We start from the raw sequence: 125,696 nt of genomic DNA, 5'->3' as shown, positions 1-125,696 counted from the left end.
TCTCTGGCTAATTCACATGCTTTAGAGAGTTTTGTACGAAAATCTGACACATATTGCAAAATATTCAGACAATCATCATCGTCTGATAGGAATTTCTCTTTAACGAGCTTAAGTGGGCCACGGACTGTATGTCCAAATACAAGCTCAAATGGGCTAAAACCAAGAGACTCTTGAATTGACTCTCTAACAGCAAAGAGCAGAAAATGAATTCCTTCATCCCACTGCTTCTCTGTGTCAAAACAGTAGGTCCTAATCATGTTTTTCAAAGTTTGATGAAATCGCTCAAGAGCACCCTGACTTTCTGGATGATAGGCGGATGACCTATACTGTTTAATGCCTAGCTGATCCATTACTTGTTGAAAAATACCAGACATAAAGTTGGAGCCTTGATCGGACTGGACACATTTAGGGAGGCCGAATAAAGTGAAAAATTTGACTAAAGCTCTCACTATAGTCTTTGTCTTTATATTTCTCAGTGGTATGGCTTCTGGGAACCGAGTTGATGTACACATAATTGTCAACATGTACTCATTTCCTGATCTTGTTTTTGGTAGGGGCCCAACACAGTCTATTAGTATCCTACTAAATGGTTCTTGAAATGCAGGAATTGGCTGTAAAGGGGCCTTTGGAATGGTCTGATTTGGCTTTCCTACCATTTGACATGTGTGACAAGTTTTACAGAAATGTGCTACATCCTGCCTGAGATTAGGCCAATAAAAGTGACTGAGAATTTTGTGATAAGTTTTCCTTACTCCCAAATGACCAGCCCAGGGGGTTTCATGGGCTAGGCGCAATATTTCAGCACGATAGGGCTTTGGAACAACAATTTGATGTTTTATAGCCCAATCGTCATCAACCAAGACATCTGGAGGTCTCCATTTACGCATGAGAATACCAGATTTTGTATAATAGGAAACAGAGCTATCTGAAGTTTTACCTTCATCATCTACCCTGTCAAACAAAGACAAAATATCTGGGTCTTTGTGTTGTTCTGCAATGAGATTTGATCTAGAAAATGTCTGACTTTGGTCAGCAGAAGTTTTACTGGAAGTTTCAAATCCACGAGGGATAACGGAATGATCCGTGTCAAACACCTGACTGAGAAAGGTGTCATTTAAGTCAACATCTGTGACATTATTTTGAGAGTATTTTGATTCTCGGAAGTTTTCTTTGACATGGCTCGAGTAATGGCACATGATGGGAAAAGGCCGGGAATGTCTTCCTCTATTGGCTCTGGATTTTGATCTAAACTAGGATTATCAGTCACAAGTGGATTAGTAATGACCTTGTCCCCAGCAAGGTCGTTTCCAAGAAGAAGGTGAATCCCTTCAAAAGGCAAAAAGGCCTAATACCTAAAGTCACAGGTCCAGAAACAAAGTCCGAAGACAAATAGACATTATGGAGAGGAACAGGAATGTAGTCATTACAATCTACCCCTTAATAAGAACTTTAGAACCTGAAAATGACTTTTCAGAAAACGGCAGGGTATCTGCCAACAAAAGAGACTGGGAAGCCCCGGTATCTCTTAAAATTTTGACAGGGGTAGCGGAAGAGAAATCACTAGAAAGTGATATAAAACCATTATGAATAAATGGCTCGAAAATACCCATAATGCTATCTTGAGAAGAATTGACCTTGACCTCATTAATTGGGGATAAGAGGGGTTTAACCTCAGAAAATGTGTTGCACACATTATTAGACTCTAATTGAGTTGATGAAGAAATAAAGCCGGTGGCTTAGATCCACTTTGACCACTTTGACCTTCACGTTTTCTTTTCAATTTGAAACACTCTGACATTAAATGGCCGTCTTTCTTACAATAATTACAAGAAAGTGTACCAAACTGTTTGTCAGAAGGAGATTGAGACTTGGGATCTGATGATGTGGGAGTGTTACTTGAACTCTGTGAACTGTTGTCATTTGATTTTCTACTGTCCTTTGAAAAATTCTTGGATGAAAAGGACGAGTTAAATTTACCTGCATTGTTTCTGTATGAAAAGGACTGGGATGGTTTGCTGAGAAATGAAGATTTGTGGGTCAATGAATAATCATCGGCCAAACGTGCAGCAACCTCCAATGTATCTGCCTTTTGTCATTGATAAACGTCTTGATGTCACTCCGGATGCACCTTTTAAATTCCTCAATCAAAACGAGCTGTCGTAATTTGTCATAATTCTGACTGACCTTTTCAGAAGAGCACCAACGATCAAACAGTTGTTCTTTTGTTCGAGCAAATTCAACATAAGTTTGATCCTTCACCTTCTCACAATCCCTAAATTTCTGACGGTAAGCTTCAGGCACCAACTCATAGCCCTTGAGAATTAATTCCTTCACAGAATCATATTTGAAGCCTGCTCTACTGACAACTGAATGTAAATTTCTCTGGCTTTACCCACCAAAGCACTCTGCAAAAGCATAGACCAGGACTCCTTAGGCCAATTCAGACTCTGAGCAATTTTCTCAAAATGAGGAAATATTTATCAACATCCTTTTCTTGGAAAGGGGAACTAACCTGAAATGCTTAGTGATGTCAAACTTGTCTGAAGGGAAGAATTTTCCTGATTGTCCAAGCTCTAAACGTCTCATTTCTAACTGTAGTCGATGTTCTTCCAATTCTCTCTCCTTTTCTCTCTGTCTTTCTTCCATTTGTAATTCTTTGTCTTTCATTTGTAATTCTTTGTCTTTCATTTGTAATTTTTCCTGCCTTTCCCTTTCTTCCATTTGCAATTTTTCCTTTTCTAATTCCAATTTCTTAAGCTCCAAATCTGCCTGTATTTCTAATTCTAATTTTTTGAGTTCGAAGGAAGACTCAGGCTCATAATCTTTTAAGGCAGACTCCTCAAAATGGCCAGAATTAACTAAATGTTTTGCAATCTTGAACTGAATTTCTCGCTTGCGCATAGATCTTTTGACATCTACTTTAAGGAAATTTGCCAGTGCTATGAGGTTGTCTTTTCTGAGGGAATTAATGTGTCCTGATCAAGGTCATCCATAAATTCGTCTGGCTTGAATTCCGCCATGATTGAATTTCGCTGAGTTCACAGTATACAGTAGTTTTGAAAAGGCTGTCAAAATGTTGTCAAACGGCTCAAAATATTCGTCTCCCGGACGAGCCCCCAATTTGTTACGTGCAGAGAAAACGAACAAAAGGGCGAACCCAGCAGCCAACGTCTAAACAAAATCCACCACGAAAAAAAACCAATTGCCAAGTCAGGGACAGAGCACAAGCTCCAAAAGTGCACAGACCACCATCCCAGCCGGACGGCAAAGCTCCAGTCCCAGAGCTGCAACAGTCAGCTGAATGAATGAACAGTCCTTGCAGGCCCGCAGCTGCACAAAGTCCACAGCACAAATCCAGCGCTGACAGTGAAGGTCCCGAAAAGTCCCGAGAACGACCACTGCTGGAGTCTACAGTAACACACAAGAGACACGATCCCAAAGTCTGACTGGAAGCTGTGCACGTCCCTTTTATAAAGGCATATAAGAACAATCTAGAACTTTTATTGACATGCTAATTACTGTTCTAAAATTATCTCCCTTACACAACTAATCAACTTTCCAGAACATTCCAAACATGACTAATTGAATTCAAGGTTGTGAGGTCATCAAGGGCAGTGACCTTGAGAATGTTCTAGACTAATTGAACTCAGGTCATGATGAGTGTGGGGGAAATGACCTACATATACTTTTATAAATGCCAAGTCGGATGTGTTTAAAGAAAAGGATTTCATATTCTTATCCTGTAAATACAGCGCCATCTACAACATAATGTATATACTCTACATCATACATTAGTTTAAGGTAGATAAAATGGGGATAAAAGGATAGCAGAGTATAAAAAATACTCAAACCGGATATTTTATGGATCCTAGTAATTTACATGGAGATCAGTGCATTCCTGTGTAGAGATGGCGTCGGATTGTGCGTTGCCAATTGAGAAGCGTGTAGCAGAGCGATGTTTCATAACAATAGGCTACATTTTGGAACTATAGTGTTGTACCAAACTTTGCAAATGGTATGGATCAATGTAGTCGCTGTTCACCTACAAGTATATCTTCCCTTGAGCAGTGCCTTTGTAAAGCTCAACCAGTGCAAATATGTAATCAGTTCAGAGCATACACACTGTGTTAGTTCACTGTAGCTGGTCAAATGGTGGCAGTTTATAAGTTTTTGTACTTGCAGATTGAGAATTTGTGTACTTTGTTCATATTGTCTATAATTACATGCCTTAAGGTCTCAGAGCTGGATTTTCATTTCACATAGTTGATCCTTTGTTCAGAGTGCAATATTGCCAACACACAATGTTGTTGCTTGCATGGTTGTAGTAGTGCAGAAGAGGAATGTTGTTGACATAACACTGAAAGCTGGTGTGGCGGCACAACAAACTGCAAGTTTTATGCCTGGAGAAACAATTATTTTCACAGTCTGTCACTCTGTAGTCATTGTGGTATAATTGAACAAGCTGGATACAGTTAAAAAGGAGCATAAAACTGACCTGTTCAAATTAATTTTTACATTGTCATGTTTTATCCTTCAAATACAGTTCCTTTACTTCATTTGTATGGCTGTACATAGCTTTTATATAGTACTGTCTCTGATATCAGATCCCATTTCTCTAAAACACATAATATGTAATTAACCTTTCCACTAAAATGACCAAATGATAGTAGTATCACTTAAAAGCCTGGCGTAAATGTCGACCCCGTCTTTGTCTGCTGCTTTTCAATAAATAAGTTAATTAAATAATATAAGGTCAAATGGCTATTATAATTCAAAGAGTATCTGAGCTAAGAATGGTACAAAAACCTGATGGAATTGTAACTCATGGTAGTCTTGGCAGACTGTTTCTGGCTTAGAATATGCAGCACAAATCACTAACACTGAATTGCTCAGTAGTACTTTAATTTCAGTGTTTTTGAAATTTTTACATTTCATGTTGTAAGGTTTACTAAAAGAAATGGTACATTTCCTTTTGAACTGAACAAGTTTATAAAGTAATGAAAGGAAGCTTGGAGCAATTGCAGCCAATCACAAGCATAGTTTTATTGATTTGCAGAAATTCAGATTTTAAAAGGACATAATATTCTGTATGTCAATGTACTTCAGTATGGAGTTGATTGTCAGATCCAAGTTGTTTTGTAATTGCCTTCATATACACCTGTCTTCTTACAGAGAGACATATTTACAGTGACTGGTTATTTTTTATTGCAATGGACAGAAGGAAGAATTAAATGTATTATAATTACAACTGTGTTTCAATTGTAATTATTACAAAGGGAGAGAAACTTCATGAGTAAAAATGCTCTGATTATATCTGTATTTTGATTTATGCAGGCTCTACAAAGTGTACATCAAAAACTATCGTGACTTCAGTTGTAGTCATTTTAAGATTTTGCTCTTCATGACGTTCAGGCACAAGACATGGTGTGTTGTTTCAGGTGGAATTGTTCAACCAGTCTCTGTAGCCTGACCAGTGTTCCAAGTAGAGTTGTTCAGGCATCACACATCACAAGTTCCCGAAGCCTAAACAAGATAGCCTAAACTAACAGTGTTTTCAGACATTGAAGCTTGGTCTGTTGTGTAGGTTGCTATGGTGCCAGGGTGCTCCCTAACTCAGTGTACTTACAAAAGAATGGCACTGATTTGCTTCAATGCACACTTTGTAAATGATGAGCACTGAACTAAAAAAACAATGCATTTTATTGTCCAGATAAAGACAAGCCCAGTCGGCTGAACACACCAAGAGGAGAAACGCAGACATTTAAAATAATGTAACTATCTTTGTTTAAACAGTAGTATTGACCTTGTTGGATAATCAAACACACTTGACTTCACTACCATAAGTACCTTGTTCCACTTGACTATGTACAAACCATATGACATAGAATCAATACTGTATCAAGGGTGATCTGGATTGACAAACAAAATCAAATTATTTTGATCAGGTGGACGTGAACAAAAAGAGATGAAAGCAAATGCAACTTAACATCGGGCTGTTTAAAATATTTTTAAAAATTAAAGTCATAGATTAATTTATAATTTGGCACATTCCATTTGTGCTCATACTATGTACAATGATAGAGTCGTAAATGACTTGTAATGTTATTTCACTCCTATAGTTTGGTTGGTGTTACCTGTTATTGAAATAAATAGCTCAGGTCAAAGGTCGTCACTTGCTGATGGGCATCTCCACGATACAGGTGCTAAAAAGCATGATTGAGTTTGGTTTCCAGTGCCTGTGTTAAGCTTTTGTTGAGAACAATGTTTATTGTGTAACCAGCGATGGTGGCGTATCTTTCAAAGTTTGCATTACACACCCATTGTACCATGCCTTGATTTTCAATTACTCTCCTGTGGTCATTTTGGTGAGGGCTATGCTTCCTTGGCCATTATAAACAACAAACCAAGCATGGCCCTGTACAGAAACATGTGGATTATATATTTTTACTTTGTTTAATAACATTGCAACAAACAAAAAAATGCCAGCTTGTGCCAACGTATTTGCAGGGAAGTGCTTTCAAGTCCAGGATGCCTCAGTGGTATTTCTGTTCAAATAACACTGGACTAGAAACAAGCAAACAACAAATGAAGAAACTTGTAAACAAAAGAGTATAGAATGCCTTGAGGTGATACTTACATTCAAATATAGAGTAAAGTTTTTGAGAGAAATGATATAACCCTTCGTAAATTTAGGAAGGAGAAATTCAACTAAACCTCTGTACTACCAATAAAACATGCTGTAATGCAAGTTTATGTGGCAAAATTTGACTACCATAGTACAGATGTAGGGTTAGATGTGTGTTCCAGCAAGTAAAATGTGAAATATAGTTGAGAGACGGTGTTCCACCAGACTTTGTAAACAACAAATTATTCATGACTTTCCTTACCACCTGCAGTGTTTCAAATGTCTTTGAACATTGACATCCACTCAATGACCAGAGAAGACCAACCATGTGTATTGGTTTGGCAACAGAAAGTACCAGTAAGATCTGGCTGGAATGTTTAAAGATTATCAGAACATATTGTGAAAAATGTACCTATGAAAAAAACGGTTCCAAAAGTTTTGAATTTCCTTGTCGTTTGAAATGTTGATATAACTCTATCTTGGAATTATTGTAAATTGCTAACCAGCTACATTTATTGTGTTTGCTATAACAATGATATGCTCGTCAATATACATATGTCAGAAATCCTTCAGATAAGTGGAAAACTGAAATTTAACTTTCCCTGTTAAATGGTAGATTGGTATAAAACAAGACTTGCAGTCTCAGAGAGGTTAGTTGTTGTTTATTTGGATAATTGTCATCTGTGCAGGGATTTTAATTTGAATTTAATGTCCATACTGCCAAGATATGATTCCTTGCAACTATAAACTATTAGGCTACTGTACCAAAACTATTACTGTAGATAAATGAGATTAATTATACCGTAACCTATGGAGATAGCAGTTGTCCATCCAAGCCTTGAAAATGGCTGGTGTTGGCCCAAATTCCTCTCCAAATCGCTGCTCTACTGACTTACAGAGAGATGTGCACTGAGACAATGCACTGTTTGATACTTTATATACTTTGGGTTTTTTTATTTTGTGAAAAGAATATCATCACAACCAAATGAATTTGCTGCATGGCAGAGCTGGTATAGCAAATACTCATTGAGAGAACTGCTTAAATTGTAAAGCCCAGGCTTTGGAGTGCGTACCTGACTCATTTGTACTTGTCAGAAAACTACTTCCTCCCATTTGCCATTTCCTGAGGAAATTGCACAAACCGTGTCTGTCTGAGGATGTTGTAAATCGCCAAATGGTAGGATTATTAGGAATTTATTGATTTCAGAAAAGCTGGTATCTAACAATTATCAAAAACACCAAGCTGTTCATATTTTTGCATGTAGATTTAGAACAATTCAAAGTTTGTTGTGTGAATAACTGGGCTTTAATAGATTTTATAAGTGCTATATCTATGATGTACAGTATTAAAACAAAATAATCATTTTTATTTGTATTAATCAGGTAAAAAAAAATCACGTCAGCATCGTAGTGTTAAGTATGAAATTGTGAGCAATTTCATAGGCTTCATAAATTTCAACAAGAACCAAATCTATGTCACCAGTGTATCAATTTAATTTTTTTTATTTTATATTTATTGAAAAATAAAAGTAAACATGGTTTGGATAAAACAAAATGGAAACACCAGGATGTAAGAGATGTATACGCTACTCATGATTCAGTCGTGTAAATACCCTTCATTAGTGACACAGTATTGAATGCTAATTATCATACTCATTAGGAACCTGGCTGATCAATAATTGTGTCACGACACCTGAGTCAGCTGTTTGGACAAAAACATCAGCAAAACAAATTCATGCCCTGTGTGTCTTGTATTGAATCATAACAGTGGTTTCAGACTCACTGTCGCTCATTTTAATCATTGGAATTTAATCCATAAAAAAAAAACTGGACTAGAAAGTACTGCATCAGTATAATTGTAATAATTTTAAAATAGAAGTGTGTATTTTGGTGTTTCTTCAGCTAGCTGTTTATGCAGGAATTTTGCAGCTCAGATCCTAAATCAAAAATATTATGAAAATGAGATTACTAAATAAAACAATATTACATATTAATGAAAATATGTACACTTAATTGACAATTCAAATCAAGGATTGTAGTTACAAAAGGACAATTAGACTAATTATCTGCACAAGTTTATGACTTTAAGAACGCAAGCATATAATCTTGAGCAAATAGTGAATTTCCCCAATTTTCCAATTTCACTTTAAGCCCTGACCGCATATTTCACTAGTTTTTATGGCATTTTGTCAAAATAATACCACCCACATTTTTACCACATGATCAATAATACTAATTCTTACAGTACAGTTATAAGGCGTGACAATGAGACCTGGTTTTGTGAATAGTACTTCAGAGAATTCACACCTGGTGAACCTTATTCTACTCCAGGAAAGTAATCCTGAATTCAGATAATACTGTTGATATGACCCAGTCAATCTTTTACCTGAGATCTGAAAATCTACAGACACTATACACTCCATTATGCAATGTTATGCATGGCTGGGTCTGAAAGACGACCTTACCTGGCAAGTCTACTTGAGCCATTCAGCCTTCTAGAGTTCAAATACTATTGATCACGCAGAGCAAGAATGAATGCATATTGATTGCAGCTTAAAGTAAAGAATGGCTGTCTTTTCTGTGGCATGGGAGTTAATGCATCATGTATGGACTTGTTTTCTTGAAAAATGGAAGAGGAATTCAGGGGATATAGTGTCAGGTTAATACTCAAAGTATCTTGTTGTAACCCTGAGATTTCCCATGGATAATCCTTTGATTCAAATAATCTATCAAAATAACAAATGCAGCTTTGAGTTTAATCTATTGCTTACATGATGGAGATTTACCTGATGTTTGTATTGTCTTCTTGTAGTTTACTGGGGAGACCCTTGAACAGGTACTTTCACTCATCCGTTAAAGAGTTTCAAATTGTCATCAAATTTATCTCCTTTAGTATTGACTAAGGAGATCCATTGCTCTCAAAGATCTGTACAATTTACTAGCATTCTATCATTATTTAATGTTATAGTAGAACAGGTCACATGATAGCTGACTCACACTGTTTACATTTCCACATCAAATACAAAAGAGTTTTAAATGTGATTGATTAGTGTGTCAGTGCTGACCTTGCAGAATCAAAATAAACAAAGTTCATTGACTCTGTCCTATTATTAATACATTTAGATACAAGTCATGAAATTTAAAATGATGTTTGGTGAACTGAAGCATTTGAAGAAACATCATAATTGAAAATTTATTTCAATATATTTTATTTGTTTGTGGTTAATTTCTGACCTAACATACCGGTAGGTTAATGAAACAATGGATATAACACAATGAAAACTTCACTTCACATTACTTTTTCTATAGATGCATGGCTACATGGTTCCACTTTCCAACTGGTAAACAAGCACAGAGAGCAGTCCTATAGTTATGTTGCCAGATAGGATTCTAGGCTATGAATATACTAAAGCTGATATGTGAATATTCAAAGTTACAGTTCTTTTTTAACAAATCACATTTATTACACGCCATGTACATCGAATGAGCCATGCTCCATAGGATTCAATGGTAACTCATTGATGATGTTGCGGGTCACATAGTCATCATTTAACTGAAAATGAGCCGGAACTCTGTTCAACTTGACAACATTGGGATTTAAAAATGATAAAATTAGTACATGTTTTGCAAAGGAAATACTGGTTTTACAAAATTGTGTAGAAAAAAATCGATAAACTGAATAACAGTGATTTAAATTTATCAAAATTTATCAATGCTCCGTTCAATGATGAAAATCACTACTTTTTCAACAGATTGTCATCTACCATGGAAATAAAGCATATAATTGTCATTTGTACATAAACCCAAAAATTTGGAGAGCAAATTATGTGGGAGAGTCATGTAATAAAAACATTATAGCCAAATCAAGGGGACTACCCTTGGGGCAGGATTCCCATGACGTTTGGGTTGTTAAATATATACCGGTAATGTGTGTGTATCTATATGCACATACAAGAATACATACATACAAGAATAGATAGATAGATAGATAGATAGATAGATAGATAGATATAGATATTTTGCAAGTACAGAGAAAGAGACAGAGAGAGAAAGATATAAGCATCAGCATACATTATTTCATTAATGCTTGTATGTGACTCTTTCTTTAATGATTAATAATTAATAAATCCTACTTATGATTACCTTTTTCACTGAATACACTTTTCCAGATCTCAAAACACTTAAGGTCTTTCTGCTAATTATTTTAATTGAAATATAAATACAGTTTAATAAATGTGTGTGCATATCATTGCATTCTGACGGCACATTGTTACAGAAAAAATCCTGTTGAGTTTCATATTTGGCAGCACAGCATCAATGCAAAAACAGCTTTAGCTAATATTGCAGTGTTCAAGTGCTCCTCATATCTGTGCTTTAGGTAGAATGTACCATTGTACCAAAACCAAATATCTCAAGGTGATATATGCCATGCAGTCACAGAGCTGTGAAATTCATCACAAGTTTGACACACTTTCACAGAGTATCGATTATTGAGCTACACAGCACTGCACAGGCAGTAATCAATTCAAGACCTCCTGGGTCATGCAACTACTGAAAAGATTCTTTGAAATCTACTCACAGTAAGAAAGTAGGTTTTGATTTGTGTATGAACTGTCAACCATTAATTCCATTTGTCAAATTGATTTTTGATCAAATTCTTGTTCACTTGGTATTTCCTGCCATGAAAGGGCTTTCACTTGACAGAAATCTAAATTAAATTGCTGTTATTGACAGCTCTTCTAATCCAATTATTCTTGTGATACATTTTCCAAAGACAAAAAAACTATATGTGGTAGTGGTTTCGACTGTCCACTGGGTTGGATTGATATGGCAAATCAGATAGTAATATGCAGTTGCCTTGACAACCATTCATTGTGCTAATTTGCATCTTTGTTCCTGAAAGAGGACAGAAACGTCCTGGTGCTTTACATGTGACTCTGAATTGTCAAATACACAGAGTATGCAATAGTGTGGACAGAGACATGCTGAGGGACAGAGAATAATGTGAACAGAGGCACTGGTGGCACAAGGACCAACGTGGATGAAGACAATTGCTGTTACTGGGAGAGAGGCAGGTTGCTGTCACTGGGACACTGGTATACAACAACAGACATTGCAGCCGTCTAACCACTTACACACCACTGGGACTGGAAAAGACATTCAGTTTATGGAGGTGTTCGGTTTATAGAGGGCTATTTAACATTGTGTCCATATATGGGCATGGTACTGGTTATTCAGAATAGGTATTGTTCTATATTAGACAGAGTTCAGATTAGGAATAAAGATATTAAGAACAGTATGGCATCAAATAGGTAATGACTTATTGTTGTTATACAGCACTGTTCAACATTTTACTTTAATTCAGAATTAATGATTTAAGTGTTTGAACAGTTTTATGACTTTAAAAGGGCCAGTAAAATTACAAAGATTATAACCTCCTTTGATTCATTTCCAGGTTTGGTGTAGCGATGAAGGAATTACTCTAAGTAGCTTAACTTCGTGAAACAGTGCACCATATGCATGATTTATTAGAAATATGAAAATGTGAATTTCTAAAAGTTAAATAGAAGATTAAAAGATAGGGACTTAAATTGACAAAACCATAATTTATTGTTTGGGTACAGACAACTCTCTACAATGGATATTGATAGGCTGAAAATACTGGCATACACTGGCTTATAAATATTGACACATTAAACTGAGTCTGACGTCTTTCTGTCTTGAAAACCGTGATAGAAGTCATCTTCCTTCTGACTCAGTTTAATACTCTCAATTTGGTCATATTCAATAGTTTTTCTGAAAAATACACATTTAGAGTAAGAATTTCAGTGAAAATTTTAAAATTTTCACTGTGATATTAAGTAGATTTCACATGTCAACAAACACATGTACTTAAAACCAGAAATAGCCTGTAGTGATACATTTCAATGGATTTTGAAGTGCTTGTAATGATTAACACATTAGAATTTGCAGTTTCCCATGAGTCCATATCGTACCAAGTGTTGCTTTTTAGTCCCCACGGACACCGTCCGGGGGGACTTATAGGTTTGGTCATGTCCGTGCGTGTGTGCGTGCGTCCGTGCGTGCGTGCGTCAAAATTGGTACAAGGATTACTTCATATGTCATACAGATGCACGTCGATTTGTTTTGTGATACGATCCAATATGGCTGCCAGGTGGCCATTTTATTACGATTTTTTCATGTACAGAGCCATAATTCAGGCATGTTTCAACTGATTTTATTCAAAGTTGGTACAAGGACATTGACCAGTGTCATAGATATGCACGTCGATTCTTTTTGTGATACGATCCAATATGGCTGCCATGCGGCCATTTTGTTACAATTTTTTCATGTACAGAGCCATAACTCAGGCATATCTCAACCAATTTCATTCAAAATTGGTACAAGGACATTGACCTATGTCATACATATGCACATCAATTTGTTTTGTGATACGATCCAATATGGCTGCCAGGCGGCCATTTTATTACGATTTTTTCATGTACAGAGCCATAACTCAGGCATGTTTCTACAGATTTTATTCAAAGTTGGTACAAGGACATTGACCAATGTCATAGCTATGCACATCAATTTGTTTTGTGATACGATCCAATATGGCCGCCAGGCGGCCATTTTGTTACGATTGTTTCATGTACAAAGCCATAACTCAGGCATATCTCAACCAATTTCATTCAAAATTGGTACAAGGACATTGACCTATGTCATACATATGCACATTGATTTGTTTTGTGATACGATCCAATATGGCCGCCAGCAGGCGGCCATTTTATTATGATTTTTTCATGTACAGAGCCATAACTCAGGCATGTTTCTACAGATTTTATTCACAGTTGGTACAAGGACATTGACCAATGTCATAGCTATACACATCAATTTGTTTTGTGATACGATCCAATATGGCCGCCATGCGGCCATTTTGTTACGATTTTTTCATGTACAGAGCCATAACTCAGGCATATCTCAACCAATTTTATTCAAACTTGGTACAAGGACATTGACCTATGTCATACATATGCACATTGATTTGTTTTGTGATTCGATCCAATATGGCCACCATGTGGCCATTTTATTACGATTTTTTCATCTCCTGAACTACAACTCAGACATGTATCAAGCGAATTATTCAAAAGTATTTTTATCACAGACCTAATGAAGAGGACTCTATCCTCTCTGAGGACCTGTAATCAAAGCACCCATTAACAAGTGGGGACTGTGTCATCAACGATGACTTGTTTCTCACAGCTTTGTATTCAGTTTGGTATCCTAGCAACATGAAAATTGTGGTCGACTGATAAAATTTGTTTCAGATTTGAAGATTGCTGTTATCTGTTGATGGAATGTCTATTTATAGAATCAAGTCATATAAAACCATTGTTTCCAAGTAACCCATCTGTGCTGTGATCTCTAGTTGGCAACACATGTGTCCAAGTATGCAGAGTTTGTCAGTAAATATGCATCAACGTGTATAACTGGGTTTTAGTCACTGTGCTTTTAAATCAATAAAGCAAAATCAGCCCTATCATTAAAATGTCTTTTTAATCATAAATATTTCATACATAATCTCCCATTGCAGTTTTTTTGAAGTCATTTATCTTTGTGAATTCCATCATACATCAAGATGGCAACTGAAAACAATGGTAAGGCTGTGAAATTACACACGTATTCTGATCCCTGGGATATGAGACTCTATCCAGACAGTATGAGCTATGCTACAAAACACCAATAATTCAGGTTTCTGTCTTATTTAACTCCAGCCACATCAATTATTGTCAATCCATTATTTTAGCGGGAAATCTATCACATTCTATTGTAAATTCTAGAAGTTATACAAGCCTGTCAAGCAGAATCATTTTCAGATCTCACAAATCTTTTCGAAACTTTCAATGCAACTGTTTTCCAAAGCTTCAAATAGAATTTCAATTTTCAATCATATTTCAGATTTCCTATTGCAAATTCTTGAAGTTCTACACTGATGTTGACTGCCTGTCAATCAATATGGTTCCCAGATCTCATGAGCCATTTGGAAAGTTACAATGCAACGGTTTTCTGTACCAACACTAAAATCTAAATTGTGGATAACATTTAACATTTTTGATAATGAGTTAATGCATGGTATCATTATCAGTCCACTGAGTAGTGTGCTTGTTTAATGATGGAACAATTTCATCCAATTGTCAATTTAAAACAATTGTCACAAACAGATGGTTGGATTATGTGACCAAGTTAATAAAATAATGCATGCATTTTTAAATTATGGAGCAGTTTTCTCTTAAATTCCACCTTGCTTTCACTAAAACAAATATAATTTCTATGCGGTCACAGACTGCAAGAGTGATGACATACTTGATTATAATTGCATCAAAGAAAACTTCCAAACAGTTATGATATCAAGTTACAAAAACAACTTGGTATTTATAAAGTCTGCTAAAATATGGATTATTGAAAACACCAGCATAAATAGACAAAGTGAAATGTTGGTAATGAGGGCACAACCAGAGAGCTAAGCTTTGTGAAGTACCTTTGAACAGCAGTGTTGGCACTTTGTGTTTGACTGGTAACTGAATCCAAGCCATGGGGAAATTGGTTTTCAGGGAACAAAGCATTGACAAAATTAAGTTTAAACAATCAAACAGGAACTCTTGTATTGGCAGAGATATTGTTTCACCAATATTTTATTGCAGAAGTGGGCCTTTACAGCTAATGAAGTGACTTGCTGTATAATTAATACGTGGAAACAGGTAGTCCACATGCTGCAATTACAAGTGATGAGAAACTCAGTATTGAATATTGGACACTAAATGTTGAATTCAAAAAAATTGAAATTTGTATTTGTAGACATACAACACAGTATGTTATATGCTAACAAAATATTGAATATTTGCTGCTGGGCATACATAGAATATTGCATTACTTTCTTTACGAGGTCTTTGGATATAGTAAAATGTAATACAATACATTTGGCACCAAATTTCAAATATTTAAATTGCCTAAACGAGAAAAGATGAAAGCTACAACATTTACAGCAGCTCAAGGGAAATTGGTCTTTGTCAGCTGAACACATTCACACAACATATACATGCACTTTCCTCCATATTGTACCTGTCAGCTTGTAGAGTAGCATTCAATTATTCATATAAGATCTTTTTAATGGCATGTTTTATAAGCATTATCAATGAAACTAATTTATATTTTACAAGTACATTACTGAAATGGATGGTTTGGTAAAGTGAATAATGGTTTTGTATTGCACTACAATGTATATAGTATATTAGACCTAACATATTTTTTATATTTGTACTTTTTAGTCTGTATGTAAGCTTTCATAACCGGCTGGTATTTCAATTCTCTGTACAAACCATGGAGGACAGAACATAAGAATGCTGACAAATTTAAATATGATAAATATCTACATCCTCTATTTCAGTGACTTTTCTCAGAGTTAAAGGCTTAAGGGGTCAAAAGACAGCATAAGGTTCAAGGATCTTTACAAGACCCCTCAGGCTGCTGCTTTTAAAGTGTGTTGTCAAAGCTCACCAGATTGACACTGAATTGTGCAGCACACTATTTGAAATGCTTATTAAAATTTGGAAACAGTATTGTTATCATGTGACTTGTAAGCCTTTCTGACCAACACCTGTGCATTTAATCAACCATGTGTAGCATAACTATAAGTAGCCCTGGGTTCCATAGGCATGAAGTTCGAGGCCACATTTGTGTAACGAGATGCTTCTATGGCCTCTCAAGCCGCCGTCATGGTGGCACCCGTAGAAAAAACGGTGAGCGCGCTGCAATATGCTGCACTCACTTTCCAAATGTGGAAGAGTACATGTACCTGAAATGATGTGCTAGTGCTTGAAAATTAAAATTACTGTTGCTATTTCCTCAACAAATACCAACTTTTACTCTAACACGTATACATCTCTCTTACAATATCATTCCAGATAATCTTCCGCATTCAGAAAGTAAGCCCAGCATATTGCAGCGCGCTTGCTTTTCTACGGGTGGCACCATGGCAGTGGTGTGAGAGGCCATAGAAGCATCACAGTACACAAACGTGGCCTTGAACCCCGCGCCTATGGAACCCAGGGCTAAACTACATGTATTAGTAACTTGACAAGTATGAGAAGTGCTTGGCCAGTATAACAATATGTGTGCCCTCATTGGTTAGAAGGTACACTGATGTGACAACGTATTCTACTTACAAATACAGAGCCTTACAGATGATTTCTATTATCTGACATACCATCAGAGAGTGATGATACTTGTTGATAACTGTTCTATCAATGGCACTGTTCTGTCACAATGTGCTATGGATAGTTTACTAAATTGAACAAAGCTTGGCTGTGTTAAAAATGATGAAATATTTCTATACTTTACTTTTTGTGAGTTTCGAAATCTGAACAGTAAGAGATTACCACTCTTCTAATTTTATACTCTTTCCTCAGCTATAAAATGTCAAATATTAGAACCTTTAAGGCAATGTAATAGTATGCATAATACTCAACTATTACTTTTATTTCTTCATATTTGCTTAAGTAGTGTATGAACAAGGTTTAAAGCATTTATTTTTGAAATCTTTAAATTTTAGTTTTGGAAATAAACAGAAATTTCACAGCTGTGAATACCAAGTCTGCTGGTATTATTTCTTCAAATGTGACCTATGTGAAATTTATGCAATAAACTTAGCGTGGACTGTCAATTGTGATAAGCGTTGATATTTTGTACGATCATGGCTGTAACGCTCAATACAATTTGAATATCTTTTGTTTCAAGCTCTTGGATTTGAATGACCTTCATACATTTGAAAAGTGCACACACTTTTGATTTTGATATTTGTTGCAATAAACCTTAGTTTAACTAATTTGCAATCCAAATGCGTACAGACAGTCACATGCAGAGCAACAAACTGAATACAATTTGATATATTTAACACACTTTAAGAACAGAATTGGATATGTTTGCTTCTGTACAGAAGAAAGACATTGGCTACACACACAGAAATCACCAAATAATGGATACACCAACAAATATTTTTTTGTCCTGTATTTATAGATTTGTAGAAAGAATCATAGTACTTATAATAAATTTGAAAATTCACTGAAAAATCAAGAATGCTATTACCTCTATTGGAAATATGTTTGTGTATGTGAATCTGTAAGACTGTTTGTTGAGATACCTAAATCTGAAAACAATGTTTGTGTCTCTGTATCTGCTAGTTCAGTACTGCTGGGAAGGAAATGGCTGTACTCTCCAAATGTCTGTGTCTGCATATCAGTTTGTTCAACAGAATCTGTCAAGTGGTTTGAGATAGCAGTCTGTGTGTGAGAATCATTGCACTTGATCAATGTTTGTAGATCAACTTGTACTTGTCTATCACTCTGCTCCGATGATGAAATATCCACGCCAGCACTTGACACGGTCTGTGTTTGTGTTGTCATGTTGTTCATGCTGTCTTCGGGAGTCCTTATCAGGGTTTCTGAAGTCTGCGTGTGAATGTTGGCCACTTCAGTGTCAAGCAGCAGACTGGTTGTGGTCTGTGTGAAGTTGTCTGCTCCGTTATACAACTGCCAGTTCAGATTGGTCTGTGCGTAAGAATCCAGAAATTCAACATCACTGTCAGTGGCATTAAAGTCAACACATGCAGTATCTGATCCCTGATTGGCTATCAAGTCAGCAAAATCAAATTCCATCGTCTCTGTTTGCACACTATTAGTATTCAGTTCTTGAACATCGGCCCTTCTGGTTTGTGTCTGAACTGTTTGGTTTTGCAGCTGTCCGCTGAACCCTGCCTCATTGAGATAACTCTCCTGTGTCTGTGTAGAGCTGCTTTCTGAAGCCATGATAAGATCTAAATCCTGGAGAAGTCTCAGAGTTTGTGTCTGACTGTCTGACAGTCCAGGGTACGCCCCTAGGCCTTGTGTGTCAGTCTGTGTCACTGAGCTTGTGACACTGGCACTGTTTTCAGTTCGGTTTACAGAACCCTGTGAAGCATTCACATCTGGAAATGTTAACATATCTGCCATGTCATAGCTGCCTTGTATTGGTCTCTCCATGGCTAGCAGTGTCTGTGTTTCACTGCTGACTGTGGGCTGAATGTTCAGATCCAACATCTCAGTGTTAACAGTTGTGTGTGTCTGCGTGTGGACGTTAGACAAGGAAACCTGTGGGTCTGTAGATGTGATCATGGAAGGCAACATAGTGCCGTGAGTTTGTGTCTCCATACTTGTCACTGAGTTACTTGTATTTGTGTAAGCATCCACACTCAGGCCTAACAGATGCTCATTTGTCTGTGTATCCATGTCAACAGACATCAAACTCTGTTTTATGATGTAGTCACCAGGTGTTTGTGTCTCAATATCCTGGAAGTCACTGATTTGAAAATCATTTAAGTCTGGTAGATTTGTATTGATGCCACTGTCTTTGAAGTTCTGGCTGTTCAAGTGTTTTACTTTTTGTCTTTTTGTTGGTACATGTGTTTGAGTGTTTTTTGAAGTTCTGTTTCTGACACCTGTTGATGTTTGAGTGGTTGCATGCCGTCTTTTCCGTGAGTTGCTTGTCTGTCGTTTTGCTACCGTGGTGCTGATGCTTTGTGATGAAACGCCTGATGTTGGTGGTGCACAAACAGATGTAGCTACACTTTTTCCATTCTGGCTTGCGCGATTTATACTGGAGAGCTGGCTAGCATATCCAGCTTGTTCAGTAGTTGATTTGTTTTCAGTTACCATGGTAACAGCATTGACCTTTGGCAGGGAGGTCACGGGCATTCCAACAGGAACAGCTAGAATGACTGGTACATACTGCACTGAAGGTTTGGGCAAAATAGGAGAATAGGTTTTCTTGGTTTTGCTTGGTGACGCAGATGCCTGTGTCGTGGGACGGTTACTTAATATGGTTGGTGTTGTTGATGGAGGCATTTTCTGTGTTTGTCTGAAACATTGATAAAAACAATGATGCAAACTTTTATTCTTTTTGTTTATTGAGTAAATGGTGATCAAAATATGAAGACTGAAGCCATTTCAAACCAACAAAGTACCACCCGGACATTATGCCAAACAGAAGGCACTCAATATTGAACGTTGAGGGCGCCATAACAAAATATAACTCTGAATGCAGCTACTCACCTTTGCATTATTATTGTAGCTGGTTCTTGTTGTGGTTCTTGTGGAAGTGAGTGTCCCTGGCCCTGTCTTTTGATATGAGTTAATAGTGCTGATCTAGTTGAATAAGGGCAACCACAAGAACAACGAAATAAAGTACCACAAGTTTTCTCATGCCTTGCGTGGTCTGTTTTGGTACTGAAACCTTTCTGACACTTTGAGCAGAACATCTTCTTTTCAGCATGGATCTTCATGTAATGCTAGAATTTGGAGAATGATTAAATTACAAAATGATCAGCATAGATATTTGCATCACAAACCGTAAGAATCATCATCATAATCTACAATACAATATATTCATATGGTTAGAACTTCACTTATGTACAGTTCTTTTATTTAAAGTCAGTTTTAAAATTTAGCCAAAGACTAATATCACTGACTGAAAAGCAAAATAAATACATCAAAAAACATTTACATGATTTGTGAATTGTTGTGACCCTTTACATCCTGTTCCAACATGAATCCTCAAATAATATTATGTGTAACCATGGGAGGGGGTTGTGTCAGTTCAAAGGGTTAAGTTTTTCTTACATTTTCTTCCACTTACTTGCTTTTAATTGAAATGCCTGTATGGATGAACAAAGAGTTACACAAAACTAATGGAAGTGGGTTTGAAATAATGCATGAACACACACCTGCTTGACAAGTTGTAAAGTTGCAAAAGGTCGTTTACTCTTGGAAGCTCTGAGACAGTCGTCCACAGGACAAAAGTAAACTTTAGTGACTGTTTTCTTCTTTCTTTTCTCCTCTCCCCTCTCAGGAATGAATAGTCTTTCTTCATTTGGATTCTGCACGGGTTCATTAAATATCAAGTACATTTAATGTCAGTGTGAGTTCAGCATGAGCTAACTTTTTCAAAAAATACTCGTTGTGCCATTTTTCTTACTACCATACATAATTCTTACCAGCCTATCAAAAATGATCATTGAAATGTCTCTCAGTGACATACACATTAAAGCTTCACTTTTCATACTTTTTAATGAATTTTTGTAAATCACTATCTTTTGCAAGGCAACATATACTTTTGCTTTGCACAATTTCAAAATTTGTAAACTGTACTTTTCAAATTTTTAAACATGCATTCTAGATACTTGCTGACTGCCTTTGTCGTGGCATTATCAAATCAAACTGTATCCCCATGCAATAATATGGGAGAGGAAGGATCCCCAAATTTTAGACTTTAGACAGTCCCCTGTGCCTTTAGTATTGTTGATGTAGTCTCTCACATGTACAGGGATGGTGGATTCACAAGCACTGACGGTGTACAAGAGTTGGGAAAGCACAAGAGACTGTCCTCATCCGCTGCATCCTCAATGACAACAACCAGGAAAACCCTGTTGTAACCTAATGCATGGGAAATGATTGACAGGTGAAGTGGGACGTAGGTCAGCTGGTCATGGCATGGCCAGCTTGAAACAGTACACCAACACAACATAGTGACAGTGATGAAGCTTGACTACAGCAAAGCCGTGGAGGAACTCGCTGCAAAGACTTGCAGAGACAAGTTATTTACGTTAATGCTGTCTCTGCCCCCACCCGTATCTCATGAATAATTAATAGCAAGCTAAGTCGTACAAATGAGGACAGTCCTCATGCCTTTGGCACTCACGGAAATGCCTCCCAGCTCATGCCTTCGGCACTACGCTTGTGAATCCCGCCGTACATCAATAATAGACAGAAAAGGCACAAGGGACTGTCAACAGTCTATCCAAATCTGTGCAGAATATTTCCACCTCATATGCACCAACATGGTTGCCCTTGTCTGGATAAAATATGTTCAAATAAAGGTCTAATTTTGTGGGTACAAAGTTTCCATGCAAATACTTTGAATGATTCAAAAGATGTCTGCACTTTTGAATGTTACTTAACACCAGTTTAAATAATATCTCAAATATTTACATTTGATATATAATGATAGTTTTATTTGTTTGGACTGGTCTTCATATTGAAGAGAGTCCAGTGCCACTCTAAAGGAATAGAAAACCAGTATGGATCTGAATGTTTATGAAGTCACAGATACTGCAGTATATGTGACTTCATAAACATTCAAAAAAACAAAATGTCTTAGATGCATCAATCTAATAAAATGCCCAATGCTTGTTTAGAATGTTTGATAAAGCCTTTGTACACTAAATTATGGACAAGGTCATGGCAATTTTGAGTAATTGTAGACTTTACGACCGTGTACGATGTTGCATCAATGCCGCGTCTATCAAAAGCCAGGATGTGGCTTTTGACACGTGGGACGTTTTTCACCAAAATTCACCACATTTTAGCCTAATAAACTGTGGTGCAAAGTAGACATATGTAGTGCATGCTTACATGGTTAGTGCTGGAAAAAAACATAAGAATTGCTTGTGGTAAAAACATTTGCGCCGCCTATGGCAGTGTGCCAGCAAAGAATACCGTACATGAGAATAAGGTTTCCAAATTTTGCTCATTTCAGATGCATTGTGACAATTTTTTTTCACTTCTATCTGTTATGACAATTCTTTTCTTAAACCATTACAGGATCTTGTTTTCCCTTGTATTTCACCTGGTGATAATTTTTTTCTCTCAAAATCCTCCATACCCCCCCCCCCATCCAGAAATCAAATGCTTCTCCCCTTAGTTAAGACTTTATGAGTCTTTCTCTCCAGCTCCTGCCGCACGCCGTACTTCGTTGTAAAGTTCAACTTGTTGTGCTTCTGGTACTTTTACCATGTTATTTTGGGCAATGTTTTAGAATGTCGTCACCACTGTAATAGCCATTTCTCAGTGCAACCACGGAGCCATGTTGAAGTTGATCATCTGTCAATGTCGCAGCCGTCGAAAATTGCGATGAATGCCGTGACAGTTGCGACGTGAACTAGATTTTTTCAACTTTTACACTGTAAAACGGACTTCATCATCACTGACACGTTGTATTGTACAGTACAAGTATGGTCTATAGGCCAAAATACACATGCAGAACATGTACAGGGCCGTGGCTAATGCTATAGCAGGTGATATGGCGTATGACGGCTTTTGCTACTGCGTCCAAAACGTTGAATTGTGACATGTTAGCACTTATTTTGTAAATTTCACATGGCAAAATAATGTGTTCTTCATTTTAAGTGGAAAAAGAACAGTTTATTTCGCTAAAATGTGATGAATTTTGGCGAAAAACCTCCTGCGTGTCAATAGCCATTTTTTGTCTATTGACAGGCGTCTGTCAATAGCCGGATTCTGTCTATTGACAGGTGCCTGTCAATAGACACTCCGAAGATACAAAACAATTTGAATGTGTTGTTTTAACATCTCCCACAATACATTATTAAATGCATATCAATGATCAAACAACAGGCAAGTTTGTTCTAGGCGAGCTGGTATCAGCTGAGTTTGTTCTGGATGGGTTTGAAAAGGTGTGATTCGAAACAGATTATTTTACAGCATACAGTGCTGTCAGACTTGTACAAGTCTTACAGCACCGTATGCAGTAAAATGATCCGTGTTGATAAAAATGCTAGATGCAAAAGAAACCCTAATTTATATACCATACCTCGTAAATACGATGAGTTTTATTAAGATGCATCTTCAACGCAGTTCGGGTAGCTATGATTCTTGAACATCCGGGAACCGTGCACACGATGTTAGTTTCAGGTGTTTTCAGCAACTCTTCTACCTTTGGAATAATTTCCTCCACTTCTGCATTATGTCTCTCCGAACGTTCACCGCTCGTGGTGTTTTCTGGTGACTGTGACATTATTTATCGTCAGCTAAATCCTCGAAAAAGAAGAATGATGGATAGAATGTATACCAAACATACCTATATCCACCTCGTTTATAGTTCATGCATGCCAAAGTAAACCGAAGAGTTGCCTTGCTTCAACACACAATTTGAGTCAAATATTTTACAGGATACTTGCTCAATATCTGCGTGACGTTAACATTGATTGACCACTGCTGTGGAGAAATGTCCGAGGGCCAATATGTTTACCCCTCTAATTCATAGATGTGACTGAAACCGACAGCATTTATCCGGTAACTTCACACATGCTTGGTGCCTACAAATGCTTAGACTTCTTCTCAACCTAATGTTTATCAACCCTTGACCCCGCAGTTCAGGTCGCCATCTAGCCTCAACTGTAGAATGTATTTAAATATCATGCATTATCTTTGTTTAATGTACAAAAAATCTCGAAAATATACCTTAAGAATTATTATCAAAATGCTAAAGGTTAAAATATTCGTAATTTTAAAAAAATCAATATTTATGAGGCAAATTCACTTTACCTGTACATTATGTCTAACACGAACGAGGCAAGGGTAAACCGTCGATAACCTAATGAACCTTTGACCTCAAAATTTACTCTGCCGGTGATGGCGCTACACAAATTTGTCAACAGCAATCCAACGTGCACTGCAACAGATCCATGTCTATGCTGCGACCTCTCCACGATGTTTAACTAAAAGCCGCTAGTGCTGACCCCATCTTTGAAGATCAGCGAATTTTCTCATCGTATCAACACGCGTTAATGTTGCGAGGGAGTTTTTCCAGATTTTGAACATTTCCAGCAGTATGATATTACATGACCGATGACAGCATTACTCATTCCACGAAGCAAACTGGTCACTGAAAGTGGCAGCTTCAGTGATCAGAACACCAGACACAAGAAGTACATTGATGAACACTATTATAACGCTGCGGTAAGTGTAACCAAGGACAGTTGAAGCGAATCTCCTCTATATAGCTATATTTCAGGTTCCCTTCCAAAGTGTCAAGTAACTTTACCCGATAACTATAAGTCACATCACAGTACTGAGTAAGTACCTCTGTGTGGCAGGGCAGTGTGTTAACTGTTACCTGCTATAGGCCTGGAGCCGGTAACACACAGCCCTGCCACATAGAGCTACACTTCTACTAGTTTGGATAGTAGAAGCTGCAGTATTGGAGCTCGTACTGCAGCTAGGATAGAAGTATTTTCTTCAACTATTTGTTGACCGTGCTTATCATCACTTGAGTTAATGGCCACAAAATATGTAAAAATATAATGATTGCTTTATTGATGTGTATTGTATGTATAGCAAACTGTATCCAAGGAATACCAGGTAATTTGAAGGCTGAGAAAGCGGTATTTTATGTTGCCTTTTAGCAATTGACAGAACAGACATCAAGAAGGTAACAATTATATTTGATGCACAAAGTGACAGAAGTAGTTAACTTTAAACCTGAATAGAAATCTGACACACCAGTGTTGTATTCCTCTTTCTCCATTATAGCATCTCTCATGAAGAAAACATAATGAACATAATTGTTTGGACAAAGTTATTACACCCTGCCGTGCACACATTGAGCCAGGCAGGGATGAGCAAGATTTGAAAGGCTTCATTGGTCATAACCATTGATACAGTACATGATAGTAAGCCAATCAATCAATCAATCAATCAATCAATCAATAGTCTTTATTGATTATCATATAAGTTGATTTCCATCCACACACAGTGCCAATTAACAGTACTTTGCATAAATTGACACATCTATTAAGAAAACCAAGCATTAGATGGTACGCATGTATGAAAAACAAGCAGAGGCCATTATCCAAATTCCAATCCATACCTGTGTGTTTATTTTGAACTGTGTATTCAACTGCATTTCAACAGGTGGAGATATTCTTACCTGGACGTAAGCAAATTCCAACAAATGTCAAGAAAGACAGTCCAAGTGATGAAGTGTTCTTCCTCATCAAAAATTTACCCCTATTACAATTAATAAATTTAAGTTTTATTGAAACATTCATCAAGAAAGGTAAGAATCCAATTTCAGTTATAATTTTGTTTCATCCAGCATTACTCTTTTATGTCAAATTAACTTCAAGCACACCAGTGCAAAATTTTGTAAGATAAGCAGTGAGTGTCACTCACCTATTTCACGCCAACTCATCCTATGCTATACATGCATTGATTCATCCATTAATGTCTTCATTCATGTCTTCTTTGTATTGTGTAATGTTTTGCTCCTTATTGTTTATGATCCTTGATAAATCATGTGAATGTTCACATATACTCACTGATTTTGTTTAGGGAGAGAGAAATTGTGATACTACGAAGCCTCAATCAATGAGGAAACATACCCTTTCTTGAAGATACCTTACAGAAATCGATCTGGGCAAAAAGTGAATCTTTTTAATGTATCACTTTCCATTTCGTCTCTGCAGGAAAGTTTTATGCTCTGTCTCAAGGAACAGGCTTGATACAGGAAATGTTGTGGCAGTGTTACCAACAGGTAAAGACTTTGTTCTGAAATTGATAGTTGCAACAAATAGATCTCACACATGATACTATGTATTTCCAATGGTCCATACTATGCTGTCTGTTTCTTTTGCAAGGATCATAAAGCTCTGGCAGCATTCCAACTGTACCATAATATTCTTTATTCATATCCGGAAGAGAATGTTGTTAAAATGACCCATATAATCTAAAGTATGGTTCACTGAGTTACTGATCTGGAGAAAAACACTGTCAAGACATTTTAAAAAGTCTAAAGCCAGATAATGCTCATTGGTTTTGGGTGTTTGATGAATATGTCCATAATTGGAAAGGAATGAGTACCAAGTCTTGTTGATTCATTATATTTAGGTTTGTCATATTTTAGGTTCAATGCTGCTGTCAGTGGATAAAGACACTTATGAAGAGCTTGGTCTAGTGGGACAACCATCTGAGTTTAATACACACAAGAAACCAAGAAAGTTTGGTAAGTTATGATGGTCCTTTCTGTGTATCATGATTTACTTGTTCAGTCAGGTGATTCTCAGCAAAATCTTGCTCACTTAATGTGTGTTTGGTTATTTTGATTATGTTGTTATTACAGTGATAGAGATTGACTTAAAGTCTCCAGTCTTTCATCCTGGTAAGAAGAACTATGAAAGAGTTGTGTGGTGTTTCAAAGACAGACTTGACCTGCATTTTGATTTCCTTGTCAACTGGGATCCCCCAGGTTGGTGAAAATTTATTAATTTATTTGTATGTGTGTGTATACACACAGAGACAGACAGACAGACAGACAGACAGACAGACATACACAGACATACACACACACCATACACATATACAGACAGACACAGACACATACACATATATATATATATATATATATATATATATATATATATATATATATATATATATATCCTCCTGGTAAATTACAATGCTGGATGCAAAAGGCAGAGCTTTATAAATAACACACAAATTACTTCATGTATTATAATAACATCTATTACTTAAGTTGCATGCATCCTGCAATCTTCTGTCTGAAGATTACAGTATGCATGCAACTTAAGTAACAAATGTTATTACTTTTTGATTTGACTTAGTGTTAATATATATATATATATATATATATATATATAGATATATATAGATATATATATATATATATATATTTTTATTTATTTATTTATTTATTCGGAAATCCTACGGGATCAAGTCCCATTTACAGGTTCCTCAAAAGCTCAAAAGAAAACGGTTAAAAAACACTGAACAAGACAGCACCAAACAGAAAGTATTTACAAAACTAAAATGAAGTGTAGGACACACACAGACAAAAAACAAAGCAAACAACTCAACAAGAACAGCCATTAAAAAATAACTTGTCTAATGTCAGACTTAAATGAGTCATAAAAAATATCAATATTATGATTATTACGAAACAATTCATTAAAATTACTCATACATCTGTTAAGAGGAGAAAATTTAAAAACATTGATACGGCTACGAGGTGGTCTGAATGTGGGACAGGTGCGCAAAAGTTTGCCAGGTGCATTAAAGCATAGCTTTGATAAAACATCTGGTAAATTATAAAATCCAGTTGCACACTTGTGTAAAAACATCATATCAAGATAACAGCGACGTTTCTCCAAAGTTGGTAAGTTGAACAAGGTACAGAGAGCTTCATACTGGTCAGCATGATATGAAATATGTGTTTTGAACACAAATATTTTATGAATTTACGTTGAACATTTTCAAGTAATTCCATATCTGATTTTTGCCAAGGGTTCCAGACAACAGAACCATACTCGAGACAGCTCCTTACAAGAGAAGTATAAAAAGATTTAAAAGTTTGAACCTGAGTAAAATTTTGAGAGTTTCGTTTTATAAAAACCAGCATTCTAAAAGATTTATTTACAGTAAAAGAAATATGATCTGAAAAACTTAAGTTTGAGGTTAAAATAACTTCCAAATCTTTAACTTTTGCTGCCTATTAAGAATGATATTTAAAATACAATAGTCAAAATGAATTAAAGTCCTCTTGTTGGTAAAAGAGATCACAGAACACTTTTTGACATTTAAATCGAGTTTCCAAGATCGACACCAGAAGGCTACTCTATCAACATCTTCTTGAAGTTTTAAACAATCTGAAATAGTTTAATAGGTCTAAAGATTTTAGCATCGTCTGCATATAAGAGACATTGTGAATCTATACAAAACACCTGGTAAATCATTGACATAAATACTGAATAACAGTGGACCAAGTAGTGACCCCTGGGTACACCCGATGATACTGGGCACCACTCAGAAAAGCGATTGTCAATAACTACTCTCTGATGACGGTTACTTAAATATGATTTAACAACTGTAGAACTTGACCAGAAAAACCATAACGTTCTAGTTTGTAAACTAACAGTCTATGATTAACAGAGTCAAAAGCCTTACAGAAGTCAGTGTAGATGCTATCAACTTGTAGTTTCTTGTCAAAACAGTTAGCAAGAAAATCAACATAGGTTACAAGGTTAGTCTGAGTAGAGCGAGTCTTAATAAAGCCATGCTGTGAATTACATATATACTGTTTAACATGGTTAAATATATCATCAAAGATCACTTTCTCAAATGTTTTGCTTATTAAGGAGAGAAGTGACACTGGTCTATAGTTTGTAACATCACATTTGCTACCACTTTTAAAAATTGGAACAACATTGCCTGCTTAAACCGGCTTGGAAATGTACCTTTCTCAATTGACTTGTTATATAAAACCATCAGTGGGTAAGCGAGTTGATTTGCACATCGCTTTAATAAAATGCCTGATATGTTATCTGGACCCATGGCTTTGTTAGGATCCAATGTATTGAGATGTTTGAGAATGATGTCTACAGATATATGAACATTGCATAAGGCATCACTTGTGACATCATCAAAAGGTGGAACAGTTGTGGTTTGGTCGTCTTGTTTGAAGACGGACTGAAAGAAATTGTTAAATAAATATATATATATATATATATATATATATATATATATATATATATATATATATATATATATATATATATATATAATTATATATATATAACATAGATAGATACTAGATAGATACATAGATAGATACATAGAGTGTGTGTATGTGTGTGTTTAAATTCTTACAGTCATTCTTACATATTTGTTTTATTGTCTTATGGCTTAATTCATCACTTTCAGACAGGTTATATGATGCACAATAGTTCTAAATTAAAACTATATAATCTCCACATGCCACTTGATAATGATAACATATTTTTTCTTTGCAGGTAACCAATCAAGAGAAAGTATTTTATCCTATTTTTGTGACTATGATTGCAAGGAATTGAGTGTTAAAGAAACAAATCATAGTTACATTGCCAAACCAATCCCAGTGATTGACTCAGTTCACACTACATCTCAGCTAACAGGGGATGGAGACTGCAAAAACTGTGATACCAACACTTTCTATGAGTGGCTTGGTGCCATGGCTTGTCATATTGATGTGTAAGCATTTGTCTTAGCTTTCTCAAAAATCTTATTTCGATCCATGTTTCTTGATTGATGAAGGTGTGATGACAAAGGTATAATTGAAACAAAGACATGTGGTACTTGTATAAAGATGGTCATCAGAAGTCAGACCAGTTGCATGTATCTTATAATCATTTCTCTTGCAACACAGAGATCACTTGAATTGTTTTACAATCTTCTATATCCAGTACACAAGACAGATCCGTATGGAAATCACATTTATGAAGATACTCAGTTGTCTGAAAACCGTATTTTTGGCTTATTGGATTTCCATCAGCTTTATTTCAGAAATCACAATTTGATAATACCGGTAGTGTACATATTTTCCTTGTTACAGCTCTGAGGGTCAAGTAGATGGGTTTATTTCCACTTACACATGTCCAGATCCACAGACGATATCCAAAGCGGTAAAACATCAGTGGAGGGGTCTTATTACGCCTGACAGTGTTGGAAAGCTATTAGAATCACTGAGGTAAAATAAAAATCCATACTTACTGAGTAGAAATATACTGTTACCATTCTATTTAATATTTGATGGTGAGACACAATTTTGCTGAAATATATACTGTACTTTTGCAATGTGTCAAAACATAACAGAAGATGAATTTGACACATACAAATCAAATACAAGTATCCATACAGTGCTCAGATGAGGAAGCAGTTTTAAGTCTTCAAAAATCGCTTCGGCTTCTTGCATAAAGTTTTAATCATCATGATCAATTTTCAATGCAATTACTCTATGAACATCATGAGAAATGACATTCTAGAACTCGATACTCTCAATGAAACAATGGTGAAATTCAGAAAGTCTGACTTATTGAGTGATTCTCAAGCACGTACAAACTTTGCAAATAGACAGTAAATGTCAAACTACTCCATTTACAGGAAGTACATAGGGAAGAAGGCGGCACCCTGGGCTAGCTTAACTGTCCATGGATTCATGGATTCACCAGTTTCATGGAAGAAGAGGGAACATGGATTCTATGTATCGGGAGAAAATCTTTACACCTTTGTGGTGTTCCCAGATGATAGATATTGGTTGTACATGACTGTGTCATCACATGATACGTGTCCCTGACTGTGAACCAATCATATTGACATCCCTGACGGTGTGCAGCCAAGTATTCTCATGCACTCAAAAACAGTTTGTGTTCAAGATCACTGTGCAGTCATGTACAAGAAATCATTATCAAACAAGTGCCAGATGCAAGTGTCTTTGTAATACCAGTACATATTCAAGTATAATGTTGGTTGATGAATCTTCTATTTTGTATTGTGTGAATCAACAGCAATATGGTCTAATATGCACACTTTTTTAGCTCGCTGACAGCCAAATTTTATAAAAACATCAAAACATGAATAAAAAGAATTCTTGAAGAAACACAGGACTTGTGGTTCATAATTTTAGAGCTATTTCACTTAATAGTGTGAGTGATTGAAACGAAATTGTCATTTGACCATATACCGTTACACACAAAAAAGTGTGTACGGTTTTGCTTTTGATAATGGCTTCTCTATCACAGAAAACATGAAACTCCTAGCAAACATTGGTGAAGACTGGGTAAAACAGAAAATGTAGCTATGATACTGAACAGTCTTGACAAAAGTGTCATTTTGAACAACACTTCTCTAAAGTCACTGTTTGCTTTGTGTCGTCAATGTTGTTGATTTAAGTAGACCAGTTTCCTTGCTGAAGAAAAAAGCACTTGAGCAAGAATGTCCCAATCATACCGGTAGTCTTTCTACGAATTCAGGCCCCCATATAATGATTAAAGAAAGATTTAGGTAGACATGTTGTTAAAGTGGATAACCATCTTGCTATAAAGTATGACAGAAAGCATCTGAGAATACATAAGAACATAGAAACCAGACTGTACATTCCAGAATGAATTGGTGAGGAATAAGAATACTGAAAAATGTACAATTTACAATAAATTATTGGTGAGGAACATTAATGCTATTTAATAAATTTAAATTGTCTGTGTAACATCTAGCACTGAACAACCATATTGTATAATTTGGAAGTGTCAGAATGAATTTGTGAGGAATAAGAATACTGGACAATGCAAATGTGTGACTGTTTTACCATTCAAGTGTCAGGAAATCAAAGTCATCAACAGTTCTTACAATTATTTCCTCCAAGGTTGTCAGGGAGAACAAAATGCCCAATTGTGACACAATTTAGCATTGTGAAGTATTTCAGGCTTCAAACATCTCACTCAACTCAAGGATGAATGAAAGACACACCATGAAACAATTGGATTCAGAAATGAATGTTAGAATTTATTGATGTTAAATGATGTGTAGCAACCGACATCCTAGCCTCAAATTTACAAGATAAAATATTTACAGGCAGTTTTGACTAGCTATGTGTATACACACAGTTAAGATGTGAACCTTTACTGGTTTGATTTCAGTTCATTAGAAATCAGTAATCTTGGTTTGTTTATAAAAATCTGAGTGATATGACATCTCTGTCAAATATATCATCAGTAAGTGACAGATATCATCAGTAAGTGACAGATATCAGTGAGTAACGCTGCAGTACCTTAAAAATAGCCACAAACATGATTTTCAATACAAAATGCAAATAGTACTACGAAATTCTCTTCATGCTTTAAAGTGGCACTCCCACTTGGTAACATTTTTAAAACACATTTTTTAATGCCAACGGTCGATATTTGACATGGCGACTACGCGCACATCATGAGATATTGATAAAAATATATCCTCAAAAAAGTTAAAGTTTGAATTCGGTGGCCCACCTGAATTCAGCTTCCGAACATAGAGCGTTCGGCACTGGGGCCATTGTCAACTAAGCTATGGAGTACGAGTCTACGCTGTACAGCACTGGGGTACCACTCGCGTCGGGGAGCAGTCATGTCCCGCGGGAGAAAGCCGAGTCTTACCTGGGACTAGTATACTAGTCCTAGGTCTTACTGACTTAGCAAAAAAACGAAAAACAAAGTTTGCTGATTCCACAAGAATTCACATAGGTGACTAGCACAGATAGGTGCGGTTGATACATAGCATGCATAGTGGCCGCCGCGTGGTATGCGCGCATACACACGCTGCGGCCGCTATGTATCGAACCACGCGTAGCTGTGTGGCAGACGACAAAATGTAGTCATCAGAGGCAACTAATATTTGACACGTAAAAACTGATATCTATGTGGTATTGTTTAAAAATCTAATACAACTGATTGAGAATAATGAAAACGACAAAAACTAAGGAGAAGTTTCAAAAAGAATTACCAGAGGTAAGGGCATTGATAATGATGTATATAAAGTCATCGCAGTAGGAGGTAAATTAATTGCGTCATTCGAACGTTTTTGGACTCCCTAGAATATCGCCAATCAGCACAACAACACACTTTCGGGGGATTTCGGGTCATAACCAGAAACGATCGTAAAACTTCAGGATGTGAAAATACGCTTGGGAAATGACATGTTTTTATCGATATCTAGCGATCCGCGCGGAGTCGCCACGTCAAATATCGACCGTTGGCATTAAAAAAATGTGTTTTAAAAATGTTACCAAGTGGGAGTGCCTTCATGCTTTAATACAAGTAGGATTAAAAACTTTGAAGATTATATGTTGCAGTCTGCAATGTAACAAACTTGCTCAATGATTTAATACATAAATAAGGCTCAAATTCTCGTGTGTGAGTAAAAGACAGATTGTTACATCGCTGTGTATATAATGTTCCAAGCTAAAAGGGCCTGAAGCTGTAACTTTTGATGTTTTTTTTCACTATTTTTGTTTTTAATGTCATGTCAACAAGTTTCTATTTCTTGTCTCCAAAGCATGTTAAGATAGCGTCAAGCTTGTTGACTAAGCCTGTACATGTGTAAAGTACATCGTTATTGTTGACAAGTGAATTCTTGTCCAGACAAGAATTCAAATATTAACAGTAAAAGTGCATTAAACATGTGTAGACATTGTGTTGATAAGTTTAATAAGTTGTTATTTTTACATGCTTTGGGGAGTAGTACAAGAATTTGCAATTGACGTACAAAAAATAATGCAAGAATCATCAACAGTTACAGCCACTGGCCCTTTAAAAGTCCCATGCAAAATTCAGATTTCTCAGCAGTTTTAACTTCAAGACATTCTGAAGTAAAATTTGTAATGTTCTGGAAATGACAATATTCATCCATCAATCTTTCTTTGGTGTTGATCTATGTTGACTCTTCTCTGCTAACACAATACTGTTCCTGGCAAAGGAATGTGCATTGGCAAGGTGTGATGGTAGTGGTAGATTTGCTAGCCCACTGGGTCCAAGCTGTTTGATTCCTTCCAAGACATTCTTGCCTTCAAATCTGACAGTGCAGTGGATTATAGCTGTGTTATCTGCTATCCTAGGCATATGCTGATCTCCATGGAATCGTGTTTCCAGCTATCAAAGGATGAAAATGAAATCAAACGAAAGATTTTTAATGACTGCTCCAACAACGTAAATCATGGCTATTCAGAATGCTTAATGACTTGTTTCACCATCATTGCTCTGAATTTGCTTATCCAATATTTCATGCACAGGTAAAACTGTCCACACATACACACAGAAATACTTCTGGGAATGCAACTCTGTGAAGTGTATGTCTTGGGTGAAATGAAACAGATTTCAAATGCAGTAATGCACAACAGTTTATCATTCAGATATCTGAAAATCAATATATAGAGTAATTTATCTCATTTCATAGTGTAAAGCTATCATTAGACATCTGATAAATGTGCCATGAAGAGTAGTACATGAATTTGTGTTAATATGTAGGAAACACAAAATACCAAATGCCTTTGTTTTTAATGGATTCTTCCTTGTAAGTAACACCTCATGATGCCATGCAATCCCTCTCTTCCTGAAACCCTAAACAGCCTCTATGATTACGGTGCAAACTACTTCAAAGCTGCACATTACATACTGCACAAGATTTGCTGTTGGGGGCGCTCTTCATAAGTTGGATAACTGGCTCACATGAGGTGGTTGTTGGCACGTTTCACTTTAACACTGCATGATTTTAAATACCACAAGACACAGTAAACTATCGCAATAATGCATAATTTAGTTTATCAAGCCCTATGTTTAATTTTTAAAGTATCTAGTCATAATCTGTATCAATGTTATGTATAAGATGAATCCAATAACGGTACCTGGTACGTCAGTTTTTCCAGAACAGGTTGTGGATTGTTTCCAAATGTTTCTTCAGTTTTTGACAGTCTTGCTCTCTTCTCTGCATTGTTTTCATTAAATACTCTCTTATCTGTCACATCTGGAGGTGATTCTGCTGAAGATGAGAAAAAGATCACAACATTAATTGTCAAACTGATGTTATGAATCAGGAATGGCATATCCTACCCATACTATGGTGTAAGTCCTGTTTGATATCTGTTGGTCTAGAAGTGGGTAGTACACTGTCAAGTTGAGATGTTCAGGTAGAAGAAGGTCAGGACTTGAAAATTTTATTTGTCTTGACAGATGGTCAGAAAGCCACAATATCTCTAATTGACTGGTTTGGATTCCTGGAAGTGGGTTTGATTCTGTTAAGGCTGTAAGGCAACACAGTCCAAAATCATAATCCTGGTTTTCAATACTTGCGCATGTGCTGATGATTTTCACCTTCATACATGTACGGGTATGTACAGGTTATTAGGCCAAAAAAATAAATAAATCGTGCTGTTCCCATAACATGGTTTTAAAAAATAGGGTACATAGGTCAGCAGGATTTTTTTTTCCAAAATATTTTTATTTTTAAATATGCATTTTTCAGGGTTCAGGGCGGTCAAACACTAGCCACATTTCCAGAAAAATGTATCATACATATAAAAGGAAAAAAAAAACATAAAAGACATCCTTGTTCAAGCAAAAATCAAATGCCAAGTAACGAATGCGTGATTTTATGGGTTTTTGCTTTCTTTTTTTTCCTAACGTGTTTCGTAGCTCTAAAAAGTTTAGGGTCAGCAGGTAAAAAATAGGGTAGGTCGGGTTATCGGAACAGCACAAGTTTTTCTGTTCGGCCTTACCAAATACCACCTATTCCTGTGTCATGCCACCATGGGTGTCATTTGCGATTGCGTCAGCCATGAGATGACGTTCAGTATCCGGCTGGTGCAGCACAAATGACAGACATTGTAAATGCTCACACGACACAATGAAAAGGTAGCATTGTTTGACAACAGATTTATTGTAGACTCACGCCAAGAATTTTTACAAATAACATTGAAGAACCTTCTGATTTGGGGCTCTAGGTTTATTTAAAATAGCGTCAATGATGACACTGTGCTCCTCGTGCATTTAGCGGCAGGAATGCAGGAGAGAGGTTTTGGGAATGTTGCTGAGAAAGATGCAAAGAAAGGGTTGAAATGTGAAACAGATAAAACCTATTATTTTTAGCAGTGAGCGTCTAGATTGGTGAACGTGCCATCTCGTACATGAAGGCAAAAAAAAACATAATTTTCACATGTCCACCAAACTTGGCATTTGCATAGATCATCATAGATCATCCAAATTGATTTATCTGCAAGATTTGGTATGTTCCTTGCTACAAAAGTCTGACCCGATTGAATTATAACAGGAAAACATGCACGCATGATTGGACAATGTGGACTGTGTATTGGATGCACTACATCTGCTGTGATGATGGCATCTTCGCTTGCCAAGGTCTCCGCTCCGGGCAGCTGGATGCTTCCCGAAATCAGAAGACTCCTGTCTGGCTAACGAGCCGTGCGAGCGGACGATGTGATGATGGATGATTGAACGACAGCACTGCATCAAAGAACTGTAGTTTAAAACAAAAATATACTTTCTTCGTGTCATTGATAGCCTTGATTTTCTTTGGATATTGAATGGACACATTTATTAAAGAGGTCACTTTAACTGGTCAATGACAGTGAATTGATTTTTTGCAGAAACTTGATCGGTCCAGCAAAGTCAGTACACATGCTTACTCATAACAGCTGGACCGCGATGATCACAATATTGTTTTGTGATATCCCGATACAAAATTAAAATATTGATTAATATGTTGCTATTGTTACGTGCAGAGGATACGAACAAAAGGGTGAACTCAGCAGTTAACGTTTAAACAAAATTTATTACGAAAATAAAACTAATTGCTAAGTCAGGGATAGAGTACAAGCTTTAAAAGTGTACAGACTACTTATCTCAGCTGGGACGGCAAAGCTCCAGTCTCAGAGTTGTAACAGTCAGTCGGATGAATGAACAGTCCTTTGGCTTGCAGGCTTGAAGCTGCACAAAGTCCACAGTATAAATCCAGCGTTGGCAGTGAAGGTCTTGAAAAGTCTTGAGAATGACTACTGCTGGAGTTTAGTAACACACAAGAGACACGATCCCAAAAAGTCTGACTGGAAGCTGAGCACGTCCCTTTTATAAAGGCATATAAGAACAATCTAGAACTTTTATTGACATGCTAATTACTGTTCTAAAATTATCTCCCTTACACAACTAATCAACTTTCCAGAACATTCCAAACATGACTAATTGAATTCAAGGTTGTGAGGTCATCAAGGGCAGTGACCTTGAGAATGTTCTAGACTAATTGAACTCAGGTCATGATGAGTGTGGGGGAAATGACCTACATAACACACCCCCTCTTCAAAAAAAGAAAATTTTTCAAAGAAAAATCTTTCTTTTACAAATGTAATCTTGAAAAAGATTTAAGTACTCAAAATTTTTTTTTTTTTTTTTTTTTTTTACTCTAAAGTAAAACTTCTTGAAAGTGAACAACAATAAACTCTAAATACGAGAGAGACAGTCTGCAATTAAATTGTCTCTGCCTTTGATATGTCTAATGTCAAGATTAATCTCCTGTAACATTAAACTCCATCTTAGCAATCTCTGATTTTTGCCTTTAAATTTCTGCAGAAAAACAAGAGGGTTGTGATCAATATAAACCACTATTGGCTGATTTGAAGAAGTAAACATAAACTTCAAAATGCTGTAAAGCAAATATCAAAGATAAACACTCTTTTTCAATTGTAGAGTAGTTTCTCTGGGATTTGTTAAATTTGCGTGAAAAATAGCAAACAGGATGATCTACACCATGACTATCCTCTTGCAATAAAACAGCACCAGCAGCCGTATCACTAGCATCCACAGCTAATTTGAATGGCAAAGTGAAATCTGGTGCAGACAACACTGGAGCACTTTGCAGTATGGCTTTAAGTGTATCAAATGCCTGTTGGCATTGCTCTGACCAAACGAACTTTACTTTCTTTTAAGTAAGTTAGTCAAAGGCTCAGTAATTGTGGAGAAATTTGGACAGAATTTTCTGTAGTAACCAGCCATACCGAGAAAGCGCATCAGTTGTCGTTTGCAGTTTGGTATGGGAAAACTTGAAATGGCTCTGATTTTGGCATCAACAGGTTTTACCTCACCCTGTCCTACAGTATGTCCGAGGTAAGTCACCCTCGCCCAACCAAACTCAGATTTGGCAAGGTTGACAGTCAACATTGCTTTACTCAGTCTCTCAAAGAACTTCCGCATGAGCTTGATGTGTTCCTCCCAGGTGTCACTATACAGGACGACGTCGTCAACGTAAGCTGCACACCCGTCTAGCCCGGATATGACGTCGTTGATCATCCGTTGGAACGTTGCCGGAGAGTTCTTCATTCCGAATGGCATCACCTTGTACTGGAACAATCCGTCTGGTGTAACAAAGGCGGATATTTCACGAGCACGATCCGTCAGAGGGACTTGCCAAAATCCCTTCAGTAGGTCAAATTTCGTCACATACTTGGCTTTTCCCACGGTCGATGCAGTCATCAATCCTCGGGATTGGGAAAGTGTCTGTCTTTGTTAAAGTGTTGACCTTCCTAAAGTCTGTGCACATACGATAACTGTGGTCTGATTTGGGAACAAGTATGCACGGCGAACTCCAGTTACTTTTACTGGGTTCAATAAAGTCATTGTCAGCAGGTATTTGACTTCTTCCTGGAGATATTTCGCTTTTGTTGGATTCAGTCTGTATGGATGTTGTTTTACAGGCTTACTGTCCCCAACATCAACGTCGTGATAGATGACGTTTGTCCTCGTTGGAACATCTTGAAACAGGTGTTTATATCATGGAGCAGTTCTTTCACCTGTTGTTGTTGTTCTGGCTGGAGGTGTGCCAACTTTGTAGACTCCAGCTTCTCCAGGATTTCTGAGTTCTGAAGCTTGACCGAGCCCAGCTTTGAGTTTAGAGTATTTTCACTCACGTCAGTTTCAGTATCACTATCTTCATAATGGTTTGAACTGACTGCACTGACAGGCTGAGTTATAGTAGGATTATCCCTATCCAAATATGGCTTAAGCATATTTATGTGACATAGCTGTTTTGTTTTCGCCTGTCAGGTGTTATTATGATGTAATTTAAATCACTCAATTTCTTATCAATTAGATATGGCCCAAAGTAACGAGCATGGAGTGGTTTGCCAGGAACCGGAAGTAGAACAAGAACTTTTTGACCTGGTTCAAACTTCCGTTTTGAGGTGCTTTTATCATATTTGGTTTTCATTGACTGCTGAGATGACTCAAGATTTTCTCTGGCTAATTCACATGCTTTAGAGAGTTTTGTACGAAAATCTGACACATATTGCAAAATATTCAGACAATCATCATCGTCTGATAGGAATTTCTCTTTAATGAGCTTAAGTGGGCCACGGACTGTATGTCCAAATACAAGCTCAAATGGGCTAAAACCAAGAGACTCTTGAATTGACTCTCTAACAGCAAAGAGCAGAAAATGAATTCCTTCATCCCACTGCTTCTCTGTGTCAAAACAGTAGGTCCTAATCATGTTTTTCAAAGTTTGATGAAATCGCTCAAGAGCACCCTGACTTTCTGGATGATAGGCGGATGGCCTATACTGTTTAATGCCTAGCTGATCCATTACTTGTTGAAAAATACCAGACATAAAGTTGGAGCCTTGATCGGACTGGACACATTTAGGGAGGCCAAATAAAGTGAAAAATTTGACTAAAGCTCTCACTATAGTCTTTGTCTTTATGTTTCTCAGTGGTATGGCTTCTGGGAACCGAGTTGATGTACACATAATTGTCAACATGTACTCATTTCCTGATCTTGTTTTTGGTAGGGCCCAACACAGTCTATTAGTATCCTACTAAATGGTTCTTGAAATGCAGGAATTGGTTGTAAAGGGCCTTTGGAATGGTCTGATTTGGCTTTCCTACCATTTGACATGTGTGACAAGTTTTACAGAAATGTGCTACATCCTGCCTGAGATTAGGCCAATAAAAGTGACTGAAATTTAACATTGGCTTGTAAATGGGGTTCTTTGGAATGGCGATTCGCTTTCCTACCATTGACATGTTGGACAAGTTTTACAGTAATGTGTTACATCCTGCCTGAGATTAGGCCAATAAAAGTGACTGAGAATTTTATGATAAGTTTTCCTGACTCCTAAGTGACCAGCCCAGGGCGTTTCATGGGCCAGGCGCAATATTTCAGCACGGTAGGGTTTGGAACCACAATTTGATGTTTTATAGCCCAATCGTCATCAACCAAAACATCTGGAGGTCTCCATTTACGCATGAGAATACCAGATTTTGTATAATAGGAAACAGAGCTATCTGAAGTTTTACCTTCATCATCTACCCTGTCAAACAAAGACAAAATATCTGGGTCTTTGTGTTGTTCTGCAATGAGATTTGATCTAGAAAATGTCTGACTTTGGTCAGCAGAAGTTTTACTGGAAGTTTCAAATCCACGAGGGATAACGGAATGATCCGTGTCAAACACCTGACTGAGAAAGGTGTCATTTAAGTCAACATCTGTGACATTATTTTTGAGAGTATTTTGATTCTCGGAAGTTTTCTTTGACATGGCTCGAGTAATGGCACATGAAGGAAATAAATCGGGTATCTCTTGTTCAATTGGCTCTGGATCCTGATCTAAACTAGGATTATCAGTCACAAGTGGATTAGTAATGACCTTGTCCCCAGCAAGGTCGTTTCCGAGAAGAAGGTGAATCCCTTCAAAAGGCAAAAAAGGCCTAATACCTAAAGTCACAGGTCCAGAAACAAAGTCCGAAGACAAATAGACATTATGGAGAGGAACAGGAATGTAGTCATTGCAATCTACCCCCTTAATAAGAACTTTAGAACCTGAAAATGACTTTTCAGAAAACGGCAGGGTATCTGCAAACAAAAGAGACTGGGAAGCCCCGGTATCTCTTAAAATTTTGACAGGGGTAGCGGAAGAGAAATCACTAGAAAGTGATATAAAACCATTATGAATAAATGGCTCGAAAATACCCATAATGCTATCTTGAGAAGAATTGACCTTGACCTCATTAATTGGGGATAAGAGGGGTTTAACCTCAGAAAATGTGTTGCACACATTATTAGACTCTAATTGAGTTGATGAAGAAATAAAGCCGGTTGGCTTAGATCCACTTTGACCACTTTGACCTTCACGTTTTCTTTTCAATTTGAGACAATCTGACATTAAATGGCCGTCTTTTTACAATAATTACAAGAAAGTGTACCAAACTGTTTTCAGAAGGAGATTGAGACTTGGGATCTGATGATGTGGGAGTGTTACTTGAACTCTGTGAACTGTTGTCATTTGATTTCCTACTGTCCTTTGAAAAATTCTTGGATGAAAAGGAGGAGTTAAATTTACCTGCATTGCTTCTGTATGAAAAGGACTGGGATGGTTTGCTGAGAAATGACGATTTGTGGGTCAATGAATAATCATCGGCCAAACGTGCAGCAACCTCCAATGTATCTGCCTTTTGTTCATTGATAACGTCTTGATGTCACTCCGGATGCACCTTTTAAATTCCTCAATCAAAACAAGTTGTCGTAATTTGTCATAATTCTGACTGACCTTTTCAGACGAACACCAACGATCAAACAGTTGTTCTTTTGTTCGAGCAAATTCAACGTAAGTTTGATCTTTCACCTTCTCACAATCCCTAAATTTCTGACGGTAAGCTTCAGGCACCAACTCATAACCCTTGAGAATTAATTCCTTCACAGAATCATAATTTGAAGCCTGCTCTACTGACAACTGAATGTAAATTTCTCTGGCTTTACCCACCAAAGCACTCTGCAAAAGCATAGACCAGGACTCCTTAGGCCAATTCAGACTCTGAGCAATTTTCTCAAAATGAAGGAAATATTTATCAACATCCTTTTCTTGGAAAGGGGGAACTAACCTGAAATGCTTAGTGATGTCAAACTTGTCTGAAGGGAAGAATTTTCCTGACTGTCCAAGCTCTAAACGTTTTATTTCTACCTGTAATCGCTGTTCTTCTAATCGCAATTCTTTTTCTCTCTGTCTTTCTTCCATTTCTAATCTTTCCTGCCTTTCTTTTTCTTTCATTTGTAATTCCATTTTCTTATTTCCAAATCTGCCTGTATTTCTAGTTTTCTTAGTTCAAAAGTAGACTCGGGCTCATAATCTTTCAAGGTGGATTCCTCAAATTGGCCTAAATCAACTAAATGTTTGCAATAATGTACTGTATTTCCCTCTTGCGCATGGATCTTTTGACTTCTACTTTAAGGAAATTGGCCAGTGCTATGAGATCGTCTTTTCTGAGGGAATCAAATGTGTCCTGATCAAGGTCATCCATTTCCTCTGGTTTAAATTCCGCCATGATTAAATTTTGCTGAGTTCACAGTATACAGTAGTTTTGAAAAGGCTGTCAAAATGTTGTCAAACGGCTCAAAATATTCGTATCCCGGACAAGCCCCCAATTTGTTACGTGCAGAGGATACGAACAAAAGGGTGAACTCAGCAGTTAACGTTTAAACAAAATTTATTACGAAAATAAAACTAATTGCTAAGTCAGGGATAGAGTACAAGCTTTAAAAGTGTACAGACTACTTATCTCAGCTGGGACGGCAAAGCTCCAGTCTCAGAGTTGTAACAGTCAGTCGGATGAATGAACAGTCCTTTGGCTTGCAGGCTTGAAGCTGCACAAAGTCCACAGTATAAATCCAGCGTTGGCAGTGAAGGTCTTGAAAAGTCTTGAGAATGACTACTGCTGGAGTTTAGTAACACACAAGAGACACGATCCCAAAAGTCTGACTGGAAGCTGAGCACGTCCCTTTTATAAAGGCATATAAGAACAATCTAGAACTTTTATTGACATGCTAATTACTGTTCTAAAATTATCTCCCTTACACAACTAATCAACTTTCCAGAACATTCCAAACATGACTAATTGAATTCAAGGTTGTGAGGTCATCAAGGGCAGTGACCTTGAGAATGTTCTAGACTAATTGAACTCAGGTCATGATGAGTGTGGGGGAAATGACCTACATAACACTATAAAGTTCAAAATGTTTCTTTGGATGTTGAAACATGTTAGCATAGTGTGTCACAAATCAACACACCAAACAGCGATATTCATGTAAGAACCTGCTTGATTTCCATGGACTTTCTGGTCGCCCATCACACTGGTATGCCTGTTTCCCCTCTGGCTTCCGAAAATACTTAGTAAATTTACAAATTCAGTCTCAAAAGCTTAAGTAAATTTCTAAATTGTTAGTAAACTGGGAATTTGCAAAGTGAGACACTGTACAAGCAAAAGGCAACATCTATTTTATATGGACTGAATGATGGTACAAACACAAATTAATTCTTCATAAAATAACACCTTTATTGTCATCCTTCAATCAAATCTCAGGTTCAAATAGAGCTTTCACAAGTTTCAGACAAATCTACAAATGTGCAGTCTCTAGCTGAAGCAAGACAGCAGTTGCCATTCTCCTTCATTTGAGCATGTTTCAACACTAACTGTTGTCTTTTGCGATAGAGGTGCAACCTATATAATCATGTCTCGCCTTTTGCACCATTCATACATTACATCATGACATGTCGTTCTCTGTCATGCTAATGCCACATTAGAGTTATCTGAAGAGAAATTAAATTTGATTTTAGCAAACAATATAACATGAAAAGTAGACATGACATGTCAAAATAAACTTTATCAATTCAAGTCAACAGTCTTGAAAATATGAGACATAGAAATACAAATGCAAAGCTTGTAGAGATGAATTAGCAAACTCATTAAAGTTATTCGTTGTAGAAAGTGCCAGTCTTGTCCCACACTCTCACGAACATTCAGAAGTAGTAAGTGAACATTTACAGTGGTCATAAACAGTGATAAGTAGTAACATGCCAAAAAATAACAAGCCAAAAAATACTGTATTTACTATTACTAAATATGGATGACTGCAGAAGTTTCATATGAATTCACTGACATCGCCAAATTATGGTACAAATTATAAATAAAATTTTGATTGACTTTGTCAGAAATGATTTTATGTTCCTATCATAAATTGATTACAATGCACTTTCAATACTATATAGTGTCACTTGCATTACATGAAATACCTCTCGGTAGTCGTGTTAGTTCAACCATGGTGTTCACGTGACAAAGTCTCATAACATAGCTCACTATATGTCCCAGATACCTTTGATGAGTGACCTATTTGAGCCGCTTGATTTTCAAAGTCGCTGCTGACATGTACAGTATGCATATAGGTACAACTTTGTGTACTGACCTTCAATGTTCAGTTCCGTTTCTGTATCCTCTTAGGGCTTCTTTGTGTCTGTTATCTTGTTTTCTAAGCTATCTGCTTTCTTTTCACTCCCGTCTTACTTGGTATACACAGTTGTAGTCCGTCTACATTTCGAAAATTCCAACAGAAAATGGCCAGCCGATCCTTAGTACTTGCATGCTGGATAAAACTTACTGAGGAATAGTGGTTTTGTTTGGGCATTTTCTATGGCCAAAAACACTTCCAGAAATCCACTCCTGACCAATCAAATTTGATGTTACGAAACAATGGCAATTTTCTATCGTGGCTGAGGCTAGGGGGTCTTACATGGCTCATTTACTGTAAGGTCGTCCGAAAACTGTCACACTGAGTGTAGTATTTTGACAGCCGTACCGCGGCTACTTACTAAATATCTGTTGAAAAAGAGTGCTAAATATCGTTGTTTTTCAGGTCAACAAGTGATTGAATAAAAAAAATGTGTCACGAAATGGTAAAGCAACAACTGATAAATAAGTAACTTTTCTCAAGAGTAACTTGAAACGCCTCGCCTGAAACAAAATTTCATCCCGTTTCACAGAAACTTACTGCGTTTTCGAGGGCTACAGCTATGAATCATAGGTCCGGGGAATCCCCGCAAAAATAGCTCACACTTGTCCAAAACATTGACTCAGCTTGTCAAAAATATTTTTCTTTTGTAGATAAATAATTACATTTCTTATTTTTTTATTTCGTTTGTTAATTAAAAGTCATTTTAATGTTTTTAGATGCTTTAAAAAATTCAAAACCCGCTAAAAAGCGACTATTTGGCCAAAATTCAACCGAAAAACACGAAACCACGCTCGAATCATGGGCTATTTCTGTATGAATACTCTCAGTCTCTTTACACTTCGTTACACTCTAATGCGAAGGAACGTGTATGCTGTGTATACACATGTACAGCCCAGTGGGCTAAAAACGGCCACTCTCGCCGATACACGATTTTTGCATCGCAATTTTCATTCATTTTCGCTCGTATGACTTTGAAACTCCAGGAAACGACTGAGAAGAAAGGGTTACCTTGAATTGTTGAGGTATTTGCTGATAATTTGCCAAATTAAGCGAGAAAAAAACACTACGAAAATTCCCACATGCTTACACACTGAGCGTTTTCAGCATACAGTCTAGACTGAGGTTTCTTGCACGATCGCGCCGATGAAATGGGAAGCTGAAATTTTCGCTCGTAATTTTACTAACTGGCATTAAAAAATTGTAAATCCACTCAAAAATTCGTATTTTTGACATATTGTAAACCCATGAGGAACGTAATTCATTCTCCCCTGCACAGTATAAAGGAGATCGGAACGGCTTGACAAAGACCACAAACAAACGCAAGATCAATAATTTTCACATGTCCGTCCACCAATCTTGTATTATTTACACTGACAGGACAAAAAACAAATTGTCCATACCTCTATTATTATAACAAGGCATACTCAATGATTAAATTCATCATATTATAATAATATTATGCTATCTTTGGTTTTCTTCCTGCGTATAACACAACTTCAGCCTCGCCTTTCCAACCACCAGAAAAACACGACCCCTATCTACACTGTAAAAGTCAAACCATTTCACAATGACATTATCAGCTCATGAGCGTCGATCGACACCCGCGTATATCACTGCCCTTTCCGTATACGAAGGCAAATAGCATTACACGCCCACCTCAAGATATCCACCAAACTTTGACATCGTTCAACAATATCATCCTACATTTCCTGCACGGTGCGAGACGGTATTCTGACAACAAACCACGGAACCACGCAAGATCAATCATGGATGTCCCATGGATCAATAGTTTTCACATGTCCAGCAATGTCATAGTTTACACTGACGGGACAAAAAACTTCAAAATTGCATGGACGTTGTAACGTAAATGCACAATTCTGTGGAGGGTCTAGTCTAGTCTATCGCGTTTTCTTGCAAACAGCGTAATAACGGTACGCATACGGCAGGCCGGTGGGCCATCGACTTCCGGGTTCTACCTCCACGGTACACGGTAACTGTATCACCGAGAAGGTATTCTCACCACAAACGCAAGATCAGTATTTTTTTACACTGACAGTTCAAAAAGCTTCAAAATTGATCGAGCATTGTCTATCGCATTTGCTTCGACCTCTGGGTTCAACCTGCACAGTGCATGGTATCTGTATCCCCGAGAGGACTTCCTCGCCACAAACGCAAGATCGACAGTTTTCACAGGTCCACTACACCATGGTTTTTTACATCCATGACTACACTGACAACAAAAACACTTCAAAATTGATCAAGCATAGACGTTCTAACGTGAATGCATTATATCGCATTTCCATGTAGGCCAATACACACACACACGTACGCTCTAACTTTCATTTTATCATTATTTCATGTACAAAACACTCGCGTTTCCTTCTCGAGGTAATTTCGTGGTCGTAGCGTGACAAAATAGTTTTATGGAAGTGTTGACAGTGTGATCACGTGGTGTGACAAAATAGTTTTACGGAAGTTGTTGACGGAAATGACGTCAATTTTGCCTCTCCCAACTCTATAAGCTTCCTCAGTTACGTAACTTCGTCGCTAAAAATGCACATACGGAAATGTTTATGTTACCAGGTTCAATTTATAAAACTCAAGGACATTACAACTGTAGTTAGCCTAGTCTGGCAGAGACCCTGCGATTCGCATTCTTCCCTGTCAAATAGTTGGAACACGCGCGCGCCCTTCAAGGACCTGACGCGAATCCCACGGTCTGGACGTTCTTGCAAGCGACCGGTTGGATTTCTGCCTGATCCGGGCACTATATAGAACTCCATGCACGCATCCGTCAATTAAATCAAATGACAAGTACCATAGCAAAATAAAATTAAAAATGACAAATAAAAACATACTGCGTGTATAGGTCTACTAGCTACTAGTATAACATTCTCTCTGCCCAGTTTAAGTTATTTCTTTTGACATCACTACCCTTATGAATATTCATATCCTTCCAAGAACCGACAGTCGCTGTGTCTGGCGGCGCGTCCTCTCACAGCTGCACAGCCTAGCCTTCGAATGCAGGCCCATCGCGGCACGCACAAAACAAGGCACAGCGACTGTGCAGAGTCTACAGTTAGCCTAACAAAAAGTAAAAACAAGCCTTCGACATTTCAGTGCACAGTGTCAGTACAGAGGTGTTTACAGCCCAATTTGATATTAATTATTCATCAAAAATTTTCTTGTACTTTTATTTCAATTTCAGGATCACCATATCATCCTGTTTGTTTACACTGAGAACAGCCATGTCAACAAGTGTTTGTTTACACTGAGAACAGCCATGTCAACAAGTGTTTGTTTACACTGAGAACAGCCATGTCAACAAGTCTTTGTTTACACTGAGAACAGCCATGTCAACAAGTCTTTGTTTACACTGAGAACAGCCATGTCAACAAGTGTTTGTTTACACTGAGAACAGCCATGTCAACAAGTCTTTGTTTACACTGAGAACAGCCATGTCAACAAGTCTTTGTTTACACTGAGAACAGCCATGTCAACAAGTGTTTGTTTACACTGAGAACAGCCATGTCAACAAGTGTTTGTTTACACTGAGAACAGCCATGTCAACAAGAATTTGTTTACACTGAGAACAGCCATGTCAACAAGTCTTTGTTTACACTGAGAACAGCCATGTCAACAAGTCTTTGTTTACACTGAGAACAGCCATGTCAACAAGTGTTTGTTTACACTGAGAACAGCCATGTCAACAAGTGGTTGTTTACACTGAGAACAGCCATGTCAACAAGTCTTGTTTACACTGAGAACAGCCATGTCAACAAGTGTTTGTTTACACTGAGAACAGCCATGTCAACAAGTCTTTGTTTACACTGAGAACAGCCATGTCAACAAGAATTTGTTTACACTGAGAACAGCCATGTCAACAAGTGTTTGTTTACACTGAGAACAGCCATGTCAACAAGTGTTTGTTTACACTGAGAACAGCCATGTCAACAAGTGTTTGTTTACATTGAGAACAGCCATGTCAAGAAGTGATGCACTGGTAACAAAACTGTCCACTCACAGGACCGCTAATATTGTATGTCAAGAGTCTGCTTTGTAGCCCAAGTATTTGCAGGAGCTTTTACTGGTACTTGAAATTCAAGGACTTCAATGAAACTAGCATAGGAAACTACATGATGCAATCTACCATCACAGTGTCAGTACTATGCAATCCAAAGTATCCCTTTAGTGCAATATTGGCAGTATGAGTGACAACCATTTTTGTTTGTTGTAACTTTTACGTGTTTTTCAGGATCATCTCATAACTGATACATTTAACATCAGTGTTCTCGCTAAAAGCCGGCAGCCGGCAAAAATAGCCATCTGGGGAGTCTCAAAAACACATGACCTGCCGGCTGGTTTCACAGATGTAAAGTACTAAATCTCATATTTTCACTGAAGCCTTGTGTAATTGGCCGTAAAATGTCTGAAGTAATGAAAAAAAAACCAATTTAAACTTGCCAAAACACATCGTGATAAAACCCAGACATCGTACATCCATAAACAAAAGAACCTACATTAGACCTTGCATACGTATGTATCATCCCAATCAGATTGAGCGTCCTTGCGTAGGCTTTCCGACACATGAGTTACATACCATAAGATTTCACGAGATGTAATAATTGCAGTGATTGGTGGAAGCATTTACAAGCCCTCTAACATGCCTAAGGGGTCATATGTGAATTTTCTCAAATTACAGACGCAATGGCAACGAAAGTTTGAGCGAGCGGAACTTGTGAAAAAGAAATCAAACGATATTCAACACTACATGTACTTTACTAAAAAACAAAAATTAGGCAAAGGTAAACGTGAAAGTGAATCAGGTGTTTTTGAAATGTAACCAGCATATTTTTCTTGTACTGGATTGGGGATATGGCCATGTGTAATCAATCAACATCGCATCATGTCCTGGTGGGCCATCGGCCAAGTTTACTTTATAGGGTATCACTCCCACAGGGTCGTTTAAGGCTGTAGTCGTAAAACAAATTGTCTGAATCTTATCATGTGCTTGGCGTTCTGTTTTTATCCCATTTGCTTCATCACCAGTAAAGTGTTATTTCCTTTGCAAAAGCATAGCAAACAGTAGCATCAAGCAATTAGAATTTAGAAGACGTAACATGAGAAATGTTTAGAGTATAACTCCATTTGTACATGGGAGTAGAAGGGGAAATGATTAGTGTTAACCCTTTGAGCACCAGTCATTTTTTGTCACCTTTATAAAATAACCTAGCCATTGTTTTTAGCCAAAAAATTTGATTAAAGAGGTGTAGCCAATGAAAAGGGATGTCTATTTGGTCAAAAAGTATTTTCAAAATGACAGAAAAATTCATAAAAATTACTAAAATTTTGACAGGGAAAAATTACAGCACTCGATCAAAGGGTTAAAGTGTAGCTTTAAAGGCCAAGTTACACGAGGCAACTCGCCGAGCAACACGATGAGCAACGCGGTAGGCAACGCATCAAGCGACGCGACTGGAACAGTTACACGAGGCAACTCGTTAGGCAACTTGTCGCCAGTTTCCTTACAAAAGATTACGGTGCGCATGCTAGAAGAGCGGACGCGACTTTGTTCGTGGCGGCCCATTATCAAAACGGTCCTCTAGATCGTGACAAACGGCAATATGGCTCGACCACAAAAATAGTAATATTTCGTTGAATTAAAGGAAACTCATAATAATAATCTACGAATCGGATTAATGAAGGATATTTTCGAAAAAATTACTAGATGTGATAATCAAACATATAAAAACTCCAACTAAATAATTGTACAGCTAGAATTATTTCGAATATTCTTATAGAGACATGATTGTCATGTCGAGATGGCTTCACGGGTATGCTTGATTGGTAACATAGGCAGATAGGGTAAGGACAGAATTAACAGAAGCAGGGTGGTGCGATTGAAATATTAACTGGTTGCCTTGAAAATTGTGACTCTCCTCCAAACTTGCATACGAAATTGTGGCCTTCCTCTTAAGTCATGAACCTCCCGTCTTGATTTTAATGCCAGAACATATATAAAAGTGATAATTATTATTTTCTAAGAATTATTAATAATTCGATATTAACGGGAAAATGGTATTCCCCCTCCCGAGCCATAATGGAGGAAAGAAAACTTTGTACAAAATAATGTACGATACAACAAAAAGCCGAGTACACTATGGAGTGAAAAGTTTACTTGAGTCCATGATTGTCCTGCAGGGGGTACACTATTTTGGTTAATAGTTTTGGCATTACCAGGGAATTTATAAAACATCTGAGGCCACAATACGAGACATTTGGATATTTTATCAGTAATTATCTGGGGAATAACGTCACAAATTCTCTGTATTGACAATGATGTGATTTAATTTTATCTAAAGATTAAAATTTGACGGCACAGTGAAACAGCAATAAGCTCAAATCAGAATGAGAAATTTCAAAATCAACTTTTCCGCGACACTGTAAAAAGGCTAGCTTGTGGTCATGAGGAGGGTGGTCACGCCGACCGCGGCCTTCCATTGTAGAAACTTGAAAATTTGGCTATTGAAATGGTGTCATTTTGTGGCATTTTCGGTGCATTTCAGACATGTAAAAGCCATGAGTATTAGCTGTTCTGCAACACAAAATCGATGAATACTTTGTGACAGATCATGGTGCAATGCAACGGTGCAGTGTTTAGGGACGGGTGTTGTCAAGTGCGTTCAATGACAGAAATATCGGTCACGTATCGATTAAAGCCCGTCCTGGAATATGCGTATCAGTCATCATTAATGCACCAAATAAGGACATAGTTTTTAAATAAATAAAAAAAAATAACTTAGATATTTTTAGGTTTGCCAAAAGTTCTTATAACACGTAACCCGAAGTGACAATCGTGTGAATGATGGCATATTTTATTCTGGGGAACTTTGAAATACGCTCCGAATAAAATTTGAATTAATAAACTGCATATATTAAGTTATTAAAATGCAAATTATCAGCTCATGGTTAAGGTTAACGGGTACAAAACATTGTCGTACAATAGGTCATATGTTCATTATTCTAGCAATTTCTGCAGCTTACCAGTGAGCGATCGTTGAATCGCACAGTCTATGAATCCATGAAGCATAGAATGCATCATGGAGGGCAAAGATGTCTGGCGTCTTGAACCTTTCACGTTCGTAAGTTACAATTAACGTGAGTCTTTTTATTCTGTCAGGCCCATTATTCCATAAAAAAACTTGAAAATTGCTTGATTGATCGGCTTCAAAAGTTCATCAAAAGCACCAAGAATTAACAATACGTAAAACAGTTTTAGAAGAGCTACTAATTGGATGATAGTGATTTTACCATACAGACTTAGCTTACGCTTTGACCAAAGTTTCAAAACGGTCTTAAGCCTTTCGATTTTTTTCTCCCAGTTAAGTAGAAGTCTTAAACGGTCATAACCAAAGTAAATCCCTAATATTTTTTATGAAGATTCCAAATTCAAACCACTCGAGGTGTCACCTACCGCCTCCACTTATCTGCCTTGAAAAAAGGCAATTTTTGTTCTCTTTAGTAGTTATCCCTCCTCATGGTGAGAATGACCTGGTGTAGGCACAAGCAAAATAACACTTCCCTATTCGTCGTTTCGCAAAACATCTCGCAAATTGTCTGTTTTGATGTACAATCTATTGGAGCCTGGCATGTCTATATGTGCTCGTCGGTAAATTAGGGATGAAATAATTTCGATTAATTGATTAATTCTTTGGTTTAAGAAAAATATATTGACATTTTTCTTTGATGTATAGGCCTAAGAGGAAAATACTTATATCACGATGACGTCACGGTGACGACGCTCGAGCATATTAGTCAGAAAGTTTTATTTCCACATTGTCTTTCGTTGTGCTGATTGTATTCTCTGTGTCGTCCCGACCTGATCGATGCTTTCGATACGTGTAAATATCAGTCCATATATAAGGACAACGGAGAATATTGATGGCTCCTCAGGAGAAATTATCATTCAGCAGTTTATCTTATATTGAAGCGGTTATCCACCAGTTTACCGAAGATTGAAGTAGAGTTGATAGAGAGGGTGGATATTTTTTGGATTTGTCTATAGATTTATTGATTTATTGACATATTGATTGGTTGATTGTTTTTTACAGTTTATAGTTTATTTCCTGTTCGAGTTTTGTAAATTTATATGTACTAACAAGTTACAATCGATGAGCGCAAACAGGATCACTGTTCTGCGCATGAGTAGAGGTCAAAGGTTTCTTCAGGCGACGCGACACATGTGTGTACACGGGGCAACTCGTCCAAGCGACGGGCGACGCGTCGCCTGAAAAACCGACATGTCGGTTTTCCGGGCGACGTCGCCTGACCACCTCGGGCGACGCGACGATATCGTACAAACAAAGCAACACGGCGGGCAACTCGCGTTGCCTGTCGTGTTGCTCGTCGCGTTGCTCAACGAGTTGCCTCGTGTAACTCGGCCTTAAAACACTGGGTCTAATTTTTTTTTCATCTCGTTTCTAGTATGTTATTTCCTTTTCAATATACTTTTTTTCATTTCCCGTACGTGATATTTTTTCAGGTCAATATTTTTCATTTCATTTCTGGTACATGTATGTTTCTTTTAATTCCAAAATATTATATTTCATTTCTAGTTTTCCCGTCTTTAGTCCAGTGGTTGTTGACACTGGAGTACAGGTTAACATTGCCACAAATGTTGCTGCTGAAGTAGATTTAGCCACTTGTATTTTAAAATTTGAAGCAGTTAGCAGATTATTATGATGATCTTTCAGATGCAGATGATGATGATTTTTGTGATGATGATTACTGATGAAGATGAACTGAAAATATATGCTACAAACCTTTATTTTGATAAAATTTGTTAACATCTCTACAAATTTTACGGAAAATCAGGTATGCAAGTGTCACCAAATGATCACAATCACAAGTACTCAAACAAAAAATCTCCAGCGATTGGGATGGGGGAACCCCCCTCAGTCGCTCCGCTCCCTCGCCGTCTGATATTTTATTTCAACCGCCTGAACTAAAACTTAGAGATAACCCAAGTAACATGCATAACTCAATAAGTAATCCATGCTAATAAACATTTCCCTGATATGGTGACATTGTTAAATGGGTATAACCATATATAGAAAATAACTGACTCCCAGGAGTGTGATGTTATATAACACATATTTGCATGTAGGAAGTCATTCATAAGACGAGAGTGAGACCTCACAGAAATAAAAACTTAATTTTTAAACATAGTCATACAAGACATTTGTGATACCTTACTAATGAGTGTGTGTAAGTCATGGTATGAATTGAACTTACCTTTTCGTTTGACTTTCCTGCCACTTGTCAATGGATTTTGATCAGCTTGGTTGTACCTGTACTGACTAAATGCACCCTGGCTCTGCTGGAACAGCACCATGTCAGTCAGTGAACTCAGATTTTTTCCTGATAGTTTCAATTCTTTCACTTCGGTGTATTCAAGGCTTGTGAGAAGGGCCTGGATTGGAGGGCAAACATTGGAACATATTTAAAAAATACTGTCAAGGACAGTGTGCTCATATTTGGTTTGAATTGGTCCATCAAGAAATATTGAAACTAGAAAAACAAGAATGACAAAAGTAAATAAGGTCTCAAACTTTAGATACTGGAGGTCAACTTTAGGAATAGGCTTAGCAGAGGAATGTTTCAACACAGTCCTTCATGGTTTCAGCAGGTCTGCCAATATGTATCAGTTCATGAACAATGACAGAAAATGACTCAAGGTCAGTGGAGTAGCCTTTTTCAGTCACTGCAACAACTCCTACACATAATAGGTACACTGCATACAAATAGGTTAGAGATTATAAAATCTCCAACTCAGATGTGTGGGCTGTTTCAGTTAATGCCACCACTCCCACACATTTGCAGGATTTCCCCTTTTTCTTACCCCATTTGTATATTTTTGACACTGATGTGTTCATTTGCACAATGTCACATCTCAACCCCTGGGTCTACCTGTCCACCAAATACTGTGATGGTGGGTGCAGCGGTTTGGGAGCTTTTGCGTTTGACGGACATACATCCGCACGTACATATAGACATACATACAGACGCCACCGACTCACCATATAAGCTCTTTTTGGTATTTATATACATACCAAATATGAGCTAAAAAGTAAAAACAATTTTCAAAAATTTTATGAATCATGCATGCGTGTTACATTTCAATGCATCTCTTTAAATTCATGAAGCAATGTGACCCATTTGTATTCATTGGACTTGTTTTCTTTGATCTTGTTGCTTCCTCTTTTATAAAGTGTAACTGTTGATCTATTACATTTTGTATTGATTTCATTTTCTTCTTCTTGGACAAGACCATTTCTTGATTGGTATTGATAGTCAGACTTGTAAAATATAGAAATTCTTTAACAACTTTCATTTGGTAGCAATACTTGAAATATTGTTATTTGTAAATAACTGACAATGCTACTCACCTGCAAAATGTAATCTTTGTGTGTAACTTTGATGTTTGATGAAATGATGTATGATGACCGCAGATGAAGAACCATGTAGACAACATTTGACGGCATAAACTGTGCTGCACTGCCATCATGTAGACATATCCTCAACCAAAGTTCATCATCTTTCGTCCTGGTGTGTAAATCCTGTTTTCAAAATATTTCAAATCAGACACAGGGAGGTATGAACAAATTCATGTAGCACCTGGTGCCACTCAGACAAGTGATGTTGACTGAACTGTTTATTATACATACATGTAGTTCCACTAGACTTTTACAGCCCTTAATGTGCTGCTAAGTCCTTCTATTACATGCTGTAAATGATTGGACCAAGAGAGGCAAGGCTGCTGGTTCATGCAGCCAACAAAGTTGTAGATGTTGGCTTTGTGAATTAGCAGCCTCATGCTGCTTAGCCCTATCAGCCAACATAGGGCTGTGAATGTGATAGAGAGTCTAACAGTTGCACTGACATTTATTGGTCTGTCAGATTTGTTAGTGTACCCTTATTCTGTGCAACAGAGGCTCATGTTCACTACAGCATTTCTTCACAAAGGCACCATACTCAGCTGAGACTTAAAGCAGTGGCACCAGCTAAAGAGCATTCATAAGTTCAAATTTCCATACCATCAGCAAAGTTTGGCTATACATATGATGAACAATACGGTAATTATACATAAACACATTAACCCTTTTTTGGTCAAGTCATGGAAAATCAGCATCAAAATCAAGGTATCGAGCAGATCACTGTAACACGTCATACCGGTATATGTACATGTAACTGCCAAGTCAAGTCAGCAACACACTCCATATTATCTTAGTCAGTTTACTTCTACTGGTATATCTGTTTTAGCAGCTCTCTGATGGGTGAGTGTGATGCAAAAAGTATGATGTGGGACATATTATACTTTACTGATTTTAACCATCTTGATCTGATGGCAATTATGGAGTCACTTCAAAGGAAGTTTGATTTCAGCAATAAAGCACACCCAGCGACAGTATAGCACGTACGAGATTTTGATCAGTTCACGACATATATGCACTCGCTATTGCTCTTGCATGTATGTCGTGAACTGGTCAAAATTGAGTGGTATACCATTGCTGGGTGTGATTTATTGCTATTATATCATAACAGTATATTGAAATTCTGGTGTGGAACGTAAAAAACGGATTTTTGGTCAAGCTGAGAGCTCGCGCGTATGCCAGCCGTGGTATATCGCCAATATACCACGGTTCTTTTCGCGTCTCGACCAATCAGATGGCTGTATTTGCGCCATCAATATACTGGTATGATATAATATACGATATACCATACTGTATAGATCATCTATTCAATGTCTTCCATTTGAGTAAACACTTAGATTTGCAATTTTGTTTAAATTGAATGCAGTGGTCTTTCAATTTGCGTAAAGAGATTGGAAAGAGAATATCATCCCTAGAAAGTCGTTTGAGTGGATTACAGAGGTCAGTGGACTACGTAAGTGATCATTTTGATGATTTTAGAAAACAAATGGAAGAAATCAAAACAAACGCTGAAGAGTTCAAGGCCTGCAACAACAGACTGCAGGATCAGCCACATACTACACAAAAGGAAGTAGAAAACACTCAAATTGAATTAGACCAACTCCAACATTACAATCATTGTAACAACCTCAAAATTCATGGAGTTCAAATCAGAAATGATGTAAACACCGACAGCGTAGCCATTCGAGTTGCTGCTGCAGTTGGTGTGAATATATCTCAGGCAGACATTGACATCAGCCACCGCTTACCAAGGAGTCAAGAACAACATCACAAACAGCAACAACAACCACCGCCTATCATTGTGAAATTCGTAAGGAGATCGGTTAGAGATAAAGTGTCTGTAATGCAAGAAAGCATTTGAATGGTAAAACTCCAAGCCATCTATCTAGAGCTAGGAAATGTCAACAATAATATCGACATCAATGAAAATTTCACCCTGACGATGACACAGCTATTTTATCAAGTAAATGAAAGAAGAAAACAGCTAGAATGGAAATTTATTTTGACGAACAACCACATGATCTATACAAGAAAAGATGAAAGCTCAGAAGTTATAGTTATTTTTTTGTCAAAGAACTTAAACCGAATGAACTAATTCTCCATAGAATTTCAACCCCAGGACTGTCACCAACTCTGCTGAACAAGAACATACTTTCAAATAACGTTGTGAGTCATTCTCTATTGATGACTTGAACCAAGGTAAACAACAAAACCACAGTTTGTTATTTTTATCAGTGTTACATTTAAACATAAGGTCCATTAGTAAATGCTTTGACAAGCTTCTCTCATTTCTAAGTATCCTGCAACATTATTCTCCTGTGATAGCTCTCTCAGAAACATGGCTAAATTATAGTATTGATTGTTCTATTTTTGAAATACCGTCATACCAGATGTACACCTGTAACTGAATATTCTAAAGGTGGTGATGTCACATTGTACCTGCATTCCTCATTAGGGGCCGTGGATAATTAAAGCAAATGCACGGTAAACGAAACTAAGTGCGTTTGGCCTCAAACCCCCCTCCTCCTAAACGAAAGTTTGGAAGTGTGAAAATCCAACTCAGCCTCATTCTGTATCATACCTACAATCGGTAAATACGTCACTATGAATATATGGTATTTTCAATCAGATTTGAACCCACAACATACCAGTCATCAATTATTTCAAAATACCTAGCAAATAAAAAGGGCAGAGTGTATGTAGCTTTCATTGACTTCGAGAAAGATTTTGATAGAATTGACCATTACTGTATGTTTTACAAACTACTTAAATCTGGTGTAAATGGTAAAATGTAAAAAATTATCTTCTCGATGTATCAAAATGTCATATCCCGTGTACGAACACCGAATTGTATTACTGAGTTATTTAACTGTAGTTATGGTGTCCAGCAAGGTTCAGTGCTTTCACCTTTTTTCTTTTCCATGTTTGTAAATGATATTGGGGAAGCACTACATACACATTTTTCTGGAGTTGATATTGGTGTTTTGAAAATTATTTATTTACTTTTTGCAGACGACCTTACCTTAAGTAGTAGTTCTAAAATTAGTCTACAACGTTTATTCAACAAATTGTATGATTACTGTAGTAAGTGGAAACTGAAGAAACTAAAGATATTGTATTTAGGAGGGGTGGGAGCCTTAAGAATTATGAGAAGTGGTTTTATGATGGGGAAAAGGTGGCAATTACTTCTTTTCAAAGTTATTTGGGCATCGTTTTATCTTGGACTGGCAAATGGTTCCAAGCACAGAAATGCTTGAGTGACCAGGCCAACAGGGCATTTTTCAGCTTGAAAAGTTGTTTGTGTAAGTTTGGAACCCTTCAACCAACACTAGCTTTAATAATTTGCGACAGTAAAATCTTGCCGATCCTCCTCTATGGCTCTGAAATCTGGGGCTTTCATCGTGCTAAAGATACGGAAAGGGTTCACAATAATATGCTGCGCTATATACCGGGTACTAAGTTTGTACACAAATACTTCAGTTGCTGCCATTAGAGGGGAATTGGGTCGAATGTCATTGAGAGTACCAACATTTTGTAAGATTATCAAATATTGGTTAAGAATTGTGAATTTGGATAAAAATAGACTCATTTACAAATGTTACGATTTTCAACTCAAGAATATTGGTGTACAAAAATATAACTTTTGGGCAAATGATGTTAAGCATTTGCTCCAGAGCTATGGCTTTGGAGAAGTTTGGGAGTAGCTACATGTAGGAGTTGGGAACGAGACTGTTTTTTTGAAAACATTTAAACAGCATTGTATAGACATAGATATACAGCTTTAGTCAAATGAAATGAATGCATCAAGAAAACTAGATACATATGCCACCTTTAAAAGAGACCTTACTTTAGAACCATATTTAACTTGTATTGACAAAGCTATCTTCAAAATTGCACTATGTAAATTTAGAACTTCTGCCCATAATTTGAAAATTGAATTCGGGCGCAAGAACAATATTCCAAGGGCATTAAGGATATGTGAATTGTGTGAAGAAGATCGCATTGATGACGAGTTTCACTTTTTACTTGTCTGTCCAATGTATAACAATCTGAGACAGAAATATATTCCATAATATTACTTTAATCCACCTCTTGTACATAAGTTTAAGATACTTTATCATCTCATAATACAAATACAATAAGGAAACTCAGTAGGTTTATTTTCTATGCAACAAAACTCAGAGATGACACTATTTATACTTAAGATAATATTTTTATTCGTTGCCTTGCTGTCATCTGTACATTTCTAGCGACCAGTTTATAATTTTTGCTTTTTGATTTGTACATTTTGGCCGGAGGCCATCAGTACTGAAATAAACTTATCTATCTATCTGTCTATAGTGGAGAAGCAACAGACAGAATTACCGGTACTCAGCCAAATAACGCATCACGCATACGCTCCCTCAACTGGCATACCCCCTCTAAAATCAATCTTTGTTCAGTGCCAACTCAACAAAAACGCAATGTATCCAAAATGGTTGTTACGTTATGTTACACCATGCACTGACCCACATGTACCAGTATGTCAAAAGAATGGTGCAGTGCAGCTGCCGTACTGGCCTGGCACACGCCAAACAGTACATGTACCGTATAGCGCGATATTTTGCGATACAGTAAAACATTGGAGCAAGATGTTGATATGAAAACATGTAGTGCAATTTTTGGGCACAGTAATCGAAATGCAGCCAAACCCCTCCCCCCTAAATGTGGAAGTTGCGTTTGCCGTGCGCATGTTTTAATTATCCACAGCCCCTTACCTCAGTTGGAAATTACAGATTTTCATAGTCAAAACTGTGAGTCACTCTTTATCGAATGTACCATTGCCATGAAAAAAGTGGTTATTGGTGTTGTTTAGAGAAAACCCAGCACTTCTATCATTGATTTCCTACGCAGCTTTGAAATAATCCTTAATGGTTTTTCACTGAAGGATAGAAATTGCATAATTGCTGGAGATTTCAACATTGATTTCAGTTCCAATTCATCTTCTGTGGCTTTGTATTCTTCACTTTTGCATTCTTACAGCTTTGAACAAATCATTAATATTCCAACGAGGGTAAACGAGCATAGCAGCACAACAATAGATCATCTGATCACCATCAATATTACAGATCATTACCTGCAATGTGCATGTATTGAAACAGGCAATACAGACCACTTAGCAACTATTGTACTTGTCAAAAACATGAAGCACGTTGCCAAGCCAGCTGACATATAATTTCGGTTTGATTTTTCTAGTTTTAACCGAGAGTCTTTTCTTTCTGATTAAGCTGATGTTTCATGGCAACCGGTTTTAGATTGTTGCAAATCTGAATACAGCATTTGATATTTTTTATGAACTTTTTCATAGAATAGCCTTAAAGCATGTCCCTAGAAAAACAAAGACCATAGAAAGTCCACCACAAAACCATGGTTGACAAAGGGTGTTCTCATCTCAGTAAGAAAAAAACATCTTTTCTCGAAAAAGAAAAGATCACCTCCAGTATGAATAGTAGTACATCAATACTTTCACTTTTTATAGAAACATCCTGACAAAAGTTCTTAGGTTTAAAAGAAGCAATATTATTATGATAGATTTAATTTTGCGATGGGTAACTCAGGTAAAATATGGAAGGTTATAATGAAATTTTGAATGGTAACAATTGTAAAGATATTACGCCGAACATACTGCACCTGAGTAACAGCAATGATGATTTTGTAAAAATAGTAATGACTTTGCAGAAGCATTTTGTGATTATTTTACAAATATTGGGCCAAGTCTAGCATCCAAAATCACAGAGAAGGTTGACTTTTGTTCAAGTTACCTCAAACACACTCACGACAGTTCTTTTTATTTCCATCCTATTGATGCAGCTGATGTCAGAAAAGAATTACTCTCCCTTGACTATGAAAAAAGCCCCAGGTCATGATCTTATTAATCCACTTTTGGTCAAGTATGCTGCCAAATACATTTGAGGTCCCCTTTCACACATTGTCAATCTCTTGCTTTCAACTGGAATTTTTCCCGAAAATCTCAAGATTGCCAAAATAACTTCACCAGTAAAAGATTACACTGAAGGGTAACTTGTGCATTGATTGGTTCAACAAAAATTAAAAATGTCTCTTCTGTCGGGCATCTTGGTGTAAATCTTGACCAGTCAATTTCTTGAAAGTCTCACATCACCAAAGTTGTAAGAACTATTACTCCTAAAATTGGTATTATTTCAAAACTCAGGCGTTTCATGCCAAGGTCTATACTTACCAATATTTACAATGCTTTTATTTTATCACACCTTACTTATATAGAAATCTTGGTAAATAATTATACAAGTTACCTTGAGCACATTTTTTGCCTCCAAAAGAAAATACCGTCATTCATTTGATTACTTTTTCAGATTTTTATGTTCATTCTGAGCCTTATTTCACAATCTAAATATTACATGTATGAATATATTTAAGTAGACCAAATATTACTCATGTATGTTTGTATCTGATCTAAAGTATAGTAATTTTCCCATGACATGGAACATATTTTTTACTTTCCCCTGCATGGATACTCAACACATGTCGCTCAAGATGGTAACTTTGAGTCCCACCCACAAAACTTTGAAGTACTCAACATAATTTGAAATATACACTTGCCAAACACTGGAATTCTCTACCTTCGTCACTACAGCAGTTACAATCAAGACAATTCTTTCAAATCAGATGATTTGCAGTCATATTTGTTCGCTCGATAGCGTTTTGTTTTGTTTATTATTATGTTTTCTTCATTCTTTTAAAAAAAATATTTCTCGCTGTACTGCCTACATTTTAATGTTATTCTTAGTATGGGCCGATGGCCTGAAATAAAGGTAATAATAATAATAATAATTATTATTATTATTATTAGCTGACAAGTTCTCTCTGTTCTGTTACAGTGTCATCCTTGATTTTGCTTTGTACACATTCTTTAAGTTTGGGGCCATGTACTAGACTATTTCTTATGTATAGGATAAAGCCCGAGTACGAGGGCTCTTCTGGATATAAAGTCCAACCCAACGATAAAATGTCGAGGCCGCAGGCCGAGACATTTTATTGTAGGGTTGGACTTTATATACCAGAAGAGCCCGAGTACGAGGGTTTTATCCGACTTAAAAACTATCGCCCCTAACTGATATATTTTCGTTTTCAATGTGTTTACGTCAACCGTCCCCTTTGTCAATGTAACATGTTTAGGATATGAATTAAACTTTTATTTGTGAAATAGCCTTCCAATGTAATGGAACATCCTATAAATGCTCTAGGGCACATTATATAAATGCCCTAGGGCACAGCAGATTTTGTGTTGCAGCTGGTTTCCGCTGTGTTACCAAATTTGAATATTAAAACGTACCAGATGTCTACAGAATATGACATGTTCACTTTTGATTGGACAGTACTTTACTACGGCGCTGTCATTCGTTTCTGGAATTTGGTGACCAAGGCTTTATGAGTAAATAAAACACCCTGAATTGAGCACTCTGATTGGTCAATCAACAGTAGATAGTTTTTAAGGACTATTTCCATGGTCCTCACCAGAAATACTTACAAATGCAATGTAATCATTGTTACAATGTTTGTTTACTTGTTTTTGTTAACAGTTAATGATCAGCTTGTAATCGTAAGTTTTCCTTTCTTCCTGGTGAAATAATAAAGAAATTAAGATGTGTATTGGTGACTAGTTTACTGTAAGAGGCATTACCTACAGATCTTAGCAAAGGCACTACACTGCATAGATAACTCCACAACAGAGTTGTCATGGTATTATCAAAGCTCTTTCAACAGCCTGTCCACAAAGCAACTCGATAAATGTCATCATCACGTTTCATCAGTGTAAGAATGTGTATGAACAAAAGTAATTAGCTGTAACTACTGGTATGTTCCTGCATAGACAGTCTCTACAGTCGATGGTTCCAGTCAAGGCAACATTGTCGTCCATTTCCTTGCCTAAGACAGGCTGCATTAAAGTGGCACTGTCTTTTTGTAAAATCTTTATTTTCATACCGAAGGTCTATATTTGACTTTGTACTTACTGTGGACTATTTAATTTTCCCTGGAATTTACTTTAGCTGAAAACAGATTTTCAATGTTTCACTGTTATGTAGGTCATTTCCCCCCACACTCATCATGACCTGAGTTCAATTAGTCTAGAACATTCTCAAGGTCACTGCCCTTAATGACCTCACAACCTTGAATTCAATTAGTCATGTTTGGAATGTTCTGGAAAGTTGATTAGTTGTGTAAGGGAGATAATTTTAGAATAGTAATTAGCATGTCAATAAAAGTTCTAGATTGTTCTTACATGCCTTTATAAAAGGGACGTGCACAGCTTCCAGTCAGACTTTTGGGATCGTGTCTCTTGTGTGTTACTAAACTCCAGCAGTAGTCATTCTCAAGACTTTTCAAGACCTTCACTGTCAACGCTGGATTTATACTGTGGTCTTTGTGCAGCTTCAAGCCTGCAAGCCAAAGGACTGTTCATTCATCCGACTGACTGTTACAACTCTGAGACTGGAGCTTTGCCGTCCCAGCTGAGATAAGTAGTCTGTACACTTTAAAGCTTGTATCCTATCCCTAACTTAGCAATTAGTTTTATTTTCGTAATAAATTTTGTTTAAACGTTAACTGCTGAGTTCACCCTTTTGTTCGTTTTCTCTGCACGTAACAAATTGGGGGCTCGTCCGGGAGACGAATATTTTGAGCCGTTTGACAACATTTTGCCTGCCTTTTCAAAACTACTGTATACTGTGAACTCAGCGAAATTTAATCATGGCGGAATTTAAACCAGACGAATTTATGGATGACCTTGATCAGGACACATTTAATTCCCTCAGAAAAGACAACCTCATAGCACTGGCAAATTTCCTTAAAGTAGAAGTTAAAAGATCTATGCGCAAGAGGGAAATACAGTACCGTATTGCCAAACATCTAGTTGATTTAGGCCAATTTGAGGAATCCACCCTGAAAGATTATGAGCCCAAGTCTACCTCTGAACTCAGAAAATTAGAATTAGAAATGCAGACAAATTTGGAGATCAAGAAACTAGAATTACAAATGAGAGAAAAAGAATTACAAATGGAAAAAGAGAGACAGGCAGATTTGGAGCTTAAGAAATTGGAATTAGAAAAGGAAATGAAAGAAAAAGAATTGCAAATGGAAGAAAGACAGAAAGAAAAAGAAAGGCAGGAAAGATTAGAAATGGAAGAAAGACAGAGAGAAAAAGAATTGCGATTAGAAGAACAGCGATTACAGGTAGAAATAAAACGTTTAGAGCTTGGACAGTCAGGAAAATTCTTCCCTTCGGACAAGTTTGACATCACTAAGCATTTCAGGTTAGTTCCCCCTTTCCAAGAAAAGGATGTTGACAAATATTTTCTCCATTTTGAGAAAATTGCTCAGAGTCTGAATTGGCCTAAGGAGTCCTGGTCTATGCTTTTGCAGAGTGCTTTGGTGGGTAAAGCCAGAGAAATTACATTCAGTTGTCAGTAGAGCAGGCTTCAAATTATGATTCTGTGAAGGAATTAATTCTCAAGGGTTATGAGTTGGTGCCTGAAGCGTACCGTCAGAAATTTAGGGATTGTGAGAAGGCGAAAGACCAAACTTATGTTGAATTTGCTCGAACAAAAGAACAACTGTTTGACCGTTGGTGCTCTTCTGAAAAGGTCAGTCAGAATTATGACAAATTACGACAACTTGTTTTGATTGAGGAATTTAAAAGGTGCATCCGGAGTGACATCAAGACGTTTATCAATGAACAAAAGGCAGATACATTGGAGGTTGCTGCACGTTTGGCCGATGATTATTCGTTGACCCACAAATCTTCATTTCTCAGCAAACCATCTCAGTCCTTTTCATACAGAAACAATGCAGGTAAATTTAACTCCTCCTTTTCATCCAAGAATTTTTCAAAGGAGAGTAGAAAATCAAATGACAACAGTTCACAGAGTTCAAGTAACACTCCCACATCATCAGATCCCAAGTCTCAATCTCCTTCTGACAAACAGTTTGGTACACTTTCTTGTAATTATTGTAAGAAAGACGGCCATTTAATGTCAGAGTGTTTCAAATTGAAAAAGAAAACGTGAAGGTCAAAGTGGTCAAAGTGGATCTAAGCCAACCGGCTTTATTTCTTCATCAACTCAATTAGAGTCTAATAATGTGTGCAACACATTTTCTGAGGTTAAAACCCTCTCATCCCCAATTAATGAGGTCAAGGTCAATTCTTCTCAAGATAGCATTATGGGTATTTTCGAGCCATTTATTCATAATGGTTTTATATCACTTTCTAGTGATTTCTCTTCCGCTACCCCTGTCAAAATTTTAAGAGATACCGGGGCTTCCCAGTCTCTTTTGTTGGCAGATACCCTGCCGTTTTCTGAAAAGTCATTTTCAGGTTCTAAAGTTCTTATTAAGGGGGTAGATTGTAATGACTACATTCCTGTTCCTCTCCATAATGTCTATTTGTCTTCGGACTTTGTTTCTGGACCTGTGGCTTTAGGTATTAGGCCTTTTTTGCCTTTCGAAGGGATTCACCTTCTTCTTGGAAACGACCTTGCTGGGGACAAGGTCATCACTAATCCACTTGTGACTGATAATCCTACTTTAGATCAGGATCCAGAGCCAATTGAACAAGAGATACCGATTTATTTCCTTCATGTGCCATTACTCGAGCCATGTCAAAGAAAACTTCCGAGAATCAAAATACTCTCAAAAATAATGTCACAGATGTTGACTTAAATGACACCTTTCTCAGTCAGGTGTTTGACACGGATCATTCCGTTATCCCTCGTGGATTTGAAACTTCCAGTAAAACTTCTGCTGACCAAAGTCAGACATTTTCTAGATCAAATCTCATTGCAGAACAACACAAAGACCCAGATATTTTGTCTTTGTTTGACAGGGTAGATGATGAAGGTAAAACTTCAGATAGCTCTGTTTCCTATTATACAAAGTCTGGTATTCTCATGCGTAAATGGAGACCTCCAGATGTTTTGGTTGATGACGATTGGGCTATAAAACATCAATTGTGGTTCCAAAGCCCTACCGTGCTGAAATATTGCGCCTGGCCCATGAAACTCCCTGGGCTGGTCACTTAGGAGTCAGGAAAACTTATCATAAAATTCTCAGTCACTTTTATTGGCCTAATCTCAGGCAGGATGTAGCACATTTCTGTAAAACTTGTCACACATGTCAAATGGTAGGAAAGCCAAATCAGACCATTCCAAAGGCCCCTTTACAGCCAATTCCTGCATTTCAAGAACCATTTAGTAGGATACTAATAGACTGTGTTGGGCCCCTACCAAAAACAAGATCAGGAAATGAGTACATGCTGACAATAATGTGTACATCAACTCGGTTCCCAGAAGCCATACCACTGAGAAATATAAAGACAAAGACTATAGTGAAAGCTTTAGTCAAATTTTTCACTTTATTTGGCCTCCCTAAATGTGTCCAGTCCGATCAAGGCTCCAACTTTATGTCTGGTATTTTTCAACAAGTAATGGATCAGCTAGGCATTAAACAGTACAGGTCATCCGCCTATCATCCAGAAAGTCAGGGTGCTCTTGAGCGATTTCATCAAACTTTGAAAAACATGATTAGGACCTACTGTTTTGACACAGAGAAACAGTGGGATGAAGGAATTCATTTTTTGCTCTTTGCTGTTAGAGAGTCAATTCAGGAGTCTCTTGGTTTTAGCCCATTTGAGCTTGTATTTGGACATACAGTCCGTGGCCCACTTAAGCTCGTTAAAGAGAAATTCCTATCAGACGATGATGATTGTCTGAATATTTTGCAATATGTCTCAGATTTTCGTACAAAGCTCTCTAAAGCATGTGAATTAGCCAGAGAAAATCTTGAGTCATCTCAGCAGTCAATGAAAACCAAATATGAAAAAAAACACCTCAAAACGGAAGTTTGAACCAGGTCAAAAAGTTCTTGTTCTACTTCCAATTCCTGGCAAACCACTCCATGCTCGTTACTTTGGGCCATACCTAATTGATAAGAAATTGAGTGATTTAAATTACATCATAATAACACCTGACAGGCGAAAACAAAAACAGCTATGTCACATAAATATGCTTAAGCCATATTTGGATAGGGATAATCCTACTAAAACAAAGCCTGTCAGTACAGTCAGTTCTGGCCATTATGAAGATAGTGATACTGAAACTGACTTGAGTGAAAATACTCTAAACTCAAAGCTGGGCTCGGTCAAGCTTCAGAACTCAGAAATCCTGGAGAAGCTGGAGTCTACAAAGTTGGCACACCTCCAGCCAGAACAACAACAACAGGTGAAAGAACTGCTCCATGAATATAAACACCTGTTTCAGAATGTTCCAACGAGGACAAACGTCATCTATCACGACGTTGATGTTGGGGACAGTAAGCCTGTAAAACAACATCCATACAGACTGAATCCAACAAAAGCGAAATATCTCCAGGAAGAAGTCAAATACCTGCTGGACAATGACTTTATTGAACCCAGTAAAAGTAACTGGAGTTCGCCGTGCATACTTGTTCCCAAATCAGATCACAGTTATCGTATGTGCACAGACTTTAGGAAGGTCAACACTTTAACAAAGACAGACACTTTCCCAATCCCGAGGATTGATGACTGCATCGACCGAGTGGGAAAAGCCAAGTATGTGACGAAATTTGACCTACTGAAGGGATTTTGGCAAGTCCCTCTGACGGCTCGTGCTCGTGAAATATCCGCCTTTGTTACACCAGACGGATTGTTCCAGTACAAGGTGATGCCATTCGGAATGAAGAACTCTCCGGCAACGTTCCAACGGATGATCAACGACGTCATATCCGGGCTAGACGGATGTGCAGCTTACGTTGACGACGTCGTCCTGTATAGTGACACCTGGGAGGAACACATCAAGCTCATGCGGAAGTTCTTTGAGAGACTGAGCAAAGCAATGTTGACTGTCAACCTTGCCAAATCTGAGTTTGGTTGGGCGAGGGTAACTTACCTCGGAACATACTGTAGGACAGGGTGAGGTAAAACCTGTTGATGCCAAAATCAGTGCCATTTCAAGTTTTCCCATACCAAACTGCAAACGACAACTGATGCGCTTTCTCGGTATGGCTGGTTACTACAGAAAATTCTGTCCAAATTTCTCCGCAATTACTGAGCCTTTGACTAACTTACTTAAAAAGAAAGTAAAGTTTGTTTGGTCAGAGCAATGCCAACAGGCATTGATACACTTAAAGCCATACTGCAAAGTGCCCCAGTGTTGTCTGCACCAGATTTCACTTTGCCATTCAAATTAGCTGTAGATGCTAGTGATACGGCTGCTGGTGCTGTTTTATTGCAAGAGGATAGTCATGGTGTAGATCATCCTGTTTGCTATTTTTCACGCAAATTTAACAAATCCCAGAGAAACTACTCTACAATTGAAAAAGAGTGTTTATCTTTGATATTAGCTTTACAGCATTTTGAAGTTTATGTTACTTCTTCAAATCAGCCAATAGTGGTTTATATTGATCACAACCCTCTTGTTTTTCTGCAGAAATTTAAAGGCAAAAATCAGAGATTGCTAAGATGGAGTTTAATGTTACAGGAGTTTAATCTTGACATTAGACATATCCAAGCAGAGACAATTTAATTGCAGACTGTCTCTCTCGTATTTAGAGTTTATTGTTGTTCACTTTCAAGAAGTTTTACTTTAGAGTAAGAAAAAAAAAATTGAGTACTTAAATCTTTTTCAAGATTACATTTGCAAAAGAAAGATTTTTCTTTGAAAAATTTTCTTTTTTTTTGAAGAGGGGGTGTGTTATGTAGGTCATTTCCCCCCACACTCATCATGACCTGAGTTCAATTAGTCTAGAACATTCTCAAGGTCACTGCCCTTAATGACCTCACAACCTTGAATTCAATTAGTCATGTTTGGAATGTTCTGGAAAGTTGATTAGTTGTGTAAGGGAGATAATTTTAGAATAGTAATTAGCATGTCAATAAAAGTTCTAGATTGTTCTTACATGCCTTTATAAAAGGGACGTGCACAGCTTCCAGTCAGACTTTTGGGATCGTGTCTCTTGTGTGTTACTAAACTCCAGCAGTAGTCATTCTCAAGACTTTTCAAGACCTTCACTGTCAACGCTGGATTTATACTGTGGTCTTTGTGCAGCTTCAAGCCTGCAAGCCAAAGGACTGTTCATTCATCCGACTGACTGTTACAACTCTGAGACTGGAGCTTTGCCGTCCCAGCTGAGATAAGTAGTCTGTACACTTTAAAGCTTGTATCCTATCCCTAACTTAGCAATTAGTTTTATTTTCGTAATAAATTTTGTTTAAACGTTAACTGCTGAGTTCACCCTTTTGTTCGTTTTCTCTGCACGTAACACACTACAATCTTAATCTTATTTTCACTTTGTCTAGTCTGACGACATGCAAAGTATGGAAAATTACAATCGTTTACTTGGATTTTATTTTAGCGGAAAAAAGGTTCAGCGAAGATGGCGAAAATAAATTCCAAGTGAAAATAAAGTATTCCACAATGTGTACAGATCTCATGACAGCCATAGGAAAACTAATGTCGTGTTTTCTGAAAAGTTTACATTTTGATATGTTTAAAAGATTTATAAGAGACAGTGCCACAACAGTCCCGGATTTGTTCAAGTTTTGATCAAAATACAGAAGCAATCAGCGTATACTTACATGTCTGAAGTAAAGTGATAGATGCTGCTGAAGTTTGTCTTGAAATGTGGCTGGCTCAACAGTGACCTGGTCATATGTCACATCTACAAACACAATATGAATAAAACGTGATTTGGTATAATTGATGACACCATGTAATCGGTGTTGCAGATTACAGCTTTTGAATATATTATCTTTTTCAAGGAAACAAATTTGCTCTTCTTGATTCTTTTCCTTTGTGTGGACAAGACTTCAAAAAAAGCAATGTACACTTGAATATAAAGGCATTTCATTACGGTTTTCTTGGGGGCCTTACCATTGCTTTGTGAAGCAACTGTACCCCATTAAGTTGATTAGTCGACTTTTCAGTGTGATTCTTGGTTCTTATAACTGTAATCATGGTTCTCAAATGTTAAAGTGCCATGTAATGCCTCAAAGCACAACACACTGAACATGGCAGTTTGTTAGGTAGCTATCAGGAATAATATTTCCAGCTTCATTCTACCTTCAAGGGCCATCAGTGAACAAAATCATGCATGATAAACAGAACTAATCATGTTACCAATGTTACCATAAGGACACCAAAACTCTGTTCCGTGAGTGATATCCAATCTCTATTCAGATTCATTTTCAAATGTTATTCAAAATCCTTTCAGCAGTTTAAATTTTCAGCAACATATTTCAGCAATTTATCACATTGAGGGGAAGTTCAAGTCATAATTATATCTGAACTTTCATGTAGGGGAGGGGTTTTAGATCACACACAATGGACTCAATCGGCATGTTCACACACGGTATTATTCTCTGGCCTAAAGCAGTTCTGAGGGCACGTTCTGCTGAACACAATTCAGCATTGATTGAGCACGTTTTGCTGACCACAATTCAGCATTGAGGGCATGTTTAGCTGACCACACTGCAGCACTGATGGTGTGTTTAGCTGTCCACAATTCAGCACTGAGGGTGTGTTTTGCTGACAAAAATTTAGCATTGAGGGCGTGTTTAGCTGACCACACTGCAGCACTGATAGTGTGTTTTGCTGACCACAATTCAGCATTGAGGGCATGTTTAGCTGTCCACAATTCAGCACTGAGGGTGTGTTTTGCTGACCACACTGCAGCATTGACAGTGTGTTTAGCTGTCCACAATTCAGCACTGAGGGTGTGTTTAGCTGTCCACAATTTAGCACTGAGGGTGTGTTTTGCTGACCAAAATTTAGCATTGAGGGCATGTTTAGCTGACAACCCTGCGGTACTGACAGTGTGTTTTGCTGACCAGATTTCAGCTTGCTTCAAGGTTCTAATCTATGTAATCGACTTCTAGAACACTGATATTACAGAGCTGGGCAAACACACAGACTTTGCCCCTTTAACTCTAATCATGTCAAGTTCATATGTCACCCACAGGTCAATTTGGCTAAAACCAATGAGGCATTACATGTCTCATACGATATGATACTTGTATGCTGCATCATTTGAAGGCCCCTTAAAATATCTGTACTGTAAACAGGACTTTTGCCAACTACATCTGCTGTAACATACCAAGCAAAGAAGGTGGAAACATATTTTGGGTCAATACCGCTTTTCACTAACTTGACAAGGGGGGAAGTGATAGGCTTTGCAGGACAGGTTAAATGATTATAAATAGCTTTCTTTACTGCTTTATCAAAATTATAAATGTCAGTACAAACTGGGGATGACCTGATCTCGAAAAAATGGAACAACATGTATTTTCTCATTTTTTTTCTGTGCCAGAATGACTGATTCAAGTGTCCTTGGGTTACCAAGCCCATGTAAAAATAAACCACATACTTGTAGAAATAATTTTGACAAGGAGGAAATAATAATGTACCTTACCTTGTGCCCTTGATAACTTGTAAACTGTCCACTTCTTGCTGTTTGAGTGCTTCTGGTTGTCTGTACATGAAAGGTAACACAAGATTTACTTACATGATCCCTGTACATTTACAATATTGTTTGATTATCATAAACAACAAAATCATTTGCTGTCTGATGAGTAAAACTTTGGGAATAATTGATTGGTGATATGAAGTTGCAATATACATGTATTCTTTTGTTCACTGTATAGAAGCTAAATAAGAAATTAAAAAATACCTCAATTTTGTAAGAAAACTATCTGCCATTATCCGAAGAGTATGAACATTTATTTTGATGTCACTTGTAGAAAGTCAGGAGCAATTAATGGTTTTAAAGCCACAAGTTTGCGAAAAATATGAAATTTGGCACAATTGCAAGGATGTATTGCTTCCTCATTTTTAAATTAAAAATTGCACTGTCAATTAAAGGGATGGGGTGTCCAGTCTGCAGCTGTGTGTACATGTACGGGACCTATAAAACAGGTCTGCACAATATATCCCGACATTCCTTGTGCATATTCAAAAGTTTACAATGGTGACTTTACTGAAATCGATGACCATGATGGCCAAAGCAGTTTCATATAAATAATTTTATCAGCAAAGTCTTGCAGTGATATGGAAAGCTACAAAATTGGTGAATTATCAAAACGCATCAAATGCTGAATTTGCTTCAGATTTGCTTGACATTCATAGTCAATTTCCGGGAAGAGGTAGCATTTATCAATGAAAGAGTTGCACAGCCGCAGACAGGACAACCCTTTCCCTTCCATACTGCGCAGCGGCATCGACTACATGTAACATCTTATTTCAAACTAAATACAAAAAACTACCACAATATCACAAAAAATGACATCTTCAAAGTTTTTCCTCAATACATGTATTGGTCTATCATCAAAACAATTTGTGATTCAGATACCCACAAATGCACAGTAATGGTTTGTTTACATGCCCGTGAATATGAATAATAAGATTGTCAACTAATAAGTATTTTAACTTTACAGCTCAAACGTAAATCGCAATCAATCACAAAATAAAATGGAGCACTTGTGGGTGAAGTTGAGATACTTTTTTTCTGAAAATATCTTTGAATTTACCAATTTTTTTAGTGCGTGTCACATCGTGACAGTGGGTCCGAATTGCTCAGTTCTAGGGCCCAGTTGTCATTCGCTTCAGAAATTTTTGCAAATTTTGACGGTTTTCTTTGGTTCGTTGATAATATAATGGAAATAACAGACTCCGCTCTGACCATTAACGTTTATTTATGGGCGCGGGCTCGAGGAAAGGTTAATTTTTTACTTTCCTCTCGCCCTTGCCCATAAATAAACGTTAATGGTCAGAGCGTCACCCGTTATTTCTACAATGTACATACACTTCACAATAAAACTGTGCATAATTGCTTTTGAGCTAACAATCAGGATTTTTGGAATCCTTGAATAATAACTTACAATAAAATTTACTATTTGTAATATTGCACAATGTAAACTTAAGTCTTAGCAAACAGGTTTTACAATTTGTACTTACATATGAGATGCACCTGTGCTGTGCCATATAATATAAACTATTATTATATATTTAAGCAATAAAGCACATCCAGTGACGGTATACCACGAGATTTTGACCAGTTCACGACATATATGCACCAGCGATAGTGAGTGCATATATGAAATGAACTGGTCAAAATCGAGTGGTATACCATCGTTGGGTGTGAATTATTGCTATTATATCATAACAGTATATTGAAATTCTGGCGTGGAACGTCATAAACAGATTTTTGCTCAAGCTGAGAGCTCGCGCATATGCCAGCCGTGGTATATCGCCAATATACCATGGTTCTTTTCGCGTCTCGACCAATCAGATCGCTGTATTTGCACCATCAATACCGGTATACTGGTATGATATAATAATATAATATATATATCATTAAATATAAAAAAAGCAGGTTTTACAATTTGTACTTCAATATGAAATCCAGCTGTGCTGTGCCATATAATATAAATTATTATTATATATTAATATATATATTATTAAATATAGAAAAAGGTTTTACAAAGGTTTGTACTTACATATGAGATCCAGCTGTGCTACATCATCCACTTTAATAGACTTGTTCTGTTGATGAAAAACAGTAAAATTCAGTCAAGAATAGCCATAGCATTTTTTTACAACAAGGCAATGTACCACACAATACATGTCAAGTGTCAAGGACACCAAACACCACTTAGCTGAATTCACAGCATGGTTTCTATCTCTGCTATGATCACTGGCACTTGTATTGATGGGTGTGAACACTATATTGGCAATAAAATTTGAGTTCCTGCAGTCTACAAGTAAAACTTTACCATGTATCACCAATAGTGTCAACTTTACTAAATACAGAATTTCCCCCATGACATTTTGTAAACTAAGAAGAAGTTAAGTGAATTGATCTTGATCAATTCACTGATGACAAACTGAGTCATCACATACTACATGTACGGTAAATAGAAATACTGGGTGGGAGAGGGCTTGAGCAATTCAAGTAGAGGTTTGAAAATTCCGGGATTTGAGCCTGAGTATACGGCCTGGATCTGAAAGATATTTGGTTCCTTTTATATTTTCAGATTCTGCAGAATGATAAAGAAGGTAATTCAATAAAAAGATTAATGAATAACAATTGATTATTATTATGGGGTTCACATCTAGGCCAAGGGCCGGCCAGAACTAATCCGGCAGAATGTGAGAAGATAAGCTAATCTTTTGTCCGCGTTCACATTACGTTCAACGCTGTCCTAGCCTAGATCATTTGGTAGCGTCTAGCCGACCTTTGACCTTACACAGGTCAAAATACATTCATCAGATACATTCCAGTTCCTACATAGAAAATCATGTCATCCAAAATCAACCTTCAAGGGCCTAATCAAAGGCGAAACATTAAGGTACATGAGGACATGTAACAATGAAGAAGACTTCCACAACAAAGTCAAAACATTTAATGAAAAGCTATTACTGCGAGAATATCCACAACAAGAAATATCAAACATCAATGCGGAAACAAATTACGCTACACGAAGAACATATTTAAATCACAAACAAACGCACAACAACAACACAAATAAATTGATATTTGCTACCAAATATAGTCCACACATCAAAACAAAAGACATCAAACAAGCACTCCTGAAGAACTGGGAAGAAATAGAAAAGAAAAAGACCAAACACTAAATAATTTATTCACGATGAAACCGATCATCGCTTACAAAAGAAATCCAAACATTGGCGACACACTCATAAATGCACAAGTACACAATCTTAGAGAAACGACCGAACAAAATGAAACACAACAAACTGACCCAAACATAAGTATTCTAGCCTCCTTGCTAGACGAACAAAACACTGACAATAATTAAACCACGAACAGTGAAACATAAATCTAAGGAGAGCAATCTCCAAAGAAAAGCGACTGAGGAAGAAACCACACACTGGTTTCGAAACGTAGCGTCAAAGGATCACCCTGTCATTCGACAGCCAGATTATGGCTACGTCTCGCCATGGCTTATATCTACACCAATAGCCAAACACACAAAATCAAACACAAACACAGAGAACGAAAAAATAGTGTAGGCGATGTGTGCAGCCACTTTCCCTTTATTACAAACGCTGTGAGATGATATTGTAGGCGATTCAATCCCTTGACGTGCCGTCCATCAGATTTTTCACTATATCTTCGTTCCAAATGCCTAAAAGACACTTGTGTCTAAAATGATACTGAATCGTCGAATAGGTCAAAGACTACACTGCATGTCAACTACAAAGGGCGTCAACTGGGACCTGAGTCGGACAAAACGCGTTCACATACGCTGTTTACTGCTCGGCCAGAGACCTGGGTCGGCCACAAACCACCCCTCTCGACTAGGACAGAAATTGTCCGGACAGTGGCCGGCCAGAACCGTTCACACCTGTTTTTTTGGTCGGCCACGAACCTGGCTAGGACAAGGGCCTAGTCTTTTTTGGCTAATGTGAACGGCCCTTTTGTCATTCAATGGCTCTAATGTTAATAACAATTAAACAAATTCTGTATTCATTTCACAGCATTTCAAAACTTTAACTCAGAAAAAAATTGAAAATTGTATGAATGCCATTTAAAATTTATGAGAAAAACAACAAGTAATAGACCTTGTAACAGGCGACAGAAGCTGCAACTGTTAATATTTTTTCCCATATTTCTATTCAATGTATCAACTACAGTTTCTTTTTTATCTCCTTACAGCACGCCGAAACACATAATATTCAACTAGTCAAAAATGCCTGTATATGTATATATTATTGTTGATGATTGAATTAGAGTCCAGACTGAAAGTCATTTGTAAAGGATACAGATGCATATAAGCTGTGTTGATAAGCTGAATACTACACATTTCATCATATTATGGTGTAAATCGTGAGAATGGCGTTGAAACAATGAGCTAAAAACACTGAAAAACATGACATCAAAATTGTTGAGGACAGTTGAACATTTCTGATCATATAAAGGGGTGGGATTTAAAATGTTTTTGAGGGTAGAAAGGGGGGTCTAAAACGAATTAAGATTTCAATCGCGATTCCTCCAGTACCCCCCCCCTCCTCTCCCAGCATTCGTGAATTCAGCCTAAGGCTCGAGTTCTGACATTGACTCAAAGCAGGGACCCAAGTGGCAAGAAAATTCAATATCTTTGTATATGGACACCATAGAGGTAGCAAGAGCCATGGTTTGTGATATCTTAACTCGGGCTTTATTTTGTTTCTTGAATGACGGGGACCAATTGATCAGTTATCTCTTTGACGCTGAAATGTTTTGTGAGTTCTGGACATATACATGTCTGCGTCAAGTGTATTCACATGTTTAACCTGCTATTAAACCTAAACTAAAAGACAAGAGAAAGTGACGAAGTATACATGATTGACAAGGACGACGCGTCGCAACGGCTCATTGAGTCCGGAGTACGCGATTCTCGATTGCACCAACAAAGGTAACTACATTGGAAGACAGATTTCATGGTTTAAAGGGATCAGCTTACCCTGCACTTTTCACAAATGTTGTAAACGATGTCGATCTTGGCACTTTTCTTCAAATTTACATCAACATCATCGATGTCAATAAATTTCCATTCTTGCAGAATGTTGACGAAATCATCCTTTCTGAAACGGCCGAGAACTCTTCGAAGCAGTGATATAATATCCATTGCGTAAATCATTGGGAGCCTGCGATGTTGTTTGGCACGAAATTACGGAACGGGCATAGTTTGTAATCTCTGAACAAGCACAAATACGAGTCGCAAACAGGAGATCCCGGAAGCAATGACAACTTGAGTAAAAAAATTGAAAACGGTGCAACGATGTCTACTGTCCAATAAAAGGGGAGAACACGGTCACGTGACAGTGCTCACCTGATACTCTTCCGGGTTAGAGTTCACAGGTAAACGACCTCTGTGTGCTTATGAAACGTCGTGTGTCTCTTGTCTGTGCGGTGATCGGCTGCTCGATGGTGAGTATATTCGGCTACAATGGCAAGTGTACATTCATAACCGAAATTCAGGAGCCGACAACTTTCTCTTTATGGTTGCATGTACATGACTAGATGTAAAGATAATACAGCGTGCCGCGGCCATGCCTATGTCCCCGGTGATTTTGTGCAGTATAGGGAAATATGACATCAAATCAATCATTTAAATAACCAGCCCCAAGTACATGTACACATGTCTGATAGTATACCCTCCCCGGGAGTATACCTGTCATTGCACTTGTTCAAGAAATGAGATTAAGAATAATTTCTAATAATAATATCATGCATATAGTAATAGTAATATAAATATAAATAGTAATATCATGCATATTCAGTGAAATTAACAAATAAAGGATAAGTATGGAGATTGGAGGGACTGTGATTACACAAACATATCATGCACTCTTTTTCCGTTAGAGTAGCAGAGGCCTCAAAATTGACAAACTTACAATGTTTTAAAGCAACTTTCAAAACTTATATAAATCAGGGGTCACAGTGCGAAGTTTGGCGCTTAGGAGAAACAAATATCGCAATGCTTTAATATCGACACGTGAAATTCGAAATGGCAACCATCCCTGTGTTAACATTACAGGGAACAAGAAATCAAGTAACAGATCCAATAATATCAGGTTATTCACAAAATACCAGGATTTATGTCTGAGTACATCGTTCAGCGGAGGTACAGTCGGAGACAGACAACAGTGAAGTATACAATGTACGAGGGCATAAATTTCGGTATTTTGTGAATAACATTATTATTATGCACTTTCTGTCAAATTTTACCCAAAAATTTGAAATTATAGCATTTATAGAATGCCCTGTCATACACTGCGTAGCACAATCACAGGCATGCTGGGAATGCATTCAGTGCATTTGGTGAGGATACCGGTACAGAATGAAGATTCAACCAATGTATGTGCTAGAAATTGTAGTTAAGCTGCATAAATTTCACAGGCTTTGGACGGACCATTATTCACTGCATGACTTACAATTGTTCTATGTATTCTTTTTTTAAATTCTGAAATCTTGTCTTGTTTTCCCTGTGATGATGTCAGAGATCAAATAGTGTCCAATAACACCACAAATTATCATACTCCACATCAATGTTAATTGACTCAGCATCCTCTGATACCAAAACTTACCACACAATGTAACTCCATAGGTTACAGATGTAGGTGTATAATAATCATTATGCACCTGCATATGTAACGTGGAGTTTCTTGACACAGTAAGTTTCATTCTCAGAGGATGAGGAATCCGATAACTTTGCTGTGGAATACAAAAACTTGAGGTGTCATTGGACCCTACAATCTTTGATCTCATAAACATTTATGTCAAGACAGGGAAAAACAACAGAAGATTTTACATATTTACAAAAAATGTACATCTAAACATTCAGTTTGTCATACATTGAATAATATTCATTCCAAAACCTGTGAATTTTAGTGTGATATGTAGGTCATTTCCCCCACACTCATCATGACCTGAGTTCAATTAGTCTAGAACATTCTCAAGGTCACTGCCCTTAATGACCTCACAACCTTGAATTCAATTAGTCATGTTTGGAATGTTCTGGAAAGTTGATTATTGTGTAAGGGAGATAATTTTAGAACAGTAATTAGCATGTCAATAAAAGTTCTAGATTGTTCTTATATGCCTTTTATAAAAGGGACGTGCTCAGCTTCCAGTCAGACTTTTGGGATCGTGTCTCTTGTGTGTTACTAAACTCCAGCAGTAGTCATTCTCAAGACTTTTCAAGACCTTCACTGCCAACGCTGGATTTATACTGTGGACTTTGTGCAGCTTCAAGCCTGCAAGGACTGTTCATTCATCCGACAGACTGTTACAACTCTGAGACTGGAGCTTTGCCGTCCCAGCTGAGATAAGTAATCTGTACACTTTTAAAGCTTGTACTATATCCCTGACTTAGCAATTGGTTTTATTTTTGTAATAAATTTGTTTTAAACGTTAACAGCTGAGTTCACCCTTTTGTTCGTTTTCTTGCACGTAACAAAATTGGGGGCTCGTCCGGGAGCGAACATTTTGAGCCGTTTGACAACATTTTGCCAGCCTTTTCAAAACTACTGTATACTGTGAACTCAGCAAAATTTAATCATGGCGGAATTAAACCAGAGGAAATGGATGACCTTGATCAGGACACATTTGATTCCATCAGAAAAGACGACCTCATAGCACTGGCCAATTTCCTTAAAGTAGAAGTCAAAAGATCCATGCGCAAGCGAGAAATACAGTTCAAGATTGCAAAACATTTAGTTAATGCAGGCCATTTTGAGGAGTCTGCCTTAAAAGATTATGAACCTGAGTCTTCCTTGAACTCAGAAAATTAGAATTAGAAATGCAGACAAATTTGGAGATCAAGAAACTAGAATTACAAATAGAAAAAGAAAAAATACAAATGCAGTTAGAAATGGAAGAAAGACAGAGAGAGAAAGATAGGCAGGAAAGATTAGAAATGAAACGTTTAGAGCTTGGACAGTCAGGAAAATCCTTCCCTTCACACGGTTTTGACATCACTAAGCATTTCAGGTTAGTTCCCCCTTTCCAAGAAAAGGATGTTGATAATATTTCCTTCATTTTGAGAAAATTGCTCAGAGTCTGAATTGGCCTAAGGAGTCCTGGTCTATGCTTTTACAGAGTGCTTTGGTGGGTAAAGCCAGAGAAATTTACATTCAGTTGTCAGTAGAGCAGGCTTCAAATTATGATTCTGTGAAGGAATTAATTCTGAAGGGTTATGAGTTGGTGCCTGAAGCTTACCGTCAGAAATTTAGGGATTGTGAGAAGGTGAAGGATCAAACTTATGTTGAATTTGCTCGAACAAAAGAACAACTGTTTGATCGTTGGTGCTCTTCGGAAAGGTCAGTCAGAATTATGACAAATTACGACAGCTTGTTTTGATTGAGGAATTTAAAAGGTGCATCCGGAGTGACATCAAGACGTTTATCAATGAACAAAAGGCAGATACATTGGAGGTTGCTGCACGTTTGGCCGATGATTATTCATTGACCCACAAATCTTCATTTCTCAGCAAACCATCCCAGTCCTTTTCCTACAGAAACAATGCAGGGAAATTAACACCTACTTTTCATCCAAGAATTTTTCAAAGGACAGTAGGAAATCAAATGACAGCAGTTCACACAGTTCAAGTAACACTCCCACATCATCAGATCCCAAGTCTCAATCTCCTTCTGACAAACAGTTTGGTACACTTTCTTGTAATTATTGTAAGAAAGACGGCCATTTAATGTCAGATTGTTTCAAATTGAAAAGAAAACGTGAAGGTCAAAGTGGTCAAAGTGGATCTAAGCCCACCGGCTTTATTTCTTCATCAACTCAATTAGAGTCTAATAATGTGTGTAACACATTTTCTGAGGTTAAACCCCTGTTATCCCCAATTAATGAGGTCCAGGTCAATTCTTCTCAGATAGCATTATGGGTATTTTCGAACCATTTATTCATGATGGTTTATATCACTTTCTAGTGATTTTTCTTCCGCTACCCCTGTCAAAATTCTAAGAGATACCGGGGGCGTCCAGTCTCTTTTGTTGGCAGATACCCTGCCGTTTTCTGAAAAGTCATTTTCAGGTTCTAAAGTTCTTATTAAGGGGGTAGATTGTAATGACTACATTCCTGTTCCTCTCCATAATGTCTATTTGTCTTCGGACTTTGTTTCTGGACCTGTGGCTTTAGGTATTAGGCCTTTTTTGCCTTTTGAAGGGATTCACCTTCTTCTTGGAAACGACCTTGCTGGGGACAAGGTCATTACTAATCCACTTGTGACTGATAATCCTACTTTAGATCAGGATCCAGAGCCAATTGAACAAGAGATACCGATTTATTTCCTTCATGTGCCATTACTCGAGCCATGTCAAAGAAAACTTCCGAGAATCAAAATACTCTCAAAAATAATGTCACAGATGTTGACTTAAATGACACCTTTCTCAGTCAGGTGTTTGACACGGATCATTCCGTTATCCCTCGTGGATTTGAAACTTCCAGTAAAACTTCTGCTGACCAAAGTCAGACATTTTCTAGATCAAATCTCATTGCAGAACAACACAAAGACCCAGATATTTTGTCTTTGTTTGACAGGGTAGATGATGAAGGTAAAACTTCAGATAGCTCTGTTTCCTATTATACAAAATCTGGTATTCTCATGCGTAAATGGAGACCTCCAGATGTCTTGGTTGATGACGATTGGGCTATAAAACATCAAATTGTGGTTCCAAAGTCCTATCGTGCTGAAATATTGCGCCTGGCCCATGAAACCCCCTGGGCTGGTCAATTAGGAGTCAGGAAAACGTATCATAAAATTCTCAGTCATTTTTATTGGCCTAATCTCAGGCAGGATGTGGCACATTTCTGTAAAACTTGTCACACATGTCAAATGGTAGGAAAGCCAAATCAGACCATTCCAAAGGCCCCTTTACAACCAATTCCTGCATTTCAAGAACCATTTAGTAGGATACTAATAGACTGTGTTGGGCCCCTACCAAAAACAAGATCAGGAAATGAGTACATGTTGACAATTATGTGTACATCAACTCGGTTCCCAGAAGCCATACCACTGAGAAACATAAAGACAAAGACTATAGTGAGAGCTTTAGTCAAATTTTTCACTTTATTTGGCCTCCCTAAATGTGTCCAGTCCGATCAAGGCTCCAACTTTATGTCTGGTATTTTTCAACAAGTAATGGATCAGCTAGGCATTAAACAGTATAGGTCATCCGCCTATCATCCAGAAAGTCAGGGTGCTCTTGAGCGATTTCATCAAACTTGAAAAACATGATTAGGACCTACTGTTTTGACACAGAGAAGCAGTGGGATGAAGGAATTCATTTTCTGCTCTTTGCTGTTAGAGAGTCAATTCAAGAGTCTCTTGGTTTTAGCCCATTTGAGCTTGTATTTGGACATACAGTCCGTGGCCCACTTAAGCTAGTTAAAGAGAAATTCCTATCAGACGATGATGATTGTCTGAATATTTTGCAATATGTGTCAGATTTTCGTACAAAACTCTCTAAAGCATGTGAATTAGCCAGAGAAAATCTTGAGTCATCTCAGCAGTCAATGAAAACCAAATACGATAAAAACACCTCAAAACGGAAGTTTGAACCAGGTCAAAAAGTTCTTGTTCTACTTCCGGTTCCTGGCAAACCACTCCATGCTCGTTACTTTGGGCCATATCTAATTGATAAGAAATTGAGTGATTTAAATTACATCATAACAACACCTGACAGGCGAAAACAAAAAAAGCTATGTCACATAAATATGCTTAAGCCATATTTGATAGGGATAATCCTACTATAACTCAGCCTGTCAGTGCAGTCAGTTCAAACCATTATGAAGATAGTGATACTGAAACTGACTTGAGTGAAAATACTCTAAACTCAAAGCTGGGCTCGGTCAAGCTTCAGAACTCAGAAATCCTGGAGAAGCTGGAGTCTACAAAGTTGGCACACCTCCAGCCAGAACAACAACAACAGGTGAAAGAACTGCTCCATGAATATAAACACCTGTTTCAAGATGTTCCAATGAGACAAACGTCATCTATCACGACGTTGATGTTGGGGACAGTAAGCCTGTAAAACAACATCCATACAGACTGAATCCAACAAAAGCGAAATATCTCCAGGAAGAAGTCAAATACCTGCTGGACAATGACTTTATTGAACCCAGTAAAAGTAACTGGAGTTCGCCGTGCATACTTGTTCCCAAATCAGATCACAGTTATCGTATGTGCACGGACTTTAGGAAGGTCAACACTTTAACAAAGACAGACACTTTCCCAATCCCGAGGATTGATGACTGCATCGACCGAGTGGGAAAAGCCAAGTATGTGACGAAATTTGACCTACTGAAGGGATTTTGGCAAGTCCCTCTGACGGATCGTGCTCGTGAAATATCCGCCTTTGTTACACCAGACGGATTGTTCCAGTACAAGGTGATGCCATTCGGAATGAAGAACTCTCCGGCAACGTTTCCAACGGATGATCAACGACGTCATATCCGGGCTAGACGGGTGTGCAGCTTACGTTGACGACGTAGTCCTGTATAGTGACACCTGGGAGGAACACATCAAGCTCATGCGAAAGTTCTTTGAGAGACTGAGCAAAGCAATGTTGACTGTCAACCTTGCCAAATCTGAGTTTGGTTGGGCAAGGGTAACTTACCTCGGACATACTGTAGGACAGGGTGAGGTAAAACCTGTTGATGCCAAAATCAGTGCCATTTCAAGTTTTCCCATACCAAACTGCAAACGACAACTGATGCGCTTTCTCGGTATGGCTGGTTACTACAGAAAATTCTGTCCAAATTTCTCCACAATTACTGAGCCTTTGACTAACTTACTTAAAAAGAAAGTAAAGTTTGTTTGGTCAGAGCAATGCCAACAGGCATTTGATACACTTAAGCCATGTTGCAAAGTGCTCCAGTGTTGTCTGCACCAGATTTCACTTTGCCATTCAAATTAGCTGTGGATGCTAGTGATACGGCTGCTGGTGCTGTTTTATTGCAAGAGGATAGTCATGGTATAGATCATCCTGTTTGCTATTTTTCACGCAAATTTAACAAATCCCAGAGAAACTACTCTACAATTGAAAAAGAGTGTTTATCTTTGATATTAGCTTTACAGCATTTTGAAGTTTATGTTACTTCTTCAAATCAGCCAATAGTGGTTTATATTGATCACAACCCTCTTGTATTTCTACAGAAATTTAAAGGCAAAATCAGAGATTGCTTAGATGGAGTTTAATGTTACAGGAGTTTAATCTTGATATTAGACATATCAAAGGCAGAGACAATTTAATTGCAGACTGTCTCTCTCGTATTTAGAGTTATTGTTGTTCACTTTCAAGAAATTTTATTGTTGTTCACTTTCAAGAAACTTTACTTTAGAGTAAAACAAAATTTGAGTACTTAAATCCTTTTCAAGATTACATTTGTAAAAGAAAGATTTTTCTTTGAAAATTTTCTTTTTTGAAGAGGGGGTGTGTTATGTAGGTCATTTCCCCCACACTCATCATGACCTGAGTTCAATTAGTCTAGAACATTCTCAAGGTCACTGCCCTTAATGACCTCACAACCTTGAATTCAATTAGTCATGTTTGGAATGTTCTGGAAAGTTGATTAGTTGTGTAAGGGAGATAATTTTAGAACAGTAATTAGCATGTCAATAAAAGTTCTAGATTGTTCTTATATGCCTTTATAAAAGGGACGTGCTCAGCTTCCAGTCAGACTTTTGGGATCGTGTCTCTTGTGTGTTACTAAACTCCAGCAGTAGTCATTCTCAAGACTTTTCAAGACCTTCACTGCCAACGCTGGATTTATACTGTGGACTTTGTGCAGCTTCAAGCCTGCAAGGACTGTTCATTCATCCGACAGACTGTTACAACTCTGAGACTGGAGCTTTGCCGTCCCAGCTGAGATAAGTAATCTGTACACTTTTAAAGCTTGTACTATATCCCTGACTTAGCAATTGGTTTTATTTTTGTAATAAATTTTGTTTAAACGTTAACAGCTGAGTTCACCCTTTTGTTCGTTTTCTCTGCACGTAACAAGTGAAATAACTGAACTACAATTTTTACCACAAGCATTGTGCTGTGCAGATGAAGTTTCATTCCATGCACTTAGTGGATGTGCTGAACACATTCCAGTCTGCTTGCCATTGAGCGACGCATTGTGCGACAGGCATCCTCAAAACACTATATTAAGACTTTTATGGTAAAATTTCACTAAAAAAAAGGTGTATAATAATAAGGTTCAGGATTTATATCCTCGTACATCATGCACTTTGGTATTGTCCTTGATGCTGCGCTTCTGAAACAATACCTCCGCTGCACAATGTACTCAGCCATAAATCTGGGTATATTTTGAAGAACCTTGTAGTAGTACATATTGAGTACAGTATACTTGCACTGGAGCACATGCGGACTTCTGGTATTTGTAGGGCAGGGCAAATAGCAAAATAAAATTATGCAATAACTTTACCATATGTTAATAAGCACATGTAACCTTGACTATTTTTGTTCGGAAGCAACTGCTATTTTGTAAACAAACCAAAAGTGGTCGCCTGCAAGCGCTAGAAATAACTTTCACTATGAAAGAATTCGCAAACAATAGTGAATTGTTCCACATGTACACCAGCCTTTCAACAGTAAACAAGTAAACAACATTCTACCCAATCAGAACCAGGAGTGTGTTGCCAATGAGAGCTCAATGACATCATCATACATCAAACCTGATTACAAAAATTGGAACTTGAGTCATATCATTCTGCCAAACTTCAAATAAAGAAACGCCGCATTCCATATTCAGGCATCATATTTTGTGTTTTCAGTGGTAACAGCTGTAATAATAACAGAACTCCGAAACTTCAAGTGTGCTGTACGTCAGGTTTTTGCACTCAGGCTTGCGGTGTATTCTGCTGCTCCTGCACTTGCTTGACCCTAATGTGGGGAGGACTGCAGAATAAACCGGTACCATAAGCCCTCGTCCAATACTTTGAGTGTGGTGTACTTGCACTGTCTAACCATTACATAATTCACCAGGTCCAAGGAAAATGACAGCATTTCGATTTTCATAAAAGCCAGTAAAATATTTGTTTACCCCATGAGCTTATAAATGAGCACCAACAAGCAGTAGACCACAAATGTTGTAAAAGTTTGATAGTCCAAATATCTATCCCCATGGCTCATTTCAAGGTACACCTTATGTGGAAGAAGTTATTGATTGGCAACCATATGGTGGTCATGGTGATTTGACTTTAAACATGACAGTTCACAGTACAGTAAACTTTTGTCCAATATTTACTACCAATGTAGACTAATGCACTTTCTCTCCATGATGGAGTTTGTGTGGCTAAATTGCTAACCAAGGAGAGACATAATCAATTCAGAAACCGCTAGCATTGATTTGATTTGGTAATTTGAAGAAAGTCAGATTTAGATTGAATGATCATGAAAAAGGAACTTTAAAATATGTCACTTCAAAGATGATTATTGTGGACAGTTTTGAAAAGAGTGTCAATAACATATTTCATGCTTGGTTTTTCAGTCCATATATAGCTGAACCCTCTGTCAATAAGAAATGCATGCAGATTTATCTCCACATTTGCACACAGAAGAGTGCAACGCCATTGTGAGGCAGCTTAGACAATGCCATCGAGAGGTAAGGACTGTTTTACTATATATTCTTCCATTCACTGAAAGACTAAGAAATAGAGTTTGCATCGTAATTAACAAATTGACTTATGGGAAAAAATGTTGTGCATTTCACAGAACTTTGTAATGAAGTTTAAGGGGATACAATGTGCTGTAAAAAAGCCTGTCACAAAGTGTGTAGGTTGACAGTGTTCAAGGAACTTCTCTTTAGTAAGCACGATAAGGAAATGCTATCAGCATTTGACAGCTTAAACATATTTATTTGAATGTGGCAATAAAATGACAGTATGTGAAATAATCTCTGGTCTTCCATAATTGTTCATACAAAATGCTATTTTATTTTGCTGCTATTTTGTCCTTATGCCAATCCTGTTGAAAACATTGCATCTGTTTTAATTCCAGAATCCATGGAAGAAATATACTGGAACTTGTAATGAAATAGACACAGCCTTAGTGAGGTGCCTTAAAAAGGAGGTAAACTAAGAAGATTTGTTCTTTTCTTCCTGTCAACCTGTCATTCCAAGCACAAACTTTAAGACAGTTTTGCAGTTACATTTTGGAAAGGTACATGTTCATATACCGGGATATCAAAGTTATGATTATTCTAAACTTCCATGGAACATCATAGGCTAAACAATAATTTGGATCTTAGTTTTTTGCTTTTCATAAAATTGTATCACATGTCACGACAGGAAATTTTGCAGTCAGAATTCATAGGTATACCTAGTATCAGCTGTGACCTTTCACTTTCAGAAATCTACAAACTTAAAATTTGGGACAAATGCTGCATAGATGCAGTGTGTGTTGTTGTCATATGACCTTTGAACTTGCCATCAAATCCTACATTTCACTAGTATATTATTTGTACGATACACGGTGATCAACAATTCAATCATTTCCACAAAGTCGGTCCATGTCAACCAATCTACATGAGCAGAAAGCAAGTCCAAGCTTTTACAAGCTTTAGTCAGTTTCCTGCACAGAGCAAATTGGCCATCAGTGAAGACATTTTGCAAATAATTGAAATTTTGGTCAAATAAAAATCACTTCAGGTTTAGCTCAGTACTCTGTTTGAGGGATACTTCACACAAGAAAGTCAGGTTTTAATGCCTTTTCAAACATTCAAACAAAATACTATAACCTGGAGTGTTCAAAATCTCAGCTTTGATGGCTTATTCAATAATTTTTGCAAACAACAATTTTTTTCATCATGGAAACTTTTTATTGATAAAGACTTTTTTTGGAAAGAGAGAGAAAAGGAACAATAGATGTTAATTTTGGTTATTTATTCAGCATATTCGTTCTCCAAAATGACTGTATTGTTATCTTCTACCTTAAGTATTTTTAAACAAAATATTATCCCAGTCTATGGTCCCTCCACAAACATTAAAACATGGCCCAGCAAACACAATAATGCAAAGTGCTTACAAGGCAAAGACATTATGTACGAAATTCAATTTTATTGTTGATGAATGACTTCTGGTCTGAATTAAAATTCATTTGTCAACAATGCCATTTGACAAGATTGACAATTTGAACATTAGACAGTTTGACATAATGTTTGTTGTCAAATTAGAAACTTTGTTTTACAAACAGAACAGAAATAATCACAAATGTATTAAATGTCACAGCTACTGGAGGTTTTAAAACTACAATTAGAACCATAATAACCTCAATGTTACTGGAATGGGATTCCAACATAGTGACCAAAACATTGACCTTGTGCAGGAATAATGATCGAACAAGTATGTTTTACATTGAACATCGCAAATAACTTGTGAGAACTAAAATGTTATAATTTGTTATTGAATTCCAGTAAATCAGAGAACTCATTATTACCTTTCTTGTTGTCATTCAGAGAGAAGATCGAAGAAAATCCAACTTTGAAAAATCTCAACAAATGAAAGAAAAAGTTGCACAAGGGCCAAAGAAAAGTTACCTTTGATGATTGTTGTCAGTTTCTGTTTTCTAAAATGTTATGTATAGCTGCTGCATGTTTTGTGATACTGAACTGTATTTTTATTTCTATGAATGTGTGGAAACATATTATGAGATATGTTGTCTCAGTAAATCAGTGTAAAGATTATCATTGCATGTAACCGATACATTGACTGAAACTTACAGTCTCTTTGTCTGTTGGCATAGCGTTGTGGAGCAGAAAAAAAATACTTGCTCATGAAAATGCATTTATAAATCTTCAAAACTTGAAATCTGTACATACTTTATCATTTTGTTGTTAAGTTCAACTAGATACCAATGACATTGTTAGCATTTGCACTTGGATATTTATTCAATAGTTTGTCATAGTATGCATGGCAAGACACTGCTGATGAGTAACTATGACATAATATGCTGACTCATGGAGATTTTTCAGATACATTTTAGGCTTTATGTAATGTACTTTCTGATGTGTGCTTACTGATTGTTGTCCTTGTAGTTTCTTTTCTAATCCAGAGTAAAATCAGAGAGGATCTTTAGTACTTTGTACAATTTAAGATTTTTAAGAACAGAAAATTTGGAGAAAATGTCTTACATCATGTACAGAAAGTAAAAAATTGCACAGAAATGACTGCAACATTTCTGCATATAAGCTGTATACAGATTGAGTATTGTTCACTCTCTGCATGTATGTCATTGATGCACCGGTTTGTTAGAAATCAAGTCTGCTTTTGACCATTGTCATTTATGTGTTTACTATTCAGGATCACAAATTGAATCAAAATGTTTAAAAGTGATGTGAATAGTAAACTGACATCTACATGTATATTTTGCGTGCACAAGAAACACAAACACTGAATTGCAATATTTCTACAAGTAAATGATTATCATCAGAGCAGCCCACTAGTCACTCCGCATGTATCTGTATCTTTATCCAGACGTACTTTGTAGTTGTTGGCTCTTGTGGGTTTTGAGATCACCCCACCATCAACTGTACAAGTCTACTGAAGATTATTCCTTACATTTATTCTGGTATGACATTGATAAGCTCACAGACTTTGGGCAAGTCTAGATTACTATGTAAATTGAAAAGTGTGTAATTATTAATAAAGGGCATTTAATGTGTTGTTGCGATGTGACTTGTGGCTTTAGATACAACAGTGTGTTGGCATTCAAACTCCTTATGTTTGTTTCTACATTTTGAAATACAGGAAGAAAACTAGATATATGTCTAATTTTTTTAAAAAACAAAAATGTTTACTGTTATAAGTATAAAATAGGGTAAGTGGGTCACTAGAAAAAAAACACATCCATAGCTGATACCTTCAGTCCATGGCATGAGAGTTATTCAGAACCGGTGCAGTGTGAGGAACATGACAACATTTTCATTATGTTTCCGTAAGATCTGTCATTACATGGTAGATTTCACAAGTTTGCTGAAGTACAAAAACTTGTCTCACAACCAACATCCTATTTTACCGCATTCATCTAGTTTCTCATATTAGGAAAAAGATTACATACAAACCATCATCTTCGAGAGCTTTGAGAAAATCTTTCGAAGAATTTGATCACAGGTTTTTGTACACCATCACCTATAATTGATGAAGAAAACGACACATTTTTGTTGATACATAATAAAGAAGATAAATTATTATACCATGAAAAATTGTAAAGCTTTGATCACATTCATCAGGTTCTAAAGATGAGCATATTATATGTTGAACAGCTTGGGTAACTGGTAGGAAGGATTGATTTCGAAATATATTGAGATTAAACAACAACACATACTGAGTAAACGAGAGTATCTCCAATACACTGTCTAAGCAATAAAGCATACGGCGAAGTTTGACCAGTTCACCACATAAATGCGCGAGTGATAGCGAATGTACATGAAGTGAACTGGTCAGAACCGAGTTGTATACCGTCGCTAGGTGTGGTGTATGGTTATTATAACATAAGTGTATTAAAATTCTGGCATGGAACATCAAAAAAAGAATATTTGCGTTTGCCAAATGCTCGTGCGTGTGTCAACCGTTCATATCGCGAATATAGCACGGCCCTTTTCACGTTTCAACCAACCAGATCACTGTATTTGCGCCATCAATATACTGGTATGATATAATTGTTATCAATGGCTTCATAATCCCCAGGTGTGTAATTGCAGCTTTATGAATTAAGACAACGGGGTTCTCCGATTATTTTGGGGTTTCTCGTGTCGTCAGCAGTGAAGATTGCAGAAGTGTCAGGAAAACGTCACGGTATGTTAAAGTTTAAATCGGCGACGACGACTCATAGGTCCCGTTGAGGGACTGGACATAAATTACAGGGGGGGTGGGCCGGTGTTTTTCGAAAAACCGCTGCGTAAAAAATAGTGACCCGTCAAAAGTTCATGCACAAAAATTAGTGACCCTCCCCCTTATCTGTGCATGAAAATAAGTGACCCTCCCCTGTTACTCAATACCCCCCAAAAAAACCCGCAATGTGTTAAAGACCCCCTTCTGACTTGCTATACTTTTTAAGTCGCCCTCCCGAAAGGAAGGCAAAGTGTGGCCGATATAACGCGTTGTCCAAAAAATATGTGTGTATATGTGTGTGATAATTCATGTAAATGTACTTTGCTTGAAGTGACAGGTAAAAAGTGCATGCCTGTACAAAAAATGTAATTTTTAGATTTTATCGATAATGTTGATTCACTATACATGTAGTCGACTATAAGAAAACTACGAACGTGTATTTTCCAGTATAAAACTAGCTATATCTGTTCATATACAGATGTTTAATAACTGATATAGATATACTTGATTAGCATGGGTTGTTTACAAGTGCACATGTGAACAAGATATTGATTTTGGAATTTCTGTCAAAATGTTGATCCACTATACATGGGAGTCTATGACAAAACTATACATGGGAGTCTATGACAAAACTGTCAAAACATTTTCAGAATTAAAAATTTGCACTATTTGTGCATATATGGACCCTGAATAATTGACATAATTGTGCTTGATTAGAAGAGGGTGGTAAAATGTGCATCTGTGTACAATAACTTTGTTTTGGAATTTCGCATAAATTGTTGATCCACTATACATGGGAGTCTATGACAAAACTGTAAAAAAAAATTTTCAGAATTAAAAATATGCACTATTTGGTATATATGACCCTGAATAATTGACATAATTGTGCTTTATTAGAAGAGGGTGGTAACACGTGCATCTGTGTACAATAACTTTGTTTTTGGAATTTCGCATGAAATGTGGATCCATTATACATTGTAGTCTATGAAGAAACTATGAATAATTTTTTTTAAATACAAAACTTGGCAAATCTGTGTATTTATGTATGCTTGATTATTGATATTTATGTTCTTGATTAGACTAGAGTGGTTACAAGTCCATGTGTGTGCAAGAAATTTGATTTTGGAATTTCACCGAAATGTTGATTCACTATACATGGCAGTCTATGGTGAAACCGTATGAATAATTTTTTTCCAATACAAAAATAGGTAAATCTGTGCATTTATGTACACTCAATTATTGGTACTAATGTTCATGATTAGACTAGAGTGGTTCAAGTCAATGGTTGTGCAAGAAATTTGATTTTGGCATATCACTTAAATGTCCATTCACTATACATGGCAGTCTATGGTGAAACTATGAATAATTTTTTTCCAATACAAAAATAGGAAAATCTGTGCATTTATGTACACTTGATTATTGGTATTAATGTTCATGATTAGACTAGAGTAGTTTCAAGTCAATGGGTGTGCAAGAAATTTGATTTTGGAATTTCACTGAAATGTCCATTCACTATACATGGCAGTCTATGATGAAACTATGAATAATTTTTTTCCAATACAAAACTTGGTAAACCTGTGCATTTATGTACACCTAATTATTAGTATTAATATTCATGATTAGACTAGAGTGGTTTCAAGTCAATGGTTGTGCAAGAAATTTGATTTTGGAATTTCACCAAAATGTTGATTCACTATACATTGTAGGCTATGAGGAAACTACAAATAACTCATAGGTTATCTGATCCTAAATTGTTATTCAAAAGTTGTTCGACCTGAAGCTTCCAGTTGTTATTGATGACACTATGCACTATTCTGAACAGTTTGTATTCTGTCAATGTCCTCAAAAAATTAAAAAATGTACATACAGCGACATGAACGTTTGACACCGACCTACACCCAATGTATTGTCAATGGGAGAATGATGTCAAATAAGTAATCTCCCAAATTGTTATTGAAAGAGTCATTATAGGGGACAGTTATGCACAATAGTGTTGAATAAGTAGAAATCATGACAACTTAAATCAATGTGGCTGCTTGGATCATCAATACATTGTTTATTATACCTGAAATTTGCGCCCGAAGGGCGCGCCGAAAATGGTAATGGCAGAAAATGAAAGTGCCAGGAGGTATTTTTTCTTTTTTCAGTATTCCATAACGTGCACGTGCAATTTCAGCTTTGATGCATGAAAAAAGGTGACCCTCCCCCATAGGCTTGCACAAAATTTTATGACCCTTCAAAAATGCTTGCGCGAAAAATGGCGACCCACCCCCAAAAAACACCGGCCCACCCCCCTGTAATTTGTGTCCAGTCCCTTAGCACTGACATAGATATGTATTTGATGTTCTGGTGTGTCATATCTACCAGTGTAGTATTTGATGACGCGTCAATTTGGGGTCAACGACCGCAAAGTGAACAAACCTTGGTATTAGATTTTGAAAATCCTGGAGGAACCAGTTAATTCAAAAACAATCCAACCTCACCCCACCAGTCCTTGTTATTACTAAAGGCTGCCAAAGTTAGTAGATTCCGATCACCTTATCTGTAAGTGAGTCATACTATCAACTGAAATAAAACTCAACGAAAATTCTTCATGGATGTATCAAGAAAGAAAGCTTTCCATTCTGAATTTGCAAGCGCAATGATTATGATCTATATTAACTGTAACATTCTTATCATTATCCGAGTCGTCGACAAATATTTCAATCAACCCAGGTGAACATTTTGACTACGATTTTCATCGGCCTTACGCTAACAAATTATAGTAAAGGACAGTGCATTGGTTTTGCAAAAGGAGATCTTGGATGTACACATACTTTGTTCACATGAGAATATGATCAACTGCCATTGTAGTCAACAAATCAAACCATGCGTGTATTCGATCGGACTCCTGTTCCGTGTACGCTGGTAGAAGGAGAAATGGTAAAGCGCCAACTCTTTGTTCACAAGGATCCTTCCCGGCCATTGGTTTGTCACACAGATTTGACAGACAGCATCATAATATTCATATGACACGTGAAACATTTTCAAGGCACTTCGTTACTGTTGCATTACAACAAGCGTCATTTATTGAAGTTGATGGTTCTACTAAAATCCAAAGAAAAAAAGTGGTGAGAGTCATGAGGCTTCAGCAATGTGTTGACAGCTTTGAACAGTATTCTTACTTTTTCCTCCTGTATTGCGGAATCTTTAGTAACATTTAGGAAAACTGATTCCGGTTTTTTGTGTCCAGAGTTTTTCCAAACTCCACATTTCTACGTGATCAATAATAATTCTCTTTCATTTCATGTTTCCGAAACAGGCACACAATGCCTTTTGCATTGTGTGTATGTGCCATGTACCTCACCTATATTTAAAACTGAACCTTCAGCTAACACATGTCCCAACGAGGCAAAAACATATTTGCAGCAATCAGAGCAGTATATTTTTCTTCACTAGTTGTAACCTCAGATGATAGCTGTAAGACATTGCTGTTCCAACACCTTTTGTGATATGTATTATCTGATTCTGAATTTTATTTTGTCTTATTTATCTTCGAAGACAGTACTTTGGAGGTTTTTCCAGCACGGAGAAACTTCATGGAGAGGACACACAGCAAAACTATATTATCCGCAGAATGAAAACACATGAACCTTTGTCAAATGTAGTCGATAAGGCAACTGCAGGTTTCGATGAATCAGCGTTTTCTACGAAAGATGAGGGCAAAGAGGGTACAGAGGGCCGTCGGGGTCGAAGGTAAAAGGGCCATGTGGTTCCCGTTACTGACCTACCCTAATAAAAAATTTCAACGTTCCTGGTCCATTCCTGTAGAACGTTCAGATGACCATATACAGGATACAGACTCATTACCACATGTGCACAGTACCTTTTGGTTATGAAATTTGAGCAGAATACAGACAAGCTTCAATGTTACACTGATTTAGTGTCCTTCATTAGTTTCTCTGATTCGAAAAGTCATGTACCAACTACATGATTCAGCACATTTTCCTAACCCTTACAAACGGTAACCCATCATTAGTAATATCGTCCAAGGCAGGCATCGCTCTAGTTCTACTGCTGCCATCGCTGCATCGTTCTGGCTGGTGATATCGCAAGGAAATACGACACAGAGAAGGCATTTATAAAAGCAATATGCTGTCAGTTGGTCGCGACTTCACATATCTAATCGACCCAGCATACTATCATTGATTCTGAATCCCATATTTGGGCTAATTTAAGGTACATCATTTTCGAAAACTTCTAAAGATAAGGATGGGGCTTAGGCTGCGTTCACAAAAAGTGATTAAGGGGACTGGAGGAATTCGGGGGGATTCGAAAATTTTTGGGGTAGAAGTAGAGGGGGACTTGAAAATTTTGCTCCGCCTGGGGGGACTCGAAAATTTTTTTGTTCCCTTTTACGTTTTACATTTTCCAATTCCAAGTGTTTCTATATAGGTAATTCAATGAAAAATGCATGCCATCAATTTTATGTCATCCAATTGTCGTAATGTTTGTAATAGTTTAACAAAATCTAGAACCATTTTGTCACATTTCATGACTTTTTCCAGTCTTTTTCAGACTTTTTTCAGTTTTTTACAATATGACAATTAGCCAGAATTCACGATTTGCCCACTCTCTCGTGATCATCATATTGTGTGCTCTTCAGCAGGAGCAATTGACCTGGCCAGAGCTGGATTAACTTAAGTTGGCTTAGACTGATAAATCCAAAAAGTTCACCGATGCGTTTAAAAATGAATCAATTTTTGCCTTAGGAATATGACTTTACAAACTGCTAATAACAGGTAGTGTTGAACATCTGCGAGCGGAACGGCGCAATACGTGTTTATTTTTTCTGCGCGCATATGCTTTACTGATATACGAGCTTGTGATAGTTGGGGGGATATGAACAATTTTGATCATATAGAGGGGGATTTGAAATTTTTAGGGGGTATTTAGGGGGGATCTGAAGAAAAATAAGATTTCAATCGCGATTCCTCCAGCCCCCCTTCCCCAAAATCGTTATTTGTGAACACAGCCACATACACAAGCAAGGGGTTTGTGTTTACGTGAATACGCTAGTAGATAGGAACGAATTTCATGTATTCATTCTTATTTACATGAACATTGTCTTTGGTCAAACAAACATGGGATATTAAGAAAAAAAATTCACTTTCTTTACTCGAAGAAGAACTATGATGAGTCAGTTGAAATTTGATGGTATAAAACAAAGGCATACACTTCTTGTGTTGTGATATAACTATCCAATTTGAAAACGTGTTGAAGGAACTATATTCACCGCTACATATCTTCCAAAAAGTGCAAGACTTAAGAAATAAGAGACAAAACTGGCAAAATATAAAACAGATAACTTATAATGTAATCGTTTCTTTTGAGGAATGACGATTTTTCTGTACTGAAAACCAGATTTCTGACAGTCCAGCTATAATAACAAATATACTATATTTGTATCTCAGAAATATGACCTGCCTATCATTTATAAAAGTGTCAATTTCATAACAATAGGTGTCTTATTTAGTAAAGCGTATGTATGTAGCTCTGCATGGCAGGGCTGTGTTTTACCGGCTATACCTACTTAGAAAGGTTGAAGAAACGCTGTACTTCACTACAAAGAAGAGTTTTCATAATATCATCCTCTGTAAGAGATAGTTTTTGTATCAAGTCGAGATAGTTTTTGTATCAAGTCTACGTCTGTAATCCCATGCAGGTATGAAAGTTGAAATATCCCAACTATTTTATAAGAGAAACACAAAGAAATAGTGACTTTAACTCAGTGCAACTACAGAGCACACTGTTGCTAAACAGTGATTCAGTCTAGACTGATAAAAATTTGCGGAGGTCTGGATGTTACAACCTACCTTACGCGTGATTCAGAGCTTTGTCATTGTGCGAGCTTGTAACTGTAATGCTATACGAATGGTTTACATTGAAATGCAGGAAAATGGCTGAAAGGTACCAACTGTATTAAGATTTAATTACATCCAAATCCGTATATACAGGTAAAAAAAAACCAACAAAACGTAATGTCCTACAAAGTTTTAAACATTATTATGAGCTGTAAACAGTTAGTGATATTGTCTAACAGCATTATAATTCATCTAAAGTAGTTTGGTCAAAGATAATTGCCAAGCATGTACTGCAATACTGAATTAATGGAATTTTTCAGTCAAGCAAACGACATTGAATTTGACCTTGACAAAGTGGAAAGAATATTGTCATGACAATGTCTTGACTCTGTAGGTATCAAGAAACAAAATCACATGTTTACAAGATTCTACATGAAAAGCACGCGGAAGCCAAAATCGTGACAAGTGACTTGTATGAAAGGAGCTTTATTTTGGAACACCATAAGATAACGTTTCCACTAAGCGCATTATTGAAGTCACGCACTGATTCAGAAGACCTTTGGCTGTTGCGTTGGCGGGGTACCGAGACGTGATGAAGAGGCCGTGCGTTTATGCATTCAGGCAAATACGTCCAAGAATTGAGTAGGCACTGCTCCTCCCTGTAACAATATTCCAATTCCCATTCCAGGCAGACTTCACAGACTCTAAAAGAACATGGATCATAAACCCCTGGGTCTCTGGGATAATAAACATGCTAATAGCAAACTCATTGCGTGTTTATCTTGACCTCCCCCGCCCGCCCCCTTTCCCCAAAACGAATGTTTGGAAGCGCGAAGCATCCTACGAAAAATTACGATTTTATCCTTTCGGAAACGCGAATGAATTGCTAACAGAGGTTATCGGCAATTGCTGGTAGGTTTTCTAACAATACTGTCTAAATGTCGATTAAATGTCAGTATAGACACGTTTCCCAAGACGTAACTTGACATTTAGTTATGGCAAAACTGCGAACCTTCTAATCGAAATCAACCACAGTACAGTAGAGCAACAATGAGTTGTTTTTTGCTCACGTTTTTACACACGTGGGCATATGTCGCAGCGATGTCTGTCTGTCTGTCTGTCTGTCTGTCTGTCTGTCTGTCTGTTATCTCAAAAACGGCTCATCAGATCAGAATCAAATCTGGTACATATATTCAGTTAGCAAATGGCAAGAACTGATTAGTTTTTGGTGGGTGTGGCTTGCATAGTTTTTGCTCATTTGCATAATTAAGATTTTAGAAAAAATGGATATATATTAAAAACGACTACACACAATTTGATGAGATTTGCTACAAATGTTGATCACACCAAGATATATCAGCAGTGGGAACTATTAAGGGTGACATGAAAGATAAATGATAATTTGCATATTTAATGAACTTTCCTAACTAGGGATATATGTCTGATTTGACTCGATCAAAATTAACCAAACTTGGTATGTATATTAAAGATACCATTATTTAACATTATTGAAAGTCATTAAGCGTTTTAATTTCAGCCAATTCCTAATTTGCATATTTCATGAACTTTGTTAATTAGGAATATATATTTGAAATGACTGGACCAAAGTTGATGAAGCTTGCTACATGTATTGAAGCCACTATGATACAACATTTTTGAAAGTCATAAACATTTTTACTTCAGCCAATTCCGAATTTGCATGAACTTTCCTAATTAGGGATATATATGTGAATTAACTTGATTGTAGTTGTTGAAACTTACTATATACATCAAAGATACTGTGATATAACATTATTGAAAGTCAAAAGACATTTTTACTTCAGCCAAAACCTAATTTTAATATTAAATGAATTTTCATAATTAGGGATATTTATCTGAATGGACTCGATCAAAATTGATGAAACTTACTATGTACATTAAAGACTCTATAATACAATATTATTGGAAGTCATCGAGCATTTTCTCTTCAGCCAATTCCTAATTTGCATATTTAATGAACTTTCCTAATTAGAGATATATGTCTGAATTGACTTGACCAAAGTTGACAAAATTTGCTACACATATTGCAGATACCATGATACAACATTACTGACAATCACTAAGCATTTTTACTAAAGCCACTTCCTAATTTACATATTTAATGAACTTTGCTTATTAGGGATATATACCGCGATTACTTGATCAAAGTTGGCAAAACATGCTATGTACATTGATGATTATACCAGGTACTAGGTCAAAACAATATCGAAAGTCATTTCACATTTTCATGTCAGCTAATTTATAATTTGCATATCTAATGAGCTTTCACAGCTCGGCGTATATGGCTTGAAGGACTTGGCCAACGGTAATTACACTTTCTAGATAAAGTGGTGATACAATAAGAGCAGTAAAATAACTTTAATATTTTTATTTCAGCTAATTACATATTTGTATACTTCATGACCTCTTAGAATTAATCAGCGGTGATTATTGTTCATTATGTTGATCATAATAATTTCAATGAAGTTGCAAACATATGGCAAAGGTTCAAATTTACACATAACTTCAATATATAATGAAACACGTGAGCATTTACAGTTCATATCTGGTTGTCAGGCGCGTGTTTAGTTATCCGCGGTCCCAAAGATTTGATATCGCAGGAAGACTCATTAATCGAACACTGTCCTGGCGAGTCAACCCTAACCTTTGTCACGTGGACAGCAAATACATCCTGAACGGATATCCAAAAACTTGGTTCCTAGACACGCGGAACTTAGTAATCTGGTTGTTGTCGTTTGCGTTAATGTTTTAATTTGCAAATATAAAATGAAGATAACTGCTTGTAGCTGTTGTTTCAATCAAATGGATATCAATCAATGTTGAGGAACATCGTAAGAATAAAGGGATTTCACGCCAAGACACCGTGAAACACCATCCGTGCAAACGAAAACGCTGTGGGAATTCATTTGATCTTCTAATCTTTTGATAAGATGATAGAGTACAAATGACGTCATCGGTGTACTCTTTCTCTGCAAGGGACCTGTAACGATGTCTAAATCTAAGCTTATACCTGTAAGCAAGTCATGTAGACTGTCTGCATTAAATTTCAGATGTGACTTGAATATTCTACCAATATTTTAGGAAATACAAGAAGGTTTTAATTTACGACAATTGTATTACACAAACCGCGTTGCGAACGATAACTATGAGTAAATGGGTAATAATCATATCGCAAGTACATTTAGCGAGTGATTGCTCGCAAAGATCAATGCGTAAGCTTCTGCATGTGGAATTATCGGGTTAGAAAGTATTGTAAAACGAGTGAATGATAGGGAAAACATCTTTAAAAAGCAATAGAAGGGATTAAAACTAATACAACAGAGTATGAATTGCTATTGTCATTTATAAAAGACAAGGCGGTTATTCTAGTGTGAAAGATATCCACAGTATGTGAACGATAATTTGTGAAGTTTCTGTTTTCGTTTTCCCAAATGTAATTTTTTCCTTTTACAATTTCATTTAAATCAACCATTCTGAAATAATTTGTTGAATTTCCTGATGAGACCAATACGGGTGATGTTGATATCTTATACTGTATATCTGTATATCAGGGAATTCAACTTGAAAGGAAATGTACCATGTGGTGAGGTCGTGCTTATGACGTCACTAGCTTGACGCAAGCTGTGCCGATCATAATATAATAGTTGCTGAGTGCTGGCTGGTCACAGAGCGACATGTTGTTACGTCAGTCCAAACTATTTCAAAGTATGACCCGACGACCGACAATTTTCCCCTGCTAATTTTAATACCTATCAATCAAACCGATAATTAATCAGTTCTTGTCGTAACACAATTTGCAGTTTAATTTGATCAACAATGTTTGAGAATCCATCCCTACAAGCACCATGCAACAAATGACAGGACCGCAGAAGAAGAACGTAGACAAGGTAGTTTATAACGCTAACATCCAGGCAGACGCTATGCCATTCCATTACCGGCACACGCAATGCCATGCCATTTCATTGACATGATGGCGCCTAGTTTATAGGTAAGCCTTCCTCAGATCGACTCTGTCATTTCCTGGATAAATGCATGATAGGTCTAGTCTAGGCCACTTGTTATGCATTTAGGCTTAATTGGGTAGCCACTTAAAATAAGTAACATTCTCAAAAATGCTTGCAGATTATCTCTTGCGATGCACTCTTGTCCATTTGTCCTGTACACTTATTTGGATATTTCAATCATAGAACGTCAGTGAGTCATTCTAATATTGAAAAACTATGTCATCATTGCAGAAGATTGGAATTTATTTTATCGACATATTTTACGTTTTAGCCTTCTTACATCTCATTCTAATACACAAGAAAAATAACTTTTGGATTCCTGTGATCGGTTTTTTCCATTTTTAGCCATTGTCTGCGTCATGCGTTTTCCTGTATGTTTCCCCAGTCTTGCATGTTGCCAGATCAGCTTTCACGAACGTCCGGCGAAAAGTTGGGCCTTGTGAACTTATTTCTAATGAGGAAAGACTCGTGACATGTAAGGTTTTTTTTGCCAAAGGCAAATGAAAAGGCACGTAAATATAGGAACTTCAGGATAGACAAATAATGAGTATTCTTGTAATGGTTGAGTTTTGTAAAGGGTAATGCAAGGGCAACATGAGTTGCAGAGACACTATTCTACCTTGGTTCATCTAATTAGAGACGGTGCATGATTAAGGTAGAACGCACCTAGGGGACAGATATTCGGAATCTCACATTCTTACAATACTTCTCTGGTCTACCGCTTGTAGGGGATCAGGTTGAAGCTCATGGAGTAAGTGAAGTTTTCGTCTAAATTTTTTGAATATCGAAACTTAAGTGGTGATGGCGATAATTTTGAATTTCAAATGTCAATGCATGTTACCCCTAATTTTTATATTCTTGATTTTGAAAGACAATAGTTGAAAGTTTCCCTGGAGGGAAGATTGGACCAAATATCATGTCTTCTCAGTTTCAAGGTTCATACTTACTAGAATGTATGGGTGATATACGAAACTCTTTGCTTTCAGGGAGAGGGGGTTTCAGGGGAGGGGAGTTTCAGGGGAGGGGGTTTCAGAGGAGGGGGGTTTCAGTGGGAGTTTCAGGGGGAGGGGAATTCACCTCTATTCTGACTGTTGTGCGCACTTTAGCACAAACTGTATCACGGTTACTCTATGGAAACCTTGACTATGCATGAATCAACATTCAGACTTAGTTTTTAAATATTTGTTGTTAAAGGTTATGTCGGTATTTTCAGCTTCCAACAACCTGTTCCGACAATTTATATATCATGTTTTAGGGGAGTTCAAATCATAAGTTCGTGTCCAATTTTTGTACTCCCTAACTTTCCTTTGTGTCCTTTGTGGGAGAGATCATAGATTTTTGGTCAAACCGCCGTCCCTTCACAGATAGGAGGAGGGACCGTGGTCACAAGCAAGGAATTTCTTTTGTAAATGCACGTGTTTAACTATCCGGGGACCTGCTACATCGAACTAATCACATTCAGAAAATGTTGCCTTCATCAGAGTGAAAGCCGTGTTCCAGTATTTTGGTGAAAACAGTTCCTTCCTGTTGGTTTCAATTTAAGTGTCCATTGGTTGTATAAGGTAAACGACGTAGAATTCAAACCCAAACCAATTATCACATGGGGCGTACATTTTCTACTCCAGTATGTATAACTATATAATGATACCATGAACAAACGCCATTAGCTTTGTTGTTAGAAGTTGTCACAAAGCAAAGCCTTTTTTGTTTGCATGATATTTAGACAAACTGTGGGCATTCCAATGGGAACCAACTGTTCACCACTTCTTGCTGGTTTGTTTTTATATTCATGTGAAGTCAAATTTATGCAATTTCTAAATAAAGCTGGATGTAAAACAATTGCAAAGCGTTTTAACAACACACACACACACACACACACACACACACACACACAGACACAGTGATACATTGGTCTTTTCAGTTTGAGCAATCCCAGTACAACAAATTATTTGAATCACATTTATCCAGATGAGTTAGAGATCAAAGAAACAAAAGAAAGTGCGGATTCAGCTTTATATATTGATCTGTTTATCCAAATACGACATCATGCTCTGTACACCAAGCTAAATGGCAAGAGGGGTGATTTTAATTTTCAAATTATCAACTTTCTCTACTTGTCGAGCAACATTCCATCTGCTCCAGCGTATGGTGTATATGTTTCACAACTCTTGGGATACTGCAGAGCTTTCAGTCCATATAATGACTTTCGAGTAAGACATGCATCATTTTTGGCAATAAATTTATTGAGGCAGGCAGGGCTTCTACGAAAGAAGGCTTGCAAGATCGTTTAAAACGTTCTATGGTAGATATGGAGACCTAGTTATGATACCTGACGGCATTCTTAACTTTGACTTATAAAGTGATTCAGTACCTATAGACTGGATGACTTTTGATTTTGACACTTTTCAATCATTCTTGACGGGTGCAGCACGCTAGCAGAGTACGCCTACCCATTCACCTGGTACCACCACGTATTTCTTATACACCGTTCTACCCTTGGTTGATAGCTGTGCTGGTGGACAGAATTGTTCCCCGAGGCTGGCTTTCGCCCAGTTTAAGCTTTGATAAGTGATAGTGAGTGTACAAGCATGAGTGCTTCACGAACTCTACAGCGTGTGGAGAGGTCACAGTCAGAAAAATTGTAAGGCAAAAAAAATAAATAAATTTTGCTGTTTCGATAACATGGTTTTCAAAATTAGGGTAGGTAGGTCAGCAGGGATTTTTTTTCCAAAATATTTTTATTTATATGCACTTTTCAGGGGGCCAGAGCGATCACACACTGGCCACAACATTTCCAGAAAAATGTATCATACATATGAAAGGAATAAAGACATAAAAGACGTCATTCAAGCAAAAATCAAATGCAAGGTCACGAACACGTGATTTTACGGGTTTTTTTCTTTCTTTTTTTGCTTCAGTGTTTACGTAGCTTTAAAAAGTTTAGGGTGGGCAGGCAAAAAATTGGGTAGGTCGGATTATCGGAACAGCACATTATTTTGTCTTTGGCCTAAAGCTCCGTTATTAAAGGACTCTTTTTTGACAGAGGGGATTTAGCCGAGCGGTTTGTGGCTTCTCCGCTAGGTGACTGGGTACCGTACGTTGTGAGTTCTTACCAAAATGAAAACATTGTATATTATATAGGAACATTGTTCAAGGTAGTCCTTTCTGAAATTATCATTTTAGTTTTTATGCCACCTGATAATTTTAAAACCTTGAATGATTTGGATTATTAGGCTTGTTTTGACGTCATTTTGTTGTTAAAAGTCCCTGGAAACCGTAGTTTTGTTGTTCGTAATCCTCAATAATAGATTTGTTGCTAGAAGTCCTCTCAAAAACACGATTGGAACTAATTTGAGATAATTGGATGCTGAAGTAATGTCGATATAATCTGCAAATGTAACCTCCTCTGCTTTTCTTTTTAAGTTACACATTTTTTATGAGTAATTTGCAATATCGCAACATTCAGCTGTGAAGCACCTAACACTTTTGAGAAATTTGAAAAATATAAAGATCTACTTATCCCAAATTAGTTCCAATCGTGTTTGTTCTTAAAAGTCCTCACAAAACATAACTTTGTTGTTAGAAGTCCTCACAAAATATAACTTTGTTGTTAGAAGTCCTCACAAAATATAACTTTGTTGCTAGAAGTCCTCACAAAAAATAACTTTGTTAGAAGTCCTCAAAAAACATAACTTTGTTGTTAGAATTCCTCACAAAAAATAACTTTGTTGTTAGAATTCCTCACAAAAAATAACTTTGTTGTTAGAATTCCTCACAAAAAATAACTTTGTTGTTAGAAGTCCTCACAAAACATAACTTTGTTGTTAGAAGTCCTCACAAAACACCATAAAGTTTCCACTTCTTTGTTCTTTTCAGAACATAATTGAATATGAAGAAGCTTACTATAGGTGGCTTCAGTAGTTGATAATCTCGTAAAAATTATGCCAGGAATAATTAAGATGCTTTCGTCACAAAATTGACCAGCATAGGCAAATCTTAGCAAATATAGATGAGGCAAAATATCTTTTCGCTAAACCAAGTCTATAAATTAGTTTCCTGATGAGCTTTGAAATGAGGTAAATTTCACCATATATTAGTTTCTTTTATGTGGATCCGGGACTCCAATAACACGTAAGGTCCCGGCCAACTTACTTTCTTAAAAGCGATGCTACTTGATTCACTCATATTTTGGCAAACATAAAGAACAATGAGCCAATCCCGGGCTACAATATAATACAACACCATAAAGGTGTATGTCTGTATTTAGCCTCACACAAGCTACTACTGTTAAACAATGTTAAAAACTATCCACTGTTGATTGACCAATCAGAGTGCTCAATTCAGGGTGTTTTATTTACACGTAAAGCCCTGGTCACCAAATTCCAGAAACGAATGACAGCGCCGCAGTAAAGTACTGTCCAATCAAAAGTGAACATGTCATATTCTGTAGACATCTGGTACGTTTTAATATTCAAATTTGGTAATACAGCGGAAACCAGCTGCAACACAAAATCTGCTGTGCCCTAGGGCATTTATATAATGTGCCCCAGGGCATTTATAGGATGTTCCATTACATTGGAAAGCTATTTCACAAATAAAAGTTTTAATTCATATCCTAAACAAGTTACATTGACAAAGGGGACGGTTGACGTAAATACATTGAAAACGAAAATATATCAGTTAGGGGCGATAGTTTTTAAGTCGGATAAAACCCTCATACTCGGGCTCTTCTGGTATATAAAGTCCAACCCTACGATAAAATGTCTCGGCCTGCGGCCTCGACATTTTATCGTTGGGTTGGACTTTATATACCAGAAGAGCCCTCGTACTTGGGCTTTATCCTATACTTAAAAACTATCTACTGTTGATTGACCAATCAGAGTGCTCAATTCAGGGTGTTTTATCTACTCATAAAGCCTTGGTCACCAAAATCCAGAAACGAATGACAGCGCTGTAGTAAAGTACTGTCCAATCAAAAGTGAACATGTCATATTCTGTAGACATCTGGTACGTTTTAATATTCAAATTTGGTAACACAGTGGAAACCAGCTGCAACACAAAATCTGCTGTGCCCTTGGGCATTTATATAATGTGCCCTAGGGCATTTATAGGATGTTCCATTACACTGGAAAGCTATTTCACAAATAAAAGTTTTAATTCATATCCTAAACATGTTACATTGACAAAGGGGACGATTGACGTAAACACATTGAAAACGAAAATATATCAGTTAGGGGCGATAGTTTTTAAGTCGGATAAAGCCTTCCTACTCGGGCTCTTCTGGTATATAAAGTCCAACCCTACGATAAATGTCGAGGCCGCAGGCCGAGACATTTTATCATTGGGTTGGACTTTATATACCAGAAGAGCCCTTGTACTCGGGCTTTATCCTATACATATCACACACACATATCGCAGACATATAGTCAAGAACAGGACGAGCTACAACGGGTGCACGTTAGGTAATGGGGATTTGAAGAAGACGGCTTGTACCCTTTTACCATTTAAGCTGTGACTGTATCACAAACCTTCCAATTTATCCAGCATAATTATAGGGATAATAATCTCCTCTGCAAAATACACCATTTATAGTCTTCTTCTGAATTGCTAGCGATAGATGTCAGCTAATTTATTATTGCCGTAAAGAGAGCTGCCCTTTGTCAATGAAAGTGTTTCTCCATTATTAAAATCTACGACCTGTTGATTGACAGCTAAAGGCACGTGGCAACGGAAGATATTTTTAATATATGACTAACCTGTAATATTTAAATACTTGTATCCCAAATCACGTACAAGGTATAAGGTTTCCTATGAGAGCTTTACGTCGTCTGACAAGGGCACCGGGAAACTGTTACGAGGTCACCTGCTAGAGATATTGTCTGCTGGATCTTAAAATCAACATTTCCTAGAAAAGTCAATGGCAGAAAGTAAAAATTAAAGTTTATATTGTGAGACGATATGGTCATAATAGAAATGGAGAGTGTAAGAGTTTCCATGGTAACTGGCAACTTAATTCTGAATCCTGATACGGAGAACAAGTTTCACACACCATCACGATTTTAAGATGTTGTTGGCAGCTGGAAGATCAGACTTTCATCTGTAGCAAATATGAATTGATTGACACAATGACCGGTTATATTTATTTTACAGCTGTTCCTTGCAATCCTGTCAGCTTGGATGCGTTTGCTTTCTGTAGGCTTTGAGTATCGAAGTCCGTTGTTATTTTACTCGTCATCACTATGACATCTCCTTATGGACATCGTACTCTGATGATTGGAAAAACTGAATGTGACAGTAATGGCAGCCCTAGAGGATTCTGGATGAAATTGAATCACAAGTCGAATGATGATCGACTTTGTCACATCATCTGAAGTACCAATTGAGGCGTGAAATCTCGTAAAATAAGTGATGCAATCGTGAATGCAGAAAGAAATACATCGCCATGGGAATCGTTGTCAAGGACATGTACAATGTCATCTTGCCCGCACTATGCCATATTGATCATCTTGGATACCTTGCCGACTGGTATGCAATAGATCAGCATTGTCAGGTGCAAAAGTTGTCAACAAAAAGACACCGTACCTTCAAGCCGGTCGATGTCGACTGCTATGAGTGCAACATCGGTCATCAGGATTTCAATAGGATGAAGTTGTCAAAACGGAGACACTCTCTCCTCTACAAGGTCTTGAAATGTGTTTCCTGTAATCCTACAACCCTGATCTGAACAATCTTTTGAGGTTGTTCCTTCGCGCAGAGACAAATGCTGAAGATTTAGGAGAATGCTCACAGCCAGGGTGATTTAAATGACGTCATACAAACGTAGCAGGTTAGTGCAATGCCGGTAAAGTGACAGCGTATGTTCGAGTGAGGCCACTAGGTGACTAGTTTTGATATGAATATTTTCGTTTCGACATGTTCGGAGGCATTGTAGTGGCACACATAAACCGATGATGCTCCAAATTAGCACGAGTACAATGCACAATAGCAAATATAATGCTTGACAGTTTTTAATGATACGGTCCCTTGTCGACTTGACGAACATTCAGTTATGAAATATTTAGTGGCAGTAGAACAATTACACAGACGAGGGTATGCAGAGTGCAAACTTGACCAATAGATAATATTCAATGACGTTCATTCACACGTCAATTTGTCTCCCCATGAGATCAAACAGCTATCCTGCAGCTGTTTTGCCACAGATTTCTTTCTGTCTAAATCTACACTAATAATGTTCAAACGTGGCTAATTTACAGGTTGTGAATGGCTTTGCCTTGGGAAATAGAAGGCCGACAAAAAGTCAGCTGTTTAACTTTAAAGACACGTTTTCTCCCCACTTTTATTTTGCACGTGCTATTACTTGGCATTTATCGATCGTGTGCTAGAACAATTCAATATGTTGTAGAACAAACGAGAAATCGTTGATGGTTTCTGGACTCAGAAAACCAAAATTGTACTTTGAATATTTCGACCAAATCATTCTATCTTCATCAACTATGTCGATTGATATACACATATTACTGGTGGTCTTTGTAACGTGAAACGTGCGAGTCATGTGACCAAAGGAGATGTTTGTAATTCAATTCATTGATAATGACTCATTGACAGTCTCCTGCGTTTGATTTCAATGAATTCCTCCGTGCCTGGACATCAGTGATATATCTACACACATCTGATTAAGATCGAGTGATTTGGAAGAAATATTCAAGGTACAATTTTGATATTCTCATATCATTCATATATATATATATATATATATATATATATATATATATATATATATATATATATATATATATATATATATATATATATATATATATATATATATCGTTTAGGAAGTCAATTGAATTTTCTTCAGCAGTGAAGCAGTAAAAATAATAAAACATCCCCATTCTTCCGGTTGTATTTTATGAAAGTTTGTTGCAGGAAATACACAAGTACACTTGTTATATTCTACTCTGCCCATAAGTGGAATGTTGTTCAACATACCAGTATATTGATTGATCAATTCAGCATCTCATTGGTGAAGAATTTAAAATATAAATGATTTATTCGCAATATAATATAGAATTTCTGCTGTGATACAATAGCTATAAACCACCTCACCAACGGCTATGCCACTCGGTTTGACTATCTCATGACATGTATGCACTCGCTATCGCTCGTTCAAAAATGTCGTAAACTGGTCAGAATCTCTTGGTATAACCGTCGCGTGTGTGGTTTATTGAGAAAGTGTCGATCAATTAATCATTGTAACAATATAAATTCGAAAGCACGACCAGTATAACCTCATTGCTGTGGTATTGCTCACAGCACATAACGAATTTCTACAAACCTCCTAATTACTAAGTAAAACGTGTGAAATGAATGTTTCATGATCTATGTGATTGAGACTTCACACTACTGTAAATACGTGACAGCATATCCTAACTGTGACTAATAAGGTGATTCAGTAGGTTCACAAAATTACTATTGATTTGGACACTTTTGGGCCATTCTTGACGGCTGTAGCATGCCAGCAGGGTACTCTTATCCATTCCGGGCACCTGGTAGCACGACGTATTACTTACATTCGCGGCTCAAGATGACCCTTCCTGAAATCGTAATTATTTGTATTTATGCGACCTGGTAATTTTTTTATACCTTGTATCAATTGGATTATTGGATTTGTTTTGAAGTTATATTAATGTAAATTTCGATCGTCCTTATTCGGGTCAGTGTCCGGTCCGGTCCGTAGGTCCGTATTGCGGAGAAAGTAAAACTCCCGTCGTCCCTCACTCTACTGTATTTTATCCATACGATTTGGAATCTAGACTTTCCGAATCTTATGAATCAGACGAGAGAAACAGAATTGGTCGTAATTACTGGCTTGAGTCCGGAATAAATTTCACTCTCAGAAAGTAGGAATGCGCTGCGAAGCATGAAGTGAACGGCAAGAAAATTTGTGTATATCAAAAGAGTGAAGAAGCGTAATTGTGATTTCATTGAAGTGTGACGTTATTTTACAACAGTATCGACTGTCTATTGAAATCAGTGAGTGTTTTTCCAACGTAAGCAACGCAGCCAATTTTTTCCAATGAATGTGTATGTGCATGTGTAAGGTCTGGGCAAAGTTATTCATGTGTCGCCCCATGGATCCAATTTGAACACCAAATTAACTTAATAAAATTTACTTGAACGTGTTCCATATTTATACCGTGGTCAATTATTTTTTTCAGCGGGAGTGCAACCGCCCTCGATACGGTCAAAGACGGCCCATAGGAACCGTAACTCGACATAGTCAGAGTTATGGTTGAATTTCAATGAGTAGGAGTAGCTGCACCATATCGATACGATCCAAGATGAAGAATACCATAATTATAGCGGAGATTGCCAGCAGGTTTGGGCAAACAAAATTGAATTTCTTTACAAATTTCATTAAAGCTCCTTTGTTTTTTATTTCAATAATATACGAAACCAAACATTTTTCCGAAATTTGAGATTACGTTTTTGGTATTCCAAATTACCCATGGAAATTACCCCTGTACGAACATGAAGAAGAATGTCAATGTTATAATACGATGAACACTACAAGCTGCAACAATGGCCATCATGCTAGACTGATAAGTTTTGACAAAATTTCTTTATTCGAAGTCACTTGCTAAACTATACTTCATAAGAACTGTCACGCAACAAACAGCCCTATATGGCGCCTGGTAGTCTTCCCAGGCCTATAGCCTATAGAAATGCCAATTTGCAGTTTAATTACTTTGCCACCACATTCTGTATATGTATGTTAAGTCTGGTAGCAAGTCATATCCTTGCACAAAATTTGTTGAAACACACCCCTTGACTCGGGCATGAAATGAAAAACTATTACATGAAAAATGTTGACCCTCAACCAATCATCCCGGTTGATGACAATCTTGTACGGTGTACTGCACGTGTATTACATTACATTAATGAAACACATTTAAATTTTTGCTCTTTGGATCTTCATTCAATACATACAATCATGATAACTTTACATCTGACAAATTGCATTTTGTGTTCTAAATGCATCTGATTTTAATTGCTTCATTTTTGGGAGACTGTTTCTCTATTTCCTATTAACGCCTTCGGAAAGTATTGGATAATTTAACACGGTCGTTTCAAGAAATGCAAGAACATTTTGAGGCTTTTTCACTTATCTGAATGTATCTGTTTTACTTTAATGGACACTATTTTACTTTTTATCTGTCCAATTTATTGAATTTCAGATGTACAGTGTCGGTACGTATGCAAAAGAAATCGTTAAAATGAGCAATATCACTTTACGGGAAGACGAGTCAACCTATTACAATTTGGTTATGAGCACATATACTTTATTGCTGCGAATAGGTACTCCAAATGTCCGCATCATTGCACTAAAGTGTATCACCGATTACTCTGACTATTTTACTACCACAATCATGTCTTTGATATTGACGCAAATTTTTAGACTTTAATTTCACTTGCCTTTCAAAGCGCAATTTTCAGAGGTGAGCACATTTTAACGACCAATTTGTCTATTTCTGTCAGATCACATTTTCAGGTCATGCTGTCTATCAGATGCGTGTTATCTGTAATTATGCTCTCTCTCTCTCTCTCTCTCTCTCTCTCTCTCTCTCTCTCTCTCTCTCTCTCTCTCTCTCTCTCTCTCTCATCACACACACACACACACACACACACACACACTCACTCGCTCACTCATTCACACAACAAATTAACAGCTGTCATCTCCGATTGCATACGCATCATAAATTCCCTTCAGTCGACCATTTACGTCTAAATCTACAAGTCTATGAGAAGCAAGACTGCAAATATTCAACTGAACCATCAAAATACTTTTATCTGCCTAATGAACCGTAATCTTGCCAGTGAAAACCAACCCTGCAAGTCAATAATTTCTCGAAAATTCAGTGAGCGAGTTAGACTAGAACTAGAGCCCACCATTGATCTATTCAATGGCCTGCTGTGTTCCACTGCTATTCCACTGTTCCGTTGCATTGGTCTGTTCTATACTGCTATGTTCTATACTGCTCTGTTCTACTGCTCCTTCCAGTATGTTGTTTAATACTCCGTTCCACTGGTCTGTTTCAACGCTCCGATCCGTTGCTCCCGTCTACTGCTCTGCTCCAATGCTCTGTTCCACTGCTCCACCGATCCCATTGCTTTGTTCCATTACTGTAGTGCTCCCTTCCGCTGTTGTAGTGCTCCGTTCCATTACTGTAGTGCTCCGTTCCACTGTTGTAGTTCTCTGTTCCCACTGCTCCATTCCACCGCTCCGTTCCACCGCTCTCTTCAAACTGCTCTGTTCCACTGCTCTGTTCTAATGCCAAGCTTTTCCACAGATGCTGCTCTATTCAAGATGATATAATTCTGGAGATCCTTTTACAGTCGATATACATCACGATCGTAGAGCGTATAACTCGGTACTTAATTTGCTGTATACAATCTGACATATTTCATATTTATTTTCGTAAAGTTGTCCTAGAATTCAAAACTCTGACCTTCTATGTGACATCAGTGAGAAACATCAAAACTATGATAGCTTGATTTTAATGTCCATGCATTTAGGGATATACCGCTCCTGCTCACTGACCCCTATTTCATTTTCCGTATTTTTCATTTTCAATTTCTCTACCTTATCTCTCAATTTGGATTTTGAAACGGCCTCTGATCCATTACCACAGCAAAATGAGAGATAAATCAGAGAACAAACAGAATGGTAATTGTAAATATTAGTACTGTTCAGTTATTCATTGTCTGTGAAATGAGGCGGTAAGTCCTTTCAAACGTCGCTGCCTTCACAGACACTGGTTTTGAAACTCGTCGGTTGTAGTAGACCATTTGCTTAAAATCAATAATTTCTCATACAATTCCACTAATGAGAATTCCTCCGAAACTCGACAAATTTAAACAACGTTTAATGTTGTGCTGCATCTATTCAATGTCATCGATTTTTAAAGAACTGAACGCAGTATATTTGCTGGAAGGTCGGTGAGTTTGATCTTTACAGAAATTTGGTTGAACTTAGGGACCCGAAAATAGCAAACGTGAGAGAGCTTCACAACTTTATTGAGCTGTATCAGTATGACATAATAATGACAAGTAACAGAAGGAACTAATGTTCTTCATGTCAACTGGCAATCGCAAGACTTTCTGATAGGCAACATGTAAACCGAAACTGCTTCCGTGCTTCCATCGTCCGACCCGCACAGTTTGGCTAGATCGTCATGCTACGGTCTCTCTAATCAACAACCACTGCATGGAACCTTCACTTTGATATGCATCATTCAATCAACAGCATCTGAATCATGCGGACCAATCAGAAGTAGCGATAAAACTGGCACTGCTTTGATAGGTTCGGGAAAAGCAAAAGCTTTTAAACGTCAAATTCCGTTTGTAAATCGGCCATCGCTGCCATTTCAATAACCAGTAGCTGTAACTTTTGATGATTTTTCGACTATTACTTTGCCTCTAATGTCAACTTAAGTTTCTCGTTCTACTCTCGAAGCATGTTGAGATACACAGTGTTTATCTCGTCAACCAAGTCTGCACACGTTTAAACTACATTGTTATTGCTGACAACAGGATTATGGTCCGGACTAGAATTCAAATGTTAACAATAACTGTGTAATCTACACGTATGGATGTACTTACAAGCTAAATGATGTATTAATCTTGACACACAAAACAAAAAATAGAGAAAATAATCGAAAGTTAAAGAAAATGGCCCTTTAAAATAAAGGTTACAGCATTCCTGTGATTATCGCTTAAACTTTCGATGGGAAGAGGATTGCAATGCGTTCCGCCTTGATTTTAACAGCGCAAAAATGAAAAGTTAACTGATCTGCTTCACGGCTGCGCAATAGAGTTATCAATTACAAGAGTTCCACCTAAGGATATTTTGAGGTAGAATCCTTGCATGTACAAACATCATTTGACTAACGAATATGCCGTAGTTCGGTATATATGTGCAGTGACTTATTTAATTACTTGCGTTCCCTCTGACAGAATGTCCATGTCTTCTTATCATCATCGTCATAATAATCATCAACAAAATTAATCAAGTTGGTAAACTAATTACAGAGACAAAACCATAAATTTTAAAACTATATGTTAATCATGCGATTCTCAATCATTTAAAATGAAACTGCAAGATTAGTATGTAATTCTGTTCGGTTGTGTGAAGTTATGAGCACTACATTTACCAAATTTTATTTTATTATATGCCTCGATGTGAGTGCAAATCAGTGCGTTGATTTGAATAGGAACATCCGGAGAGCTAGCGGGCCGTCTGAACGATGAACGGACCGGTTTACGTTGCTACCCGGTGAAGCCCTTCGACGTCAAGGTAAGGTAGAGACTTAACGCTAAATGTGAAATATCGATGCGTGCAATGCTATTTTAACTTTCGTTAAAATCTGTTTGATGCTGGTCGATACTGGTAAAATTCTTTGAGAATGCCCTGCATGTAACTAAATGTCATATAGCGTTAACTGTGAAGAGGCATGCAATAAAATATTATTGCCTGAATACATGGGTTTATGTGCCCTCGCAGCAGGAGACAATAGTCCCTCCTGGCGTCGGACAGATTGTCACCTATCTCGGGCACATAAACCAATGTATTCAGGCATAATATATAACAATTCACAGTCTACAATTGAGGAATTGCGAGAATCCATCGAGATAAATATAAACAGAGTATCGGCTCCAATGGCCTTCAAAGATAACACCCGTTTACAAGTTTTTCTTATATCTAAGAGTTACATGTCGTCAGAGGGTTCTAGGACAGTTACCACCCATACAAATACCCTCTGGACAATTACCACCAGACATTTACCCCCCGGCTAATTACCATCAACCATTTACCACCGAGACATCAACCCCCAAAGACATTTACCACCTGGATATTCACCCCTAAAATACTATTTATAACGACAATATTGCTTTGTCGAAAATGTCAAATGATGAAAAAAGAACGAGTTGTCTGCGGCTGTCAGTTGAAATGTTAATCTTGAACTTGACACTGTATGTCTAACCATGTATTATATAATAAATGAATACTATTAATGAATAATAATAATAACAATATAATAATGTTTATATCTTTAAAAACGCACTACACATACATCTCAGTGCGCTTTACACATTGAAATCGATAAAAATACCAGCAAAGCAAGACAACAAACGTAAAGTGTAATAACAATTAAGGTAACATGTACATGGTTAAAAATGATGAAAATTTCTACAGAGTAAAAACAGTCAAAGTAAAAAAATGATTAAATTCTACGGAGTAAGGATCAGTAAACGTTAAAAATAAATCACGCATCAACGGTTACTGAAAGATTGTGACCCTTCCAATACATTAGGAATAGTGCTTTAAAAAAGGCGAGTCTTTAAATCGCGCTTATGAATGACATTAAAATAACAACTATATTTGATGTTAATGGACTAAAATGATGTCTCTATACGAATCATTTTATTGCCTTACCCTAAATCTAACCTTGACCCTAATGGTAGGCAACTAATGATATTTGTCTCTTTTTCCATTTTTGTCTTTTTTTAGTCAAAACCGAAAGTTACACACATCTTCAGTTTCATGTTTTACAGGTAGAATGTGTGTTAGATGTTTCATAAAATATTTACTAATTCCTTCATCACTAACATATAAAATACACTCCATAAGGCTGTTTGAATCATAGACAGTGTCAATGCTATGTTTCTTATATCTAAGAGTTACATGTCGTCAGAGGGTTCTAGGACAGTTATCATCCATACAAATACCCTCTGGACAATTACCACCAGACATTTACCCCCCCTCCCCTTGCCGGCTAATTACCACCAAGTTTTACAAGTGTCAATGCTATGTCAAAACAAAGTTGAAACTGTTTGAAAATAAAGATAATGAATCAGACATCCTTTAAAATTAATTTTTAAGAGAAACGGTAATTGTCCAGGTGGTAAATGTCTTGTGTGGTAAGTGTCCGAGTGGTAAGTGTCCGGTGGTAAACAGCCGGGGGTAAATGGTAGGTGGGAAATGTCCGGGGACTAAATGTCCGGGGGTAACTGTCCTGTTACCCGTCAGAGATAGGGATAGCGCTGGCGATATTTATGAAGCATGAGTTTTTAAAAGATACTTAGAAAGTGTTGCTTTAATCATACCATAGTAAGAATGAAAAGATAAAATAATTGATGCAATCATATAAATCAATACAAAAATTGAAATAATTATACAAAATACAATTTAGTAGGCACGATTAATATTCATAACTGACACGTTACGAAACCATCACGTAAAATTATTATTTCATTCATCAAGTTATAAATGAAATCAATTCGTAAATCACAGTTACTAAGATTATGTTTCTTGTGGAAAATATGTTCGTAAAACACAATCAGTATCTTCGTGACTGCCACGTCAATCTGGTATTATGCCAAGTTCTCCATACCCTTGATATACTTCAAACATACTGTATGTTTTTTACGTCAACGTTCTCAATGAACTTAAACACATATTGTGTCTGTCTCCGTCAGGTTTTGCTCTGCCTATGGGGAGGGGACCTGAAAATGTTTTGATTCCTAACATTTTGATGTCTTCTAGAGGCTCTAATGTTAGTAATACTTAAACAAAATCTAGAACCATTTTGTCGCATTTTATAACTTTTATCTCGAAGAAATCTAAATATGTATAAATGCAATTGAATTTTCGCAGAAACAACAAGTTTGCCTTGTAAGGAGGCAAAAGCTGCAACTGATGACCATTTTTTCAATATTTCTATGTAATGTACCAAATACATATTCTTGGTGTCTCTCTACAGCATGCTGAAACACACAATATTCAGTTTGTCAACAAAACCTGTATATATAAATATTGGTGATAATTGAATTCGAGTCAAGACTGAAAGTCATTTGTCAATGATACAAATGCATGGTACACGTAGGCTGTGTTAGCAAGCTGAATACTGGACAGCTCAACATGTATTAGGGAGTAGAAAAAAACTGAACAAAAATATTGTCAAAATTATCAAAGTTAATACACCTACTGCCCTGCTGCTGCCTACAGGCAGTGTAACTGCCACTGCGGCAGTGACAGTGATAGCTCTGACCGTGTGATGTAGTTGAAGAAGAGTTTGAGTCTCGTACACAAGATAAGGCCAGACAGCAACACATGGAAGACCAGAAGACTTAACAGTTACCAGGGATTTTTGACTTCTAGCATATGAGAATAATCAAATATTAGAGAAAAGGATTGGGTCACCATGTGTGATTTCTACAAATGTACGATTGAAAAGTCACTGTTTTTATGAAAATCACTGCATTTATTTCAAGTTCATGCAGTGAATGAAATTTTCACATCTTATAGTACAATAACACAAAAATAAAACTTTGAACAGTAAAGAGTCTAATTTAAATGAAATTGTTTATTTTTTACCAAATTTGCTATTATCACACAAAATGGAATATTTAAACTTTCAATATTGTCAATTTTGTAAAACATTTATAAGTAGCAACTAATGATATATGTCTGCTACTTAAAACATATTTTTTGGATAGGTCACTTTGCTCAGTTTTTCACAATTTGGGAAAATGTAGCCGGGAAATCACAATTTGCATACTCTCTCATGATCGCCATTTTGTGTACTCTTCAGCTGGTGCCATTGACCTGGCCAGACTTTGATTAACTCGAGTCGGCTTAGACTGATAAATCAAGATAACATAAATAAATCCAAATAGTCAAGTGATGCATAACAAATGAATCAATTTAAGAGCTTGCCTTGGGAATATGGTTCTACAAATAGCTGATAAAAGAGCCGTCATTATTTATGGCCTGGGGGTCGGAGGAATTTCATTGGAAACTAAGAACCCCCTTCCAACCATGATTGATTTGAGTAACCCCCCTCTCTAACACAGAAATTTGACAGACTCCCCCTTAGAAAATTTAAAGATCAATAGATATATTTGTAAAATTTACAAAAGTACAGCAATAGTAAAGACCTTTCAAATCCTGATGTACCCTGCTAGATCATCATCGGTTATCTCATGACGGTTGAAAAAGGTGAAACCAACAAAATGAAACTCAAAGTGACAACAAAATATAAATATAAAAAGCTAACGCTATAGCCAGTATCCAACCATATGGTATTGTTTGATTTGGATGGGAATCATGTCAGGGTATTCACTAGGATATCTGACTGGTAAGAATTTGAAGGACATGGGGACAACACGCCAGAGCCTGAGGTGAGAAGTATCAGAGGGTGTGTCCCCTATCTTGTGTAAAAAAATAGAGAAATTAATGTGTGCAATGGTGCAGTTTGGTGCAATTCGAGAGGTGTTTTTATTTTTTTTTACTAAGTAAAACAGTTAGAACATCCCAGGGGGAGAGTACGAAAGGGGGGATGTCGCCCCTCTCGCACCGAAAATTTTGAGAAATTGATGTGTGTAATGGCGCAATCTGAGAGGTGTTGCAATTTATTTTGCAAACTGTTTGAAAATGGCATTGAACACTAATACTTTTATTACATTTTTCGCATGATCAGTGTTCGAGTCACAATATCCAACACCCAAGCAATGACAATACATTTTGTAAAAAAAAAGTTCTCAGTTTGCCAGAGATTGAAGACCAAAGAATATGCAGGAATGGAAAATCTGCGATCTTCTTGTGTCATTTGCAAAATCTTACATTTCGGTAAACGATATTAGAGGACCATCAGTCAGAGTCAGTATTGTTTTTATCCATTAATTGTTTGTTTGCAACCTTGCCAGCTGTGTCATTTCTCCAGCTGCCAGCTTCTAATAAAAAGCCTGATTACGGTATGGTTAAATGTCAAAATGGTTATTTAATAGTTATCCTGTGAAATATTTGAGAAATTGATGTGTGCAATGGTGCCGTCTGGGCTATGTGAAATGTGTTTTCCATTATTTTACTAGCAAAACTGTTAGATTACGAAAGGGGAGAGGCCGAGAGGAGGATGCCCCCTCTCGCATCGAAAATTTTGAGACATTGATGTGTGCAATGTTGTAATCTGAGAGATGTTTTAATTTATTTTGCACCAAAAATTGATCACGAGTACTCCCCCTTCGTTCTCTCCACATTATGAGCAACCTCCTTGTAACTTTTATTTTCAGAGACCCCCTCAGATTTCTCCGACCCCCAGGCCATCGACGGCTCCCTAAGAGGTAGTGTCGAACATCTGTGAGCAGAACTGCGCAATACATGCTTATTTTTCCTCTGCGTGCATTCCCAATAATATGCGGCTATATGATATCCGAGGGGACTTGAAAATTTTTTATCATATAGACGGAGGGACTTGAAAATTTTTTGAGGGTATTAAGGGGGATCTTAAAAGATAAAATTTCAATCGCGATTCCTCGATCCAGCCCCTCGCTCACCATTGTTTATGAACACAGCCTTATGCAAGTCACACGCACCAAAAGCTATCGGTTCTTGCTATTACTCAACAGGATTTAAGTTCTAAGATTAATTAATACCGATGCACTTAGCGGTTCTTGAGATATCCTAGCGAAGACAAACCTTAACAGACCGACAGATAGACCGGCAGACAGACCTAGCGACAGACATCGGTATTACAATTACTCACGTACGTGAACACTTGAGGTGAAAACGAGACGGTAACGATGTGTTGATGTAACGAGTACAATCAATGAGCCAGGTATAGCTACACTTACATGGCGTAATTTCAGAGAAAACAATTTTGTGTCAAAGAAGCGCTACTAGATTTTCCTGCTTCCTAAAAATTAACAAAAAATATAAGATATGACAAGGGTTAGCCTATGGAATCAAATTTTCTAAATAGCCGTATTCACAAATAATTCTACTGTCACGTGGCACGGTTTACTGAACCTGCCATCAGCTGATTATAGTAACAAAATAATGATTTGTATAACAATTTGCTTACATGTATTATCCATTCAATGGTGTTCTGTTTTAACACATTTTGTATCTCATAAGGGATGTACAACACCCCACTGTCTGTCTGTTTGTCTGTTTTTTGTTTGTTTGTCTATCTGTCTGTCTGTCTCTGTGTCTGTCTGTCGGTCTGTCTCAATGTATGTATGTATGTATGTATGTATGTATGTATGTATGTATGTATGTATGTATGTATGTATGTATGTATGTATGTATGTACGTATGTGTAATACTGATTGATGGGTATGTCTGTGACGTCAGATGGTACCCTAATGAACCAGGCGTACACATATCCTTACCAAAAGTCAACTTTGTCCCTGAGTTGGGTGTTTCGAACGATTTTATACTCGAACCTTGGTGTAAGTTGCACATGATATTAATTTGACACTACTCTCAAAATGTACAGTACCCTTTAGAAAAAGAAATTGATTTTCTTGGGCATTGTTAATACCATAAAGGTATTTATTCTGATAAGATCATGGTTATGATGAAGTTTAGAGAAATCTTTATCGAATCCTTAAAAATAGAAAGACTGCAAGTTTGTGGTCATGTCGGAAAAGTACAGCGGGCATCGGTGGTGCAAACTCTTCAATTGTGCAGACATTAGGTGACTTTTTAATGTGCCGTATGAGGAGCTTTTTCGCCTAAATCATCAGAAAACGTTTAAAGATTCCCGGTATTATGACAACGCACAATAGTTTCACTTGCCAACTTCTGTACTATGATACAGGTACGCGACGCCTGATTATCACGTGACAAAGACCTACCTGTAGTTTCCACACGATCGGGTGCTTTTTCGGAAATTCTACAAACGTGAATAATAAAGATTTGGCTAGTAGCTGGTTACCGCACAGAGTGTCTTGCAAGGATATGGAACAACGGAGTTAGTACCGCAGCTGAGCATGTTATCACTGAACCTCTCTAATTACTATAGAAAAGGATAGCGGCACAATTCCTGACAGAAATAGGTTCAGAGCAGTAACAGACTCTAATGCAGTGTTCAGGTCATCAACACTGCAGTGTACCCTAGGCATCGTTACATCAAAGTTACCTGTGACATTTGCAACAGTAATTCACCCATACCCATTGGTCTGAAGGTAACTTCCATCTCTCACAGTACGAATCCTACTTGGGCAACCATTTCCCATGCGAGGAATGAATTACACAGCTGTGAGTCCTGGTGCAATATATAGATACTGCTCTGTACATTCTGTGATAAAAAAACACACTCCTGAAGGAATTGCATCTGTAATACCACAAAAATGATGGCTTGTTCACTCGAGTAGAATTATAAAGAATTATTTTTCAAAAAAAGCCCTCATCTTCTTGGAGAACAGATTCGTTCTTTGGCATGATTTACTTGCATGCACGATTCTCCTCGAGCTGCATCACTTGCAGCAAAATAAAAAAAAAACATCTCTACCACGTCTGCCAGAATCAATCTAATCAAGGCACGAGAGCTCGTTGGATTTCCTTTACGCTTTTCCCTTGGTTTTCCAGGCATATGTTGTTTACCGACTCAGTCCGTGTATAAGTACTGGCTGCTGCGACTAGCAAGGTAAATGTCGCTTCATGACCGCAGCTACCCCAGTTACAGAAAGCTTAATTACAGTCTCTTGTTACGACAGAAATAACAGGTGAAGTGAGTGATTTTCTTGCAGAGCATATTTATTAAAACAATTAACTAAAAAATTTGGCGTTAAATTCTAAATTAATAACACATTACAAGACAGTGTAGAGATTACAGGGTACGGCATAGCAACTCCTGTAACCAGACTCCAATTTAAACCAGTTGAAATACTTAGTCAAGACAGATAGTCTTCTCATACAATCAGCGCCTTCCTGGCTAAGATCAATCACCATCAAAGCTGAAGCTGTCCACATACAAATTCAAGCCTCAAGAATGAAATCCCCAAATCAAGCTACCTGTCTATGCCATCCATTATTCAATTACAGCCAAAACACACTTTCTTGAAAATTGTAACATTACATAATCATTGAAATGATTACACAACAACAACAGCAACAACAACAACAGCAACAACAACAACAATAATAATAATAACAATTGTACAGCGAGATACCAGCTCTTGTGCAGTAAACAAGTTCTTAAAAGTTTTCAATCAATATGTAAAATTATAGCTCTAAAAATAAGCCACTAGACGGAAACATTCACAGCCTTCCATGAATCCGGCCATCATAAATCGGCCATCGAGGACGATGACCACATCATGAATCGGCCATCGAGGACGATGACCACATAATGAACCGGCCATCGAGGACAATGACCACATCATAAATCGGCCATCGACAATGACCACATCATAATTCGGCCATCGAGGACGATGACCACATCATAAATCGGCCATCGACAATGACCACATCATAAATCGGCCATCGAGGACGATGACCACATTATGAAGTGGCCATCGAGGGACAATGACCATTGACCACATCATCACACTAAACGTAGTGACATAGTATGTTTTAATAACTGCCGTAAATCTAATTGATCTCCTTTTTAAAACTTCAATTAACATCTAAAATTATTCTGCCATCAGGTATTTTTACTTGTCAAGAGTCAAGCGGTATTTGCACTGTTGAATACGTTACATCGTTTGAAAACTCAAGGTATTTGAGTTTTTGTCAATAAAACCTGCAGCCCGAGAGGTTCGCATTTTTAGAAACATTAATAGATGATGGCTTGAAAAAAACTGACCTATTGCACAATTGATCAGCGTTAATGTTATTGGCCTGACAATCTAATATTATCAAATAATCGCGAAGCCATTTGAATACGAAAAACTTTCACCTTCTTAGTTTTTTTTTTGAAAATCGAAAATTTCATTTTTCTGCGTAGAGTTAACACAGGGATGGCGGCCATTTTGAATTTCAAATATCGGTAAATCTAGGGTAATTTGTTTCTCTAGTACCAGAATTTGCACTGTGACCTCCGATTTTTATCCTTGATTTTGAAAGTGAACGGTTGAACGATTCCTTGAGGCAAATTTAAGCAAAAGTTTAAGTCTTTCACTTTCGAGGCGCATACTACCTTAAAGGGGCAGTCTTCAATCCCTGGTTCTCGCTTTATTGGTTGTTGACATTGACTGTTTATGTGATTTTCGTCCTTTGTTCTCCTTTAAAATTTGAGCACAGTTAGTCAATTTGCTTAGAGATAGAGCTGGTAGAAAACCTGCCCCTTTAAGTGTCTGAAGGCAATATTTAAGATTTAGTACGAACACGGACTGATGAGCCGTCATTACTGGACCTATGTATGTTGTAGAAAATGAGCATTACGTATCAATTTGCAATTATACTCCTCCCGCAACGATATCTGTCTTAATAACTGCCATTCATATAGCAATGCCGTCACGACAAAACATACATTTGGAAAAGTGATGCTTATCACAGCACCTTAAGTCTTCAAAAATCGGGACTAACCAGCCAGCCAATAGTAACCAGTGTGTTTCACAAGATAATATGTTATTCTAGCGTATCTTATACAATTTGGTACAGAAAAATATAGTTGTTCGTAATCATCCTCCCGTTACGTTCCCACTCATTGTTTTCAACTCCTACCAGAAAACCTTTCTCTACTTCTGCCCACAGAAAAATTGCAACTGTCTTATTCCCTCTACTATATCGCCAACTACCACCACATTGCAAGATGCTGTTCCATTATGCCCTCTGAACAAGGGGATGAAATTTTCCAGCTTCATCTACTAATTGTCTGCTCGTTCCCCTCCCACTGGCATAGAAAAAACCTTAAGCTTATCCCTGGAGAAACCGCCCATGAACAGCATTTTTTACAAACAGCATTGTTGACTGCCCCTTAGAAATATAAATTGACATGTACTGATATACAATATAACTGTAAAATGTAGATTTCCTTCGACATGCCTGATCTCTATGAATGAATGAATGAATGAATGAATGAATGAATGAATGAATGAATGAATGAATGAATGAATGAATGAATGAATGAATGAATGAATGAATGAATGAATGAATGAATGAATGAATGAATGAATGAATGAATGAATGAATGAATGAATGAATGCAACAAACAAATTGTACATCCCAAATACTATCCTGATAGAGTCTCGCCTCATTTAACTGCTGTTGATCTTCATGGCGATGACGCTGTACGCTGTAGCCTTGTCAGTAAACTACACGATGGGTATTGCGTATTTTGTTGAGTTGTTTAACAAAGATTTAATACAGTGGCTTGTGAAATCACTTCATTTTGTAGTCATATTCGTTTCGAACACGATCTTTGGGACGAGCCTTTGCGATTCATCAACGCATCACGTTCTGCAAACACGCATCAAGAATTCCACACAAACCGTCCCTAATGAGAACCCTCGCTATCTACCTTGTTTAAATTTACAGTCTATCTGGACTCAGAAATCCATGAACTGTCAGATAACCAAATTAACAGCAGCTAAGTTTCGAGAAAAACTCAAATAAAAGTTCAAACATTTTTTGTTCGGGGACTGTCATTGTTTGCGGCTATAAAATATGCAACATTTATTATTTGTGAACTACAACGCAGGAATGAGGCTTGTGAGTTTACCGTACTTCTGAAAAATTGGCAAGGGTTCGGAAACTCTACTCTGTACGACAAGATGTAGATTACAAAATCTTTCTTGTGGCAATAATTGAGTACATGGTACCTTCAACTACCAGTTTAACTGTCTCTTTGCAAATGGTTTTCAGTATCTCAACTGACACGAAGAGAGGAGACATGTGTTTCACCAGATTACCTGTAATTTGAACCATTCCATCCCTATCGCCTTGCTTACCTCAGTTAAAGCCCATTTCTGCCACACTCCACACATCATGTTCGTTGTGGTGGTAAGCTAAGTCATTTATAATGACACAAAGACGCGACAGCATGCTTTGAAAACTCTAATTGGAGAGAGCTAAAAACACACCCAATTATCGATATTTGCGAATGGGCAAAAAAGTACAGAGCATAGATGCCTTCGTGTACTCTAGGACAAAGACTTAAGTACGAAACGGAGCCATTTGTTGACTGAAGATATCCCTTGAAATAGGTTTGTCGGTTACCTTGGAATTACAAACGAGAAGACAGGGAACTTTGAAAATACTATTTTCAACCTATAGCAATACGAGTCTTTAGGCTTTTGGTGTACCGCATCAGTGCTCTACCTTATACGGTCGGTATAGCTGCAAGGGCAATGGCATCGCAGCATTTCCTTGGAGTATTATCATAAGGAGAGTTCTCAGAGACTTTATTATAGACATCAATTACGACGCATGTTGCCATCAGCATATTAAGTGTACGCCTCCGACAATATTTTCCACTATGCAAGTGGATCGTTGGCAAGAGCACGGAAGTATTCGAGTGTGAAATTCATAAAATTTGATTTTTTTTTGCCCCGGAACGATTTTCATCGGCGAAATCAATTACTAAGGCTCTTTTCCTTGCTAAACTCAGTGCGTCTTTGGCCCCAATTAGTCATAATAGAATTTATGGAAAGGCGGACTTTCCTAAAGCCTTAAATTGCACCGTGGTTAATATAAGATGAAGCAATATCTGCCTATGCCCTTGTACTTGTTTTCGATGTATTTGTATCGCATAAGGTCGTTACTTGGACCCTGTTTTCTAGATGACACTGATCTCCGTTCAGACTAGATAATAATGTGAGATGCTTCAACTAGACAATTAACTTACTTTAATGCTTTTATTGTGCATTTTTAATAATAATGACAACAACAATAACAACAACAAGAAAATTTTTTTAACAATAACAATGACAGCGATGACGACGACAACAACCAATACCACAACAATAACAACAACAATAACAACAACAATAATAATACATTTTCTGATGATAATAATACATTTTCTATAATAACAACTAGAATTTATTATTATTATTGTTATTATTATTATTATTATTATTATTATTATTATTATTATTATTACAAGTTTAGGGGCTATAAGTATTATATAGAAATCTAATAATAGTTCGATGAAGCTGTGGGAATTCTGAAAAAAGGTGTTGTTACTCCTAAATGGTTGCCATGGAAACATCACACATTAAATGAGTGTGTTATTTTTGGTGTGCTAACAAGAAAAAACATCAATTTTTTACATCAATTAATAGTTCTTAATAGGAAATTAGGGAAAAAGTAACATTTTCAATCCCAAAATAGTTACTATGGCAACTCGAAACATTAAAATAAGTCTGGCATTTGTGTTCTCTGACCCGAACTTCCCCACTAGATAATTTTCATATCAATCAAAGTAACTTTTCATGGGATATTAGAAAAACTGAAATTTTCAACACCTAAAATGGTTACCATGGAAACATGGGGCAGTAAAATCGATATCATACCCTTATGGTGAAATTTTCACGGAAATTGAACCTATTATTATTCGCGTTATTATTTCTATATAATACTTATATTAATTATTATTATTGTCGTTGCGGCAAAAATTTGAAATGTTATTAACTTGGTGCGGACACTTTATTGCTAAAAAATCAATTTTATATTTTGAATACAGTATCAAAATGCAATTCTCAAGAGGGCGAATCGTAACAACAAAATAAACTTGTGTAAAACGTTCTTCTTTTTTATAGGACTGTAAATATTCATACATTTTCCTATATTTTGAATTCTGTTTTCTGTACTGTCGAGTAAAGTAGTTCGGGCGGGTCATAAACGTACTTCACTCTGACGCAGGCTGAATTGTAAAAATATAAAATTTAAATATTTGCTAGAAATTTTATCTCTTCGCTGTGATGGATGTGATGCTTGTT

The 125,696-nt window shown here is 37.1% G+C and overlaps 3 protein-coding genes across 4 annotated transcripts; 1 reads left to right on the top strand and 2 right to left on the bottom strand.

The window, feature by feature from the left end:
- Positions 1-15,300: 15,300 nt before the first annotated feature.
- Positions 15,301-23,857, bottom strand: LOC139148463 (ATM interactor-like). The gene is made up of 4 exons (XM_070719923.1): positions 23,324-23,857; positions 20,439-20,591; positions 19,768-20,003; positions 15,301-19,573 (listed from the first exon to the last, which is right to left on the bottom strand). Exons 1-4 carry the CDS (start codon positions 23,525-23,527, stop codon positions 17,770-17,772), a joined length of 2,397 nt encoding a protein of 798 aa, XP_070576024.1. The 5' UTR covers positions 23,528-23,857; the 3' UTR covers positions 15,301-17,769.
- A 287-nt stretch (positions 23,858-24,144) lies between these two features.
- On the top strand, positions 24,145-30,940 carry LOC139148465 (ribonuclease P protein subunit p40-like). The gene is made up of 8 exons (XM_070719926.1): positions 24,145-24,471; positions 25,426-25,570; positions 25,980-26,047; positions 26,417-26,515; positions 26,633-26,758; positions 29,319-29,535; positions 29,897-30,031; positions 30,445-30,940. Exons 4-8 carry the CDS (start codon positions 26,422-26,424, stop codon positions 30,635-30,637), a joined length of 765 nt encoding a protein of 254 aa, XP_070576027.1. The 5' UTR covers positions 24,145-24,471; positions 25,426-25,570; positions 25,980-26,047; positions 26,417-26,421; the 3' UTR covers positions 30,638-30,940.
- An 881-nt stretch (positions 30,941-31,821) lies between these two features.
- LOC139148464 (centromere protein N-A-like) lies at positions 31,822-76,513 on the bottom strand. Of its 2 annotated transcripts, none has more exons than XM_070719925.1 (9): positions 76,187-76,513; positions 73,217-73,262; positions 71,134-71,193; positions 69,302-69,384; positions 54,592-54,762; positions 53,438-53,615; positions 34,712-34,845; positions 33,111-33,959; positions 31,822-32,167 (listed from the first exon to the last, which is right to left on the bottom strand). In XM_070719925.1, exons 1-8 carry the CDS (start codon positions 76,361-76,363, stop codon positions 33,720-33,722), a joined length of 1,089 nt encoding a protein of 362 aa, XP_070576026.1. In that variant the 5' UTR covers positions 76,364-76,513; the 3' UTR covers positions 31,822-32,167; positions 33,111-33,719. The 2 variants fall into 2 exon arrangements, with proteins under 2 accessions (XP_070576026.1, XP_070576025.1); XM_070719924.1 differs by having other exon boundaries at positions 34,712-34,842; positions 76,187-76,507.
- Positions 76,514-125,696: the final 49,183 nt, after the last annotated feature.

The sequence above is a fragment of the Ptychodera flava genome, chromosome 13 (assembly GCF_041260155.1).
Source record: "Ptychodera flava strain L36383 chromosome 13, AS_Pfla_20210202, whole genome shotgun sequence".
In the NCBI taxonomy this organism is placed as follows: domain Eukaryota; kingdom Metazoa; phylum Hemichordata; class Enteropneusta; family Ptychoderidae; genus Ptychodera; species Ptychodera flava.
This window is presented reverse-complemented; position numbering and strand designations above follow the sequence as displayed.

Bases quoted from the DNA above. Each gene is read 5' to 3' on its own strand.
- LOC139148465 (XM_070719926.1), top strand. From the start codon at position 26,422: ATGCTGCTGTCAGTGGATAAAGACACTTATGAAGAGCTTGGTCTAGTG. The intron at 26,759-29,318 runs GTTGGTGAAAAT...TTTTCTTTGCAG, and splicing joins TGTCAACTGGGATCCCCCAG to GTAACCAATCAAGAGAAAGT. The intron at 29,536-29,896 runs GTAAGCATTTGT...TCCTTGTTACAG, and splicing joins ATGGCTTGTCATATTGATGT to CTCTGAGGGTCAAGTAGATG.
- LOC139148463 (XM_070719923.1), bottom strand. From the start codon at position 23,527: ATGTCACAGTCACCAGAAAACACCACGAGCGGTGAACGTTCGGAGAGA. The intron at 20,592-23,323 runs GTATGGTATATA...GAACCCGTGCAG, and splicing joins AAACTCATCGTATTTACGAG to AATCCAAATGAAGAAAGACT. The intron at 19,574-19,767 runs GTGAGTAGCTGC...TCAATGTTTCAG, and splicing joins GCTACAATAATAATGCAAAG to ACAAACACAGAAAATGCCTC.
- LOC139148464 (XM_070719925.1), bottom strand. From the start codon at position 76,363: ATGATTTACGCAATGGATATTATATCACTGCTTCGAAGAGTTCTCGGC. The intron at 53,616-54,591 runs GTGAGTAGCATT...CCTCCAATCCAG, and splicing joins ACAAAGATTACATTTTGCAG to GCCCTTCTCACAAGCCTTGA. The intron at 33,960-34,711 runs GTACCGTTATTG...ATCCTTTGATAG, and splicing joins TGGAAAAACTGACGTACCAG to CTGGAAACACGATTCCATGG.